Genomic DNA, 130,013 nt, shown 5'->3' with positions numbered 1-130,013 from the left:
CCAGAAAGTGTAAAAGTTAGTTTACATTAAATACAAATATGTCTGACCTATACATTTCCGATGAAAACGTACATGACCAAGGCAGAATGATAATGCTGCGCACGTGGCGCCCGATATAGGGCTTCATCTTTGAGTGAAGAATAATCTCGGGGATAGACATTATCATTCGCATCGTGACACTTTCTCTCGCGATCTGTTACTTACAATTTACATGTATTTGCCATAAAGACGGACAAACGCATGTTACAAAAAACACAAAATTTCGGGAAAAAATGATATCCAATCCAACATCTTCACACTGGTCACTGCACTGCAACTCCCGATTACAAGTGGTGCAACTTTCCAACCAATCGACTTGCGCGCCCTGGAATTCCGGAATTTACATATTGCAATACAGTATGACAGAGGTGCATTCGTGCGAACACAAAGGCCATGAGCGTAAGTTAAAATATAGTTTTGACTAGATCTAGCCCTTGAAATTGACTACATTGTACCAATCCAGTAAATATAACCATAAAAAAAAAAAAAAAATCCGGCGAAAATAGGGGGGGCGCGCGCCCGGGGCGCCCCCCTCTGGATCCGCCACTGATTTGGAAAAATTTACAAGCGAAGTTTCATCAATTTTTAGTACAATATGTTAGGAAATATTATAAAGAACAAAATAGAAAATGATTACAAGTAATGAATTCATATTTTTAGTGTAATCCACAGACAAAAAAAGAAGGCTTCAAAAAGATAAGTGTCCGGACATCCGACCCCCCATCCTACCCGGCGACCCATGTATAGATAGATCCCGAGATAGATAGCCAGATAGATCGATCTATCTTAAGATAGACAGATAGAAATATGACAGATATATAGATAGATAGACATGATAGATATTGATTGATAGATATAGAGAGAAGGATACATAGATAGACAGACATGTGGTAGATAGATAATTTGATTAATAGATACTGGATAACTATAGATAGATATATAGATAGGTAGAGGGGTAGATAGATAGATGGATGAATAGATACTGGATAACTATAGATAGATAGATATATAGATAGGTAGATAGATGGATCCTACCCGGCGACCCATGTATAGATAGATCCCGAGATAGATAGCCAGATAGATCGATCTATCTTAAGATAGACAGATAGAAATATGACAGATATATAGATAGACATGATAGATATTGATTGATAGATATAGAGAGGATACATAGATAGACAGACATGTGGTAGATAGATAATTTGATTAATAGATACTGGATAACTATAGATAGATAGATATATAGATAGGTAGATAGATGGATGGATGGATCCAGGGGTGGATAGATAGATCCTGAGATAGATCGATAGATAGATCTTAGATAGACAGATAGAAATATGACAGAGATATGGATAGATAGAAAGACATGATAGATATTGATTGATAGATATAAAGGATGCATATATAGAAAGACATGTGGTAGATAAATTGATTGATAGATACTGGATAACTATAGATAGATAGGTAGAGGGGTAGATAGATAAATGGATGGATCCAGGGGTGGATAGATAGATCCTGAGATAGATCGATAGATAGATCTTAGACAGATAGTCTATCTGTCTAATTTATCTAAGATCTATCTAAGATAGATCTTAGATAAATAGACAGATAGAAATATGACAGAGATATGGATAGATAGAAAGACATGATAGATATTGATTGATAGATATAAAGAGAAGGATGCATAGATAGAAAGACATGTGGTAGATAGATAAATTGATTGATACTGGATAACTATAGATAGATATATCCAAGTTCTGCAAGATTTTTCCTGGATTCGTCTTACCAAAATAGAATAAAATTATAAAATTAAGAAAAATACACATGCTCTCACTTTCACATGCTCCTTTTCTTCTTTCCTTCCATCTTTCTTTTTAATGTTTGGCATGTATTACAGAAATAATGCTTTTTTCCTTTTATACATGTCTCTTTTCATTACCATCCTTCCTCTGTATCTCGCCCCCTCTCTCCCTTTCACTTGGTGCTTTTCTCATGCTTTCTTTGTACTTATTCTTTGATTTTTCTGTTTCAACACAAAGCCTACTGCATGGTTAATTTCATCAAATTCGGATGCAAGACAAAAGAGTTGGGACCAATTTAAAGTTTCAACGTAAAGGGGAATGAAACGTTTGGAACAAGTATGCTTGTGTCAAAACAGAAATCGGACAAATAATGACAAAGTTATGAGCATTTGAATAATGCGATCACTAATGCCATGGAGATCCTCCCATTGGAATGTGACAAGGATGTGTGATGTCACATGTGAACAACTTTCCCTTTGATGGACTAATAATACCCCCAAAATGTCTCTTTTTGCTTTTCCTTATTGTGATACAAACTCTTTGTCCATGACATATTCTTTGAAAATGTACTAGTACTCATGCCCTCCTATAGAAAGAACACATGATCTACAGATAGATATGATAAAAGAGGCAGTTTACGTGAAATATATACTAAAGTAATGGGGAGAGTTGTTCACAATTGACATCACACATCTTTGTCGCATTGCCAATGTGAGGTAGGGTGACCAGACGTCCCGTATTTCCCGGGATTGTCCCGTATTTTGCTCTTTTGTCCCGGCGTCCCGACAAACCCTTCCCGGGACGCCTATTTGTCCCGTATTTCAGAATATTAAACAAAACGTAGTTAATACATTTTAAAGTGACGAATTTTCATCAAATAACCAACAGATTACGAAGCAGAGACAGCAATAAAATCGATAACTAAACCATTGTAAATCTTTGCAAGTTCTGCGGTGATTTTCTTGCTAACCCGATACATTGCAAACGAATTAACTGGCCTGAGGCTCCTGCCTGTGTGTGACAGGTACTAGCTACATGTAGGCAATAAGGATCGGAGCAGATTCTCAATGGTGCAAATGACATGATAAACAATTTTTCCACCAAAATAATCACGAAATCGGCGTAAAAATTGTACAATAATATTACTGATTCTTAGATTAGTGATTTTGAGATGAAATTGGAGGATTAACTAGATCTAGTTGTTTCAGCATTTGTTTTGAGTCTTGTTGTGTATGATGCCGCGATGTTTCATTTAAGTTTTAAGTTGACAACGTCTAACTTTGAAATTATATTCATATCTAAAACATTCTATTATTTTTTTAATTTATTTAAAAAACACAGAATATCATGATTTTTTTTAATTATTGGATTGTTTTTGTTTGCTTAAAGTTTGAAATTTTTCCTCTTTCTTTTCTATCCTTCCTGCTTGCTCTGTTTTGTTCCATTTACTTTCTTGGTTTCCTTCATTCTTTTTTTCCTTAAACTTTTCTTTGATTCCTTCTCCCTTCCTCTTCTTTTCTTTCTTTATCTCCTCCCATTATTTTCTTTTCATTTTCGCTTATTCTTTGTTTCTTTTTCCCCCTCCCTTCTTTGCTTCCTCCCTTCCTGTTTGTCTTCTTTCTTTATTTCTTTCAAAGAATGAAGGAAGCATTACTTTTTTTTCTTTCCTCCTCCTTTTTTTATACTGTTTTTCTCCTTCACTTGTCTTTCACACATTTATTCATATTCCTTTCCTTTCTTTTTTCTTTCTATATTCAATTTAAAGAATGACGGAAACCCTTTTTTCTCTCTTTTATTCTTTCTTTCATCCTTCTATTATTCTAAGTTTCTTTTATTCTATTTTATTTTTTCCCCTTCAGTTTTTCTTTCTTTCTTCTCAATTCATCTCTTTTCTTTAGTCTTTTCTTTCTCTCATTCATTCTTTCGTTCCCCCTCCCTTCCAATTCTTTATATTTTTTCACAAGTCTAACACTGTGTATAGCCTTTTTTTTTTATTTTGTTGTCGATTGTCCCGTATTTCATTTTATGAAATCTGGTCACCCTGATGTGAGGATCTCCATAGCATTAGTGATTACAACATTCAAATGCTCATAACTTTCTCATTATCTGTTTGATTTCCTCAAACTTTCATTGATCTGTTTCTTTGATTTTTCTGTTTTCACACAAGCTATTTAGTTTCAAAGGTTTCATTTTCCTTTGATATCACAAAACAGATATATGCATATCTTGGTCTGTATGCGGTATGCTCGTTTAATTTTTCTCTTTTGATTCATATCAACAATTTCTCTGGGGTGGACTTGACCTCTAATGCCAATGAACACCTTACTATCACTCAAATTCTGTCCAATAAAAAAAAAACATTTGGCATAGTTTATCAAAATATAAACAGAATTGTAAGAATTCAGGTTCAAATTACTTTGAGAATACTAACATCAATTGTAATACATTCCATTTCATTTTCAACAAAATAAAAATCAAATAAATACAATAACAAGTCAACATCATTAAAAAATCCAAGCCTTTGGTTTTGAATAGTAGCCAGTCATTCAATTATTTTGACATCATTACAATTAGAAATTGCTTTGTTATATAGAGGATAACAATTATAGTCATAAACTTATATTTTATGATGTAGATTTTTGCATGGAAAGATGTGCCATGTCTCAATCTTAAATCATAGATGATTTATTTCCAAATCAGGTTACAGAACTGCATCCCACACAAACAATTATGACATACTCTTACATCCCGGGGGGGGGGGGGCACTTCCATTGAAGAGTGGATACCATGTGCAACCATGGGGTCTCAAAAAGCACCCTAAACACATATTTTCCATGTTCTGAAAATGCACCCCTCAACAAGTATTAGTGTGTGAAACCCTACCCTTAACAAGTATTGGCAACAAAACGATACTCTTGCCAAGAATTCCTTGAATTGACCCCCTAAACAAATACAGCGATATTTTTATTGTTATGTCACAGACGTCTGTCGTTGGTTTTACCTTTACCTATATATTTATATTTATTTATATAACTTTTATTCTTAAAATTTTACACCCTCGCAAATTTGACCCTAAACACATAGCTTTCCTAGCGAAACTAGATACCCTTTTTTCATTATTTTTGTGTTTTTGACACCCTTTTCACGTTACGTACGTAACGTGCCCTATCGTGAAAAGGACATCCTTTTTACGTGTTTTTTTGGTCGCGCATGGTATCCACTCGTCAATGTAAGTGGCCCCCCCCGATCTGTCCAGGGCATTGTATCTCAGATTGGAGAGGTGATAAGTGTTGGGAGTGGCAAGAGGATAAGGACAGTAAAACTACAAGGAGATGATAAGGTTGATCTAACCCTGAGTCGACAAGATGGCGAGCGGCAAGATGAACGTGAATCAATTCACAGTGTTAAAGGATGAAGCTGATCTTGGAGACAACATCTCTTTCAAGATCAGTGAGGCAGTCAAGATAGCATTGAACCAACTTGGTTCTAATGCTGCATCTGAACAAGAAAAGAAGGATTCTGGGCAAGTTATGAACATGGACATGATTGGAAGCATAGTAACAGCCATCATTCTTGACAAACAGCCACTCATACAGGCGTCTATTGAGAAGGCGACTGAGCGTGCCTTCAGAGAGCACATGGGTACAAGTGAGTTGTCGTTAGTTAAATCAGCTGTGCAAAACCAGAAGTGGGAGTTAGATGCCCTGGAACAGTACAGTAGGAGAGATAACATTAAAGTTTTTGGGGTGCCAGAATCACAAGGCGAGGATAGCAACCAAATTATCATCGACTTGGGGAAAGAGATTGATGTAGAGTTATCCCCAAGGGATATCAGTATTAGTCACCGGGTGAGAGGGGGGGGTGATGGTCCACGCCCCATAGTGGCCAAGTTCATGAGACGGGATGTGATATACTTCTAGATGTTACCTTTATGCATAATCGGGTATATAATAAGATATTTTGTAAACTTTGATATCAAGTGTGCGCTTGTAAAGACTATTTGATTTATAATTCAGTTTAATATTAAACAATGTTTGTAAATAATAATAATATGTATGTTTGCCTGTCAGTATAATGTTTTCTTAGTTTTTAGACTTGTATTATGCATGACAAGTATTTGAGCTTTTTATATGGAAAATTGTGCATTTGTTGTCTTTTGTTTTGTGGTGTAATGACTGCATGTATTTGTTAAAGTAAAAATTTTTTTAGAAAAAGTTGTGTTCTTATTTTGATGTATAATCAGGTGTAGAATTAGGTATAAATAAAACATATATATTAGTAGTATTATTTGTTTGACATAATGATGATATAAATAACATATTAGAGTAATAGGATAAAGAGAATCACATTAATGGTGGGAAAGAAAAAAAAATAAGTCTAATTGTTTTAAAATGACTTGATTTACAAATACTTCAGATTAATATGTTAAGATATTTGTAAATATACATGTTTGTTCGTCAATAGAATGTTTTTTCTACGATTTACATTAAGTATGAGAAATATTTGAGTTTCTTTTATTGATGTAATAAAGTATTTGCCATAAGTTTAAAATAACAGTTTATTTTGTTACATATGTAGTTGTTAAATAAATCTGGGAACATTGTGCATGTTTTGTCTTTAAGTTTTGCAGCATAATGACCGAGTATAAACACAAGACATTTTTAATAAACTTTCTATGAATAAAATTGTTTTTAAGTTTTTGTCATTGTAAAAAAAAATTAATTCTTCCTTTAACATGTGGAATTAGTATTGTTTAATACGATATGGTTCAGTCAAGTTGGTGTTTATTGTAAAATCTGAAAAAAAAAGAACTATTGTATAATTCAAACAATGATAAAAACAAAAAAGTATAGTGAGTGAGGGACATCATCGTCTGTCTCATTAGCATGTCACTGAGTTGGGTATATCACAGTTTTGTGAAAAATAAGCGAAACTTCAAATGTCATGAATTTCTTATTTTACATCTGATTTTGATGAAATTTCAGTGTTATGCTCTTTTGATTTTTTTCTATTTTTTCTGGGGTGGACTTGATCTTTAAGTTAAACACTGGCATAGAGATGCCCCCCCCCAAAAAAAAAATCATAACCAAGAAAAAAAAAGGAATACAATAAAATGAAAGAAAAAGGTGTGAAGTGTAATTTCATTTTTTAAATATTGCAACATAATCTTTCACAAAATTTGATTTTTTTATTTAAAAGGTCAATAATTTGTGATAATCAGCGACAACTTACTGCGTCATGATACACTTCTTGGGTCAGTTATATGATAATCAATAATATTGTAGTAACATTCATTGGTTCTGAATGCAAGGTAGTAGGTATTCACATGATTACTGTACATTCATATCTAATATTATTCATCCTGTGTGATAGGTCAAGCCAGGCAAACACGGGTCAATATATTTGTTCAATTAGATCAATTAAACATCACAAAAATATGGAAAATTTCATCAATATTGTTCAATATTCCAGGTACTGTAACTTTGCCATTAGTTTTAAAATCAGCAGCAAATAAATCAAGAATTGAGTAGAAGAGATAACCAGTTGTCTCACGATTTATCAAACGTAGTTGGAGAGCGATGTTTGATACATCCTGAGACAACTGGTCATTTTTTCCAATCAATCCTTCACCACGATGAACCTCTTCCTCATAAAATCAAGAATCGCATGATATTTAGCACAATGGTAGTCACAAGAATTGGAAGTCTTTATAAAACAGACCCCAGGGAAGCATTCCATCAACATTTTTCATCCAACAAGTTGTCAGATCTCTCATCTTTTCTCGATTCTGATTGGCTTAGAAGCTGTTACTATTGTAACTGCTGGAATTCAACAAATACCCCAAACATGGCCAAAGTTCATTGACCTTACACGACCTTGATCATGTGACCTGAAACTTGCACTGGATGTTCATTGATACCCGATTACTCTATGTCCAAGTTTCATGAGTCAGATCCATAAACTTTCAAAGTTATGATGGTAATTCAACAGATACCCCATTATGGCCAAAGTTCATTGACCTTTGACCTTGGTCATGTGACCTGAAATGTGCACAGGATGTTCAGTGATACTTGATTGCTCTTATGTCCAAGTTTTTTTTAACTAGACCAATATACTTTCAAAGTTATGATGGTAATTCAACAAATACCCCCAATATGGCCAAAATTCATTGACCCTAAATGACCTTTGACCTTGGTCATGTGATGTGAAACTCATGCAGGATGTTCAGTCCAAGTTTTATGAACTAGGTCCATAGTTCGGGACTTTTCTTCCTCACTCTCTTTCATTCTTCCTCCTTCATACTTCCTCTTCGTTGAGAACATAGTAGAAATGAAGGAATTCTTGGATGTTTTCATCAATAATTTATAGCTGCAACCTCTTCTAAGGATGGTTGCCCCCTCTATAGGGTAGTTTAATCTAAAATCAAAATAATTAAGAAAGAATAAAGGTTCAATAAGATCACTCAATTTCTTTCATTTCAATGTTGCTCATAATCATTTTCTATAAACCTCTACAATCCTCATAATCATTATCTATAAACATTATCTATATCATTATCATAATCATTATCTATATCTATATGTTGCTCATAATCATTATCTATAAACCTCTACAATCCTAAATTGTGTTCATCTAATTACAAAATAAGCAGAATCATAGATTACTGCATTGTTTAAATTTAAAACTTGATAACTTTGAAATGCCAGTTTATATATTACCAAAAATGAACCGAGTGCTACTTGAAACCGAGATTTAGCGATGATTTATCATAACTTAATCATGAATACAATAGACATATGACCTACCATTGTAAAACTTAGAATCTCCTCTTTCATCTGATATTACTTAGATTATTCATTCACGCATGAATGAGCCAAAACAATTCGAAGAAAGGATGCCAAAAACTGATTTGGCGGGGGGTATCTGAATTTCAAAAAGAAAATCACATGACTAAAAAGTTCAATATCCGCTCTTTTATTTGATACCTTAATGGCTTAATCACAGAAAATGGTCAAGAAGTAAAAAAGTTATGATTCCTCGAAACAATGCTTGTATTTCCATAATTTCATCAAATAAACGTGTTTTCACCGGTTTTCCACAGAAGCTATCACACGGTAACAAAAGACTTAATGAATGGCTGATCGTCAACCAAAAGGGAGTGTCGAGTGAGTTTGAACGCTAGCCTGTAAAACCTCTTCATTTTATGAAATTATTGAAATTCAAGCTTTATTTCAAATAACTAGAACTTTGTTATTGCTTGACCATTTTCTGTTCTTGAGGTATCAAATTAAAGAGCAGATATTTAACTTTTTTAAAATGTGGTTTTCTTTTTGAAACCCAGATACAGCCCGCTAAGTGACTTTTTGGTATCCCCTTTTCAAATTGTTTTTGCTCACTCATGCATGAATGAGAATTGAGAAATAATCTAAGTAATTTCAGATGAAAGAGGAGATTCTAAGCATTACAATGGTAGGTCATTTGTCTATTGTATTTGTGATTAAGTTATGTTAAATCATCGATAAATCTCGGTTTCGTTTTTTTGTGGGACGCACTGTATAACACATACTGTACTTCCCCTCTCTTATTACTATGCTGGGGGAGGGGGGGGGACCTGAAGTTAACATAATTTTCTTTTCTTCACTGAATTTCAGGGAATTCCTTGACTTCTGTTACACATACTTTCATTCTTTCACTAAAAAAAATTGAAACTAATTGAAAAATTCATAGGGAGTGGTCACCCCCTGCAAGAGTACCCTTTTTGAGAATAAAAAATAGACTTCTTATGTAGAGGTGGGGTAGACTTACATGTATATATATACTCTTTCTTCAACCAGTAGCCAATAGTCATCCAATCTTCCATGCTGACTTCTTCTATATTCAATGATACAAAAAATAAGATAAGGGGATGAACCAAACCAAAATATTTTATTGTTATGAAAGTTAGATAAATTTGAAGGAGATATAATGGATAATGCAAATAAATACTTACACTGGAGAAATCAAGAATCAAGATAAGAGTAATTTACATTTAAACTCAATGTAAAAACATATGAACCGAGGGGAAAAAATGATTTCAACAGTATCCTATCATACTTATTAATGTTTTACAAAGCTATTGATAATTTTCATGAAATTTTACCTTTGAACATTTCATTTTTTTCTTCACCAGAAAGAATAATATTGGAATAGATGGTGCCTCCAAATATGGCTTTATAAAAAGCATGTAAAAATTCTAGTCTTGTAAAGCTAATATCTACTTAAAAATATGACTTTATCATCATAGACACCTTTTTTTTCTGGCAACTTGAGACATACTGGCCCAAATTCACAAAGAAGTTAAACAAGGAGGTATTAGTGCAATTATAAAAGCACATATTGTTCATGTATCACCTTCAGCAGTTACATAATTGGATCAGATACCTGGGTACAAACACCTTTTGTAAATTCAGGCAAGTCTAGGGTTAAATACCTTTTTCGTCTTGCTTCCAAGTCTTCCTGCAAAAGATGATCTCTAGACATCAGGAGGTGTAAGTCTCTCTGACACAACATCATATTGGTATATCAAACTTATCATCTTCATTCCCAGTTCCTCTCAAGTTCCCCTGCACTGGAATTATGGTATCCATGTTGAGAAGTTCAATGACAGTCTCAATGACATTGATCCACAGCAAAAATTTCCCCCTAAGTACCTCAACAACACCTCTATTGAATGTGCAACTTGGCTCTCCAGTTTGCCCATCGATGCCCCATGCTTCACAGCGTTGGTCCCTGCACATACTCTGCATGTTGTTGATAATCTTGATAAATGAGCGACTGTCTTTGGATTGTGCAGCAAATGAGTTCCGATGGATTCTTTCAGGTATACATAGCAGGGCATTCGATATAATTCTGATGGCAGTGTACAGGTGGTAGTTATCTTTGTGCATAGGAAGATTCTGAGTGAGTATGTCTCTTGCAATGATCTCTGCAGCGCCACCTCCAGATATTAGATATCCTGTTTGCATCTCATCGTTGGTTTCACATTCCCTAATGCTTCCATTACACACTGATTGAGATGCTTTACTCTGCTTGGGCTTCATACAGATCTCAGAAGATTCAACTTTGGAAGCTGCACTGTAAGATTGGTCTTTGGACCTTAAGTATTCAGTCCCAACTGACCTTGCAATTATATCATCATCTCCATCAAGCCACATCTTGACACATGTTATTGCACCCATGGAAGCATTAGACAACACCCTACACATACCTTCACTTGGGGCACATAGAACAAGTTGACCTCCTCCTGGACCATCTCTCATCACAATTTGGCTGTAACGATGATTGCCAATTGTGACTTCCTGAACTTCTTCAGCAATCCCAACGCAGGAATCATCAAACTCCCTGGGCATTTCGTACAGGATGTTGATCCCAGTAACATGGCTTAGTCTCTGCAGCTCCTCCACAGGTACTGCTTGGATGACTGTTATAGATGCATGGTGAAGAAGAGATAAGAGGGTAGCAGGAAGACATTCTGAACATAAGACAACATCAATGTTATTATCTTGTAGTAGATTGACAATTCTCATCATCTGAAGTCTTGTGTGTTGCATGTTGTGAACAAGAGCTTGAACTGTCCTTGCTGATATCGTAGCATCTGCTTCTACAGCAGTCTTAGAAAGATCAGATCCAAATATTATGATGCTCTTCTTTTCAACTCCACATTTTCTTTCCTTCAAATCTTTGTTGACAAAACATCTGCTAAGGATTATTCCCTTTCTTATGCTTGAAGACTCCAATGGTAAACCCACAACTTTGACAGAAGCTACATGAAAGTTATCCTGTAAGGCAAGCACAGCCTCCTTTAAAGACAATATAGGTGCTTCAGTACTCCCTGCATATCCATTAATAAATTTCCAAAGTAATTTTGACATGAAATTTGACTGTCTCAAGCTTACTCTGCCTTGTAGATATGTGTGTATCAAATTTTCCCCATATGTATTTATTGCCTTGAAGTCAAAAGCTGAAAAACACTGAGATTTTGCCACTAGAGCAGGAAGGACCTTCTCTTGGAAAATTTCCTGCTTTACAACACTGAGTGCTCTGACAAGTTGTATGACTTGTTCTCTTATAATGGTTTTGCATCTCAGATCCGGACCATGCAAAGAGGCGGTTATCTCATGGGAAATATCCTCCACCATTTTATTCATAATAAAAAGAAATGACTTTGTGTAGTTCCCTGTTTGGTGAGCAAAAGTTACGACTCTATCAATCAGCCAACGTCCAATGGGATGAGACACATGCAGGGCTCCAAGAATTGATCTCCCATCACTTGTCAGCAAAACCTTTCCTGTGGAGGTGGTGTACATCACTAGCTGAGCATTTGGCCCAAAAGACTTCCCAATGAGACTTGTCAATGATGTACATATAGCCAGAGAAGACTGGATGTTAACAGGAATCTGATTTGCCATGATGTTCAATATTCTGTGGAAGTAAACAAAATTATGATCATAAGATACATATAAGAAAAAAATCCTTTGGTAAATCAATACAAGAAAATTGCTAGGGTGGCTTGTGGGCAAATGCTTTAACTTTTTATTGTACATGTACAGGATTTTTATTGCCTAATGTACCTTTCCTCAATTGATGGAGCGACTGCTTACAACGGTTGTGATTCTGTGCAACATATATTGTGACCAAATGATCGCAAACGATCGCACAAGTAATTGCGAAAGTCCCTTCGGATGGGTATCACTGGAAAATCTATGGATATTCTGTAAAGTAGAATGATGTTCCACTCTTCGAATAATGAAAATCTTATTTAAATGAAATCTGTAAGATCCCAGTCCATTCATTTACACAGTATTTCAGGCAGCACAACTTGGATTTCATAGTACCAGGAACACAAACAACCCAACCAAAATGGGAAACTCCTTTTCCCATAAGGCTTCTGTTCCTTGAAATCAGCTACCACTTGAAGCAAGGATTTCAAATTCTATTTTCAAAGCAACACTGGAGACTTTCTTACTATTTTGTTTATCTTTTATCAATTGTTATTTGTTTATTAACGGAATAATTTTTTATTGCATTACGGTCATCCATTAAAAAATACATATTTGTTTACCAGATCTATTATAGAGCTGAGTTATTTGGACCAATCCCACACAGCCTGCGAGAAAGGGATGGATTCTCCCCCCCCCCCCCCCCCGAGCCAATATCTTGGCCATAGATCATACGACTGCTACAAAAAATTAAAATTTGCACAATAGTGTGCGATGAAATCTACAAGACTGTATGTTTAATATTTCTGAAACATTAGGATTTTTCACATGAATTATGCTATTCATGTGTATTAATAAATTTGCTCTAATTACCTAAATACAGCCTCAAACTGGGAGAAAAATGGGAGAAAGAAACCTAGTGGTGAAAGAATTTTTTTTGTATATTATATTGTTATAGTATACAAATTATATATTTCTAGTAACTTTATGAAACGTAATTTGCTCAGGGCCTATATAGGGCCTATCGTATGTGTTCATCATTCCTGGTGCTCGCATAGTCTGAAAAATGAGATATCCTGCTGTACTAAGACAACCCGTTTTCAAGTCAATATATACCAAATACATTTCCTTGCTCTTCAGTTATTGTTTTATGTAGTGACATACCGGTATGCTTTTTTTTTCTAGTATTAGGAAGATACGCAACAAACACAAATTTACAAATGCAATACATCTTATTCATTAAAACATCCAATTCAAAATGGTGGAAAAATAATTAATTTTGGGCATTCCATGTGACGGCCTCAAAATGCAGCCTTTCTCATCAATATCCCTGAATTGTGTGCAAAGTGAATGGGTGCGCAGACATAGGGTACCATTTTTTTCAATCTAAAAATAGGTAATTTCAAGTAATGTGTTTGGTGTTGGTGTTTAGAGCGTGAAAAGGCTGCTGAACCGAGCTCCAACACTGAGCTGGGTTCAGAGGAGCAATATGGATCTCGTTGTTGAGATGAAGTCAAGCCTCTGCGCTGCTGATCATCTCAACTTTATGCGAGAAATTCTCCATGACAAAAGTGAAATCAGGGAGAAATTGCAATAAAATTTTATTGTACAGAATGCAAAAGTTAAAATCAGTGCAAAAACCAGAAAGCATAAATATTGTTTTTCTTAAAAATGTACATAACACTAATGATCTGCGCTCATCTTAACTGAAAAGATAACTTTAAAGGGATGTTTCATCGATGCCGCCTGTTCGTGAGCTACAGTTCATCAACACCAACACCGAACTTGAAATCATGATTTTCCCAATCCCTAAGGGTTGGTGAAATTACACGTAAATCGCGATCGTCAACACCAGCTGTAATGCTCGGTTCTGCTGACATCCAACACCAGAGCTCAACACGAACTGCAAGAAATACGTCATATTTTCTGAGGTAAATCCCAACACCAGCATGATTTCAAGTATGGTGTTATGGCTGGTGTTGTCACAAAACCAACACCAAATTTCATCACCGTACTTGAATTGAAATCACCCGAGTGCCGTGCCATAGATTTTTTCCAAGAAAATCCTAGATCTATATTTCAAATTTTTATGAGATATTTTTATTATTATTTGGTACACTTGCTCATAATAATATAAGGAACATTATTATCTGAAAGATTTTATTAAATAAAAAGAAATTCATGTTAAATCTTACCTCGAGCGAAGTTCGTGCAGGCTCCACTAGCCCCTCCACTTCACTACCGCTACACTACGCTCCACCTACCAAACTTTGAGACAGTAAACTCGATCTGCGTATTCCGAGTGATTTTATGGGGCGAAAATATGAAATTCATGCTCATGCAACATCACGATCTTTAAAAACAATTAGAACTAATATTCTTACTTTACACAAAGTTTCACTCCTTTTCTATGCTTCTATCAGTTTAAAATTGGTGATTTAAAGCCAACCTGAAGTTCCTCACACATATAAATTCGCTGTCGATTTCTAAACATCGCATGTGCGAGAATCCGCGCTCGGACCGTACCCGGTAATCCGCGCTTTATCGCTTCCACCTGTGATGTTTTGAAATCAGCAGCGAATTATTTATACGTGTGAGGAACTTCAGGTTGGCTCTAAATCTTTTGAGACTGATGATAGAAGCATAGATTGATAGAAAAGAAGTGAAACTTTGTGTAATTAAAGTAAGAACTAAGATTAGTTCTAATTGTTATTAAAGTCATGACATAAAGATCGTGATGTTATTTTATATTTTCGCCCCGTAAATTATAAAATCCCACCTTTGTCACTCGGAATATGCAGATCGAGTTCACTGTCTCAAACTTTGTCAAACTCAAAGTTCGGGTAGATGATCTAGATCTATAGGTGGAGCGTAGTGTAGCGATAGTGAAGTGGAGCCTGCATGAACATGATGAACTTCGCTCGAGGTAGTCAAATCTTATTCTTAGCTCAAATTGTTAGGTGCGAATACTTGGGCACCACTAACCCTGGCCTGGGTTACGTTAGGGCACCACCACTCGCACTCGGCACCAGCATCATTTCCTCGCTCTAGTGTGAGTGACCATTACGGTACCCGCTCATGCAATCTCTCCGCACACATATCCAGTGGGATTATCACAAATCTGTGGTGCAATCATTCGTTTTGGACATGAGCTAAATCCCCGGGTAAATCACTAAATGGCCGCAGTTTTTTAGCACTGACCTCACAAACTAGTTAAGAAAGTTGCATTGTCAAACTATTCTGGCCCAATTCAGGTATGAAGAAGCAGCAGCATCACCATCATGACGTTGATCCCATATCAGTCGGCTAATTTTAATAATTTCACAAACGTGTATTGACAGATTTTTTGAAGGAGGTCTGTCATGTTTGGATGACGTCATTTAACTCGAGGCCAAGCTGGTTTGTGAATGGTCAAATGTGCGCGCTAGAGATCGAGAGCACCTCAATAGCGAGCTAGCTAGCTCCATCCATTCGATCCGAGCTACGAATTCGGCGGCTGAAAAAAATAAGTCATAATACAAGGATTAATATTGCAGGATGGCAAAAAGTACGAAGAAGTCGACCAAACGTGAGAAAAATGCAGGTAATTATAATTAACCAGAGTAATTTAGACACCTAAATCTTGTAGATAATTAAGCCTTGGTATGTAACAGGCTCTACTAACTTATTCTTGCTGTAATGTTAGACTACTGTATAATCCGAATTATTGTGTCACAGAATTTTGATAAATCCTATAAGATATGTGTGAACAAGAGTTGCATGCGTTCTTTGTGGTAATGTTCTCGTACATGTAAGTGATGGGGGTTTGTTTAGTGATCAGCAGGGTGACAAGATTTCACAAAATGAAATATGGGACAATTGGCTAACACTAAGTAACAGATCAACAAAGAAGCCCACACACAGTGTTAGACTTGTGAAAAAATATAAACAATTGGGAGTATGAATGAAAGAATGGAGGAGAGAAAGAAAAGAGATGAATTGAGAAGGAAAGAAAATGAATTATGATTTTATGAAGGAATAAACTAGGCCTAGGCCTAAACTCTAGAGAAAAAACAAAGTTAGAATAAAAGAAGGATGAAACTTTGAAAGAAAATAAAAGAGGTTAAAAAAAGGTTTCTGTCATTATTTGAAATGAATATAGAAAGAATTAAAGGAAGGGAAGATGAATAAATGTTTGAAAGGCAAAATAAATTAGAGAATTAAAGGAAAAAAGTAAGAAAAAGGAGGAGGAAAGAAATATTTTTCCTTCATTCTTATCTTAAAAAGAAAGAAGAAAACAGGTAGGGAGGGAAAGAAAGAATGAGGGAAAAGAATTAATAGAAGGAAAACATAAAATAAAGAAAGGAAGAAAGAGAGGGAAGGAGGGAAGGAAGAATGAAGGTAGGAGATAATGAAAAAAAAAGAAAATGGAAGGAGAGAAAGAATGAAAAGAAACAGGAGAGGAAGAGAGAAGGAAGCCAAGGTAATTTCAAGGAAAGAAAGAATGAAAGAAATAAAAAAGGAAATTTGATAAAGAAGGAAAGTAAGAGAAAAAAGGAAAGAAAGGAAAATGAAGAGAAAGATAGAAATATAAAGGCAAGCAGGAAGATAGGGTAGAAAAGAAAGAAAAAGGAAAAAAGCTCAAACTTCAAGCAAAAAAAAATCCAACCCCCATAAAAATCATGTTATTTGGTGTTTTTTTTAAATGTATTTTAAAAAATTCAAAAAGTGAAATGTTTTAGAAATGAATAAAATTTCAAAGTTAAACATATTGTCAAACTTAGAAATTACCGGTAGATGAAACATCGCGGCATCGTACACACAAAGACTCAAAACGAAAACTGAAACAACTAGATCTATGAAAAGTCAATAACTCGTTCCTCCGTTTACATTTCCAAATCATTAATCTGAGAATCCATAATAGTATTATAAGAATTTCCCACCGATTTTGTGATTAATTTGGTGGAAAAACTGTTTATCATGTGAGATTGTTAGCACTATTGAGAATTTGCTCTGATCGTACATGCCTAGCTAGTAGCCTGCCACACACAGGCAGGAGGCCAGTTTGTTTGCAATGTATTGGGTTAGCAAGAAAATCACCGCAGAACTTGCAAAAGTTTACAGTTATCCATTTAATTGTTGTCTCTGCTTCGTCATCTGTTGGTTATTTAATGAAAATTTGTCACTTTTAAATGTATGAACTACATTTTGTTCAATATTTTGAAATACGGGACAAAAAGGCGTCCTGGGAAGGGTATGTCGGGATGCTGGGACAAAGGAGCAAAATACGGGACGCTTGGTCACCCTGGTGATCAGCATCATCAATCGTTTTTATTTGTTCCTTTCTATTAGGCCTATAGTCAGGCAGCATATGTCATGATTTACCGACTATTAAATTCAACAAATTGGCTTAGTCTGATTTTTCACTTTTATGACTAGATCTAGTCTACTAGTATGTGATTGATGACAAGTCAAGGAACAAGTACTAAAAAGGTTAGAGTAGGGAGGGAGTTCGGTGAAATGCCACTTTCTTTCTAGGTCATCATAAAGACTTAAAATGTCTATTTTTAGCCACAAGCCCACACAGTATAGCCTATAGGGATGGACCAATATGCTACATGCATTTCCAGGCACATTTCATGGAGTATTTAAAGGACAAGTCCACCCCAACAAAAACTTGATTTGAATAAAAAGAGAAAAATTCAACAAGCACAACACTGAAAATTTCATCAAATTCGGATGTAAAGTAAGAAAGTTATGGCATTTTAAAGTTTCGCTTATTTTCAACAAAATAGTTATATGAACGAGCCAGTTACATCCAAATGAGAGAGTTGATGACATCACTCACTCACTATTTCTTTTGTATTTTATTATATGAAATATGAAATATTTTGATTTTCTCGTCATTGTCTTGTAAAATGAAGTTTCATTCCTCCCTAAACATGTGGAATTTCATTATTTTAACATTTTGTGCTTCAGGCAAGGAGGTCCTAATTGTCAAATTCGTAAAAATTGAAATATTGTATAATTCAAACAATAAAAAACAAAAGAAATAGTGAGTGAGTGACATCATCTACTCTCTCATTTGGATGTAACTGGCTCGTTTATATAACTATTTTGTTGAAAATAAGTGAAACTTTGAAATGTCATAACTTTCTTATTTTACATCCGATTTTGATGAAATTTTCAGCATTGTGCATGTCTGATTTTTCTCTATTGATATAAATCAACATTTTTCTGAGGTGGACTTGACCTTTAAAGGACAAGTCCACCCCAACAAAAAGTTGATATGAAAAAGGAGAAAAATCCAACAAGCAAAACAACGAAAATTTCATCAAATTCTTATGTAAAATAAGAAAGTTAGGACATTTTAAAGTTTCGCTTAATTTCACAAAACAAAATTATATGCACACGCCATACAGCACATCCTTAGGGACAGTGATTTTCCGCGATCGCGGAAAACAGATGGAATTCACGGAAAGGGCCTTTTGAAACGGAAAGTGGCATTTCAAATGGAAAATCACGGAAAACGTATTTTCCCTCAAAATACACAGAATAGCAACAGAAATTACTCCAAAATCACAACAAAATGAGAATATTAAATGGCCACAAAACCCCAGAAAACACGATCTCACTTCGCTAATATCATGACAATTCACACATCGTGACTGCATTCGACATCAGCACACTCGATAGTTCCCGGCCGGCCGGGTTGGGCTTCACATGCAGTTGCACACATATCGTTCAACTACACGGTCGTGTGTTGCTGCCCTCTACGTTTGAAGATGTAGCAGCACGATATCGTGGTCTTAAAATCCAAGATGGCGGATTGGCAAAAGCCGTTGACTGATGATAACGATGTCCAAAAAACCCCAAAATTATCGATGAAATATTTCACCGTGAAATAATGCTAATAATGTGAAAGGTGAGGATGTATGCATGCTAAATGTGTTTGTAAAAATATTTTATGCACCCGCATAGATCCGATTAGAACGGATTCTTTTGTGTTGTTGGTACAGTAGCAAATACAAATTTTGACCAGTGCGAGTGTACGTGTTGTATGTGTAAACGGAATTGTCATATTTCTGTGTGTACAAAGTCTATGGGGAAACGAAATTTCCGTTTTCTGACATGCTAAAACGGAATTTGAGATTTTCTGAAACGGAAAAGGCAATTTTTTGAAATTGAAAATCACTGTCACTACATCCTGGTTGGTAGGCCTGGGAGTAAACATCGATTGATCGAGTGGTTCGAATGGCTTGCCGGCGATCGTCAATCGATAAGCAAAATTTACACAAATCGAATGTTCGGCAGATCCCGATTATGACGTTGGGATAACTCAAATACCCAAGTAATAATAACAAAATGGCAAGATAACAATGATGGCAATGGTTTTTGAATACTTGATACAGTTTTGATGTTACTGAGTTAATTTGTTAAAAATGATCAATGATTGTTTGTATTACATTCACAGTTAAACACCGACCTCAAAGAGCTCCGAAAATGTTAATCCTAGTAGGTAGTAGTACTTTGTTGGGTTATGTCTGTTGCTGTTCTTTGCAGTTTGAGGAAAAATATGTTTTCTGTGATTTTCCATTTGAAAAGCCTCTTTTAAAAGGCCATTTCCGTGAAATCGCGGAAAATCAGTGTACCTACATAATAGCGGGTATTGTCAACAACGAGCGCTAAGTGGCAAAAAAACAAGCAATTATCGACAAGACTAGCGATAAAGACGTTATCGATAACAGCCCTAGTCCCTTGAAAGTAGTGATGCAAAACGATTGACTGTCTGGTGTATTCGTATGCTCAAAAAGCTGGTCAGCTGAAATATATTAATGAGTAGCTTATTTACATTCATGCTCTATACAGTGCATATCAAAAAAAGTTTACACTTTGAAAAAGCCCTGGGAATTCAAAAATATACATGTGGGTAATTTTTTCACATATATTCTGGGGTTTGGGTCTCATCTATCCAATGAAAGTATAAGCTTTGACAGATTATCACACTTGAGCGAGCACTGTCCATTTTTGTAAAGCTCGCAGAAATCTGCGCAGAAATGCTTGTTTTCACGCTGTGACAAGGGGAAAGGGCGAAAATCAGCTTACCCTGCGAAACATATCTCATACATTTCCCTTGCACTTTTAAACAATTGTAACTAAATGGATACATTCAAGCATTTCGCAACAATTTTGCCACCCAAATTGAAATTTCAACATTTAGTAAGCACAACTGTTACCCTCTTTGTGCAAGTTGGATCTGAGGACATAACTAAATCTGAACAAAAGTTTATATCAGACATCTCCAGCATTTTTCACTAGGTTTTTATCATTTAAAGTGGGTTTACATTTCATTTTTAATTTAATACTTGTTTCTCCAAACTTTTCCCAAGCTTGACAATGATTAACAAAATGAAAATCAAGCCTAAGCCATGTTATGTAAATCACAGCTCAGTGTAGAGCAAAAATTGTCATGATTTTCTCGGTGTGTGAGGGAGTTGGGTGGGGTCCAATACAATCTACGAAGGTCATTTTCAAACGTGAGTGACACGACAATCGGAGAGGTTTAAGGGCTCATATCTTCAAACTTAAAGGTTATGAATCAATCATGACTACTATATTATATACAATGTAGGACTGGCATGGGCCACTACAAGTTTGATTTGAATTCAACAATTCGTTTAGTAGATATGATTAAAAAACGGTGCGTGAGTGACACGACAAATTTCGGACATGGGTTTCTGACCATTAACACACATGGTTGGATTCGTGCCCAAGTAGTTGTCATGGAGTATTGTGAGTACCAGTAAATGGACATAAATAGTGTACCTATCCAACACATATAGTCAAAATCAATCAAACCTTCTCTATGGAAAATGGTACCCTCCTATATACCGTGAGTGACACGACATCCAAAACGTGAGTGACACGACAAGTGCAAAAATACAACATTTATCTCAACATTGAAAGTATTTTTTGCATGATGTAGAAGAGTAAAATACCATTAACCAAAAAACAAGCTTAATTACATAATAACTGCTTTCTTTGAAGTTCATAACATGTCATCCTGATGTTTTATTCTTGGTTTATGGTCATGTTTGCCCATCAACTCACATTCCCTCTACCATACCACATTGTCACACTAGGGCTTCTACCACTCTCCTCTTTAGAGGAGGAGGGGGCACTTGAAGGAGGTGTTATGAGGTCTTGGCATTGACATCAACTCAAACATTCTTTTTGTGGCCAGATATCATTCAAAACTTTAACTCTTTCTCCCTATCTGTATATGAAAGTTCAGCATCCACAACGGATGGAATAATTTTTCCTTGTAAGAAAGGTATTCTCAATAGTCACTCACATCATCTGGCATGGTCTGGTAGCCAATGATGTCATGTATGACTCCTTTTTCTTGAAATATTGGATTAGAATATTATCCTCCTTTAATATTTTAGGCATTGTCCAAATAGGACATGGCAGTTTCAATGTCTTTTTTGGTACCAAACCACAATCACGTTGCTGCACACTTCAGATGGACTATCAGCAAATCCTTGAGAAACTTGGGAATTCAACTCAACAAGCATAGGTTTTCTCCTGAACACTGTTGTATGTAGACCCTCCCAAGGCAGTATATGTAGGCACTGTACCAAAATTCAGAGCTATGCTTTTAGCTGGAATCTTGTAAGCGCCTTTTCATTGCTAACTATTTGATCATATACCATACCACGGGAATCCAGGGAAAGCAACAAGGTGAAAGGCGCAGTCAGTACCTGATTCTTGCAGTCTGCTACTATTACATAACAACAAGACAGTTACAAGTCATTAGCCTTTCCTTTTCTAAGCCCTTGGATGTCACACTAAAATCCAATTCAGCATCCCAATCAGGCTCCCTTTATACCTCAGTAGCTTTTTCCCCTCGAGGTCCAGCTCTGTTCTTATCAGGGTACCCCCCCAAAAAAAAAAAAAATTGATCTACTGGTACATGGCAACCCATCCAAAGTTGCTCAAATCAAAATGTGGTCTCGGTTGAGACTTGTTGGGACCTACATGAACATGCATTATTTTGTTGTAATGAATATGTGTAAATGCAAATCTGCTCTGAACACACATCGGCCCGCTTACGGTAGTTAGCTGTTCAGACCCTACATGTAGTGAATCACTAGCTGTATGAATGGTGGCCGAACAAATAGTGATTTTGAACTTGGCATGTAGCTGCTTCAAGCAATATCCAAAATGTTCTGTCAAATCTCAGTACATTCTCACCTGAAATGTTTATGTTTTCTTGCAAATTTGTTTATGTCATGTCCTGGAATACAAGCTTTATGGCAAATGAAAAGGTTGATTTAATCAATCAGAAGGAAAAGAAAAACATTTTCTTTTCCGAATTTGAAAAAATGTTTGGTGTTCATGGTGATCTCTTATACACACTACTTTACTACTAAAATTTCTGCAAATTTCAAAAAAGGATCCCTGACTTTTCTCGCTATGAGTATAACAAAGAAATAACATTGCTCAAAAGAAAAGTGAACTTTCTGCTCATTTCTGTAAATGCAGACACAGAATGTTCGAGTAATACCTAGACCTATGACTTGACCCATCACCAACACCAACCATTTATGCATTGTAAATATGTCCATTGCTAAAGTATAGTGGTTTTTGTCTCACCTGCGAAGCAAAGTGAGACTATAGGCGCCGCTTTTCCGACGGCGGCGGCGACGGCGGCGGCGGCGGTGGCGGCGGCGGCGGCGGCGGCGGCGGCGTCAACATCAAATCTTAACCTGAGGTTAAGTTTTTGAAATGACATCATAACTTAGAAAGTATATGGACCTAGTTCATGAAACTTGGCCATAAGGTTAATCAAGTATTACTGAACATCCTATTAGAGTTTCATGTCACATGACCAAGGTCAAAGGTCATTTAGGGTCAATGAACTTAGACCATGTTGGAGGAATCAACATCGAAATCTTAACCTGTGGTTAAGTTTTTGAAATGTCATCATAACTTAGAAAATATATGGACCTAGTTCATGAAACTTGGACGTAAGGTTAATCAAGTATCACTGAACATCCTGCATGAGTTTCACGTCACATGACCAAGGTCAAAGGTCATTTAGGGTCAATGAACTTTGGCCGAATTGGAGATATCTGTTGAATTCCCATCATAACTTTGAAAATTTATGGATCTGATTCATGAAACTTGGACATAATAGTAATCAAGCATCACTGAAAATTTTGTGCAAGTTTCAGGTCTCATGATTAAGGTCAAAGGTCATTAGGGTCAATGAACTTTGGCCGAATCGGGGGTATCTGTTGAATTACCATCATAACTTTGGAAGTTTATTGGGCTAGTTCATTAAACTTGGACATTAGAGTAATCAAGTATCACTGAACATCCTGTGCACATTTCAGGTCACATGACCAAGGTCAAAGGTCAATGAACTTTGGCCGAATTGGGTGTATCTGTTGATTTACCATCATAACTTTGAAAGTTTATGGATCTGATTCATGAAACTTGTACATAAGAGTAATCAAGTATCACTGAATATCCTGTTTGAGTTTCACGTCACATGATCATGGTCAAAGGTCATGTAAGGTCAATGAACTTTGGCCATGTTGGGGTTTTTTGGTGAATAACCATCATATCTCTGTAAGTTTATTGGTCTAGTTCATAAAAAGTGGACATAAGAGTAACCATGTATCACTGAACATCTTGTGCGAGTTAGAGTAGTATTCAAAGTCAGCACTGCTGCTATATTGAACTGCGTGATGCAGGTGAGACGGCCAGAGGCATTCCACTTGTTCTCTTGATACATTCATAATTTTGTGTTGATTGACTATGTTGTTATATTCTTAATCACAGTACATTCACCAAAATATGAATTAGGATCCGAGTCTTCACACCAATGGAAAATTGTCAGGATTTTTTAAACCAAGGCAACCATGGAGAGGAGAGAAAATAGATGAACTTAATGTCAAATTCAATATTTCCATAAAAAGGAGTAAAATTAGGAAGATGGAGGAAATTATTAGCCTAAAATAGGCCTAAATGATGTCAGGAACAACATTTTGACTGTATCCCTGGTAAAACGCTTCAAAAATTACTGGATGTCCTTTTTTATACACAATATAATACCGTGAGTGACACGACATTTCGTGAGTGACACGACATTGTGAGTGACACGACACAACTTTAACAGTTAATTTTAGCTTCACCTTAACACATTGGACCAAGTAACTTTATATACAATAAGGTACAAATAAACTGTATTTGCTCCAGTACTGGGATAAATTAATTTTCAGAATATACAGCTCTAGAAAACTTTTTGCATTTAAAACGTGAGTGACACGACAACCAGTTTTGAAAACTTTGAAACCCAATTTTTTTCAGAAAAACACTTCACAGAATTTTTTTTTTGCTATTTAGTAGTTAGATACAATACACAGCTTGTATCTTGCCAACAAATGTGCTTCTAATACAAATTTTATATTGTGATAGGCAATATGTGAATTTTAATGCAAAAATCAACATTTTGTAACATTTAATTTCCCTTGCATAAAATTCACTGTATCTCAAGACATAATTAATAATTTTATGTAAATGAAATGGAAAAATATACTTCAAGATGTCTAGTTTAAAAAAAATTGAAGCCTAATGATTTCTAGCAAGTTTTAATTTTCACCCCCATGTCCACTTTTGTTTGAAAATGACCCGAAGTGTTTTGGTTAAGGAAACAAGTTTTTAAAAAGTAAAGGATATCTTCAAATCAATTTTACTAGGTGAATTTTCCATGTGTTCTTCATGATGAAGGTCTACTTTTTGTTCGCATTTAACTATTTCAAAGTTCTGCACAAATCATTTTTCACTCACTTTTCGAAAGTATGTGGTGCTCACTCAAGTGGAAATATTTTTTTGACAGTTATATCGTCATTTGCTTAAATGTACCTGTTCCAATGTTAAAATGTGGAAAAATCTTCAGGATATTACAAATGTATAATTGTACAGTATTTTTTCTAAGCGTAAGCATTTTTTTGATACACACTGTATTTTGCCCACTAGAAGAGGGTGAGGGAGCTCACCCTTTTTCCCATAGATGCTGTAATTAATCATTGGTGAACCTCCACCACTACAAGTCCTGTGGGAGTCTCCTCTCTGTGTAGGAGGACTGAAAAATATTAGAAAGTGTTGAAAACTATTCTGAAACAGCAGAGTTTTCACTCTAGGCCATGGCTAGACAGCAAAAAATTAAAAAATAGAAAAAATAGATAGAAGATAGACTGTCTCTACTATAATTTTCTAGATGTTTTGTCCACAAAGTCACTTAATTCTTATGACTTTCAATGATTTATAGGAGGAGATGATGGTGAGTCTTCTCCATCTAAGAAGTTCAAGCCATCAAGACGAGTTCCTCTCTGCTGGCAGTGGGAAGGAGACAAGGGCATATGGACAGCCTGTGCTGCAGAACTCACTAAAGCTATCAACGACAGTCTTGATGGAGATGGTCAGAATGTAAAGTTTGAAGCAGCTGGAAAGACACTAGAAGTTAAACTGGATAGAATGGTTCAAAGGAACTGTACCACTGGATGGGAAAGGAGAATAAGATGCTGTATTCAAGATGGAAATCAATGTAAGTTTATCTTCAAATTTCTCATCACTATCATAAGAGTCCTAGATTGATCACATGCTAAAATCACTTAACTGATGGGGGGGGGGTGTTTCTCTATAATGCACTTTAATATCTTTTATAGGAATTCATCGCACTGTTTACTTTCTCAGCTTCATTTCAAAAATTCAAAATCACCTTGGAAGTGCTAGCTACTTGGTTTGTACTATTAATTCACTCTAATTTTTATTATATAAATAATATTACCTATACCATACTTTTTTTAATATTCATCAGGCTCAAAAGGCAGATAAAAGTCTCTTCACATATTTTTATTTTCACCAATTGGCATTAAGTCGATTAAAAACTCTTTAGACTCGGAAATGAACGTTTGATGTTTTTATCTTGAAGGAAAATCACTAGTACTAAAAATCACAAAATATATGACTATTGACATTTTCTCATTTTGGGTATTTCTATACTCCTTGCCTTTTTTAGATTTTGTGTGGCAATGGAAAGATGAAAAGAGGCGTTGGAATGCCTACAGTCCATCAGAATCCATCGCACTAGAAAATGGACGTCAAAACAGTGATGACACAGTCTCCTTGATAATTGCTGGAAGGAGTTATACAATCAATCTGAATGACATGGAACAATGTAATGATGATACAGATGTGGTTAGGGAGATCCAAAGACTAAAAACAGGTAATTACAATATGCAGGAGTGCAGATAATTAGATCCAAAATATTGATTGGGGACCCTTTATTGTATAATTTAAAAAGAAATCATTGTAATTCATTTCCAGAATGAACAGTTAGTGTAATTATCTCAATAAGTTAGTTGATAGGTTGCCCATAAAACTTTTCCCAAAAATGTACAGAATTTAATCTCAGTTGAATAAAAATTGTGCACAGTTTTACTGACTAGAATGGCCAATCAATGAATACTTTTTAAAGTCTGAAAACTTTTGTTTGTATATCATGCTGTGATCAGAAATATTTTGATATCCTTTGTTGGGCTCCATTCATTTATTGTCTTTTTTTTTGTGGGTTTGATAAACGAACAGAAAAAAATACATACCAAGATCATTTGCAGAAACTTGTGCTTTTTAATCAAACCCATTGGGAAATTCATCTTTTATTGCGCCTCTTTAAATTATTTGTCAAGCCTCAATTTCTTTTATGGATATCACTTTTTTATTTTCTTTATGTTATGTCTCATATTTTCTCATAATATAGTATTATGTGACATTATATTGATTTTCTTCACAATTTCTTTCCTTCATCTGAATTGCTTATGAGAATCTGAGCCTTGTAGAAAAGTTAGGAATTTATAAATTCCTATTTCATAACGCCCTTTAATCGATGGTATTGTTGAACTCTTCTGAAATCATACATTTGGTAGAAGTCATTTGTTATTGATTTGGGGCATCTTTTACCAACAAAATAAAGGAATTATATCATGAATAAGTAAACGTTAAGATTGGTTAAACCAGGGTTATTTGATATCTTGTGAATCGAGCACTTGAAAAGTTTGAGCTATTTATGGTTTGATATAGAACACAATCCACCAAGTTCATCCATCAAACTTGTAAAAGAATCAACAAATGGTGTAGAGAAGAAGACAAAGAGTGGTAGAAAGGTCAAGAATGAACCAAAGGTGGAAGAGGAAGAGGAACAGATGGAGGAGGAGCAAGAAGAACAACCAAGTACATCAAAAGCCAAACCAAAGACAAAGTCAGGAAGATGGAATGAAGGTTTGTGCCCATGTCCATCCTTGTCATTGCACTTTGAAAAAAAAGATATCAAAAGACTAATATAAGTATGACCCAGCTTGATTGATTGAAATAGTCAGGGGCCTTAGCAAAATTTTGGGGACAGGATTTACAAAAGCGCCATTTTTTGCATGTGGGTCCCTGGTATCAAAAGCATTAATTCTAGATAGGGTGCCCTGAAATCGGTGAAGGGCACCCTATTTTAAAATGCTAATTTATGCAAATTTTATGCAAAAAACTCATAATTCACCATATCTCACTAAAAATAATTTTTAAATGCCCAATTTGTGTGTATTTGGGTTTTCTTTTGCTAAGCATTTAACTGCAGGTCGATTTTTATAAAATTGGTGAGTATGAATCAATTTTTAAGGTTAATTTATGCAAATTATATGCAAATCACATGTAAAAACACATGTATTACCATATATCGACATATAGAATTGTCAAAATCACAATTTTTTCCACATGTGTCACTGGTACCAAAAGCATTAATTCTTGATAGGATGCCTCGATATCAATGACTGGAATCCTTTTTCATAGGGCTAATTTATGCAAAATTATGCAACATCACACTATTCACCGTGAATTGATGTATATGTATAGTACAGACCTAAACTTTTCTATAGAAGCCTATTTCTTTTCTTTTTTTCGGGGGGATGGGGGTATTTGGGATTTATTTTGACGGGGCATCAAATCTAGATTGCTTTCTGTACAGCTCCTGAATAAGAATCAATTTTCAATGTTAATGCAAATTTATGCAAAATTTATGCAAATATGTGTAAAACTCATCAACTATCCTATTTTGAGGTTTTAAACCGAGGGACAAGCACAACACTATGCATATGAGACACTGTTACACAATTCATTCATTATGGTGACTTTCCATGCGACCAGAGGAGAGCATCATGTTTAAAATGCAAATTTATGCAAATTATAAATCCTGTGCATACCTCTTTCACAATTAAAAAAAAACCGAAATCATATGGAAAAGATAAACAGTATTTCATCTTTCTTTTCAAAGCAATTCAAGAGGTCAGATTTCTTTCCCAAGTAGAGTTTTCCCCTGTCAGAAAAAGGAGGGTATATGGATGGTTCTCATGGCAGAAAAAGCTGTCCATGTCTGCCCCTCTGACAACTATGTACATTTTTTTTAGAACAGGGACACAAGTTTTGAGCAAAGAGACCTGATCCTCCTTTTTCTGTCGTCCCTTGATTGAAGGTGACTTGAATAATTTCAGTGATTTTTCTTTATTGGCTTATGAATTGATCTCTATCTCTAAAACTAAGGTAACACCAAGACCAAATTCTCCCAACAATTTAGGCCGAATCAGAGTCGAATCTGTCTGGAATAGGTCCCGAATCAGAGCTATCGACTTCCCAAAATAATTTTCCAAATGCCTCCCCAAAATTAATTCAACCGAATTCCATCCAAATACATCCCAAATGTGGCTCGAAAAAATGTGTCTTGGCCACATTCTGGAGTATTTTGGAGGATATTCGGCTGGTTTTAAAATTTTCAAGACAAGCAGAATCTCTCCACGAATGTTTCCGTTGGGGAGGGAGAACAGAATAGTCCCGGATCCTTCCAAAGCGATTCCGGGTGCTCCTCGAATCCGAGATGAATAAGTACCGAATCCAGGCCATTTTGGGCAGAATTGATCCGACTTTGTTCGGGAGAATTTTGGTTTCGGTGTAACCCTTTGTTTAAAGCTAGGGTTGGAACGGAACCGAATCAGCTGCGAATCCATCCATATACACGTATTCTGGTGGTTTCAGGAATATTCTGTTTTGCCTTCGTAAATGCAAGAAAATCCGGGAGCATTCGCTGAAAAATTCAACTCATTTTGAAATGTTCAAAACCAGCCGAATACCCTCCAGACTATTCCCGAATGTGTCCACAACAAATTCCATTCGGGCCACATTTGGGATGTATTCCGATGGAATTCGGTTGGATTTTTGGAGGCATTTTGGGGTATTTTGGGAAGACTCGATTCGTATCAGTCGTAGAGTAATTAAAGGTCCGACTCTTGCCCCCCCCCATATCTTACGAATTGGCCAGAAATTAGAAAAATGGCATCCAAAAAGCTGCCGAATCGGTAAATTATAGCCCATTTCGAAAGAATCTGGCACATTTTCGGAAAATTCTGTGGCGTACTTTGCAAATTCGGGCATAATCGTTCGATTCGGGTCGTTATTCAGGTCGTCATTTGGCGAAAATCGGAGGATTCGGGCTAAATTCGGCTCGATTCTGGCCGCTCTGGCTCGATTTTTGCCATTGTTCCGGTTGGCATACGGCTTTATGCTTTAATAATATATATTAGTCAATGGAATACAGCTTCATACATAAATTATTGTTAATTTACATAATATAACACACTTTTGCATGGAAACGGGATTTTCAATAGCATACAATTGAAGATTTGAACTGAGTGATAGAGGTACTTCAACAGTTTGGCCCCCTTTCCACTGTTAAACCCACTGGAATGGGACTAATTTACACATATGAAATAATTGCTAATTTACATAAATTAGCATATTTTGCATGAAGACGGGATTTTCAATAGCACGTTTGATAGGGAAATTAAATCTATGGATCTGATAGAGATTTTCTTTAAGTTTTGTTTCTTTTTATTCCTTTTTACTAATTTTTACTATTCATGCATAAATCAACTGCTAATTTACATAAATTAACATATTTTTGCATAAAAACATGATTTCAATATCATGTTTGATAAGGAAATTTAAAGCTTTTGACCTAAGAGAGACTTTCTTTGGTTTGGTATCTCTTTATTTACTTTAATTAATCAATTCCTATTGGCATATGGCTTCATGCATAAATTACTGCTAATTTACATAAATTAGCATATTTTTGCATAAAGTTGCAATTTTCAGCACCAGGTTTTGTGGGAAAAATTAAAATTATTGACCTGATAGAGACTTTCCTAAAGTTTGGTATCTTTTTATTAACTTTTATTAATTCCCATTGGCATATGGCTTCATGCATAAATTACTGCTAATTTACATAAATTAGCATATTTTTGCATGAAGATGCAATTTTCAACACCATGTCCTGTGGGAAAAATTAAAGCTATTGACCTGATATAGACTTTCCTAAAGTTTGGTACCTTTTGAAAAAAAAAATATTAATTGATTCCTGATGGCATATGGCTTCATGCATAAAATACTGCTAATTTGCATAAATTAGCATATTTTTGCATGAAGATGCAATTTTCAACACCATGTTCTGTGGGAAAAAATGAAGCTATTGACCTAATAGTGACATAGGGAAAGTTTGGTGCTTTTGTAAACTCTGTCCCCAAAACTTCAAATTTAAGGCCTAAGGCCCCTGACTAAAAGGTTTATTGAGGAATATGAAAAATAGCAGCCAAAGACTGAATTGCATGCTCATTTAAATGTTTATATAGACTGCTCGAGAAACTGAATGAAAATGACTGTTACAGTGAGATATTTTATGTTGGTTTAAAATTTGTTCAAACAGAATTTATCCCAATGGAAATGTGTTATTGAAAAGGGTACATTTATAGAAAATTGATTTATGTTTGAATGGAGGGGGTTCATATGCCTATTCTTTGCTGAACTTTCTTGTGAATTTTCTTTAATTGGAATCAATTTGTATGTCATTTCACATTTTTAAACATTAAAAAAAATGCACCACTATGTGATCAACCATCTTCTTTATATTATTTTGATTATGTCTTGCACATTACACTTTACATGAAAAGTATCCAAAATATTCTTTTTTTTTCCATTTGAGAACACTTCTAATTTGATATTTGTTCCTAGGATATGAAAGTGTTCTTGTATTTTTGTTTTTAGGTGTGAAGACAGTGAGGATCACTGGTAATAGACCTCCTGTAGATAGTGAATGTGTTCAGATGTCTGGTAAAGCACAGGTTTATATGGATGCTACCTCAGCAATGTATGATGCCATGCTTAATCAGGTAATTACTCAACTTGTTTTAGAGTGTAAGATTTTATAAATAATCTGTAGAAAGTGAAATAGAATGTCATACCTTAATTTTTGCACAATCAACAACAAAAATCACACACTTTTAAACAGTAAAATGCATTTGAATAATAAAATAGTGGCAATGGTGGTAATTACTCAATACATTGATCTTAGAGCATGAACATTTGAAGAAAATAGGTAAGGTATACTTTGACTTGTGAACAAAAAATGGTAGTGTAAAATCTGTGGGAAGACATTACTTATGTCCCTAGTAACTTAAACTAGAAATGTGTGCCAAATTAATATCCAGATTGGAAAAAATGGAATAGCACTTACTGCATACTGCTGTGTGAAATATATAGATTAACCTGTAGTTATAATGAGACCTTCAAGATTTTTTTATTTTCTTTACATTAACAGACTAATTTGAAGAACAACAACAACAAATATTATGTGATACAGCTTCTGGAGGAGACGAGTAGGAAATGGTACCATGTTTGGTTCCGATGGGGTAGAGGTAAGAATATTCATTATCTGAGTATAAGCAAGTATTTTGGATACCAATTTTCAAGTGCAAAGATTTCTGGGATTGCACTAATTTGCTTGTGTTTTAAATTTTATATCAGTTTTACATAATGTAGTTAATCAATTAAATCTTCACTCTTTACACCATTTATGTGCATTTCATGAAGGCTTTTACACTGTTTAGAAATGCACCAAACTTTCAAGGCATTGCTTTAAACATACATGTAAGTGGCTGATCTGATTCTGGTCTTGATGTTTGTCCTGATAATGGAGCAGGAAAAAACCTCATGCTGCAGAGAACCACATTGTCCAAATTTTTGTAGCCTTGTCTGCCTGGATGATGTTGGTGGTGGGTGACCTGTAGCCTCTTGACTTTTTTTTTATTCTGTTTTCTGTTGCTGTACACTTCAATGAAACCATGATCTGTCTCACCATTGCACAATTAAGAATATTTGCATTTGTGTTGTACAACACATCAAAAGTTAGCAAAATATAAACAGTAATAAATTTTTCCTATGTTTATAAGAATGAGAAAGAATTATTGAAAGCAAAAAGCAAAATCCCTCAAACTTGCATCTTATCTGCAGCAGCAGTGCGCTGAATAGGCATTGTACAATACCTATAATGTACTTTGAAGTTTTATTGCAGTGGTCAATGGTAAATTTACACAACAATTATATTAATACTGGATTTTATGGGGAAAATGATTCTACAAGAAGTATCATATGGGCTGCTGCAATAGTCTACTTACTCTAACTATCTCTTAAGGAATTACAAGGAAAGAAATGTTCTGTGTCATTCTGGTAATGCAACTATGAATTCCTTTCTTATCCAACTACAGTTGGACACAAAGGTCAGAACAACCTTGTCAACTGTGGAACTGATCTTGAAAAAGCAAAGTCTACATTTGAGCAGAAGTTTTGGGACAAGACTAAAAATGAATGGATGAATAAAGATAGCTTTGTGAAGGTAGCAGGGAAATATGATCTACTCAAGATGGATTATGATATCAAGGTAAGTATATTACAATCATGATGTGAGATGAATGATCATTTATTTTGTATTGCTTACATCTTTCTATGCATCAACTTCCCAATGCATTATGACATAGCACTTGGATGATGGGTATAAGGTATAAAATATACAGATAATAAATGTTTATTGAGGCGTAGCTGAGATGAATGGATCATTCATTTCATCTTTCACCGAATGAAGTATTCTGTCCATTGCAGGGATGAAAAAAAAACATTCATTATTTGGTTTATATGACACCTAAAAGTTGATTTTTTTTAATATAAAATTTATGAATTTCATTGCAAAACATGCTCATGCAATGCGAGTTCGGTCTGTTGATTGTTTCGTCATTGCAACATGCGTGCCGCTGGTGCCTGCATGCAGCTGCAGTCTCGGTGCGTGCGTGCAATGGACAAAATCGTATGGGTCCAAAATTGCACGATGAATGGATCCAAAATTGCACGGTTGATGATTTCATTGCAAAATGGGCTGAATGAACGACATCAAACAACAAATCAAATCACAAGGATCTATCTAGGTGTCATCTAAACATGTATATCACCAAAATTAGTGGATCTAGTAGTGCAAACAATTCAAAGTATTGTATTTATTACTAAGCAACATAGACCTGGGTTCCATTTCCTTATAATTTTTCATCTTTCATATAATTGAATACAAAAGAAATAGTGAGTGGCTGACATCATGAGTCTGCCCATTTGCATACCGACCAGAATGTGCATATAACTTTTGTGAACTTAAGCAAAACTTTAAAATGTCATAACTTTCTTATTTTACATCTGATTTTGATGAAATTTTCAGTGTTACGATTGTTGGATAAGTTTTATTCAAATAAACTTTTTATTGGGGTGGACTTGTCCTTTAAGAAGTAATATAATATGGGACCCAGACTCCATGACCACCCCTTCCTATGATCAAATATAGTTCAGATGATAAAGTTTATTCTTCCATAAGTCAAATGGTCAAAGTAAACTTACAGAACACAATAAGCATTGCATGTGTTACATGCCTCTTCTAACTTAGATTTAGCCCAATTTGAACAAATGACCTGTTCCAAGGAATTTGCCTCCACCTGCATGACAGTGTAAGCCATTTTGTAATTACAGTTTGCATGTGAGCAAAAATGCTTTTTATCCCATTTAAAAAATATAAACAAAATTTTCAGTCATGTTAGGTATTTGGTAATGTGTCACATCATAGTTAATTAGTTTAAAAGCACACAATGGAATAGGAGTTCTCCCAATTATAAATTAATATAACATACTACAAGTCTTGTCATGTGGTATATGAAGTGGTTCCTTAAGGATAGTTTAATTTAGCAGATGGGTATACTAGGCAAAATTAAAATCATAATGTGTTGTCTGTAATAAATATTGTATTTGTCTATAGTTCATAATTCTTTCAGTGATTTTAATACAGATATATTTACATTATGATGACAATAACCTCCAATTGAAACTAACAATTATGTTATAATCATAAAAATACTCCTCTGTGCTTTATACAATCTATCATATTTTTACCCCATCATGTTTATATGGGAGGGTATTTTTAAAGGAAATATTAATGAAATGTTTTTTCCCCCATTAGGACAATGAGACAGAATCATCAGGTGATGCAAAGAAAGCCAAGCCAACAGTTCCTTCAAAGCTTGACATCCGAGTACAGGTATGTAAGAATTATGAGGCTGAATTTATCGCTATAGAAACCAGGTATTTTCGAACGAATGGGGCAAGGGAATGTGAGCTGCAGGGAGAGATTCACAAGACTGAAGTGGTGATGGATTGGAATGAATGTAGGTTTTGTAATAGATTGCCTTGGTATAGGAAAAGATAATAATAATAACATTTGTAGGGCGCTTTATACTGGTGTTTCAAAGCGCACAGGTTGGCAGATTATAATAATATATAGTCAATCAGTCAAAAAAGAAAAAAAAAAGTTATGAGAAAAGGTGAGCTTTAAGTGACGATTTGAAAATTTCTACGGAGGGAGCATTTTGGATATGAATTGGGAGTTTATTTCAGAGGGTGGGAGCAACTACAGAAAATGCACGATCACCATATTGGGTCGAGGGCCATGAATTATATTATTGGAATATGATGAACGTAAGGATCTGACAGAAGAGGAAGAACGAAGGGAAATAAGGTCTTGGAGATATTTGGGTGACATATTATGGGTAATTTTGTATACAATGAGTAGAATTTTGAAGGTTATGCGAGAGTGAACCGGAAGCCAATGAAGTGATCGGAGAATAGGGGTGATGTGTTCATGTTTCTTGCTCAAGGTTACCATTCTCGCAGCGTTGAGGATTCGCTGGAGGTGAGAGACGGAAGAAATTGGGAGGCCGGCAAAGAAGGGGTAGCAGTAGTCTAGATGGGATGAGACGAAGGCATGAATGAGTTTTTCAGTAGAGGCTTGGTCGAGTATTCGCTTGACCTTACCAATCCTAAATAAACCCCATGATGCTGATTTGCAGATGTTCCTGATATGTGGCTGGAGGGTAAGGTGCTTGTCTAAAGTGACACCAAGGTCTTTGACAGAGTCAGACATCTTAAGTATGCCCTCTGCCATATTGAAGTCTGGCAGAGGCTCCGTAGCTCTAAATTGCGAAGAAAGATGTAGCAGTTGTGATTCGGCTTCATTGAGACGGAGTCTGTTCTTCGCTGACCAGACCTTGATGTCCTTGAGGCAATCACTCAGTAGATTAACAGCATATGTCTTCTGGTCGGATGCCATGGATACGTAGATTTGCGTGTCATCTGCATACATGGCATAACTCACACCCCGATGGCTAGTGATAATTTTTGCGAGAGGACCAGTGTACAGAAGAAATAGGAGAGGGCCCACAACAGAAACCTTGGGGGACTCCGAAGCTCAAAGCGAAAGGTGCAGAGAAATTTCCTTTCTGTGAGCTTTTCAATAATAAGTGAGCTTTTCACTAATAAAAACATAAATTTACACTCATTATCATTAACAAACAGATCATAAAGATACAAAAATCAAAACTTACAAAATTGTACAAAAATCAGCTCATACACATCAAAAGTACACATCAAAATGAAATACTAGTCTTAGGAAGTGAGAGTGAGGGGATGAGCTGTAGAGGAAGTGATCTCTCATACAAATAGTTCAAAGATAAAAAAATCATACTAAATTTAAAGATAATGATATGGCCCATATTCTGAACTTGGGTTTAAATTAAATTTGAATAAAACCCTGTAGTTTAGTTAGGATAGCCAATTGGGGCACAAATCCCTAACAGTACAAATCCACTTTATTAACTCATTTGACGCTGGAATTGTTCATGATTGCCTGGGAATGATAACTGAAGTATTTGTCCTCATAAGGAATTGAAATAATAAACATCAGAAATATGCAATATAAACAGAATTTTAGAAAATTTTGGCTTCCTATCATTTTAGTTAGACCATGGTCTAAGTTAAACCTGACTTCAGAATACGGGCCATTATCAACAATATTGGAAGGTGTTTTTAAGATGGCAAGTTATGCAAAGAAATAAAAAATTTATTGAAGCTTTGTTTATGTTTCATTTATGAATTCATTCCTTTTTTGCAGAACCTTGTAAGTTTGATCTGCAATGTTAAGGCAATGGAGGATATGGTTATTGAGATGAAATATGATACTCAGAAAGCTCCACTGGGTAAACTGACTGTTGACCAGATAAAGGCTGGTTACCTGGCTCTTAAACAGATTGAGAAATGTATAGAAGGTGGTATCATCGGTGATAAACTAATCCAGGCTTGTGATGCATTCTACACCAGAATTCCACATAATTTTGGGTGAGTTCATTCATTCTTGATAAGTATGGGTATACGATTGAAGTAAAAAAAAAAAACTTGCATATTCTTGGTCAGGTGCATTCCACGCAAAATATTCAATTGCAAAAGTTGTGGAAACCTTCAGAAATATGATTATAAGAGTTCATCGTGCATTTTTTTCTGATTTCTATCGCATTTAGGTTAAACTATATCTTGGCATGAGCTTTTTTCAAACTCCAAATATTTGGGAAATTGATCTTAATATTTATATTTACTTAACTCTCCTAGTACTTTCCTCACTTAAAATGTTGTGATTTGCCTTTTTTGCTGTATATTAATGGAATAAGGTTGTTGTGTTTTATTGGGGGGATGTATGTTATTTGGAAAAAAATACTTCGAACAGTTTAAATGATGGTTCCCTGTATTGCTCCAATAGTTTGCATGTACCTGAAAAAATTTCACAAAAATATTTTTTTTACACAATAAGTCATAAAACTTAGTCTACATCCAATAATTATGACAAATTCACAGGAGAATTCACCCTGCTCTCTTACTATTGACTGGCATGACATGATTACTAAATCCATTCATTTGTATTAAAGTGTCTGTGAAAAATAATGGGCAAAAATTTGAGGTTAATCTTCAGTAATGTACTTTCATATTTTACTAATTTTTTATCATCATTCCTTTAACAGAAATAACATACCATTATCATCGCTACCACTGATTCAGGAAGTAAAATATAAAAACAAAACTGATAGCTGTTATTCAGTTTTTTTTTATTATTTTCTAGCATGCAGCGGCCTCCAGTGATCCGAACAAAGAATGAGTTGAAAGCCAAGCTTGCCTTGATTGAAGCATTGAGTGATATTCAGGTTGCTCTAACGGTTCTTAAATCAGAGAAGAATGAAGATGAACATCCTATCGACCAACAATATCATTCACTCAAATGTCAAATGAAACCAATTGATAAGAAGTCAGAAATATTCAAGGTTTGTGCTTCTTTGTTCCTCCATTTAAATGGGAAGGAGGGGGGGGGTGTGGAACTGAATCTATTATTGATGATAAATATAAGATGTTTGAAAAATGATTTGTTGAAATCATTTTCATTGCACATTTGAATCTGCATAATTTGCATGTTTCTATCTGAGCATGTTGGGAATACCGGAAATGAACAGGTGGCAGGGTTCCCACCCCATCAGAGAAAATTATTTTACTTTTTTCCAGTCAGAGAAAAATCAGGGAATTTGACCAAAAAAATACCTCAAATCTGGGAAAAATGCCTCAAATGAGGGAAAAAATCAGGGAATTATGATCAGCCCAAAAGTCAAAACAATGGTAGTCGGTCAGATTCTGTTACATTTTGTTGCTTATCAAAACAACATCCATTGAATGACTGGTTATGGTAGTACTAATAAGTTTTACATTATTGTTTATGTAATGAAAATACATGTAATTCACTGAAACAACTTAGATAACATGCGAAAAACCGGAAATGGGTTTAAATAATTATCAGGGAATCTTTAAACTTTACTATATTTAACTCTTAATATTTACTGTCTCAAATATCTCTAAGTGCTCTTATTGGAAGACAAGAGTGATAACCACTAGACCAAGATGCCCCCACATACCAAAAGACTTTCATTCAAGGCTTTCATACCATAGGAAGGTCTGCTACATCAGTTGATCATTGATGATCAGTCATGTTTTATACACTGAAGTCAAAACCACATGGGCCCCATCTTACAAAGGAGTTTGATTGATCTTAAGTATGAAAAGCCAGCAACGCCATCATCTAACGTAGAAATAATTCTTATTCTCTTGTACATTGTCATTGTTTTTGTCCATCAGCATGATCCTACTTGTTTATAAAAGGATCATTTCACACCTTCATAGATTAAGAATTATGGTGCTGCTGGCTTTCCATGGTTAAGATTTATTGAAATTGTCACAGTCCTTTGTAAAAAAAAAAAACAGGGCCTACATAATCATGCAATGACTTATCCATCATAGAAAAAAGAATTGTGGTGCTGGTGGCTTTCTATAGTTTTGGTTGATTGGACCAATCACACTTGGTAAGATGGGGCTCTGAATAACCATACAGGAATCAATCAATCAACCGATTATGTCTTCTTATGCAGTTAATCCAAAGCTATGTGTTGAACACCCATGCCAAGACCCACAATCAGTACACAATGACTGTAGACGAGGTCTTTGATCTGGAGAAAGAAGGCGAGAAATCTCGCTTCAAGGATGTTGGAAACAGGTAGGATTATTTTCTGTTGTAAACAGCATGTAGGACTGGCATTAGCTTTGTCTAAGATAATCAGTAACAATGGTCAATAGCTGACCAAAGGACACATGTTATATTGAACAGTGGTCTGTTTCAGCAAGCCATTTGTAATATGTATGACTGTATATATAGCTAGTATATTATATGCTAGATGAAGTTTTCTTTGCTGTTTTGCTTGAACTTGTCTTTCCAGGAGGTTGGAGCCAGAGATTAGCTCTGTTATCAATGTTGCCAAGTAACAGACACTCTGGCCCCTTATTCTCAAGATGTTTCAATTCTACCATGGTGCAAAACCATGGACTATGCAAATTCTGTGTAAAAAATCATGCTTATCTCTTTGTATAGACTATAAAGAGAAGTCTAATTATAAATGTACGCTTTTGGCAATGAGCTCTGACTTCATGTTTGAATAAAGCACAATAATAAAAGAAATCTGCATAATCCATCGTTGTGTGCCATGGTACAATTGAAACCTCTTTTTTACAAGACTATACCAACTAACCCCTTCAGGACATACGGTAGAGTGGTTCCATGACATTTGCTCTGGCAACAATGGCTTTGTTGTGAATTCCACACACTGATGGAATCACCAACTTCAACCTTGGATTTAGACTGACCTTTCATTGACAAATCATGGGGAAATCAAGGCCAATCTCAGAACAGAGAAGGGATTAAAGTCTTTCACTCAGGTGTATGCCTGGGGGTGTTATGTAATAGATGCCGGTATGTCTGGGAGGTCTAATACAGGAGAGCAATAGTTAATAGACTAACCAACCTGAAGTAAACTGTGTGTTTTCACTTTGAAACATGTAACTTCAAAAAGGATATTTATTTTGGTTTAGCAATCAAGAGACCTGCTGAGAGTCTAGGAATTGGGATTGTTGGAAACTAGAACTGCAAAAACCTGAAGTAAATAACAATCACGAGTTCAGTCAAATTCTTGCTGTCTGAACGTTTATTATATCACATTAGTCCGACAGGCTCTCCTGACGGATGGATTATATTATGCAAGTCAATTGGCCTTTTTGCAAATTTCAGATTGATTCAATTTCCCCATGATTTGGCGATGTATGGTCGCTTTAACACGACCGGATCCTAAACCTAACCTTAAACCTAAAAGCCTATTGCAACCCAAACCCAATATCATAGATGAAATGTTGTGTCACCAGTAGAACACCCATGATTCCTGTGGATTCATACTCTTGGCCTGTTACAACTTTTACGCTAACAAATATGTGTGATATTGGTTGTTTCAAATGGTTTCATTGTTATATCAAAACTCAACTTTACTAAAAGACATCAGTTTAGTTTTCTTTAAGACAAGGATGATATTTGGAAAGACCTGTTGTTTTTCTTTACAAGGATGCTGTTGTGGCATGGCTCTCGTATAACAAACTGGGCCGGTATATTGGGTCAAGGACTACGTATTGCTCCTCCTGAAGCGCCAGTAACAGGATACATGGTAGGTCTTGTCTTATTCAACCATCATACTATTTGAAAACTGCAACTTTTACATGTAGTAAATGAAAATATTGTAAAATACATTTAGTAATAAAAATATTGCATGTTTACCCTAAAAAGACTGGAGGAGTGATATATCTGTTATGTATAAAGCTCTCTCCATGACCTTTTTGTGCTTGTGTCTCGCTAAACTTTTTAGTGCACATTTGTATTATCGGAGTTGTGGTTCCAAAATGTATAACATTTTGTAAGTGCATGTTGGACCTAAAGTTGCTCAAAAGCGTGATTTTAGATTGAAATCCTATGCTTACAGACAGTGTTTTCCACCAGAATTCATTAATGCATCATTTATTGTTACTTTGATTAAAATCAATTGATTAACTTTTATTAGAACTGTATGACTGAAGATTCCCATCAATTGACAAAATGAAAAATGAAATGTAAAAAAAATGAAGTAAAGAAAATTAAATGATGAAATATAAAAGAAAATCATTTGTTGCCGCGTTTTTTAGAATGTACATTAAAAAACAGAATGTTTTGCCATCTCATCAGCAGTGAAGGAGCTTTATTAAAAGATTTAAAATAGTATTCTAATTTCATGCATAAGTTAATTTAGCATAATTAATGAGTTAAAATTATATTCAAATTATTTTGGATCAATAAAATATACAATATTATAGATTATGTCATGGATGATGCATATGGTTTAACACTCCATAATGTTATTTTGTTTTTCAGTTTGGTAAAGGAGTTTACTTTGCTGATATGTCATCCAAGTCTGCTAATTATTGTTTTGCTACAAGGACGAATCCTAATGGATTGTTAACACTCTGTGAGGTAAGAGATATTAGTAGTTTAATCGTGAAATAGGGAATTTACAGTTTAATGGCACTTAATAAGTCATGAAGTGTAATTAGATAAAAAGTTTTTTTATGTTTATTTTACCAGTATGGCAAATGTGATCTGAATTAATTGTTGAAAATTTGAAACGACATTTGTCAGCTATATTTGCCAGCTGGTACTAGTTTGTGATTTTGATAATTTCATTTAGGTACAGCATTATACGTATTGTTGGGAGACCTTTAATTTAACAACCTACTGTAACATACTTTAATCATTAATAAATCATCTGTAATACTTGACCCATGATTAAATTGATTTTGACCTGCTGAAAAGGATTTTCCTTTCTCTTGTCAGCTGAATTCACCAAATGATTTTTCTTTTCTATTTTTGCATTATTTGATTTATTGTGATTTATAATTAATGTACACTCAAAGCTCTTTGATTTAATTTGATCTGTTATAATATTGAAAAAAAAATTATCTTTTTTTGTAATTTAAGTATTGCCTTCGTATATTTTGTATTTATTTTTCTTCTTATATTGTCTTTGAATGTTCATAATCTCCGATCTACTGTATGTAAATATATATACTTCAGCCACAGGCTGCCAATATCATAATAAATATCAGTAAACTATACTATTGAATATTCAATGTTATATTATATATTATGCATTTCCCCTCCTTTGTACATAAACTTTCCCCTCTTAATGATTATTTGTTTAATGTTAATTCAATAATTAAAATTGAGTAATGATGTCGGTATATAATATGATTATGTTATACTTGATGGAATTAAGATACAAGAAGGTATTTTGTCTCTTTTTCTATTATGCGAACAGCAAAATAGGTTAACTTTGTGAAATTTGTCTATTATGTTTGTTCTGTTCCCATAAACCAGGTTGCCCTTGGCTCTGAGAATGAGCTTTTAGCAGCGGACTACAATGCAGATGCTTTACCACCTAATAAACAGAGTGTAAAGGGATTAGGACGTATAGCACCAGACCCAAAGAAAAGCTTCACAATGTAAGTTTGTTAAATATTTAAAAACCTATTTGTAATCTGAGGTTACTTTGAAAGACAACTCTATATTTCCAGCTTCAACCATTATAAGGGAGATCCTTGAATAGTGAGTGAGCTTGTCTACCCAAGAAGTGTTGCATATTCATAATGTGTGGTATTGATGGCCAAAACATAGTAAAGATCATTAGAAGAGTAAGTATGAAAATATAAAGATCTATGCATGAGCCACCCTGTACACCCACACTTACCTCTATAAGATCATAGTGCAGAGTTTGCCTGCTAGACCAGGGTCCCGTTTCATAAAGACTTGTTATAATAACAAATGCAAGACTTCTATAAGAAAGTTACTATCAGCCAATCAGATTGAAGATTTTCAGTGGCTTATAACTGTTATTGAAAATTTTTTATTTTAACAAGTTTTTGAAACGGACCCCAGGTTTCCATGCCTGTATTCCTATCCCTAAATTGAATTGTAATTACATCTCTAGCTAGCCAGGTTTTACAACTAGGTAGAGTACATGGGTTTAATGCTGAAAGAGAAGGTTAAAATGAAGTGTTTATAGTGATCAGAGTTGATTTATGTATTTACATCTCTCTCATTCTCTTTTTATCCCCACTCCCCCCCCCCCCTTTCCTCTGTCTCTGATATTTGCAGGGAGGATGGTACAGTAATACCTCTTGGAAAAGGTATCGACACCAAGGTAGTCAACCCCAACGGCTATACTCTTAACTACAATGAATACGTTGTCTACAACACCAATCAGATCCGTATGCGCTACCTTGTCAAACTCAAATTTAACTTCAAGTGAAACCTAAGAATAAGATAGACTGTGATTGTACCACCATAGCTCTTTGTGAATTTGATCCAGTTGGATATTGCTTATAGTGAGATGCAGTGTCCTGAGCCTAGCTCTTAGACTTTGGAACTGGACAACATCTATCTAAGAAATGACTGCCTTGTAGAAAGAGACCCTTTGCAGAGGTGCCATCTAGTACTGATTTTCAGTATTTAGTACTGAAAAATGAGAAGAATACTGATGGTTTCATGCAAAATACTGATTTCTAAGTTTCAGTTTTATGTGTTGCCCTATGGTATTTCTTCGGAAATACTTATTTCCTCACCAAAATACTGATTTTCTACTTTTAAAATACTGAAATGCTCTTGTTCAAGTTGGCAGCTCTGCTGTTGTATCTACATGCTTACTGGGACCTCATTGCCATGGTGATGAGATGCCTGCAGGGCTTAAAGTAATCCAAGACCATAGAAGACCATGGCCATTGATACTATATCCATTGGCCCCAATGCCCATTTCTCTGGCCTTGCAAATTTTAAGCCTTTTTTTTCTTTGTCTTTTTTCTGTTTGTGTTAATAGAAATAAGCCAGATGTACAAATTCGGTTTTCCCTAAAAATTTAAAGAATATAAAGCCTGTGCCTGGCATGGAGGGGTTTATTATTGTCTAATAACATGCCCAATATTAAATATGTTTGAATGGCATTTTAAATGAAATCCATGACTGATAACCATCATACACAGTTCAAGTCAATATGCGTTTGTGTTAACAACAAAGAGTTTAAATGTATTATTACATTCAAATTTGTTCAAAGCCATAGTGGTAGACATCATGTTCATGATTGTACTTTTACCCAGGTCTTTAGTATTGGTATTTCATCGAGAGAAAAATACATCTGTATGTTTCATATACACTACAGCATTTGTGAAAGTTGATATGATTTATTCCACGAAAAGTGAATGTACTTAATCAAGTATTTTCATCAATGAGATAAAATCTATGACTGTATGACAGTTGATTTCATAGCCCACTCTAGCTTTCATTAAGCTTTTAGGTCACAAAAAATGGTATGTCATCGAATTATCCTGGTATATATCCTTAAAGAGCTTATGTGTGAAAGTAACTACATACGCAAATCTGAGATAAACTTAAGACCAATCTCTTTCTTCAACATTGTTAAACCTTAATCACTTTTATTCATCTACAGCTAATTACAGTCTAAATAGATATGAAATTTCAAGGTGAATGGCACATGTGTGGATTTAGTCTATTTGATAAGGAGTAATAAAATCAGAGAGCTTTGTTACAATTATAGAAAAGGTTCCAAGGGAAGAGTTTTATAGTTTGTTAGCAAACTTTAGGATGATTATATTATGTGAGATCATCATACACGTTGGCAATCCTTGTTTTAATTCAAGGTATTGAGAATTAATGATATTATGAAAATATGGTATTATCAGGCCCAAACAACTTATTTTTCAGCCATTAATTTTGTACACATTTAAATGTGAATAAAATGTCTCATTCTAGATGATTTTCTGGCTTTCATAGCAATTGCAAGTGACATCTTTGATAAATCGTAAACTAATTCAAAGTTAATAATGTACTGCATCAAGCAAAGCCTAAAAACATACAATTACAAAGAAAAATATTAAGCCTAAAATTATTTGTTGGAAGTTATTTTGGTATGTCTATAAATGTTTTACCAAACTGAATCTCATGTAATGATATTCTTATTGTCAAATATAATGTAACTTATGCACAGAATACATGCAATTTTCTAAAGATATATTCTATTTCTTTGTCGCTGAAGTTGATAAACAATTGAAAAATGTTGTTTGTGACCAAATATGAATGTGTTCTTTACAGATATAATCGTTGTTTTGTAGCAACTGGAGTATAAATCCACTTGTTAGTCTGACATGCAGCTGAAATAAAAAAAAATTAAAGATGAAGAGAAGAATGAAATTTTCAATCCTTATTTGAAATAACTTCTAATGTTAATTGGTAAGTTCTGTTCCCTTTAAATATTTTATGCTTCAAATATTTTACAATTAAACAACATTCCAGTACTCTTGTGACTGCAAAATTTCAAGATAATAATTTACTGCACTTGCATAATAGTTAGGACTGATGAGTCAATTGAAGTGAACTGTGCCATACTACATGGTTGACAATATTGCTTTTTATTGCCAAAATATTTTTTCTGAGAGTCACACATATCTATATGATGGATATAAAATGTACCTTATGTACACAGTTATAACTGGTACAGTCTTAAAAAGAGTTGATTGAAAAATCAAGCAATATGTTTTTGATATGTGTGAAGTATGATGGGTAGTCATGCAGGCTTAGAAATAGTTGTGCAGTCTTTCATATTTTACCATACAGTGTTACTAGTAAGTGTTAAGTTTTGACATGTTACATTCTCTTTCAATCCTGTTATCAAGAAATTTGGTGAAATGTTTCATCAGTAAAAGTGAACATTTTGGATGATCAGGCTGATCTGCTAACAGCTAAAATGGAATTTAATGGAAATCATTTTTTATGATATCTATTCTGTTTGTTCCATTGCTTCGAAAATTGAGTCTAGAACTTTTGTTGTTTTCAAGTTAATGGGTTTTTTTACATTTATGTACTGTGAAAATCACTCTACTTTTGTATCTGCCTTTTCCTCTTTACTTTAAAATCCTATGCACTAAAAGTGCATATCCTTAACAATTTTTATCTTCAAATTAATTTCTCTGTCCTAGTTATGGACAAATGGGTGTGTCCTGAAAGTTCCATGACATTTGTTTCTCTGACAATTGCTCCATTGTAAATTCCACACATTTAAAAAAGTATATATATTTCGAAGTTTTTATTCAATTTCATAATTTTATTACATAACCAAAACAATAAAAGTAAATCACTACAGTCAAAAGTCAATTCCACACATTAATGGAATGACCAACTTCACCCCTAGATTTAACACATGCGCTATCCTAAAATTAAGTCTAACATAAAACCCTATTGCAAGCCCGGAGCAATTGTCGCCGGAGCACTGGCCTGAAAACTGAAAGTTTGCATACACCTGTGAAATTCCACAATGTTTTCTTGACAAACATCAAAGATCTAGTAGAAGTAGATCAACTCTGGTCTAACCATGGCCATTTATTTTGCTACATTTTTTTTACCTTTGCATGGTGTATGCAGTGCAGTGATGCAGGTGGGTATGCGCATGCAGCTAGTGTGTAGGCAATTGCAATGACACACACATTCATTTAGTTTGGGATCTATTGCACTGCTGGCTCTCTGGAGTGTGCAATAGAGATTGCACAACTGTCATGTGTTGGCATGCTACAGTTCATTCCTCTGAATGTTGTGTGACATGCATTTATCCAATTAGCTGTCAAGGATCTATGTATGTTATGTATAAATTCTGATGATAGTGTTTTACAGTTCTCAGATATGTTACTTCTACTTTTCCAGATGATTTTTATATTTCTCACATTCATGAATCTTTTGTTTTCTATCAGTACAAACCTATTTGCAAAAAAAGTTGAACACTCTTCATTGCATTATGTGATTTGAAAGATGAATGTCTTTCCACATACATGTATTAATAAAAATCAAAATGAAGAAGACAAATGAGTACAGCAGTTCTGGATTTTCATCTCTCAGTGTTAATATGTTTGCCTGAAAAGAAGCGGATGGAGCATAATGACATCCAATGATTTTTTTTTTAAGTAAACTTAGTCAAAGCAAGAACAACACTACATGTATAGATAAATAGGAAAAAATGAATAACTATGGAAGTTAAAATGGGGATAATGATATACATCTTTGATGTCCTTCCTTCATATAAATTGATAAGCTTGGAATTTCACACAACAGATTTAAAGTTGAAAGTATTGAATGAGTCAAAATATCTTCAAAGAAAAAATTATGTTTATAAATTCTCCATTAAACATATAAATCTATGTTTTTCCCGATATGTCTTCCTTGGGGTATGGTGATATTAATAGAGTATATGACAGTCAAACAACCATTATTACAACTTGTGTAGAAAGGGAAGCACTAAAGATAAAGAATTAGAAGAGGGAGTGGAAGAGAGGGAAAGGAATGAAATAGAATGGAGACCAAGAAAAGAAAAAGAGCATCTAAGCAAAGAAAAAAAAAGGAAAAATATAGAGACTAAGGAGAAAAAAAAGATAAAAAAGTAGACCCTAATGAGGGAAATAAAGGGACAAGAGGGAAGAGAGAATTTAAGAATGAAAACAGGAAGGAAGAGTACTATACAAATCAAAGATCAAAATTTCATAAGTTTGTCGTAATGTAGCAGATGAGCTTCAGTGATTGGTTGCAAAAAGAATACATTGCAAAAAGGTGCATTGCAAAAAGATGCACTAAAAAGAAAAAAATTCCTCCCGATTTCCCAATGTAGCCTGAATATTTGCTTTGAATTTACTTCCACAAATATGCATCTACGATACAAATATCAATGTCGGGTAAGGGAGGGTAATAACAGGAGTATTTTTAAATTTAGACTCTATCTCAAGATAGAATATCCAAAGGGTTAGGAAAATAAACCAATCAAATTTTGCATACTAACAGACACCATACCTGTGATAGAAAAATATAAGTGCAATCTTCAAAAGAATCAAGTGTATCTACTCAATGTACTTTCGTTGAAGCTTAGACGATCAAATTTAGTGCAAAAAAATGTTACGTATTCTCTTCTCAAATACTAAGTGTACTGTAATCGATTTTTAACATTTTGAATATTGGGTTTTGGTGAATTTTCGCCTCATTGTTGGAATCATTAGAGACTTTAATTTATAATTTACTTAATTCTAATAAGTTTTATTTCACCTTGTTTCGAAATTGTGGAACCGCTCATACTTGAATCTTGTTTTCCATCGTAATCTTGTCTGATTCTTTAGAATAGATGTTCTGACGTTGTTGGTGAATTTACGTGAATCCCATATGATATAGCACTAGCAGGCATATTGGCAATATATACCTACGGTACCGTACTACTACTGGTGAGACGTATCGAAAATGTTTGTTGTTGTTGCATTATTAACGTTGACATCGACATTGACTTAACAAAGATGCATGAAAAGATGGAAGACGGCAATGAAGGTGAGTATAAGCAATTTTCTACAGTTTTTTTTATAATTTAATTGGGCATGTTCATGTTGGGACTGACGCGACGGGTGCGGGGTTTTTTATTTTTCTTATCGAAAACCGAGTCTGCATTCGACCCGTTCTTGGCCGGGTGGGGCCTGTTCCATGACGAGATGAGCGATAGCCAGGGTGACCAGATTTCACAAAATGAAATACGGGACAATCGAAAAAGCACGCTAGCTACATGTGCGGATCTACCGAGCCAACAAAGAAGGCTTATAAATGTCATGAATATTAGACTTGTAAAAAATATATATAAAGAAAAGGAAGGGAAGGTGAATGAAAGAGAGAAAGAAAAGATGAGAGAAAAGAGATGACTTAAGAGGAAAGAAAGAAAAAAGTTAGAATAAAAGAAAGATAAAAGAAGGGAAGATGAAGAAATGTGTGAAAGAAAAAATAAGAGAGAAAGAAAACAAAAGGAGGAAGAAAGAAAGAATGAAGGACTGAAAAATGTTTCCTTCATTCTTTCAAAGAAAGAAAGAAGAAAACGGGAAGGGAGATAGAAAGGGAAAGAATATAAGGGAAAAATCAGAAGGAAAAAAAAGAAAAGATGAGAGGGAAGAAGGAATGAAGGGGGAAGAGAATTTTTTTAAAAAAGAACGAAAATAATGGAAAGAGAGAAAGAACGAAAAGAAAAAGGAGAGGAAGGGAGAAGGAAGGAAAGAAAGAATGAAAGAAATTTTAAAAAGAAGGAAAGTAAGAGACAGAAGGAAAAAAAGAAAAATGAACTGAGAGAGTGAAAGGAAAGGAAGCTAGGAAAGATTGGAAATGATGATAGATGGAACAAAAAAAGATGCAAGCAGGAAGGATAGAAGGATGAAAGAGAAAAAATTTAAAGAAAAGAGGAAAAGAGTTCAAACCTCAAGCAAACCCCCAAATCCAATCATCTGAAAGTATTAAAAATATATTTTGAAATGTATTTAAACATATATTTTAAAGATTAAAAATAAATTCAACATCTTGGCATCACACACATTGGACATTAAGATAAATTGAACAAAAAAAGGCAAGCAGGCAGGATAGAAGGATGAAGAAAGAAGGATAGAAAAAAGGGAAAGAAAGAGGAAAACAATTCAGACTTCAAGCAAACCAAAAAAAATCCATTTATAAATATTTGAAAGATTTAAAAAAAATTATGTAGATATGAATAAAACTTAAAAGTGAAACATTGCCATTAACATCGGGGCATCACACACAAGCATCTCTCATCCCATTACAAGTACCTTTGAACCGATCACAACAAGACTCAAAACGAAAGCTGAAACAACTACGGTAGCATAATTGAGAATCTAATCCGATCCTATACAGGTTAGCATGCCTAGCTAACCTGCCACACACGCACACAGCACAAGTTTATTTTATTGTTCTCTCAGCTTCGTCATCTGTTGGTTATTTGATGAAAATTCTTCACTTTTCTATGTATCAATTATATTTTGTTCAATATTCTGAAATACTCGACAAATGGGCGTCCCGTGAAGGATTTGTCGGGACGCCGGGACACAGGAGCAAAATACAGGACGATCCCGGGAAATATGGGATGTCTGGTCACCTTGGCGTTAGCCGATACGTCCAACTTCCAAGTCCAAGGGGCCATTAATTTTGTTTCTTCTGAGATAGAAAGATTGACGACAAATCAGCGCTCTTCGTTTCATGAAGGAAATTTTTTCTCTCGGACTCAAGTCAGCATGGTTTTGAGAAAAATATTTAGTCTTCAGCGTCAGACATCACCTGAACTTCTGAAGAACCTTTTACGAAATGACGACTTTTCCTAAAATATTTCAATAAATGGCGATCAAAATGAAATAATTTTCATTTAATTTAGAGTTCTACTACAGTTTGAAGAATTGATGTATGGAGCTTACTTTACATGCTATGAGGTAAAAGGAGAAACAGCTTTAAAGATTCACAAACGTAAGGCAATGAAGGCCATGAGAAGTAAGGTATTAGATTTGCGTTTGAAAATTTTTCAAATGACATGAGGATTTTTTTTTTATTATTCATTGTTCATTATGTACTTCTAGTACCTACTTTTAATGATAATTTTGCTATCTGCTTGTATATAGTGTATTAGATGATGTACATTAATATTGTGAAGGAACAAAACACAGTATCAAAGGAAAAACAATACGATAACATTAGTTTTCAAAGACAAGTGAATTTATTCAGTATAAATGTGATGGACAGGGCCCCTCTTTGCCTTTACAACTATCAAATTTGTTTTCAGCTCCAATTCACTGCGTGGGGTACTTGATGCCTTCTTTGTCCCCGCTCTCTGATTTAAAGGCGAAGGCAGTATGCTTCTATGACTTCAAGGAGGCTCAGAATCATTGTTTTCACCTCTGCCCAAGGCATTTCATCTAGGCATCTTTGCCCCTGCATTGCTTCATGCACCTGGATTGTATATCTCTCCAACCTTTGTTCCAAAAGATTGTCAAGGGATCTTTTTCTATGTTTAGTTTTCTGAGGCATGTTGAAACCTGAAAACTTCTTTTTGAAGATTGGAGGCACGTATATTGATGAAAATTGAAAAGATCTTAGTCTCTATCTTACTGTACTGGCCATCAACATAGTACAACAAATCAGTCAATGCTGAAACAAAAGAGGTGGCTCTTTTCCCATTATTTTGGGAAACTTGCATTCCTTCCCTTCAAAGAATCTCAGCAATTCATTTGTCAGTCTTTCTTTACTGTTTTTTTGATCACTGCAAATAGCTGGCATGTCTTTGTCTGCACTCTCTCTAGCTGATGTCATTAACACATCAAAAGCATGAACTGGCTTTGGCTGTGATGATTCTTGATTGGGAAAACATGTAAGGCATGATGTAGAGTGCTTCATATGTATTGTGAAAAAACGCATCCCAAATCCTTCAACCACTTGTACAATATCAGTGTCCAAATGTACGTGCACTGTGTTAGCATCTGATAAATTTGCACTTGCTCTTACTGCTTCTAGTTGGTACAGAGACCTCTCACACGGAAGATCAAACACCTTTGTATGTGGACCACCCAAAATATCACCCCATAGTTTTCTGTATGTGTAACGGCACCACATGCCGTCCAAAGTGATAAATGTCCATGATGCAAGAACCTTTCCACTAGTGCTACTTTCCACCATGCTCTAGTAAGCGAACAGCTATTTGCGTAGGTGGTTGTGCCATTTCCTTCAACCTCTTGCCTAAAATATTTGAAATGAAAAGAAATACAAATTTAAAAAAATCTCATACCAAGAGAGGGAGAACTACTGTTTTTTTTTGTTTTTTGTTTGCTTTAATATAAGATCCAACAATATGCTGTATCAAAATGGTTGGTAGAAATCAATTTGTTTGTTTGGGTTTTTTTTTTATTTGAAAGCAATCGAACAACAGTTTGGGCATTTATACCTTTTTTAATACAACTAAATAATCAGCAAATAAACAAAATAAATAACTAAATGAACAAATAAAATACATTTAGCAGTCCTTCACGTTTATAATTTCGTGGAGCTCAATAAATCGCTCTCCTTATTTTTATGAGGAGCTCAATTGAGCTCCTCAGAATCGCTCTCCTTGAGGAGCTCAAATCAATTCAATACAATGCATGTATGATAAATTGTAGATTTTATTGTAACATCGTATGCAATAGCTGTGTAGCTATTAATTAATCTGTGTTGAAACTAGGCCTGGGTCAATGCGTTTACAAAATATCACGCTCCTGCAAAAAAAAAATTGCTAAAATCCATGAAATGGCCATCTATTTTCCATAATTCCTTGAAATTGTTTTGATTTAGTTGAAAACTATCAGAAAAATGAAGAATATTCACCTCTTTCCCGACTCTGATTTGAACTTACTCTCGGTAAATATTGTAGTCCCACATGTAGATTTCAATGGTGTTGCCATGAAAATCTACATATGGGCTATTCCACGGTTACTCACGTTACATTTGGAGACACCTTGACTCATACTTGGAGCTGTAACTCCATTATTATTGATAGGAACTAAACATCTCCGTATCACATTAAAGTACACAGTCTGACTATCCTTTGTATAAAAACAAAACTTGGGAAATTTTATTATGCTCCTGGCAAATCTTTGGAATGTGTCGGTTACTCACGTTACATGATTTTGACATGCATAAAATGAAAAGTCGACATAAGTGAAAAGTCTCCTCATACAAGGCTTTTATGAAAGTTGATTATATCCATTTCTAAGAAGTATATTAGGGAGACAAACTTTGTACATAATTAAAAGAATAAAGAACACATGGTTTTTACTTGGGGTGCAGATAATATGGTTACTCACATTACGGTTACTCACGTTACATTTTGTTCATGTATGGTTAACAACACAAATGTCATTAAGAATTCAAACAATTCAGACACAACTTTTGACCATTTTTTTCAAAAGTATACATATGAAAATAAACTTTTTATTTCTTGTTCCTGAAACTATCATGCATGAAGGACTTAAAGTATTAAAAATTCAAGAAAATATTGAATTTGAATTTTTAAGCTCATGTCCACCAACCTGTGGAATTGCCCATATGGGAATACAATAATTACCGAGTTCAAATCAGAGTCGGGGAAAGAGGTGAATATTCATTTTTCTGATAGTTTTCAACTAAATCAAAATAATTTCAAGGAATTATGGAAAATAGATGGCCATTTCATGGATTCAAAGATGTAAAATGTGAAATTTTAGCAATTTTTTTTTTTTTTTAGGAGCGTGATTTTTTGCTCTCCTTATTTTTTTTAGGAGCGCCAGCGCGATCGCGCTCCTCAAAAATGAAGGTCTGATTTAGGAATATAGAAATAGAAAAAATAATTAAACTAAAAACAATAACAAAAAAGAAAGGAAAAATAAATTAAAAAAACTGGGACTTGCGACACACTTTAACCACTGTCCCTATGGGAAATCGGGTGAGGTGGGGTGAGGTACCTCATCAGACACATACATTCAAAATTGAACGGCGGAAAATGTAAAATCAGAGCTGACATGTTTAAAATTAAAAATAAAAGTGCACACTCATTCATGCAAAGGCCCTACCAGCACGAAAGACGTAATTAAATTCCCCTCAACTACCTCATCCAAAATAACACGAGCCCATCTCAAACCCATGCACTAGAAAGGGTGCACCACACAGTCGGGACGGGAGAAACTCTTAGCAGCAGCACTCCAATTTATGTGGATTAGGTACGACACTATCGGAATCAATCGTTGAAAAATAGTGCCCATATCTCAGTGCATGTGAATAGGCGCTATACTTGGAAACTATTCGGGTTCAATTCGGTTCGGCATGGTTCGGCAATTTTGTCCAAACTTTGGTTAGGTTCAGGGCAATTCCATAAAATAATCAACCTTTTTGTACATTTTTCTCAAGTTTTACTTCACTTCATAAACTGACCAAGTCATGGTCATTTGAGAGCATTTGAGACTGTCAAAAGAACAAGAAATTAGAAAAAGAGAATTTCATGAAAGTCCCACATATAGGGGGTCGGACATACATATTTATGGAATTGCCCTTCAGAAATGTATGACTAAATAAATTATAAAAATATTTTTAAAATGATCGCCAATCCTGAGCCAATAGGACATTTTTCTTAACGAAGGTCTGGCATAAAATGGTTATTAAAATTGTTGTTTGAATTTCTTTCTTTTCTTTTTTAAAGAAAACTAGAAGTCCTTTTTTTATTTCATTTTCAAATTAAATAGAATTGCCAAAGGAAAACAATATTGAAAATGGGATAATGAGGATTGAACTAAAATTTCTAAGAACGGAATATTTTTATAGTATTATTTCACATATAGATTATGATTCATCACAATGTCATAGCAAATGCAGCTACCCCGATCGGGAAGAGTGTTGATTGGGAATGTTGAAACAAGTGGAACGACCTTCAGCCAACTGCTTTTATACCAGTTTATTTCAATGTTTTGCGAAATGTTTTACGAAGTCCATATTTTCTTTAAAGTGGTTTAATCTGGTCAATTCATTATGAATTATCAGTCCATTGTAAGTCCTGAAAGATTGACGCTAAGTGATTTCAAGCACATTTCCAATAGGAAAATAAGACTGTGTATTCTAGTGTTGTGAAATCACAGGCTCATTAGTGTGAACCACAGCCATGCCTATAAATCATGCCATAAGGTACATTAACATACAAGACCAATGCTGACAAATACTTCCATATTGATGAAATTCTTTCGCAGGAATCTTGATTGTTCGAACTATTCAATTGTTTTTACCCTGGTGAACAATCAAATGGCAAAAAGCAATATGTGAATGTTGATTATTGATGCTTTCACACGATTGGTGAATGAACAATTTAATAGCACAATTCCAACCTGTTTTATCGCACAGCAAATACACTGATCATGATTGATTTCTCTTAAGTTGCAAAGTTACATTTTGGTACTAAAAGTCGACCGTTGAATTTCATAATCCCTTTTATATTTTTACCATGAGAATTTTCTACACAATCAAGAAAATTATTTTGTGCCTTAAAGGGCTTTATGCTTCCAACTGGTTGCTTCTTCAGACTGCATCGTGAGATAATTTTCTTAATTGTGAAGAGATTTGAAAGCCAAAATCAGATGAATCTTATTCAGATCTCAAGACCATATATTATGAAAATATGAATTTATTTTCTTTTCAGATGTATGTAGAGTATGCAGGTCAGAAGGTGGCCATGAGCGACCTCTATTTCATCCATGTATTTGCACTGGTAGTATTCGCTACATACATCAAGATTGGTAGGTATTACATCAATATAGGCATGAGTTTTGATGAGGATCATGACCGTCCCCTTTTGAATAATGGTATATGTTATAAAATTCTTGTATATATTACATGTAGATATGTTTTATTAAGATGAGTTTGTGTTAGAAAAAATAGAAAAACAATCAGATAGGGAATGCAAAGATATAATTTTTAAATCCAATATCTATGCATAGATATACATGATATATATCTGTGCATTGATGTACTACATTGATTCCAGAGCCCTGGGCTCCCGCGGATCCAAGCTAATTTATTGCTGTATTGTATTATTTTTGGATTTTTTTTCAAGCTCGGGTTAGTTAACGTACTAAACTACATGTATGTGAAATCTTTGCAATTTCTTAATGTTTTGCTTTGATATTTAATGAATTAACCATTATTTGATTGAAGATGAAATAGAATACCAATGCCAGATGGAAGTATTCTGAGAATAATAAAAGCTAATAGTAGAAATAATTAATAAATAAAGCAAAGCTATCAGAATGAGAATGTTTGATAGATCAATTACCTACTCCTTTGGTTCAGAAGTTTAATTTTTTTGACTCCCTCCCTCTCCTTCCCCTCTCTCTCCTCTCTTTGATTCCTTTTCTCTTTTTTCTGTTTCTTTTAACCTCCCCTTTTCAAATATTCTTGTTTTCCCCCCATTTAGTCTGGTGCAATGGCTAAAACACAGCAAGAAGGAATATTGTGAGCTATGTATGCACAAGTTCACTTTTGCCCCAAGTAAGTCCGTGTACAGTGTTATTGTTTTATCACACTCTGTTTTAGTTTAAACTTTATTGATTGTTTATTTAATGAGTGATAAGAGATAATTTCAATTATCAAAGTATGTAAATGTTAAGGTACACTCGTATATTAAAGTGTGATACAGAACCAGAATATTAACTCTGGTCTTAAATTTTGGGGTATTTCAGGCTGAAAATTAGAGTTTCAGTTTATTGATTTAACTTAAAATTTAAAGAGCAAGGACTGAAATTTTCATCAAGATGTAAAATTGATAAATTCTTGAACTTTAACAAAGTTAAATATTTTTATGTTTTGGTGAAACCATTCTCTGCATGTCATTATGAAAATGTGCAATTAGCAAGCTAATGATATATTACATCCCCACAATTTATTATTATGTTATATGAAAATCTGTTGAAATATTTTTTTCAAATTTCGTATCGGCCTTCTGGATTTGGTGCATTATAATTTGTGTGACTTGATTAAAATTCATATATATGTCTTGGTTTCTTTGAAGTATACTCTCCCGACATGCCCCCTCGCTTGCCCCTCCGTGACATTGTATGGGGTCTTGTAAGGAACTTTGGTACAGCTGTACTCTGTTGGATCCACTATACCATGGTCATCTTTGCTTGGCTTGGCATTGTTCCTGTTACAGCAAGTATGTCAAGTTATCTTCCTTGATATTAAGCAAAATTTTCAATAAAATCTTTTAAATCTTTTTATGTAATTTGATGTTTTTTAATTACCTGAATATTTAATTATGCAGACAAGATTTTTTTTTGTAATATGCAATAATGATTATTTATTTTTCATTCATCTGTTTATTGATTATTCAGTTATTTCTCAATAGTCATGTGAGTATCCCATTATTCAGCGATGATCTATATTTCTAGCTTCAGATTACGTCTTAGCATACCATTTCGTATACAAGTCTCATCTACATTATTGGCCTTTTTTTCATTTGCCTTTAGGTCGTATATATGGCTGCCTCTTCAATACATCCCTTGCTCCTGTCTTGTCCTTGCCATTTGATATCTTCTCTTTGTAAGTATTCAATCCAGTGCATCAATAAGTACCTCTTACTGCTAACATTATGTGTTATCAAGTTACACATCAAAGTCATTCCAAGAAAATTTTTATTCAAATCAGTTCAATTCAATTTATTTTTCTCAGCATAAAAACAGCAGTATGAATAGTACAAACATGAAATATATCTTATCTACGGCTGACCAATAGTTCCCTCTGATAGAAATGAATTACATTCAGATTTTTTGTGTAAGAATGTAAAGGCCTGTTGCATTTGGCCAGGAAGATTCCATAGAAGCTTCATGTTTGTATTGCATGTAACATGATCCATGTGTGAATAGTGCACCTAAGGTTATTTATAGTGATGCAAGAAATATTAGGAGACTCTCTCAATACTTATGTACCACATTGCAGATATGCCTGGATTGCCACTATCATCACAAACTTAAAACTGTGCATTATTTTATTTGATGTTATATAGCTGATTGTCAGTGTAAATAAACATGGCCCCAAAAATTGGTTACCAATGTGAATTTTCAAGAATTCCACAGTTGTTACTTAAACAAAAAGTCCACCCTAAAAATTTTATTTGAATAAATAACGGAACTGAAAATTTCATCTAGCTTTGATATGAATGATATTTTAAAACTTTGCTGAATTTCATAAATCATGTGTACATCCTGGTCAGTATGCAAAGGGGGAACTGATGTCACTCACTCACTTACTTTTTCCTATATTGCAGGACATATTTAAATAACTATTTTTTTAAATTATATTTTAAAACCAGGTTTTTCTCTTTGATCATGTGTAATTGTTATTTTGATATGTATTATGATTCAATAAATACCTTCCTTATTGTCCAGACTTCAAATTGAAATATTCTATTTATCACATTTATTAATGAAAACATTGAGGGGGCTATATAGACCCCCTCCTGCCCCTTTTATAGAATCATAATATCAATTCTGATTGAAATCATCAAATAATCAAAGTAGTTTTCATTTACTGGTCATTTTTCTTCTTGTTTTCTTTAAAAAATTATCTCCATACGATTTCCAGGACTTCTACATATCTGTACTCCCAAATGAATATTCATGTGGTTTGTTGTGCATATTCATTAGATATGTACAGAGATGCTTGCCAAATTTCTGCCATGCCGAAGCCCTTTTTTTGAGAAATCATTAGTATGAGTGGGGCTGTAACACAAAAGCACAAGGAGTTTTGGATACCAGCGAACCCAATTACGTAATTCCCTGCACACTCTCAAATACGCCCTGAGGTTTGCCCCCATAACACAGGGTGTGAAGATTGATTATATTGCTGATTATACACACACCTGAGGGGCCGTTTCATAAAGCTGTTTGTAAGTTAAGAGTTACTTGAAAAACGACTGGTGATCCTTTGGTGGAAAATAATATTCACTATCAATTGTTCATTAGTGATTATTAAACTTGTAAGAAAGGATCACCAGTCGTTCTTAAAGTCGCTCTTAACTTATGAACAGCTTTATGAAACATTCACCTGGGGGGTGTTTCACAAAGATTTAAGTATGACTTAGAGTCGCACTTACATACTGAGTTGCGTACGATATGAAAGGATTGACTACATTGGTCAGATCGTGTCGTGGGGATGTGCACTACTGCATATCTATCAATAAGATCGCGCGTTGCATATTAAGTACGCGTCGGAATTTAAGTGCGACTTAAGCCATACTTAAATCTTTGTGAAACTCCCCCCTGATTGGGTAAGCAGTGAATGGGGATTTTCTTGGTCTTTTTTTTTTATGTTCCTGGGGCCCGTTTTATAAAGAGTTACAACTGTTGTAACTTTGCCATTATGGCAATTACCATGGAAACCTCGATTCTGATTGGCTGCTGAACACTGTTACCATGGTAGTTGCCGTTAAGGCAAAATTACAACAGTTGTAAGTCCTTTATTAAAATGGGCCCCAGGGCTATTTGAGCATTTCTGGGGCAAAATCGCCCCTAAGCCCCCATTAAATTTTGATTGGGATAATGAAATCCATGCTGTGTATGATTCATGTTAGTAATAACGTGATTTTGTGAACAAATAAGGCATCTTTAGAAAGTCACATCGTATTTTAGAATTGACCTATTCTTATATTGTTTGTGCAGGGAGAAGATGGCTACAGACATCCTACAAGGTTGCTTTGTGGTTGGTTGTACACTATGTGCCCTGATCAGTTTGGTTCTCCTAAGAGAGCAGGTGGCCCATGGAGGTGGGCCAGAATGGCTGGAGGATCCTGGAGGAGAACATGCAGCAGGAGGAGGAGGGGTTGGAGCTGGACAAGGAGGAGCTGTGGCTGAAGGAGTGCTAGAGAGGGCACTGAGAGGGTTTGCTAATAACCCTGGTCAAGCTGCACAGAATCAACAGGTGAGCGATCCTTCTTTTGATCCATCGATTTTAGCATCCTATATTTCTGATGAGAATGCAGTGAGATGAAAGGAAGGGAAAGGTTAGACTGTAATTTCATATTAGAATTGAGGAGGTAACTGTTGATAAAGCCTTTCACAAATGGTGGTACGACTGCTTACAACCGTTGTGATTTTGTGCAACATACATGTATTTTGTGACCAAATGATCACAAACGACCGCACAAGTAATTGTGAAAGCCCCTTAAGGGGAGTTTCTTCCTGAAACATAACAGCTTCTCTATTTCATAATGATATCTCAAAGGTTTTTACACCTCCAATTATATATTTTGTCACTCTTAGAATAATGGTGGTGTGAGGCAGAGACAAGAAGGAGCAGCAAACCACCAAGCAAGACAGAATGTACGAATAGCAGAAGCTGGACAAAGACCGAATGAAGGAGAACAAGATGGAGTGATGGATGGAGGAGCAGGAGGAGGGGGGCAGGAAGCACCAGATCAACCTGAGCAACCTGCTAATAATCAAGCAGAAGATAATGCAGGTCATGGTAAGATGTATTTCATATTGGATGGCTCAGAATGGGATACCAGAAATATTCCAAGAACTAGGGACAATATTGCACAATCGAAGATGAGTGCAATATTTGCACAATCGCAGATAGAATGCAATATTGGTTCTAATGAGTTGAATTTTTCGGGTATTTCCTGAAATTAAGCCATCCAATATAATTATTATTATCTATCCCCCCTCCCCCCCCCAAAAAAAAAAAACTTATTGAGTAAAACATGTCACTTAACACATTACTAGTAATTTAATATGACCTCAGGTTTTGTACAGTAGCCTATGGGATATTTGTCAGATATTTGTGAGAATAGATACAGTATTACCCCTGGCATTGTTCCATACCATACCCATCGGGTTGCCAAAAGAGATATATTGATCAGATATTTTTGTATTTAGTTTGTCAATGGATTTTTGTCTTGATATCCTTTATAGAAAGTTATACCGCATATAGGTATAATCTAAGATGTATATATAAAAATGAAAACCCATGATTATGTGATTCTTATCTTTAAGATGATATTAACTGGAATGCTCTTGAATGGGATCGAGCAGCTGAAGCATTGACTTGGGAGGAGCTCCTTGGATTGGATGGCTCATTAGTATTCTTAGAGCATGTATACTGGGTCACAGTGCTCAATGCACTTTTCATCTTTCTATTTGGTAAGTTACAAGCATCCATACCCCTTTCCTATTTCTCTCTTTGATTTTTAGTTCACATTTTAAAGTAGGATAAATTGTTTTTCTTTTGTTTATTTTTGAAGAGTATAAATTGTCTTTACTTGATACCTCTTACCTTCATTATTAATCACTTGTAACTTTCTGTATTATAGATTAATCCATAATTTTATCAGATTAATGTAATATTTTGACTTGATTTTGATTTTTTTTAATTATTTTAAGCGTCATGGTTTCTTAAAATCTATTGCCACATTGTGATATTGGTAGTGGTAAAGTTTGTTTAAATAAACATCTCCTGACTTGTTTGTTCTTTATTTACCTTATGACACATTCCTTATAACTCATCTGGGCCCTGTTGCATAAAAGCTACTACCCTAGTGACTTTGCCTTCTATTGGTATTTTTATGAAATCTTTGATATTTGATTGGCTGTTAAGCATTGTTGCCATGGTAGTTACCATTGAACGGCATAGTTACCATAATAGTTACTTTTATGCAAAAAGGCCCCAGGGAGTTTCTAATGTGATATTGACATGGCATTGATTTCATGTTGTAGCATTCTGCCCATATCACATTGGAGGATTAAGCACTCTTGTATTAGGCTGGCAGGATATCATTAAGAAGACTCACTTTGAAGGCCTCATCACAACCATGCTGGGATACATCTGTCTTGCTGCTCTACTTGTTCTCTTTCATGTATCCTTTAGCTACGTATGAAGTTTCCTCAAACAGACATGAATAGAATGCAATGCTGTCAGTTGCTATGACTTTTGCCTGATACATTTCAGAAAGGAGGAGAAATTGATAAATTTGTTGTTCATAGAGCCCTGCCTAATTTTGTGGATGCGAATACATATGCATAATTTTTTTAAAGGACATTCATATTCATGTCAAGCAGATGTTAGAAATGGTTCCATGACATGACATTTCCTCCTGTGGCAATTGCTATGCTCTGAATTCCGTACACTAATTGAGTTATTAACTTCAACCCTGGCTTTAACACTACACTCTACCCTAAATCTACCTAACATGAAACCCTAGTGCAGCCCTAACCCAAACCCTACATCTGAGATGAAATTAAGCCCGGAGCATATGTTGTGTCACCATTAGAAATAATTTCTGTGATGTTCGAAGAGATTGATATGAAATAGTTCTACCATCTATTATGATAGTAATTTCAATTATTGCTTTATACAATCTTATTTTACTTTATAGTTTGTTTTACATTTTCATAAAGTACATGTATAAATAATCTTTAGGATGGCTATTTGCACAATTGTACTATCAGGAATAAGAAATAAGAAATATCTGATGCCATAGTAACTGGTAACTCTCACATTCCTTTTTCATTTGTTTGTATTTTGTAAGTATTGATGTTTGTTTTAATAATTGTTTGAATAATAAGGAATCTTGAATCTTCAGAGGAACTGAATTACTTCAGAGTTTTTTTCAAAGGTGTAGAATTACACTTAGAATTCCAATTATATTGTCTTTGATATACTTTTTTATCAGTGGTCAGAAAGAATAAAAAAGGAGTATACCTTGCATTGATACAGTTGAATGATGTATATGATGATCCTTGACTTGAATATAACACAGAGTTGCAGCAGATTGTTGAAATTTTTCCAAGCAGGTCGTCTCTTTGGTCTGTGCTATGTTGTATTGAAGGTCTTTCTACTGGTAGTCCTAGAAATAGGGGTTTTCCCTCTTATCTGTGGCTGGTGGTTAGATATCTGTTCACTGGTAAGACATGTCAAATTTTTATCATCAGAATCAAATTGAAAAAAAAGTTTTGAGAATTTTACATTCCAACCAAAAAGTCAAGTTCTATAGATTTCTAATATGTAAATCCTCACATATCATCACCATTTTCATGAACCATTCCTAAAGGATTTTAGCGAACAATAATAAATTTTGAAGTAAACAAGTTTCTAGACTATTTGGAAGGTAAATAAAAGTGATTGAATTTTGTTTTTGATACCACCATGGCTATAAAATATGGAGATATTAAGTGTGATTGCACAATGCCTACTTAGCTTGTTGTACACGAGCAAATGGGAGGCTGAATTTCAAACATTCGTACCGTTGCACGCAAGACGTACCATCCAAAATGTACCGTTGCACGACTTTGGGAGGTGACGTCACAATACGATTCAATCATTGCGCTCGGTAAATGAAGGTTAAATACGCACATAGCTTGCTGGCTACATGTGCAATGCTGCCCGAGGTCATGTGCGCTTGTGGGATTTGCTTTTAATTTTTTTGCTCCCTTTTCATAGATACTGCAAGAAAAAACTCTGTTTTCCCCAATATTTTCACTTAAGTCCAAGGCGTTGTACAACACAAATAGCGAATATTCTTATTCGTGCAATGGTGCGAGATTTCGCATTCGGTGAAAGAAAGAAACGCTCTATTCAACGAGGCGTCAGCCGAGTTGAATAGAGCATCTTTCTTTCACCTCATGGAAATCTCGCACCATCGCACTCATGCCTATTCGCTATTTGTATACTGTAATTGTAAGAAATTTGTTATTTTCAACAGTTACATGCAAATAGTGAAATACAATTGTATTTTAATAATTTTTACAAAACAATTTCGGCTTCTTTGGGCACTACATGAAAATAGTGACAATATATATTAAGAATTAAGATCATTGAAAGGCTACTTTTACGATAAAAGCTGCACAAACGTAAAAAGGGATGTGTGATAAAATATTATACACTTATCACTTTTCTTTGTTTTACATGTTTCAGATGTCTGCATTAATTTTTTTTTATTAATTCTCCACAATATCTTTTTCTCATGGTTATGACTTCATGATCAGAGAACTTGAAAAGGCAGCTATTAAGTCATTAATTTTTTACTTGAAAAAACTCTCGGCTAAATGCTGTCATTACCAGCTTGATCTTTTCATGTGATTTACATGATATCCTTATCTCCCTTTTCCTAGTCCTTATTTGATGTTACCATTCAAGAAAGACTCCAAGGTTTCAACTCCGCCCCTGGTACAGCGACCTTCTTGCACTGGCTTGTAGGCATGGCATATGTCTTTTACTTTGCATCCTTCATTCTGCTACTCAGGGAGGTATGTTGTGTAGCACAGTACCTTGTGGGTGTTTAATAAAGCTGTTTATGAAGTTAATGCATTTAATTACACATTCAGGGACATGGTCTTGGCTGCTAATTCAGGTACATAGCTATATATCATTGCGAACAAAAATGATCACCAGTCATTCGTAATGTCATTCCTCACGTAGGAACAGCGTATGAAATTTCCACCTTGTCAGTTTCAGTAGATCCCCTTTAGAATACTGTTGAAGTCCATTCATATTACACATAGAGCACTACCTCATCTGTTGATTTTTCACTAAAACTTTGAGTTTTTTTTGTATCATCATACATTTGTCTTCTAGACGCTAGACAGAATACAAATCTCTTACCGATGAAGCAAATAACCTATTTGTACTTTCATATAGATGCAAGGGAACTCTGGGGATGAAATGAAATTCTAGTTTTTTCCATTTTTATTTCATTAAACTTTTTTATTTCATTTATATCATTTTTAAGCTTTAATAGATGTAAATCATAAACTTCTAAAAAGTTCATTTTTGCCAACACAAGATGTATAAATACAGACCATAGACCTTGGTTGTAGTTTACTTTTGTGTTAAAGTAGATTTGCTACTGGATTAATGATAAAGCTTACTTCCTCTCATAACTGAACCTCTATGTTGATCTTTTTAGGTTCTCAGACCTGGAGTTCTTTGGTTTCTAAGGAACCTCAATGATCCTGACTTCAACCCAATCCAAGAGATGATCCATCTACCTATCTACCGCCATGCCCGACGTTTCATCCTCTCCATTATCGTCTTTGGATCGGTGGTTCTCCTTATGGTGTGGTTACCAATCACTATCATCAAACACCTAGTCCCATCGTTCCTCCCGTATCATATGCATTTGTCTGGGTAAGAGAGTGCTTCATCTTACTTGTCACATGGTCCTGAGATACCATGGGCTTTAAATTCTGAACATGTCTTAACCCTAAATAGACTGGGCTATTTCGACGCCTAAAAAGACTGGGGGGGGGCTGATTCAGCCCCCCCTTATGATCTCGGCCGTCAATCGCGCGATCGCGACGAAAATTGGCATTATCTACAAAACTGTAACATCAAATTCTGCAAAAAATCTCATGTCTCATTAATTATGCTAATTTATGCGTAAAATCATATGTTTGCTCTAATTAATAAAATAATGCCCCTGAATTGCTAATTTTTGTTTAACATACTCTAGATAGGCATCTGATCAAGTTGATTTTTTTAAAAATTCAAAATCACATTTATTTTCGTATGTATTCTATTGTTTTCTGAATTTCTTATGTATTTCTTTGTTTTTAGACTTTTTGTTTTTTATTGTTTTTTCAATGGAAATTGTCGGGGACTTTATTTTGACCATAAAAAAGATAAAATTAATTGATTTAAAGCAGCAAAAGGAAAAATAATGATACATTTATGAATTTTGGCTATGAACACTATTTGCATTGGATTTGTACACAAATTCACATTTTTGAGTAATTTTGGGTCTGCATGCGCTTACAAAATATTGCGTAATTTTGGAACCACGTACCTGGGGGTCACAATTTTGGTCTCAAAAGTTGCGCGAGACTTGAACGAAAAAGTCTGCGAGTGACGCGGTCTAAAAATTTCGTGCGGCGAATTTAGCGCGAAAAATGTCGAGGGGGGGCTGAATCAGCCCCCCCCCCCAGTCTTTAGGGTTAATGATTTCTCACTCTTCAAGCCATTAGATTTTGACTTGGTCAAAGAATCTTTTTCCAGTGGCAAAGTTTTTTAAACAATAATTGTTAAATTGGGAAAAAAAAATCATTTATTTGTTGAGGTTGATATTTTCCTTTCTCTTTTATACCCTTCATGTTTTGACATTATCTTCATCTGTCTTGGATTTTCACTAGGTGTAATTTCAACTGTTTCAGTCAACTTTATTTCTGTTTGTTCCTTATTTAGTAATGCTTTCATGAGAGATATTCATCGAGCTATGGAGCTAACAATTGTGAGATTTACCACCAGCCTCGGTGAACTATGCCTAGAACACATATAATTCATATTCTAATCCTGACTTCAGGTTTGACATGATGTGACTGAATGATCACTGGAATTCTTGATTCAGGTTTTATTAACTGGTTTATGCAGACTCTTCATAATATATTCTGCATTCTGATGTTTACAGGGAATGTCATGTGATTGGTGTAGTCATGTGACTAAATTTTTCTGCTTCAGATTGTTCTACATGCCTAACATTGTTAAGAACACATACTTTATATCCTCTTTGTACTAATTGTCTTTGGATTACTCTTAATAATAATACTGGTTCTCTTGATTTGCAGAGACACGGCTGTGACAGAATTATCCCTGGAACTCCTCCTGCTTCAGGTTGTATTACCAGCATTATTAGAACAAGGACACACTAGGATGTGGCTGAAGAACCTGATCAGATACTGGACAATCATGGCAGCTTATCTTCTGTAAGTCAATCATAGTACTTTGATGTCCATACAATCATGCAGTACTTAATGCAGGGGCCGTATTCTGAAAATTGTCTTAAGAGAAATATTCTTGTATCTTTACAGTTACAATAAAATCCGTATTCCGAAAATTGTCTTAAGTTTTCTTGTAACTTTCACTGAGCGCGTATGATGTCAGAGATATAATGATGCGTAAATATATAATCGGCGCATATTGTGTCTGTGCACAAGATAAAATATAGAGTTACAAGGTATTCTGAAAATTTTATTATCTTTGCGTTCTCTTAACTTCCTTGGAAAATACAATAAAATTTACAAGAGGTGGGGGGCTATTGTAACTTATTGTTGCATGCAATATTTGTCCATCTGCAATTATCATTTCTTGCTGCATCCCACAAGAACATCATGTTTTACAAAAGGAGACATTCCAAAGACTTTACAACGACGGATTGGTAGACCTTTCAGCAATTAAAAATTGGTGTTGGAGACGATAAATATTTTTAGAGAAAATATATCTTTGAGAAGAGCCACGTGTATTTTTAGCACAGAAGCGCACAAGCATAAGCGTCGGGGGCACAAGGAAATTACGCCTCAAATCAACAATGCGCTTCATTATTTTTCAGAAGAGACGCTTCTATTGGTTGATCTAAGCATATAACAAGCTTAATGATTGGTTGATGACAGAATATTGGGCAGGTCAGAGATAAAATAGGGGATGTCCATATAGAGATAAGACAATTTTCAGAATACCAATTTAAGAAAATTTTAGCGTGCTGTTATCTTGCTGACTTACAAGAAAAGTTAAGACAATTTTCAGAATACCACCCCAGGATAGCAATGATCCTCTAGATATGGATTTTACTTCCTTTTCATAGTTGTATAAAATAAAACAATAATGTGACAAAGGCACTATGTATTACAAACAAAGTTGTTCACACATCTCAGATATAATACTCATTTTTATTGGAGGAAAAGTTGAAAGAATTTACAACAGCATGATAGATAACCATTTGACTAATGTCACTATTGGATTCATACCATCATAAAATGTAACCTTGACAAGTCTGACCTTGTATTTTTGATTTTCATTATATCCACAAATATATGTAAACTACATTTTTTGAGGAAATAGGCTTTGTATGAAATTTTGAGTATATAATCAGATCAGCAATCCTGTAGTCTAACTATTCCATGTTTTTCAATAGTGTATACAGTGCATCCACATGTACATTATATGAATAATACATTTGTAACAGATACAAGAATCTTTACATTTTCTCTGTATTGAATGTATTTAATAGAATACTGATAAACTTGAATATTTTTTAAATTATTGTATGCATACTTATACCTTTTCTGTTATAACACTCTTTCTTTTAAAGGGACTTACGGTCATACTTATTAGGAGATGTACCTGTCGCTGGAGAGGCCGGTGAAGATGGAGAGAGAGCAGATGGAGAAGAAGTAGATAATAACACTGAACAGGAACATGTGCAAGCTCAAGATATAGAGGATGTTGATAATGGTGATGAAGACACAGAAAATGATACAGATCATCAAAGGAGGACTACTCAAGAAATAGATGCAAATAGTGAATTTTTAGATGGTGAGAGGAATGACTCTTTGCAACCTGTTGAACAACTTGCCACATTGATGGAAAACTTAAACCGTGGAAAGAGGGTTTTAACGCCTGACAATAGCGGAGCCGAGGCCAGCGTGAACGAATCTTTTGAGGCGTTGGAAGGTCCGTCGGGAAGCGATTTTGAGGCAAGAAACAGTCTCCCATATCTTCAGCTGAGACGTGAGCATCAAGACAGTGACGTGGAGATGAGGGAAGAGGAGAGGGATGCAGAAACCATGGCAACAGATCAAGAGAATGAGGATGATGCAGTGGAAGCGGGAGATGCCGAAGAAGAGGAGGAGGAAGAAGTTGAAGAAGAAGGTGTTGATGAAGTAGTTCATGTGATGGATCAGGAGGAAGTGGTAGACTTTGGAGCAGGACTGCATGCAGCGCATCATGCTATGCTTAATAACAGACAACCAACTCACTTTGAGCCCTATAATAGACCAAACATCTTCCATTTTAGGGTGAGTAGTCAGCACAGATGCCAGTCTTCTTGACTTTGCCAAATTTCAGACTCGAATAACGTCCTGTGTCAGGCTTTGTATCATATAGCAAATATTGTGGCTTTAATGTGTTCTGGCTCCTTTTGAAGCCCAGTGAGTAAAACTGACTGGAATCCCCGGTTCATTCATCACTTCATCTTATCTGGTGTCCTCCATGTCATAGGGGATATCTGCCAAAATGTACCAGTTGACCATTGATTGAGTTGGTCATTTCACCAGTGCCTTTGTTTCTATGTATGTACATGTGTTTTATATTAACTGTTGATTATCAGAATCAGTGTGTATCATATGGAACTACATGTACATTGTATTTTTCAAACATCATGATAAACTATGGTAGATCTGTAGCAGGTAAATAGCATAATATAGTAGTTAGAAGTAGAACGCAAGTCCCAGATATGCATTAACCTTAATTGAATGAGCTTATGCCTGTAATTACACAGGCAAGGGTCTTTGGAAAATGTCTATTACACTATAAACTTTTTGTTTGTTTCCAATGGGTTAGTAGTGTTTGATTGAATACCCCTCCTATTATCTACAGGTCATTCTATTAGTAGTCCTTCTGTGCCTGACGCTTCTGCTTTCTAGCCTTGTATGCATGACCGTACCAGTATTTATTGGTCGTCATGTGATGGGTCTATGGATGGGTCAGGGTGCTGTGGTACATGAGCTCTATACTGGTGCTTGTGGGCTTTATATCTGTTGGCTGGTACTAAGACTAGGATCTGTCATGATGACGTGGGTACCGCAGGGAGTGGAGCTGTTTCTGGTGAAAGTCCAAGAATATGCAATACTGGTAAGTAAAAAGACACTTTACTTTATAGCTGAGAGAAAAAAAATGGCGAGGGTAAGGGCAATTAGCTCATGAACATCTTGAAATAACCACTGTAAATGATCAAAGTCAAATAATATTTCTGCCCATGGGTCATGAAGCATTGAAATCTTTGAACAAATTAGCCTTTATGCTGAACTCTACCTTAGCTTAAACTCTGGTATCAAGTTGTGGTTTAACTATGGATAGCCAATTGTAGCACAATCCTTAACTGTACTGGTTCAATTTATCAGTTCATTTGACACTCTATTCTTTCAAAATTGTCTGGAAATTAATACTGAAATAATTTTATTCCCCTTTGAAGCATGAGGAAAGAGCAAGGAAAACATGAGGAACATACATTGTAAACAAATTCTTTAAATATTTTTGGCTTCCTGTAATTTTAGCACAAAGTTAGACCACGGTCAAAGTTAAATTGGACTTTCAGAATAAAAGAGCCCCTAGATGGACTTCTAAGCAGCTGGACTGATGCATGCTGTACAATGTGTTGCAATCCAAATTAAAAAGAAATTGTGATAACATTTGATATGAACATTCCAACCAATAAAATCTTGCCGATCAGAGTTCAGAATAGGGTAGGACTACTGAAATCAAAATCCAGTCTAGCTTGAGCCTCCCAGTAAGAATAAAATAAACTTCAATTCCAAATTGTAATGACGGTATCATCGGCTGCGACTTGAAGCTGATTTGGAATTTTACTCCGACCACAGAGCTTGCCACAAAGCAAAGTTATTATTCCTAACATCATGCCAAACCTCAAATAGCACAATTTGACGTCTTGGAACTTTCATATTTCATGCAAAATGCTCTTTATAAAAAAAAATGCTAAGTTTGTGCTGGTCTTGACACTGCCTGAGATTGATTTCCACTGATAACTTCGCATGTAACCATTTAAATTTCATTGGATTATCAGTGAATATCTCCGATGAATCACTTCTTGAAGCATTCTTATATCCTCATTTCCATTTGCAACTTTCTATGAACAATGTTCTTAGGTAACTCTTGAGGTATAGATAGATAACTGTGAAATCTATTCTTTTAAAAAGTATTTTATAATCACTATTCTTGTTAACTTTTCACTTAAAGAACTTTTCTAATTCTCATAGTATTATATTTTGTTTGCTTTGTTATCCCCTTTCTCGTTCGACATAATTTTTTTTTGTTTTTTTTTGCATTTTCAGTCCCCCCTGAAAAAAAATGAAATTGAAAGAAACAAATAATATGTGTATCCTCCAAATAAATCAGATTGTCTGTTCCTTTGATTTAATTTCTGTAGGGTTGGAAGTCTGTTGTGGTTGCTAGTATGTTGCTTGGTGTGGTTCCACTGCTCTTGGGTGTATTGTTTGAGTTAGTGGTTGTCATCCCTCAGAGAGTTCAGATGGATCAAACACCGGTATTCTTCTTGAGACAGGTAGGAAATTAAGCATGCAATTGGTTCAAATATTAAGATCAGTAATTGCTAGTTTCTTAGTCTGTGAAGTATTATTACATTTTGTCAGATCAAGTTTTGTATTGTATTGATTTCAATTTGTCGAATGAATGTAGTACTAAAAGCTCTATAATGAAACTTGTGATAAGTACTGAACATGGCATTTTTTCTTTTACTCCTTCCTTAAAAATATGCAACAAATGTTGATGGTACACGTAACACCTGTTATTAATTTTTAATTTTGTACAATTACCTGTTAACCAGCATGCAAACCAGAATTGTGGCATGATACAAGTACAGTTTTCATTTATGATTTCTGTAACAATTGATATGAAGTGAAAGAAATGAAATACCAGCACACCAGCCTTGGGCACTGTTATCGTGGGAAAGAGTTTGAGGACAAGTTCATCGCCACATTAAAATTTAGGTATAATGTATGATATTCGTGGGTAAATCTTTAAAGTTAACAATATGAAATCCTAATGATGGATGTTTTGGTTCTGTGAATAATATTATTGTTACCATTGTAATCATCAACATCATTATCATCAGCATCACCACCATCATCAACATTATTATCTCACTCACCATCTTTACACCAGCATTGTCATCATCATCATCACCTCCATCATCACAACTATAGATATTAGGATCATTAGCATTATCACTTTAAACGTGCTTGATTATTTTGTGATGTAGGATTGGGCATTGGGTGTCCTTCAAGCCAAGATCTTATGTGCCCTGACCATGATGGGTCCGAGCTGGTGGCTTAAAGATGTCTTAGAACAGGTCTATCAGGATGGTCTAAGGCAACTCAATCTGACCTTCATCACACGTCGTCTAGCTCTGCCAGTCACAATCTGCCTTCTAGTGGCCCTCACTGCTCCTTACTCTTTTGCTGTTGGCATTTTTCCTTTCTTCGGTGAGTAGGCCTATAAACCAGTTACAGATAACTCTGCATTATGTTGCCCTTCCATAACTAGAATAAAAGCCTATTTCAAGGCATTTTCTCAAACCTTAATATGCTGATGTGTTGTTTACTTCTTCTAAGTCAAAAAGATTTCTGTGTTCCCAAGATATTCAACTTTTTTGTGCAAGATCGATCTTTGCGACCCATGTAATACATTGTTAAAGAAAATGTGTTTTCTGATTAATTTGATACAAAGCCCAGGTTGTGTCATGATATAATATATCATATCTGTATATTCATATTTTTTTTCTTTCCTGTCGTTTTTATGATCATTCTTCCAGGTTTTAGTGAAGAGATCAATCATCAGATGGCTAGGCGTATCTATCCCCTCATCGTCTCTGTAGTTGTTGGAGTTTCTCTGGTTGTATTCCAGGCTAAGCAATTCAAGAAACTCTATGAACACATAAAGAATGATAAGTAAGTCATACTCATCCCTACTAGATTTAAATATTCAAAGTCAGTAGCATATCTTTTAAAACAGCTTTCTCATTTTGTGCTTAAATTGCAACAACAAAGTCATATGAATAAGTAGAGAATATTTGTGTGCCAAGTGCTTTTGCATAGTATTGTGAATAACCAAAATGACTGCATCACAAATGTAAGAATGTGCATTATTTGTTTTATAAAAACGGTCAGCAGAATAGATTTGTAGTGGAAAGTTTGTTCAAACCCCTCCAAATTTTCTAGGATCGCACATACCTGTGGGCATTTTTACTTCCTATTTTGACATATGTGTATCTAGTATCTATAGCTTATTGTTTTAAAAGAACACATATTTCAGATGATGCCTCAGTTTTTACACACTATGGGAAAGTGATACTCCAAAAATGCGAGCAAGGATGCGTAAGAACAAGCAACAGCCAGTGGCTTATGCAGGCATTAATGCAGCATTTTTTATGGCAATGTGCAACTGTAAAAATGTACATTCAGCTGCCCATTTGTTAGCAAGCTAAAAAAATGAAATGAAAATCCATATTTATTGTTCAAAATAAAAATCATTCCAAATTGCTCATGGGCCCAGCAGGCACTGTGTAGTGCCAGGTTGATGTTGCTCTATCCCTTAAATCATTGAACGCAAAGCAGGGTAGCAGCAACTTGCACCTTTTTGGTCTGACTCGGCCAGGGCTTGAACTCCCGACCTCCCAGTTGCGAGGCATACACTCTACCTACTGAGCCAACACACTGGTTAGAAGGCATTGTGCAAAACATGCTCAGTGCTTTCATGCTAAAAAAAACTTGCAGATATAACTTTTTGAGGAGCGATGTGGCCCAGTAGATATTTCTCTTAACTTTGAAACTGTGTGTCGTGTTTTCAAATACCAGCTACAAGATAATTTCCTTCAGCAAGAAATTGATCCACATTGTGCTGCACTCAACTCAAGTGATGTAAATGTGTACCAGGCAGGAATTTATTCCTTGAATTCCTTGTACTGTAAAAGGATTGCAGGGCTAAAGCCAGGGTTATAATATCTAAGTTCCTTCATCTGACACCTAGATAGATCCCTGTCATTTGATTGGTTGGTCGATATTGTTCATTCAGCCCATTTTCGATGATGTCATCAACCGTGCAATTTTAGATCCATTTATCGTGCACTTTTGGATCCATATAATTTTTGTCCATTGCACACGCGCACGGAGACAGCTGGCCACAGAAGGCACCACAAAATATCGCACATGTTCTATGTACACGATAATCAACAGATCGAGCTTGTATTGTATGTGAGCATATTTTGCATCAAAATTCACAAATTTCATATGAAAAAGAGTCTATTTTTAGGTGTCATATATAGGGCTGGGACTAAACCCGGGTACCCGGGTCCCCCCCGGAAGCCTCGGGTACCCGGGTAGAAAAATCAATACCCGATACCCGAAAATTGCTCACCAGTATAATGTACATTTGATTTGTATTGCGTAGTGTAAGACATGATTGTAAACTCATCACAAAAGTACACAAGTCTCATTTTGAATCTCACCAATTACCCTCGAAATATCCATAAATATACTAGTTTTTCAAGTGATGATGATGTGACTGAGATCGTTCAATCGTCGCCATGTTTCTTTTGCAGCGGGTTTCGGAGCGTACGAGGCGCCAGCCAATCACGTTCTTGATACCATTTTCAGTTTATCATAAACCGAAAATGGTAACATGATCGTGATTGGCTGGCGCATTTGACGCTCCGAAACCCGGAAATCAATTGACTTTGTTCACATAGCGATAGATTCTACAAACTCACGAACACGATGTAATATCGACGCTACTTGGTAAGATTTTGACGGAAAAGCAAGAAGTAATAAAAATTTGCTTACCTGTGCGGTATCGGTGAGAAAACAGATCCTCTGAGAATACCTTTTATAATTCATATGAAATGTAGAAAAGTGGAATTTTAGTTCGATTTTGGTACGAGGTGACAGAGTATTGCAGACTTGTTTTGATGGAATACTGCGTGGGGCACGGGAGGCTTGCAATGCCGCATGCTTACTATATTTTCATTCATAAATTGGCTTGCATCACAGTGGCTCGATGACGTCACCTATGGGGTTTTTCCACCAGTCATATTTCGAGCGACTTGATTTTCGGGTACCCGCCCGAAAATTACCACGGGTACCCGTACAGAAAAAACCCCGAAAGTCCCAGGCCTAGTCATATAAACCAAATAATGAATGTTCTTTTCATTTGTGCAATGGACAGAATACTTTCTTCTGTGAAAGATGAAATGAATGGATCATGTAATCTTTCACATCATGAAGTATTCTGTCCATTGCACTCACAAACATTCATTATTTGTATATTGGTGCATGGTATGTGCTATACAAGAACTGAACACTATTATTATCATTATCATTTCTTTATCTTGATAGATACCTTGTTGGACAACAGTTGGTGAATTACGAACCCAAGTCTGTCCGGGACAATGCTACTCAGACAGCAGAAAGCTGAACATGTATGGGAGATTCCTTGATACCACTGCAGATACATTGGATCTCTGAGTCATGTAGTAAATGGCTATGAAATGTATTGTACATGGTCATTCATTCAATTAATACATGAACATTGTGTGTTATGAGACTGTCCTATTTCTACAGGGACAGTTGTAATCTCATGGATTTCTTGATCTTTAATGAACTTTGACATTCTACCATACAGCTTATTAGAATAATACAATTTGCATTTTATATCATTAATTGAATTGGATTTTGTGCTATCTCATGCAAAAGCTTACCAACAATGAAATCAGTATTGAATTTGATTAGAACTGAATGAAAATTATGAGGATGGTAGTTTTGCTTGACTTTACATTTGCTATTTTTGCATGATGCCTTGTACCATCTATGTATTATTTCATTTATTTCTTCAATCTAATATGGTTGTTTTATCTACATTTTATTTTGGATTTGCAATTGCACATGGTGTATTAAGAGCATGTTAAGTTTCACTGTGCAGTCTGTCTATTTCTAATGAGATCCTAGGAGCTCCATCAACCTGTTGACAGATCCACTGAAGAACTATTGAGAGAATATTCTAGATATTATTTGAGTGTGGAAAAGACCCACAATGAACAACAACATCATTTTTATTGTTAGCACACATTCTTGTCATTCATAAGTAGTCGTTGACTTTAATACTTGTATGAAGTAAAATCATAAAAGCAAGTATTAAAAGTAGTATTACTAATTTAAGTTTTCTTGCACTTGTGGGTTAGCATTTTATCATATTGTACTTTCTCAATATATAAAATCCAGTACAATATTTCTAAAAGCATAAGACTAAATTTACCAAAGAAAGTTATAAATTGTTTGAAATTATTTGGAATTTTAAAGACACCATTTGAAAATATCAACAATTTCTTTGATTTTGATAGTGCATATTATGTACTTTTTAGCCTTTTTGTCTATATTCCAAGTAGTTATAACTTGAATATTGTGAATGTTTCATAGTAAAAGTCAAGTATTCTTCATTGATGTGTCAGCACATACACAAAATAGCATTGACTAAGTACGTGTTTATGTAGACCATGGTTTAAATTTGGCTAATATATAAATGGCAGTTTGAATTTATTTTGGAATAAAGAGGAATTCTTGTTATATTTTTATTGTATATGTTGTAATAGTTTACAGCTACTCAAGTGTGTCAAATAAAATATGAAGATGTTAACATGTACAGTATTTCATTAATAGGGTTACTGACTATTTATAATTCATATTAAAAAAAATGATGCAGAAAGCCTGTAAAACAGTATTGTTATTTTCTTAGAACATGAAGGAAAATATAGTTTGATGATATATGTGCTGGTACTCTTAATTAAGATTTTTGTTGAATGTACAGGATTAAATACTTATATGCTTTGTTAGTGACAATACTCAAAACCATATTTATTAGAAATACTGGTTGTTGAGCATGTATATAGGTATTGGGGATATAACTTTAATATATATATATATATGCAGAGCTGTCAATTGGTTGGATTTCATTATATTTAGTAGGATTTTCAAGGGGAAAGTGACACTAAATAGGATTTCCCCTATATATGTAGGATTTATTAAACTTGTAAGAATTATATTTTTTGGAATGTTTTTAATTATTTTAAAGAAAAATATGATTTTAGGCCTGAAAGTTGGATTTTTTCACAATTAAGGTTGGCAGCTCTGAATAAGTTAATCTTCCAAGATGTTATATTGTTAACATGTTAGGAAAGAATCCACTAGATCATACGTTGTTTGTTCACACGTATAGAAAGAATACCCAAAGTAATTTGTATGATTTAATTCTGAACGATTATTGCTCCAGATCTTGGCTGCTAAATTCATTGATCACTGTTCATCGTAACAGCGAATCCTTAGAAATCAGTAAAATCTTTTTTATATGAATATAATAGATAATGCCCAAAAAAGCTTGCATGATTTATATTATCTTATATTTTCTTATGCATGAGTGTAGATAAATCTCCTCTTTTCTTCTGTATGACCTGGTTTAAGTTTGTGTAATGAAATAAGCTGCTTACACACAGCTTAGTGTTTAATCCTTTGTTGTGCACATACTGTTCATTTGCAAGAAAAAATAATGCAAAAAAATAGTTGCTGTATTTGCAAGTTGAGACTAATACAGTAAAATGGGTTCTTCTCACATAATGGCCATCATTTAAATGTATTATTGATTTGTTGAACCTCCTACATGGGCCTTTTAAAATCTTTTGGATAAAATATCATTTAGATAATAAATGGCAGTTTGAATTTGTTTCATCATGCTTCAAGCTCAATCTGTTGTATACATCACATAAGTGCTTGAATCATTTTTTACAGAGAATATTGCATCATTGATGACAATACAAGTTATTGATATAAAAAAACATGTTATATTGAATTATATTTCACGTACCTGGTACTGAGGTTTGCTGTCCAGTTGGTAAAGAGAAATTATGTGATTGAATTAGAATTATACCTGATTATTTTTATTGGAGTGATGAGCTCATGATTTGGCAGATGCTGGTACTGTAGTAGACTTGATATTATTATTATTGTACTTTGGTTCATCACTCACTGGGTGGTATTTTCTTATATATGTAGCTATTGTCAATATTTGGAATATATGATAGGTTTTTCCACTATGAACTTTCTTCAGGTAAATTAGTGTACATTAGCAAGAAAGAAAGATAGAAATGCATACATGTGCACTTACATTGATAGAAAACCCACATGGACACACCAAGAAGGGGCCTCTAGAGATGTCTTTGTGTTGTTTTTAATTCATCTTCTGTATGAGAATGTTTTTTTATGAAGTCATTTAATTTCGCATAGCTATATTGTATCATCACATATGATTGAGCTCAACTTGCATTTAATACTGCCATAAATTTGTATTTAAAACTCATTTATACAATGTATTTTTGTTCTATATTCGACAAACTTTCAAATAAGAGTACCTACACATATGATTTTTTTTTAATAATGCAACACGCAAATGATATATGAATTACATGTGTTTATAAAGATTGACTTGTAATTCCCTTGTCTTAATCAAGTGATGTGCTTCAATCAACAGTTGAAAACCAGTATTTCAAATTTGCCATGGTAAATGTTGATCAGAAGTGCTACTACTGGCAATATTCAAATGTGAAAAAAAAATGTATTTTTAAGGCGACCGCCCACCTTACGACTGGTCTGCAACCCGATTTCAGAATAAAATGTTGTAGAATTTGATGCTAATAGGGTTAGACTTGGAATATCTTACTGTGTAATGTTCGAAATCATTGTACCAATACCTATGTTAAAATCTGTGACTATGCTATCATCCTTAGAATAAAAGTGAATTTAATATCTAGTCGTAATGAGTCATAGCAGTCGTACGATTGGCTACGATTTAAAACTAATTTGGCTTTTACTCCAAAATAAAGGCTTGCAATCTTTCAAAATTGTTATATAAGTATACTTTCAATTAATTTTAACCACGATATGTTCCATTCACATTTTAAGAAAATGAGCTAAATGCGATTTGTTCCAAAATCGGATCGCGAATAGTCGTAAGGTCTGCGGTGGCCTTAAGGCACTTTATGAAGAGTCAGAGCCAAGTCTTTAATGCAGGAATCCAGCAAGCATCTTTTTATCACTGATCCTCACATTCATCATTCACAAAACAATGGAGCAATGCTACAAACTGTTCTGAGGATCATCAAGTTAAAGATGATTGTAGTATTTCTGTGTGAAGGACACACTGACCTTTGGTAAGATACCTTATTTGATAAAACTAAACCAGTTTAAGAATAAGGTAATACAAAGTTCTTTTGAGTTAAACCTGCTTCAAATGTGGTACATCTGATATATTGATTGTCATAAGGTCCATTTTAGCTCATTTTTATGTCAACTGCCATCATATGTTGTTGCCAGGGGGATTTTTTTTTTTTTTGGGGGGGAGGGGGTGATGTGTTGTCTGTCCATTTTCTATATTCATACATCCATCATATACATTGAAATCAGGATCAACTTCAAACTTAGGTCATGTTTTCATATAGGAGTGTTGATAGTCTTTTGGGATAACCAAGGTCAAAGGTCATACATTTTTGTCTCACCTGCGAAGCAAAGTGAGACTATAGGCGCCGGCGGCGTCAACATCAAATCTTAACCTGAGGTTAAGTTTTTGAAATGACATCATAACTTAGAAAGTATATGGACCTAGTTCATAAAACTTGGCCATAAGATTAATCAAGTATTACTGAACATCCTATTAGAGTTTCATGTCACATGACCAAGGTCAAAGGTCATTTAGGGTCAATGAACTTAGACCATGTTGGAGGAATCAACATCAAAATCTTAACCTGAGGTTAAGTTTTTGAAATGTCATCATAACTTAGAAAATATATGGACCTAGTTCATGAAACTTGGACATAAGGTTAATCAAGTATCACTGAACATCCTGCATGAGTTTCACGTTACATGACCAAGGTCAAAGGTCATTTAGGGTCAATGAACTTTGGCCGAATTGGGGATATCTGTTGAATTCCCATCATAACTTTGAAAGTTTATGGATCTGATTCATGAAACTTGTACATAAGAGTAATCAAGTATCACTGAACATCCTGTTCGAGTTTCAGGTCACATGATCAAGGTCAAAGGTCATGTAAGGTCAATGAACTTTGGCCATGTTGGGTTTTTTTGTTGAATAACCATCATATCTCTGTAAGTTTATTGGTCTAGTTCATAAAAAGTGGACATAAGAGTAACCATGTATCACTGAACATCTTGTGCGAGTTAGAGTAGTATTCAAAGTCAGCACTGCTGCTATATTGAACCGCGTGATGCAGGTGAGACGGTCAGAGGCATTCCACTTGTTACAGGAAATGTCTTGCTATAAGCAAAGAACTATGACAGATCATCTGCAAACTTGTCAGTGTGGAAGTGATCTGAGTAGAGTTAGGAGCAAAGTTTAAAAGCGGGAGCTGTCATTGTATACATGAAAATTGCTTTTTCTTGTGATAAAGAAAAAATTGCTTGACGATCAACTTCAAATTTGCCTATTGTAATGCATGTGTATGGGAAAGGAAAAGATCTGATCTGATTTATTGTTCATTTGTCAAAATGATTTATAGATCCAATAGATGAATAAGACTAAGAATTGGTTTATGAATTCCTATAATCTGATGATTTTTTTTTGTTAAGAAGCTTAGTGTGCAATACAATTCTGATCTGGCAGTGATAGAGTAAAAAAAATTCTACCATCTAATTCTTTTCTTAGACTTGCCATGTTGAACAAAAATCTTTGGTTTGAAATCAACCCTTTATATTTGTTACTTAGACATAGTATGTAAAATAAGGGGAATATCGTGTATGATATGTGTTCAATGATTGATATTGGTTGAAAATTTGGAAGGTCTGAAAACAAATTGTATATGAGAAGAATAAAAATTTACTGAATGTTAACTACACTATCTCCCTGTCTGTGTGTTTGATATGTAATCATGCAATTGTATGCCTACTTGGATTGTTCATTAAAAAGTAGGGATGAGTTTGCAACATTTGTATCAACATTGCCAATAGCCATGCACAATGTATTGTTGCATGTCTGAATAGGTGACATCACAATACAGTTCAATGCAAGTAAGGTGCAGTACCCATAGGTTCAACAAGCTGAATACTCACTGCTGCAGATATGATTTGTGCTTGAATCATCACTAGCTAGCAACACTTGCTTGCTGCTCAGAAATTTTATTTTAACAATTCTTTCGTCATGCCAATATATCAACCTTGGAAAAAGTTTTTGTCAGTTTCATAGGCGTCCAAACAACACAAAAAGCGGATATTCTTATTTGCAATATTTACATAATATTGACTGGCCTTGAGGGGAACATCAAATATGTACCATGCACGACCAAAAAAATCATGTAAAAAGGATGTCTTTTTCAAGATAGGGCACGTTACGTACATAACGTGATGAGGGTGTCAAAAACACTAAAATAATTGAAAAAAGAGTGTCTATATTCAATAGAAAGCTACGTGTTTAGGGTCAAAATTGTGAGGGTATAAACAAGACTAAAATGTTTTATAAAGGATGTACTTTTGGCCCAAGAGTCAACATTACGTGTTTAGAGTACGATTTCCGTGAGAGGTGGGGCTGTACTAAACCCAATGATGTAGGTGAAGGTAAAAACGATGTCTGTGACATAACAATAAAAATATCGCTGTACTTGTTTAGGGGGTCAATTCAGGGAACTTGCCAAGAGTATTTTTTTTGTTTCCAATACTTCTTACGGGTAGGGTTTCACACCAATACTTGTTACGGGGTGCATTATCAGAAAATTGAAAATATGTGTTAGGGGTGCTTTTTGAGACCCCATGGTCGCGCATGGTATCCACTCGTCAATGGAAGTGCCCCCCCCCCTCCCCGAGATATTTTTCTAAGCTTTGCTTTAACTACCAGTACTTTCATTTTACTTGAATGTGACCTACATTCAAACCATTTTATTTCTTAAAGCTTTTTTACATTGTGGACTAGCTATGCAGATAATTTTACAATATTTCATTTGGTGTTTTTTTTTTGGATAAGGATTTTTTTTTGTATTCTAGAAAAATATAGAGAAGATAACAAGATGAATTTATGATTAAGATTTTCCTATTTTCTGGGAGTGGGTTAGGCCTATTCAGATAATGAAAGATTATGTTTCAAAAAATTGTTTTGTTTTATAAAATTGATATCACATCACATAGGCAGTCACTAAATCAAAATCTAGAAAAAAAATCTTCAGCTTCTTGCTATTCTACAATGGATTTTCACCAAACTTTCATTGAAATGTTTTTCACATTTTTGTCTTTCATTGAATCCTTGATATCCTGATGGGGTTCTTCTATTGCAGGTATACAGAAGCTCATCTCAAATTCGCAAAACATTAAACTGGCTATCACAACTGGGCCTCATCTTACAAAGAGATGCGATTGATGATTGATCCGATCGATCGCAACTATGGACGGCCAGCAACGTCAACAAGTATCATGCATGTTTGTTCAAAATATTTTCTAGCTATGATGTATATTCATGCATTCAATGTTTTCTGCTTCTCTTTGTTTACAAAGGACATTGTGCAAATTTCCTGTAGAAAAGATTATGAGTCTGGTGGATTTCCAGAGTAACGATTGATTGTAACTCTTTGTAAGATGGGGCCATGGATTATTTTATAACAACATAATACAAACATGAAGACAAACACAAAGCAAGATGTTGATAGATTCTTTATATAATATTTATTTCAAACGTTATATTTACAATCACCACTACGTGAGTACAGATTCATTGGATCAAGAATACAAGGATGTATACCAAGAGTTCATTATAGAAATGCATTAAATACCATAGAAAAATTAGCAAAAATCAATTTTATTCACCTTTTTTTACTGGAGAGAAAATAAGAGCACATGAATGTCATCAAACAAGAGTCATCTGCACAAACAAAGTAAAATACCTGTTTATCAAACTGGTATTTTGATGTGAAGTTTGTCAAACACAAACAAACCAATATTTTTAAAAATCAACAAGATGAAAAATGGCGGCACTAACACAGCTACCATTAATTTACCATTTCAATGGGAAATCAATATATAGTTTAAAATGACTTCAAATCTTGTGTGTGCACTTATGTATATTTATATAGGGTTATACGGTGGTTGTATTAGTGTTGGGGTGAATTTCCTTCATCAGTTCCATTATGTTTGTAAGAAAGTCATGTCTCAATTATATCAATGTATTCTGCAATCAATATTTTTTTATGATGAATGCATTTGAAATTTATAATACATACAGTTCCATTCAACATCTGTTATGTATAATAGCATTTTCTTTAAACCTCTCTAGCCTTGCACAACTTTTAAGACCATATCGCGACTTGGGGGTATGCGGTTCTGGAGTCATGCAACATTTTGTCAGTGCATGTCAGACCAACTGCTCAAAAATATGATTTCATGAACAAATCCAATGCAACTTTAGCCTGCATGACCAAAATAAATAAAAAATAAGCTGCGCTATATAGGGTTGAACACTTATATCATCAGCTATTGCATTTGTTTTCAACTGGCATAATTCGGGAAACAAATGAAAATTGCAACCAAAAAGTGAATTTAGAAAAAAAAATGCTACACTTGACGGAGATTCATTTCCTTCAATCTGTATCTCTCGGTATATTTTCACACATCTTCAAATTCACTCTCCAATAGTAACTTTCCCATAACACAAAGTTATGTCATTATACAATCATTTAAATATAAATATATTTTCACACATCTTCGGAATCACTCTTCAATAGTAACTTTCCCATAACATAAAGTTATGTCGATGTACAATTTTTTCAGAGCTACTTCAGCTCAACCATGTCTTGGTTTTCTATTTTCCTTATAAATCTTTTAACTTTAAATAAAAGTACAGAAAATAAGAAGAGTTGTTCTAATAAAATCATTGCAATAGCATTGTAACAGACTATGTATCCTACCTCCACCAAGTAAATGCACTCTCTTATATTATCATAGGGTAGAGCAAACAAAGTAAAAAAATATTACACAGTGCAGTTCAAGAATAATTATTTTGATGAAATTAGCCAATACAAAGTACATGGACAAAAGAATAGTTGAATACATAAATATAAAGGAAGTTCCACTTATAACCACTGTACATATACATACTAACACTAAAGAATAGATTTTATTTCAACAAGGGTGTCTAATTACTTGAAATTTCAAAACAATTTTAATTTTCTCCTTATCTTTCTCTTAGATTGTACATATGGACATAGAAAATAGCATTAGTGATTAGTAGCATAATATGCAAAATACTGTTATTTTAAGACATTACAATCTGATTTTATCACTTCTACAATAGAAAAAAAGGAAGAAATTGTACGTTCAAACGATACGACTTGCTTTTAGCATCAATATCAGTACTTCATATTCCCATTAATCTTAATCTTTTTTTTTATGAAGCAGTGCAATATCTAAAGTACTAGTAAGTAATACACAGAGAAAGTGGTGAAAAATAAAATCAAGAAGGAAAATATGCCTCGATGCCATGCCAAAACTTCACATAACACATGAGCAATAAAGGTAAATTCATGTTGATTTTAAGTAACAACAAAATGCTTCTTTTTTTTTAACTCATCAGATTATTTGTATACCAGAATATTGTTTTCTTATCTTTATGATAAAAAATTCCCATAATTTTGAGATATAAAATGGCAAAAAGGGAAAACACAACAAAGTCATGGTACACAAACCCTTCTTTCATATGAACAAAAGTACATGCTTAAGCATCATGAACACTATACAATGTTGTATGCTTGAAATTTAGAGCTAAAGGAAGAAAAATATTTCTCTTATTTCTATATTGTCTGAACATAAGCAAACAGACTAACTGAAATCATCTAGGAAATAAAAGAGGAATAACCAGTTCTCTACATTTAGATTTACAGGTAAGTCAAGCTGATAAACTGACAAGGTCAGAGACAGTGACTGGAAAGGTAAACTTTAAATAAGGGGTATACTCTTAATTCTTATTCAAACACATTAATATGGAATGTCTTTCACCTACAAACCATTTACAATTCCAGAATAAAAGGAAAGTGAGTACTTCTACATGTGAATAAATGAAATCATTCTTTTGTAAAATAAAACTCTGCATGGTATTGGCAAAATTAACAATCAAACCACTAAGCAGACAGACCACTGCAGAGTAACTGTAGAAACTAGAATTTTTAACCATTCTATAAATAGAAATCTTCTTTCAAAAAAAAATCAAAACACCAAGAAGAATTGATCATTCCAATCTGGTTTATAGTAAATATTCTGTGCAATAATAGCTGCCTAAAGGTGAAAAGAGAAAGGCCTTGAAATAAATTTTTTAACATGATTTATAGAACGCCAACTTCACTTGGCGAATTTCAAATCCAATTCAATCTTCGACATGGTTACTGTAACTTCAGATTAGAAAAATACAAAATCCACAGGGTGTTCTCTTCAAGTTGTAATAGGTAAACCTCCACCTAGAATATTCCATCTTGTCATCTTGTTCTAACGCAAGGACTGCTGTCACAGAGAACAAAGATGGTTACTTGTTTCCCGCTGGTAACTCGTTTAAAGAGTTCATCAGAAGAAAATATGAGTGGATCCCTGCGATCCAGCCTTGATTTGACATGATATGGTGAGATGGTCTAAATGATGCAGTATACACAGGCAATGCCCTGAATGTCCACAATATAAGGAATTGTTCAGGAGGTCCCTGCAAGTTTATTAGTTTGCAGGAAACTGTTGAGGAGGACCCTGAGGAAGTATTGATGTAAAGAATGTAGAGACAAAGATCCAGACTGTAACTAGCATACCAGGCCGGGGAGGTTCTACTGGTTCATCTTCTGTATTACCATCAACGTCATCACTGCCACTAGTACTGCTCTCCGATTCCTCAGGCTGATTTAGATAAAATGGAGGAAATGAAGAAAGATATATGAATAGAAGTATACAATTCAAAATACTTGCAATTGCAATAATACCAATTATACAGTAAGATGACAAAGTAGATTCTTATCAAATGATAATCATTTGAATAATGATTAATGATCATTTTAATAATGATCATTTTAATGTTTCATGGCGCAAGAGACCAGGTATTTATTTTGCATAGCACATAAATTTACCTATGAGATTTGATGAGCAGTTATATGAGGGAAGTATTATGATTGGTCATGGTTTTGATATTTACAAACCAAGCATCCATATGTTATACACATCTATTTGCTTTGATGTGAGTACAACTCTGCTCACTCTGTGCCTTTGAAACAGTCCTACTTCCTCAGCTAAGCCTTGTGCAAGTTAGAAATGTTCCAAAGATACCTTGTTCCCTCACTGATGCATATTTTTTGAATAATGCTAAAATACAATTACGAGTGCTCAAGGCTATTCTACGTTTTTTATTCATAAAAATTCATGTTCATTTACACCTTCTTCTAAAAATTCTTACATCTTCCAAACCTAACCATGTGAGATTGGAGCAATGTGGCCAAGTCGATAAGTCTCCGAACTTTGAAACAGAGGGTCATGGGTTCGAATCACAGCCATGGTGTAATTTCCTTCGGCAAGAAATTTATCCACATTGTGATTCACTCGACCCAGGAGAGGTGAATGGGTACCCGGTAGGACTGATTCCATCAATGCTTTAGCGCCTATTAATATGGCGGCTTAGCCACAGCCGGGATAATAATATGATACCAAGTATCAAAGCACAGTTGAGTATATGCACATAGTAACTGCCCTATATAAATGGACATATTATTATTATTATTACAATAAACTTACAATTTGATACTTAAAAAAAAAAGTCATGTTCAGGTTTTTTTATTATTCTTCTGGTGTACTTAAATAGCAAATTTAATGGTAAAATATATGCAAACTGACCTGATCATCTTGTTGTCCATCATTGGGTGGGGTTTCCTCCCTTGGGGGTTGTTCTTGGGGTGGGGTTACAGGTGGTCTTGCTCTTTGTCTCCGTCTCAACTGAAAGTATCCTGCTTGATATCTGTCAAATATTTTGTTACAAGTACAAATATTAATTCCATGTTACCTAAGTATATTTTCATATAGATTCTCATTCACATGAACAGAGCTATTCTTTTGATATTCATGGCATATACTACATGTATTTTAACCATTAACAAACACATGCTGGAGGATATTTCATAACATTACATGGGGGACAAACTATGTTATTCATGGCATTGATATGATGCAATTTATTTTTCAATACATTTGTAAAAGAAAGACTTTTTATATAATTAAATCAATGAAAAAAGTATACTGTGAAATTTATTGCAGACTAATGAAAACTTTGATTATTTGATAAATGATATTTAGTCTATTCAATTCCTAAATTCTACTTCAAACCTGGAATAAAGTACCGATCCTTAAAGTCAAACACAAATATAATATCATCATTTTACTTATGCCAACATAAGAAAGCTTAAACCTGAAAAAAGATTGATCTATTAAGCCAAAATCTACTGAATTCAAACATGAAGAGAGGCAGACTTACAAGTACATAACAAACACAGCTCCAGCAACCATCAAGAATCTATGAATAGATGAATAAAAATAGACAATGCTCAGCAGGATTCCAAACCGACATAGAGTGAACGTCCAATCCAACCAATCCCGTCTCACTCCCTCCTCATCCATATCACCAGCCTGACCACCACCTACATTCATCCTCTGTGGGGGTGGGCCAGCAGCAGCAGGGGCGGGAGCAGCAGCAGCGGGAGCAGGTGCCGGGGCAGCTTCAGCTTGTTGACCAGGGGCTGGGTTGGGTTGTGGTTGGTTAATTGATGTAGTAGGGTGAGGTACTGAAGGTGGTAACCATGGTGATGATGTCATTGGATAAGCTTGGTTCCAACCGGCCTGCATCCCACCACTACTTGCTGCCATCATACTCGCACTATCAAATATAAGATATAGGATTTAATAGAAATATTTCAAATGACAAAATAATACAGATCAATAACTAACATCTTTGTGGTCTCCCTCTTTAAAATATTTTGGTCAATTTTCAGTTTTATGTTGGTTTGTTTTTACAATACTTTCACTTACAATCAATAATATTTCATCAATGAGGGTACAAGTATACATGAATCAAAATATTATGATCAAAATGGTATAATATGCAATTAATATGCACTTAATAGTAATACAAATATTTGAGAAATCTCATATTCATAGTGTTGCATTTCAAAATTGGATATATCTTGTTCCACAATTATGTTGATTAACTACATGTATAGTGATGCAATACTTGTACAATGTACTCACTATTGCATGTAGGCAGCCATCTGCTGGGCATACACATGTTGCATCCATTGCATTTGTGCAGTAGACATGGAAGAGTTTGGCATGACGCCAGGTTGAGGCACTGGGACCGAGCCAGATGTTGAAGGCAAAGACCTAAACAAATGAAACCAAAATAACATGTCATAATCTTATGAAAATCAACAAAAACTGCACTGACGCAAGTAAATTCTCATTTTAGAAAAACTATAGGGGTGTTATTTTAGGAAACTAAACTCTCCAGGATATGACACCACTATGATTGTCACACATTACATGTACTTGAAGAGTGAAAAATAAGTTCTGAAAACATCAGGATCTAGGACTATTTAGACTGATCATAATTGGATTTCTAAGAAATTATGAATTGTAATATATATATTCTGGATAATATTTGAAGGAATAAAGACCCCAACTCTGTATAAAGCAAGTACATAGAGCAATAAGTTTTCTTTACATGCATCTCTCCAAATTTCTCTTTAAAATCAATTGATATCAAACAAGCTACTTCATGTGAAGAAGGCCTATCCTTAACTTTTTTTTCATGATACAAGGATGTGATTATATGATAATTTAGTTCTTCAAGTGGGTCAATATAAATGTCATATACTTGAATCTATGAATTCTACTTTATAAGCATAGGAAAAGATTTTAAAACCCAGTATTACCACATACATGTATACATGTACATGCCAATGTAGTTATGATTTCCAAATGTTATTCAATTTATTCCATTGTCAATTTACTATTCATAAAAAATCAACTTTTTCATTCATCTTACATAATACATGTATGTCACCTTTCCAATTTATCATTTGCATTTATCATGTACCTTTAACTTTTATCAATATTCCCCCTATAACTCACTGTTCTTGATGCATTATTAACAGCTGAATAATTCCATTCAACTGGTAGTCTTCCATTACATATATCTTATCAAATTTATTTTCACGATGACTTCATTTATTAAACAAAGGGTGGGGAAATAAAAATCCTCTACAACTTTGCATATATTCCTCTTCTAGTGAGCTAAGCAGCAATTTATTATGATTTTGGTTTCTTCATCAGGGGAAAAGTACAGATATTGGTACAAGTACATTACACATAACATGTAGCACATTACAGAAAACAAAATTTCCACAATTTAATGGTCAATGTTGATGGTACACAGTGCACTTACGTGGCATTGGGAAAAGCATTTTGATACGGCTGTTCAGGTTGAGGGACGCGCTGTGTTGATGTCCGTTGTCTAAGACCATCATTATTTGATAGTACTGTTTCTTGACTCTGTTTGTTTGTTTCTCTCTTGGCTAGTTCCTCTGGGGGTGGTGTACAGACCAAGTGAACTGTACATCTATTCTCCTTAGGATTGTTCTACAGAAACAAATTCACAGTTTGAAGAATAATTCAATAATTTTAAGAATAATTCAAATACTAGTATAACTACAAAATGTAAGAATCGCTTGAAGGATATCTCAAAGGATATTTTAAAAGGAAATCCCACCCGAATGAATGGCTTTTAAGAAAGAAAATGGAAAGTTTGAACGGAATCAAACAAACTTAAGAGAGTTAAGAATTTTCAACACATGAAATTGTCATGATCACGTACACTGTAAAGCAGGGACAATGTAAATGAACTGTCACATTTATTTAAGTTGCAAAGTGATATTATGAGAACATACTAACACTAACAGTATACATGTAGATATTTTGATTACAGCCAAAGGGAAACTAACTTCAGAGAAAATCACAAATTTCAGATAATCAAAAACATAACACATAATTGGAAGATTAGTGGATGACCCTACATGTACATGTATTAGTCACAAACAAAGGACAGATTTGAATTTACAGTCTCTATCTCCTCATTTTACAAACAGCTGCTTCTTGTTTTCCACCTCCAATTTCTTTCAAACTCTCAGCCTTACTATTTCTTGTCCGTATTTTTCCTCTTTTCCTTTTTTTTGCTTCATGTAGTCTGTCGGGAGGCTTTTCAAATTAAACACTATCTGTTTAGCTCTTCAGTTAAGATGTACATGTATCTTTTTTTTTCTTTTTACTTGCACTACAGTTTGGTTTGTTCTACAGTATCACACTCAATGTCATTTGCTCTTATGATCTCAACAATCTTGTGCGTGACTTTACATGTACTTTACAAAGAGGACTGTAGTCAAGAAGATGGACAATAAATTCTTGTTACAGGCACTAAGGGTTACTTTTATTTGCTATTGTATGTCTGTGTAGCGGATATTGACTCCTCTTCTGCTGTGACAGCGCTTTCACAATTCATCATATGACTATTCATTTCGTATACATGTGATCCTTAGCAAAATTGCAAGAGAATGAATGCAAACAGTAGCAACTGAAGCATGGAAAATTTACAAGTAGATATAATAGGCCTAAGACTTAAACATGCAATAGGACTTTCTTTTTTAAGAATCTATCAATTTCATCTATTTTTGTTTTTTTAACAGAACAGTACTTACAGACCACTCGGACACAAAAAGGACATAACTTACCGATGGTACATGTAAGACATCCTTTAGCAGCAAGTTGTCTTGGAGAAGCTTTCCAGAGTATATAATTCTTTGACTTCTTTCATTCTGTTGGGTGGGGGAGAAATAAGTTTGTTACATAATAGTGTCTGTATCTGGTAATAAAGGAGAAGATGTTTAAGATATTCATATCTCCCATTCATCTACACATGTACATGTACATGTAACCTTGTCCTGGCAAACCATCATGCATACTTAATAGGAATAATCATCAATTCTAAAGGCTTTGTTAGAATCCCCGAACATGTATGTATCTGTAGAATCTGAAGCTTTTGGTCTACATGCATGCATAGATGTTCAAAGAAGTTTGACAACTTTGTGGTTGTTTTCTCTTGATCTATTGGATCCTAGATTTTCCACATAATGAAAAAATATATAGGTAGTTATCATATGTACAGTACATGTATTTCCATGGTAAAAGACTGATTTGAGTAAGTTTACTTTCCTTTAAAAAAAAATGGACATGTACAAGTTCTCCATTTACTCCATGTAATTATGTGTTTTACCACCAAAACATGTGCTCCAATATTAAAATTTTGTGCTCTCAATCTTGTTGGGTAATATTTTTGTAAATGAATGTTTTAAAGTTACCTTTATAAATTCAGTATGATCAGTTCCCTAATACTTAGGACATTACTGTACATGTGTTGTGTGCTACAATGATCATCATCTTATTCTTATAACCTCTTTTCAATTTTTGACACATGATCAAATTTCACATACATGTATATACAGCAGATTTGACAAAGACCCTCTTGAAGAGTCTTGATTAAATAAGTAAAGTTAATGGAATAATGGCAATTACACATGTCCAGGGTCCCATAGGGAGGAATCAAACTTTCTAATCTGAAAATTTATAATATTCCATATTTAATTACAATTTCAAATAGAAAAAAAAAGGTGACCGTGATATCATCTGCTCTTTCATTTGCATGGGTAACACTAACCCAGGGTTGTACGTGCAATTTGGCATACTCACCTGACAAGCGTGAAGTGTGGTCAAAATAATTCTCCGAATAAATAGTTAAAACAGAAATCAAGCACTTACCACGATTATATGGATGATGGTCTAACGAGTGGCAGTTTTTCTGACTGTATCTGGGCACAGACTGGAACCTCAAAAAACAAAAAGTTCTCTCCTTCTACCCCGTCTCGATCGGCCATTTTGTTACAATTCATAACAAAAATGGCCGATCGAGACGGGGGTAGGAGAGAACTTGTCAGAAAAACTGCCACTCGTTAGACCATCATCCACATAATCGTGGTAAGTGCTTGATTTCTGTTTTAAGTTATTCGGAGAATTATTTTGACCATACTTCACGCTTGTCAGGTGAGTATGCCAAATGGCACGTACGATCCTGGGCTCCCGACCGCTACGCGGCCGAGAGCCCCCTGGGTTAGGGTAACTGTAACACATGATTGCCTGAAGTTTTTAATAAGATTTATAAAACTGCAAATATGTCATATTATTCATTCAAATTGAGGTAATTATCAGAACCAACATGGCAGCCCAAAGCTGAATGGGTGGAGTTTACACCACATAATAAAATACAATAATCAATAGGCCTATATTAAAAAACATCTCTAAATAATGAATAGTAAATAATAAAAATAAAAAGGAAAAGTAGGAGAAATCAAGACAAAGGTTACATGTAACTTATTCCTCTTTACATTTGTAATTCAGTAGGCCTATAAAATTAATACTAGAAACACTTCCAGACCATACTTACAGGATTGGTTGGATAAACAGCAGATAAATGTTTTTTCAGCTTCCTTACTGTCCAGTCAAGAAAACATTCAACAGTTTGATCACCTATCTCCTGGTTTGGAGCTTTTACAACAAGAGTCAAAGGAGAGCCTACAAGAGTTTCCATGTTTATTTAGGGAAATTTTGCCTTTCGCTTGGTCAAGAACCAAATAATCAGTTAGACGACTTAGACCTCTTTTAACGAAGTTAGCTATTTTTATTCAAAATAGAAAACAGACTTGGGGGGTGGGCAGACATTTACATGAAAATTAATTGTTAGAAGTTTCCTCTTTTCTTGTCACTTCTTCATTCGCTCATATTTTCATTACATGTCTTCACAAATTTAATGTCTGGAGTCTGTTGTTTGGTGTTAAATTACTTTGTGAACTACTGGTATAATAAAAATCCAATCGTGGAGGTCTGGCATAAATATAGATTTCGTTGGCTCAATGGACAATGCTCACTGATGTTCCAATCCCCAACTGAATCTGAGCCTCGATGCACTGCCAAAAATAATTATTAGATCCTCGAATGAACGAGCTCTGAGCTCTGCAGCCGACAGGGCCAGGGTACCCGGTACGCTGACGTGACCTACCGCTGACGACGTGCGATGAATCCCTTTTGTTTCACAGTTTCGCCACCGCCACCGCGCACCGGCAGAAACACACCAAGAAAGAAAACTAGTTTTTTGAAGGAAAATACCTTTTCTGAAACACATGAAATCATGAAAATATACTGCCAAGATTCACTCAGTCTAGTACTAGTAATATTCCAACGTCAGACAAATCCGCAAGAATCCCAAGATCACTTATCAATTCCTTATATCCTTGTTTCCTTCTGAAATAAAAATAAACACGTATCGTAACTGAAGTTGGCGTCTAGTTCTTCCTTTTTTACGGAGAAGTACACCTAGTACGTACCTGCGGTGCATGCGCTTTCTGCATGGACCATAATGGTAGTAAGCCGATGGCGTGGACAAATCTACGGTACGGAGTTAAAATTATTTCCGGAAACAAACCACAAAATTATCAAATATGAGAACTTATTTCAATAATTAAAATAAAAATTATTTTCAAAATATTTTTATATTCTTTTAATATTTTTTTATCAATTATTTTACTTTAATAAAACTCATTTTTTCAATGAAAATCACAATTTGGTTGATGCTTAATTTTATATTGAAAATAGTCCATAGTTTCAGTTCATGGATACCACCCTAAAGTTACGTCAGCGCAGCGAGCCGCCGCTCCTGACAGAATTATAAGGTCGCATGTGGGGTCGCGTGATATCGATAACAAAAAGCAGAATTAGAACGAATTATGATCTTACCCTGCAATAAGGAAATAGAAAGTATATTTTTAAGACTAAGATATTGCACATTGAATAGTCGATTAAGGGAGTTCCAGTATAAACTCTTGCATAATATTTTATACACTAACCACCACCTTTTCCGTTTTGGTCTTTTTTCGACCAATTTATGCTCATTTTGTGAAAAGGAAGAAGAAATGTATGAACATCTATTTTATACTTGTGAATTTTCAAAATCACTTTGGGATCTATGTGCAAGAAGTTTAAATTTTGAAATAAATAAATTTAGTTGGCAGGAAATTCTTTTCGGAATGCAGGAGAAAAGTAAAGGCAAATATCAATTAATTAATCATGTCTTGATTTTAGTTAAATATCTTATTTACAAAAACCGAGAATTAAAAAAAACCTCCTTCATTGATTGAAATAAAAAATAGTATTAGGGGGGATCAAAGAGAAGAAAAGAAATTAGCAACAAAGAGGGGGACTCTTACAATCCATTTCTCTAAATGGGAAAACTTGAATATTAGACCATGTATTGGAGCCCAGAGCCAGTTCTCCATGCACCGGATAGGGGATGGGGGTGTTCAAGGGAGGGTGGGGGGGGGGTAATGACAAGGGCTGAGTTTGTGTTTGAATTTATTTGGGTGAAGAGGCCGAGGTAATGGGTCAAAAATGTATATGCTGATGGCTTCAGTTCGTTTAGGTTTTATTAATGATTTATTTATTTTTGTATTTGGAAAATTTCTCTTGTTTTTTATTTGACACTGGAAAAAAATCAATATGTTGGAATTTTCTGTAGAAGTTTCTTCTTGATGCATATAATTATCATCAAAGTTATTTATAATTATGTATTGGAAGATGTCTGACATTGTGTTTTATTGTAACATTCATGAAAATATTATGTTTCAAAGTTCTATTTGTTATATAAATTTTATTTTGTATATGAATTGAAGTTGTCAATAAAAACTACTCAATACAAAAAAAGTCAGTGTTTTGTTTACATAAAATGATGGTGAGGCATTTAAAGATTGTAGGGTCTATCTTAAAAGGTACATTTTTGAAGGTTCACTCTCAAATTGTCATGTTTAAAAAGTTGATTAGGTTTACTAAATACATCACAAGAATAAAAGGTAAAATAAGCAGAACAATCGACTAGGATTATTATCCTTTTTTTTGGGGGGGGGGTATTAAATCGGAATCCCCCTAGTGAAATAGTGAAAGTTTAAAAAGAAATCGGAAAAGCAATAAGAAAGTTAAAATTGCGGACATCCTTAAATATGTGGATATCTAATTGGCAACTGGGTAATAAATTGAATTAGGGGCAAGGACAACTTTCCCATATCAATATGTACTTTATTATCTGTGATTTGTGGTTTATGCTCTATATTATACTGTTTTTTTTGTTTTTTTTGTCTGTTTTACGAAGTAAGAATGCCCTTCTGTAAAATTGTACTGGATTTATATTGTTTTATAATACTTTGTATTATGTTTTGAATGGAAATGAAATAAAAGAAATGAAGGTATACCAACTCCCCTAGCTCGGGCAGTTAACTTCATGAAAGAAAAAAACTGCAATTTTAGCCACTTTATGTATCGGAGTAGGCCTGGCATGGAGAGAAGACCTGAATGCCTCACATCACTATAACATCACATATGCGGCCATTTTGAATTCCCCATGGGTTTAGTGATGACCAATTTTACAAGGTTTAGAAATTCATGTCTTTCTTATCATTAGTCCGATAATGTCAAAACTTTCACATATCAACTTGTCTCATCCCCCCCCCCCCCTCTATACAAACAAGTTTTATTTGGGTTGGATTCCCCTTTAATAGCTCGGGCAAAAAGTCACACGAGAGTGAAAATAAACAAGTACGTAATTCAATATATATAGGCCTATTATTATTTTTTAAAAAATGTATATCACAAGTTTCTTTTTGGACGTTCTAGACGGAAATTCAAGATTTCCCAAACGTTCCAAAATGTTCGTTAAACGCTTTCGATCAAGTTTTCTAAATGTTCTATAAAAGGACCAGTTTTAGCCCGTGATTTTTAAAGTTTTCTGGACGTCTGTGGAGCTTCCACCGGAACGTTTTGAATATTTTTAAAAGCTAGCCTACGTCAGTCGATATGTAAGCAGTGGCGTACCGTGGGTCACGGCATTGGGGGGCACCAGCAAAAATTTTGAGTCACTTAGTGAGCGCGCGAAGCGCGTCCAATTGCCAGGTATACTGACCTAATAGAGACATTTTTAAGGACAGTGCCATTAAACCGATATGTATCTCACTTGTGAAATAATGCGAGCGCGAAGCGCGAGCTTAAAATTTTTGATATTCATATCTAAAAAGGGACATTATAATCAATCTTTTGTAATCATGATACGTACCTGTCTCGCTAAATAATGCGAGCGCGAAGTGCAAGCTGAAATTTTTGTAAATATTGACCCCTATATAAACAGGAAGATTTTAAGGACTATATTTTAGGAATCCAATAAGAGTATACACATCTCACCATCCAATGCGGTTGCCAATAAGCGCTTGTTGATTTTGTTAGAATTATATCTAAACATGCACGTAAAGCACTATCATGATTAACATACCATATCTCACTAATCAAATCTTGCGAGCGCGAAGCGCGAGCTGAAAATTTAGGTAATTCAGACCTGAAGATGGGCATTTTAAGTCTTGTTTTTAGGAATTCACGAAGACCATACGTAGATCACTAACCAAATGATGCGAGCGCGAAGCGCGAGCTGAAAATTTTTGATATTCAGATCAGAAAATTGAAATTTTAAGGACTGATTCTAGGAATTCTTGGAGAGCAGACATAATTATTTCACCAATCCACTACTGCGAACGTAATCATGGACAGGAAATGTTTTATATTAAGACGTTAAAATGGGGCAATCAATTTAAGTAGTCATGAAAAATAAGCATACTATTGTACATAAAACAATAATAACTCGAAGCGCAAGGAAATATATTTGGCAGTTTGGTGTATATTGACTTGAAAACGGGAGGTTTTACTATAACAGGATTATATATATCTCGATAAACAGACAATGCAAGCACCAAGAACAATGGAGACATAGGCCCTGAGCAAATTATGTTTCATTAAGTTCATCAAAAAAAATGTTTCTTATGTAATATAACATAACATAATTATGATATAATATAACATTAAAATGAACAATAATGTCTTCTTTCCCACTACGTTTCTCTTCCTTTCTCCCTCTTTTTTTCCTTTTCCCCGTTTTTTTTTTTTTTTTGGTCAGCCGATGGGGGGGGGCACGTGCCCCCATGCCCCCCGTAGTTACGCCACTGTATATGTAAGTGTAACATTCAAAAGGTTTTAGCAGGTCCTTATTTTTTATTGTTTTCTTTTACATCAAATCGTTTTCTAGACTTTATTTTAAACGTTTTAAAAGAACGAAATCCTTCCACAAATGGACGTTCTAAAAACATATTGATTAACGCCCATAAGTATACGAACTAAGTCCAGTTGTCCAATGTTAGCTGAGTTGTTTGACACTCCACAAATTATATCAGCAAAACTGTGCACAAAACCCCTTAAAATATCATCTGAATCTGATTTTTTTTTCATCACACCCTACCCCCCCCCCCCTTACCACACACTGTAAAAAATATTGGTTAAAACTTTAACCACCACGAGGGTAATTATATGTGTCTAACCAATTGTGGTCAGTATTTTTTTTTACCCAATGTGGGAAGCAAAAATAACTTTAGAATGGGCATAATTACCCCTACAGTACTTTTACCCAATATCTTTTAGAGTGCATACAGGGGCTAGCTGTGTAACCGAAGGATATTCTTTTACCCTTTTTACACAGGCGAAAATAAGAAAGTGGGCTAAGCTTAACCCCGTACTATAGGTGGGGCTAAATGGCAATTTAGCCCCACCTATAGTACGGGGTTAAGGGAATTTTAGCATGTGTAAAAAGTGTACGAGTGAAGTTCTTGTACTACGAATGATCGACAAAAACCACTAGTCCGGGGTTAGCGAGTTTCGTGTGTGAAAAGCAAGCATTCCTTATCCGGGGTTAGCAATAACAATTTGGCATGTGTGAAACTGGGAAAAAAAATAGTGCGGGGTTAAGGATAGTACGGGGTTAGCATAGTCCGGGGCTAAGAAAATCCTGTGTAAAAAGGGTATATGAGCGGGATCCGAATGAGCGAAGCTTTCTAGTTTATTATCCGTTAATTAATCCCTGGTGTGGATGGATCCATCCATTCACTAATTGATAGGAGGCAGAAAAAAAATCCACATTCTAATTCCCCATCAGCCGCTCGAATAAGAAATTTGTTGGACATTTTATGCATTTAGACCCGAAGATCAGAGCAACCTTTTTAATGGCAATTAATAATTAAGAAGCGTATCTTTAGGCCCAAAGTAAAAAAAATCAATGAGATCCGCGAAACACGAGCTGAAAACAAGACCTGGATCCGCCTCATGCTCATGAGAAATTAATGCGAGCGCGAGCTGAATTATTTTTTTAGTATACCGACCTGAGAACAGGAAAAAGGTAGGCCTATCTATACAGGACTGTTTGTATGAGGACCGTCCTCATACAAACAGTCCTAAACAGGTACCTTTTATAGGAGGATGCATATATCTCTCTACACAGATAATATGAGTGCCGAGAGCAAGCTGAAATGTCTTATACTAGTCTGACCCGAAAGCTTGATATTCTAAGCATTTTTGGTACCAATGATTAAGATGGGTATCTAAAGGAACAATAGATGCGAGCGCGAAGTGTGTGAGCTGAAAATTTTGATATTTTGATCTGAAAGAAATTGACGTTTTTAATAAAGAACAAGATATATATCCAATAAACGATTATTGCGAATCGAAGCGGGAATTCTTTTTAGGTGTAGAACTGAAGACGGGACATTCTCATGTCCATTTAATCAAGAAAAGTATGAGTTTTTATGATGGGAAAGCGGACACTTATATGAGCACGATTAGAACGAGTTGTGTATTTCAATCTCGTTTGCCGATTTCTGATTACAATCTTATTTTTTTGCACATCCGGAATTGTGGGGGGAGGGCAAAACGATATGTTTGCCCCAAATATTTTCATTGGTGGGCGACCCCCCCCTGCCCCACCCCCAGGATCGACGCCTCTGATATGAACAATATAACAAATAAAAGAATTTCAGAAACGAAAAAGCGCAGATTATTTCACAAAGAGCACACTTCATTGAAAAAAGGGGAAAAAAATCCCTATAGATCCTATGTTTTTTTTTTTTTTTTTTTTTTTTTGGGGGGGGGTTCCAGCTCCCCTGCTGTCCTTATAGCAGCGCCGCAGAATGCCCTGAGTTTAGGTTGTCTACATTAAGAAACTATTAACTGAACGGCCCGAAGGTTAAATGACTTGATGTACACCTTGTCCGCATCGAGGCAGCGCCATCTGGATTGTTTCTGCATCATTATGCATCATTCATAGATGCATCGCTCTTAAACCCCTTCCGGCGCTAAAGTAGCGCCGCGCTAGCTAGCGCTCCGCACCATACCACCAAGTATGCAACACCATCTCCTAAATTTGTAATGCTGTCTAGTCTCCAATACAAGCCAAGAGCTGAACCGGCTGTGCGTGTTGTAAGTATGATCTCTTTCTCAGCTTTCATATTTCAAATTTCTGATTCATGCAGTGGCGTTAGGTAGAGTTCTTATTCAAACTATATTGCTGTATCAAGAAGATGATGACAGCGTATGCTTTCTTGCCGTTGATATGGTATAAAACAATTTTTCATCATCTTCGTGTAAATGCTTTGCATGCAAATCCATAGCGAGGAACAAGCTGTTTGGTAGCGGTACCGTTCTTGGCGCACAAAAACCATTCCCTAGTATCACGACTGGGTAATGTATGGCGGGGTAGTTACGATGCATTGCTAGCATTGCATGCATGCCTCTTGATATGGTCTTTGGTCGGCGGGCGAGAGTTTCATGAAGTCAGTCATAAACATGTATGGATGAATTGCTCCATAATGTCAGATCATTGATGTGCAGAACTGTGTAGCCTGATTGAAGCATTTTTTTATACTGGTGCTGAGCTGAATATGTAATGATTATAGTGAATTGTTTATTCTTGTTTACCTCTGCAATTGGCTTTGCATTTCCTGGGAGAGGAACAAATATTAAAGGAACATTTTTCGTACCGCAAGATTTATATAAATTTGTTCCATAGCCTTCATGTGGATAAGAAAAAGAACACTTTTATATGGGGGGGGGGGGGTTAAATGTTTTCAATTGGTTGAAGTGATCAGCTTAAAGTTTTGTTGTTCATATTAAATTGAAAATTGAAATTTCATTTGAAAAAATAGTATGCTGACTGTGGGTTTGTTCATTTGACTTTTTGATTCTTGAGTAACAACATTATGATTGCAATAATACCTCAAGACAGCATCAGGTATTTGTGAAAGGGAAGTTAATGACATTTTCATATATTCGGTACACCGGTAAAGTCATTTTTAACAAGACTGACTGAATGTCTTGATTTAAAGTTAAAATCTGTGATCTACCTAAGGTGCACCATTGCAAACACTGATATAATTAATACGCTGTAGGTTATACATATAGATTAGTGCATTCTTTGAGTCAATATGTAGGTAATCTGTCTTACACGGCATCTAGATCCTCATTAAGTAAGGACCGCATTCTTTCCAGCTCGCCGCAACCTTTCATCTTGGACACAGTGAGAGGGAGAAAGAAGATTAAGTAGAATAAAGTGTTCAGCGCCTAGGGTGATATTTGGCTGTGGTGTTGCATACTGTGGATGTAGTTGGATTAGAATGATAATTTGTGTTTTATAAGACAGTGTTTGTATGCTGCTTGGTGTATTAAGGACCCTTCACAGTTGGGATAGTAACCGTCTGTTGTAAGGTATAATTGTCTTATGGTAGCAAGAATTCTGATGATGATGATGATGATGATAGTATGTTGAATGGGTTGAACCTCTTTTTGATGATCCAGTATGCGATGGTAATGAGTAAATTTCCTAGTGTTGTGTATAATAGTTCTCCAATGGTAATGGTGATGGTAGTGTAGGGTTTGTAACTAAACACCTACTTGATGATAATAAAATAATCAGTTTAAAACAACAGCATAGCTCAGAAACTCAACAGCAAGCATGAAATATCAGGAACAGAAGACAAAATAAACTAAACAAAGAGACTGGATCTATCTGTAGTGTCATGTCTGTGCATGTGCATGTCTTTATTAAAATACTCTCTCTTTATACCTTTGGCGTTCCCTGGCCCATCAAAATTGTTGCTACAGGAACATAACATTCTTTAAATTAACTTAAAGCTAACCAATGAAATTAACGAAAAATAGAAAAACCCAACTGAAATGTAGTAATCCAATTCATGATATAAACCAATAAGGAATAATGAGATGAAGAAGATAAAGATGTCTGGGTGATTATGTAATAATTGAAATAGAAACTAAGGAGTCCCATGAGGGGTGGAATGAGTGGAACACCTGAACACCTGAAGAGAGAAGGAATAAAGATGACAAAAGAGAATGAGAGGAAAGGCATTCAGAGTAGAATGAATGAATGACAACTGAATATCATTAAACTCATATAACCTAAGTTCAGACTTCAAGGGTAGTGCTGAAAAGAAATGCAAATGAACTGAAGTCTAGACAGAACAGAAATGTAAAACAGCTTAAGAAAACACAAGTTAAAGGAAATAAACAAAATAGGAAAATTACAAAAATATCCTACAATAGTTGTAAGAATAATATTAGTTTTTATGACAATAATACTACTGCAACTAAAAATAATTGACCAAAACTCCTCAGTACTGACTATCCATGAGTCAAATAATAGATGATTTCTGTCATTTACAATTTAGTATAAAAATTTTTCATCTTAATAGCTGAGATAAGACATTATTATTTCAAAACTTAAAAAACATGGCATTGCTCATTGCTGTAACTAAACTGATGTAACAAATAGCTGCAGATGTAGATGCATTTATAATTTTAAAGATACTGGCAGTTATATTTTCGAAAAAATGATCTATTTAGGTAACAGTTGATTTTTGAAAAAAATTGTATAAAGATTATTATAATTATAAAGGATTGAAATTAGTAGCCAACAGAGTTCCTCCAAAGTTATACAAATGTTTTTTTTATTTACTGCTTATGCTGAACTTCTTTTAACTCTATAAAGATTTTAATTCCTTTTTACAGACATGTTGAGTGTACGTCCTATCTCATCATGACTGGACCTCAAGTACATCATTGAAACCTGGATCCTGCTACTATCTTCCGCCCCCGCCCCAAGGCCCCCCAGCCCCGCCACCTGGCCTTGAATGGTGGGCGCTTTGACTTCGATGATGGGGGCTCTTACTATGGTGGCTGGGAAGAGGGCAAGGCCCACGGTCATGGGGTCTGCACCGGACCCAAAGGACAGGGAGAGTACAGCGGCTCGTGGCACTTTGGCTTCGAGGTGTCGGGTGTCTACACCTGGCCGAGTGGAAACACCTATGAGGGGCACTGGGAACATGGACGGAGGCACGGACTGGGGGTAGAGACTAAGGGACGATGGTTATACAAGGGGGAATGGACTCAAGGATACAAGGGGAAATATGGTGTAATACAAAGCTTAGCTAGTGGTGCAAGGTATGAAGGAACATGGAGTAGTGGTCTTCAAGATGGGTATGGACAGGAAACTTATGCAGATGGAGGTAAGGACTATTTTTTTATTAAATTAAACCCCATTTAACATAAACTCACTCATAAAGCTCACACTCTTGGTCATTTATTGTGGTCTGCAGTTATAGAGTTTGCTGTATTCAAATAACTGGTGTCAAGCCACAGAATTTGATGTATTTAAGGGTGAGGATATTTTTATATAGCATATGGATAAGTGGTGTCTTTTGCCTAGTCTTGCCACTCAAATGGGACAAATGACTGGAAACGTGTCCATATGGGTGTTTATTACAAATTGAATAGGATAAAATTCAAAAGATCACAAAATGTTCTAGGCCAATTAAAAGGGGAATAGAGACCAACCATAAGGGTATAAAGGCCTTGATAGTCTTTGAGGGCCTTGGATTAAATTGCACCTTGTGGCGTTCAGTAGATGTTAAAGTTTGAGCAATTTTTGTTTCATTAATATACCCTGTATGCATCGTAATTCGGCCTAATTGCAATGATATTGATTTTAATTAATAAACCATTTAATCAATTTAATAAACAATTAATTTTTACATTCTGTAGGCTTAATATGATTAAAAATATCTATCAGCATACTATATTCTTTTTTTTTTATTATAGCTCATAGTTTTGAAAACTGTGCAAGCAGGTCCTATAAATGGAGGTTACCTTTTATTTATGTCAGACTAAAATAAAGCATCAAAAGTGCAATCAGATTAGACCTAACTGTATAAAGCCCATTTGTAGTTGTGGTAAATCTCCCCTCAAGCTGCTGATACTGATCAAGTTTATTACATTATACGAATGTGTATGTTCTAAAACTGTCATGTCTGGTTGATGTGAAATAAAAAGCTGTTTCAGTGGATTTGTTCTGCAAATTTACATGAAAGTTTAAATTTGTTTAGATCCTGACAAAAACCAAAGTATCTGGGTATAACTTGGTATAACACCATTTCTCACAAATGGGTTGGACTTAAAATTTCAGGTTGTGATGTTTGTATCTACTAGTACCTTTCTTTTAAATGCAAGGTGCAAATTGTAGGGTAATTAGTGAAGGGTTTTCAAAATGAAAATTAAAACATTCTCCAGAAGAGGGAGATAAATATCTTCAAAGGTTAAATTGAACTTTACACCTGGAATCACCAGACGACAAATAAATATATATACGGCCCGTACACTTCATGTAAGATATGAATGTAAGATGGTGATTTAGTGTAATTCACACTGAACATTTTCTGCTTTAGACAGGCATCAAGAGAATGAGCAGTTCGGGTATTATTATGGTATCCTGAGATCATGATTTAAGAATAGGAAACCTTTATGAAGGGAGAGTCAAAACCATTTTCATTTGTCCCCCCCCCCCATTCTCATATTCTACCCTTTCCTCCATATTAGCTATTATTGGCACATTTTTAGTTTAATGGGCTCTGCATTCAGTTAAATATATGATATTTTCTTTTTATTCACATACTTTTACATAACATACAGAACAAGTGGAATTATTTTAAACAAATCCCTTACACAAAATTGAATAAGGGCTTTCATTGCTCCCATTAAATAGCCTCATAAGTATTGATTATAACTCCTTCACTTCAGAAGTTAACCAAACAAATCCACCTCTTGAATAAAATGGAGAAAACTGTAAGTTAGTTTGAAAACCTCATCCACAATACTACACACAGTCAAACTGTGAGTCAAGTCCTGATGGTAAACAACCAGATAGAATTTCACATTATTCAGCACCAGTTGAATCTGTTTAACTCGATCCCTATTCAGGATAAAACGTAAATAGAGATCTCTGTGAGAGAAAAGATGAAGAATAGGCAATTTTTGCTAAGTTTTCACTTTTTATGCAACACTTGTCTCTTTTTGCATTGTTTCATGATTTGTCTTTTGTTCGATGCTTATAAAGTCATTTGTTTCTGATGAAATAGAGGGTTGTGTTCCCCAAAATAAAGAAAATACACATTTTAATCTGAAAAGAGTGAAAAAAGTAAAAAAAAATTAGTCATATTATAAATTATAACAATGCTATAAAAACTGTTTACATGAATTTAATAGATTTAGCCTACATCAAATACTGTATATAACCTTGCAGGGCATAATATTGATAATAATCATAAAAACATTTAAAGTGCTTTATACTGATATTTCAAAGTGTACAATTTTATGACTGAATTGATAAATGTAATGAATAAAAATATCAGTAATTCTCAGAATAAAAAATGAATAAAACAGGTTTGCTTGTATAAAGAGACCAACAAATCTAAAAAGGGTGGGCTTTTAGCAAGGTCTTAAATTGATAAGTGAATTGGCATTATGATTGTATGGTATAAAAAGAACTTTCAAGTTTAATAGATAAAAATGGAATGCAAAAAAAATATTTCTGAAACATCTATCTTACTAGAAAAGCTCGATTGGTAAGAAAATTTGAAGAATGTATATGTTATTTGAAATCTATAATGATTATTAAAGCAAATGAGAGCTATTTTCAAAAATCATATTGCTTGTTTTCATTAATGATAACTCCCTTTAATCATTCCGCTTAAGGGAAATGCACTTCCCATTGTATCCTTTAACAAATTTCTATGATTACTTGGTTCATGCATGTATTTGATTGTAAATTGAGATATCAAGGTCTTTCTAGCTATTGACTGGATAGTACTATTGTAGGTGGAATGAAATTCAGGGCTCATTAAAATTCAATTTATGAAATTTGTATCCAGGTTCCGGGAGTCTTGTATGCCATGGTTACAAGCTTTTGTTTTCTCTCTGCAATCATGTACAGATATCAAATTATTATTCTGCAAACTGGAAATAGGATCCCTCTTGATATTTAATTACTTATATCAATGCTATAGTCATAAGTTGTAGCATGCAATCCAAATAATTTTATAATGTATGTTATTACATCAAACTTCTTTTGTTCAGATTTGAGAGCGATTTTTACACACAAAGTTATTTAATAGCGTAGGCCTAATTTATAATGTTTTTTCAAAGAAAGAGAGAATGATTGTCTAAGAGTATGCTTATTTCTGTGTTTATTGCTTCTAAGATACATTCAGATTGACAATTTCTTTAAAAAGAATGGTAGATCGAATGCTAAACAGCTTATTCCATGTGATCTTGCAAGTTTGACCATAAAACTTGTATTATAAGAATGTGCCTTGCAACATTCAATTGATATTGAATTCTGCTGGCATGACATTCTTCCTCAATTGATCCTTTTTCTCATCTCAAATGGATAGATGTCTGACCAGGTATAGTCCTTGTGCACTTTCAAATATTAGTATTTAATATTGAGGACATTTTTTTCACATGGATTTCATCAGGTAGCAATATACTTCAAAAAAATTATAGTGTATCATTAGAATATGAATGATTTGAGATGTGGGAATAAGAATGATTTCAGTCATAACATCTAGTCATTCAAAGAGTCAGAAAACAAATTACATGTATGTTCATTACCATTCATGCCTTAATGTAACTTGCAATGTACTGTATGTCTAATAATAGTAAATGATACACTAAATGCAATGTAATTTTTGACTAAAATGTTTTACAAATGATTTATATATGTGAGCATTGCCACGCAATTTCATGAATGGATTTGAATTCATTTTGAAATGCTTGCATTACATGTAATAGATCTCATTTACACAATTTTAGCTACTCTGATACAAAATTCCCCTAACTAGAACTCAGTAAACTATCCATGAAGGCATTTTCTTCAGATGAGTCATAATTCCTAATTATTAAGTATCAAAATCAATCAACTGTTTTCCAGCTATTAGTATCCATCTGATAAGAATCACATTCAACAAGGGTAAATGCATTACTGGTACCAGACCAGAAGTCTATTTGAAACACATAAATATATGATTGAATGTCAACTTTTGAAATCACATTCTTAACATAAGACTCAGATGTAAAATACACTTATGTTTTCATTTCAAATTTTAGTAATTCTCATTGGATCATGCATGTTCAATTATATCCATACTGGATAAATGTAGTAGAGGAAGAGCTCGGGCTGATTGAATACATTATGCAGTAAGGAATACAATGTGGATATTAGCTCGTCCACAAAGGATTTGAACATTGGTTGAATAATGTCTAGGTCACAGAATTCAGTGCCTTCATACATATTGCATATCACAATCGCTAGATTTTGAAATCAGCTCTGTACTGGAGAATAACTTAAATTCACTGGTCTTGCTTTGAGCATGGAATTCTTAGCTATAACACATTCTTGCTTTGGCTTTAAGCTATGCACACTTTTGTGTTTTGAGTATAACGGGTCACACTTATAATTGCATTTATATACATGTACATGTATATATTGTTTTTCATGATAATTGAATTCAATCTCAAATCAAACTACAATCAAGATTGCATTTATTTTGCAGTAAGTAAGATTTTTTCTGCTTACTTTCTACTATCTTTTAATAATTGCCCATTAGACATAACATATTAAAGCAGGCCTGAATATAGCCAAATCTAAGAAAATTGTTATTTGCACTCCCTTTATTGTCAAATTTGCTATTGGTGCCTCCTGTATTTCAATATCCTGGATGCAGCACCACTGTTAGTTTTATAACACCACTTTCACTTACCCACCCCACACATATTATAAACACTTTCCTAGAAAGATATTTCAAAATAATTGCATATTGCAATAATATATTCTATATTCCAAGTACGGACATCAGGATTGTAAATATGAAACATTGATCAAAGATTTTATCCTGGAAACACTTATTTCTTGATGACTCCTTTATATTACGTAGTATTTGTGCCATGTCTGCATTTAGCAGGGAGGAGAGACAGCATGATACCAGCTCACAGTTAAGAACATTAAGGAGAGACTTGACTACACTATATACCCTGGCCATACCTGACATTCTTTTAGTCTAAGTTTGAGGTCATTTCAAATGTCATTAAAGCAACGGTCTTATAAGTGCACATCTCATAGAGTACATGCAGTAAACTTGGACAAGATGGCTAACAGGAGTCCTGAGACATAATGTATTCAGGGTTTTTTGTCCAATTTGATTGTCTGGTCCCCTTCCCCTCTCCCTGAAAATATAGCGTGCAGTGCCATTCACATGATTTTGTTTTAGAAAAGTCAGTGATGAATTGATTATAGATTGCTTTTCATTTTTATGTTAATCTTGATGTAGCCCATGGAAGTCATGATAGCACTGTCAGTCAACATTTTCATTTTAGAAGTAAAAACGCATTTATTCGATTGAATGGGCTCTTAAGAATTTTATCATTTATTTTTAATCAAACATACATAACAATGGCATTGGCATCAACACTCTGTACATTTGGTAATCATTAGTCCTTATTTGAAATACCCCGGCCTTCATGTCTAATGTTTAACAATGACTCATATTGCAAATGCAGCTGAGGACATCCCTTAAGTTTACGGTTGAATTCAATTCAAGGTAGAAATGCATTCCATTATTCATTTAAATGCAATATTTACAACAGATACTAATTGTGGTAAATAATCATCTTTTATATCTTATCATGCATGATAGTAAATTTTAAGGATTTAATTTCAGCGAGGGTTAGGTTCACGCAAAACTAGTTCATTCCAAACGCCAACCAGGTTTTAAATTAATATTTGCTCTTTAATACACACCTGATTGCCAATTATAAAAGCAAACTGCACAATCACATTTATTGACTGGCCATCTATTGTGTGATTATTGATAGCATGGCGTCGTGGACTCGTGTGAACTGTGATTCAGTATACAGACCAGAAGAAGAAAAGGACCAATTACCTGCAGGTTGCTTAGTGTGTACCAATCAATGGTTGTCATAGCAATATAATTTAGTGGAATCCAACCCCAATGATCGGTGTTTACTGTAGATGTAAATATTATGGCATTTTTAAATAGTTCACTATTAGATCGCTTTCATTGGCATTCTGGGTTTTTTTCTTAAAAGGAATCTTTTTGATATTTTTAATTTTTTTTTATCTTCCATTCAATATAACCCAAGTTCATCTACTAATAGTTGACCTTTTTTAAACCAATGTTAGCAAAAGGAGAGATATTACGGTTGATATTGATTTTTCAGTCAATGTTTCTAAAGTTTTGTCTATTGGTTAAATTTTAGTGCATTTATTGCTTTGTTATGACACTCAATGGATGAACAGCCTGTTTCATTATTTGACTATATCCCCAAATTCCTTTTAAAGACAAACTCCTTTATTCACACTCTGTCTTTTTACAACATAGAAATTATACTGTTTTACACAAATGCTCATTCTGACCAATTTTAGAGCATTGGACATATTTCAGGTAGCATCAATAGTTCCTAGTTATATTCAAATAACCCATTGATACTATGACTAGTAACAAGATGTAATATTTGCAGTAACAAATCCATAATTCAAAGAAAATAACCAACAAAATGACATTGCTCAAACCCTGTTATACATTTTAATGGTTAATATGTCTACCAATTGTAAGATAGTGTTTTCATATCTACTACTGATGAGCCTTGAATATTTGTAATATTTAAAAAAGGTGATATATGATGCATTCTTTCTTAGAATTGATAGTATTGATCAGGAATTATAGCCTTTATTTAAACCTACTAGGCTTGTTTATTTGCTGCTAATTACTTTTTAAAAGCAGCTGCTGACAAGAATAGCATGCTGTGCGGCCCATGGTGATAGCCCTAGTCTTATTGTTTCGATGAATAAGGAGCAATGTCTGAATTAGAGGCTTATAAATATGTTGCATTGGAGTCTTACTATTTGAAATAGGAGAAATTCTGCATATGAGAAAGTAAGATTATCATGGAAATCCTCCATCCTTGACTTTAAAGTGATTTATGTACATGTAAATATCTAGTGGAGCTTATAAATGTGAAAAAGTTTGCCTTAGGTCATAAGTCCTACCACTTAAATTGTTCTACCAGTATTCTTTTTTTATTGCTATAAAAATGGAGGGGTAATTAGTTATGGAAATGGCAAAAATGTGCAATTTTCTTGTTACCACATTTGACTTTTGTTTCCATACTAATCAACCATGTAATTAGCCATGCCAGTTGAAAAGCTTGACCAAGCAGATCAAAAAGAGAAGACCAACATGTGTATGCATGTCATTTATACAAGCCATGACAGTCTTTTGTAGCATGAAGATAGTAGAGGTCAATGGTTTCTATGGGCGGGGTCACCTTTTGAATGACAGGTAGAACAGCTGGTCAAACAAGAAACGCTTAAGAAAGCTTTGCCGTGTCTGTCTCATTCAATATCCTACAGTCAGGTACAAGATGGCTGACCTGTTCATATCACTAGTACAATTATTACAGGCTCAGTAGAAATAGACTGGACGAAATGCATTTAATTGAGCATTCAGACATTGGAAAACAGCTGCCAGTCATTCATAATTGATTTTGATTACTCAAATAACTATACTAATTGATCCTGTGTTTGATTCTCATTCTGTAAGCTTTAAGAGTAGGAGTGTACAAATATTTTTCTTTTTATTGATTTCATAAACATATATCAGTCGCCTGTTGCAAAAAGACCTGCAATAAGACACAATTATCAAAATTAGATTTTAATACCATTTCAATTATTCTGTTCGATGTTCAAGTATTAGTGCTATCCCTATCAAAAAGGGAATGAACTAACTGTACGTATGATAGCCGAGTTTTGATGATTTATGAGTTTTGTAATGGGTAAGGAATCAATAACAGTGTAAATATTAAAACCAGTAAGTGCATTATCACCAGCCCAATATGTGTTTACCCCCATTAAAAGATGGTACTTGTATTTCGAGTGGCATTCCTGCTCCGGTCAGCAAAATGGACATGTCATAGATATCCACTGTCCAGGAAGGAGAAGAGAGAGAACAAGATAAGATATTTGAACTAATATATTTTTGTCATCATGATAGATGTCTTTGCCTCTTGCAGTCTTTGATTATTGAATACGTATTCATGGAATATGATCACTGGACATTAACTAAAATTGTTAACTACATTTTAATTTAATCAAATAAATCTTTTGCCTGCTATTACACAAGCAGTCAAAGCTTTGGAGCAGGATGATAATAAAAGAATTAAAAACAACCACATGACAATGTTCATGGTGGGTGTAATGATACTATGTTTTATGAGAGGCTCAAGCGAGACTATACAGTTCGTTCCACAAAAAACAAAACTGAGATTTATTGATGATTTATTATAAATTAATCACAAATACAAAAGGCAAATGACCTACCATTGTAAAGCTTAGAATCTCTTCTTTCATCTGAATTGGTTATTTCTCATTCATGTGTGAGTGAGCAAAAACAATTTAAAGAGGGGAAACCAAAAAGTCATTTGGCGGGTTGTATCTGGGTTTCAAAAAGAAAATCACATTAAAAAAATAAGTTCAATATCTGCTCTTAAATTTGATACCACAATTACAGAAAATGGTCAAGAAATAACAAAGTTCTGGTTATTTGAAATAAGGCGTGAATTTCAAAAATTTCCTGAAATTAAGAGGTTCTACAGGCTATCGTTCAAACTCACTTTACACTCTGTTTTGTTGACGATCAGCCATGCATTAAGTCTTTTGTTAACCATGCGATAGCTTCTGTTGGAAACCAATGAAAACACGTTTATTTAGTGAAATTATGGAGAATCAAGCATTTTTACGAGGGAACATAACTTTTTTACTTCTTGACCATTTTTTGTGGTTAAGGTATCAAATAAAAGAGCAGATATTTAAATTTTTAAGCATGTGATTTTCTTTTTGAAATTCAAATACCCCCTCCAAATGAGTTTTTGGTATCCTTTCCTCAAATTGTTTTCGCTCACTCATGTGTGAATGGGGAATAATCTAAGTAATATTAGATGAAAAAGGAGATTCTACGCTTTACATTGGTAGGTCATTCGTTTATTGTATTTGTGATTAAGTTATGATAAATTATCGCTTAATCTCGATTTTGTTTTTTTGGGACGCACTGTAGAGGCAGCCATTTCATCAACGGTCTCATCATTTCCTAGTATCCAAAGTGAGTTTGTGTGTATGTGATTATTGAATCCTGTCTGTTAGTCTTTCACTGGGTGTTGACCTGATTCTCCTATTGTCAAAGTAAATATTTAATCAACAGTGCAACTTGACACACGTCTGTGCAATGAAATTAGATGCAAAATGTAATTTCCCAGTGGCACTGTCAAGCAGGCATACTTTACCTACACAATTGACTTATCACTGAAACTGTTACGTTATTGCTCAACAATTTCAGAATAAGAAGCAATAAACATTAAGGGAAGATTTCTATCTGAATATTACTTTGATAAGTGTTGCATTTGGATTTTTATATTGTACATTAAGTAGGTACATTTTTTTGTGATGGAATATAGATATTTCAGTCTTTTAATCTCATGTTTTGCTTCTTTCAATTTTCCTCCCATCTCATTGTTTATTTTTCTTGTGTTACTCTTATCAAATTTTCCATCTCTTTATCCTATTCATTGTTACAAATGTTTGGTAAAGGAAATACCATAATCTAACCTACATGTGTTTCTTTTGCAGACTGTATTAAGTTAAAATCAAATACAAATATTGGAGGTTAATAAAAGTTGATGTCTGAATATTTTCTGATTAATAATGACTCCTCACCCTTCAAACACATCTACTTTGTGTGTTTTTTTTTTGTTCTGAATTGTATTGTTAAATCCCTGGTACTTTCAAATTTTGAAGGAAGTATCAATGCTTTATAAACAAATAAGTCATTTTCTTGATAGCAAATTGAAGTTTTATCAATAAATGTTACTTATTCTTCTGTTTAACTTCATATTTTCTCATTTAAAAAATCCACAATGCGATCTCAATAATGGTTTAAAATGCAATGCAAGCATCCCCTTTCCTGACATTTTCACGCCCTTTTCACTCTTTACTGAAAACCCTGTGTGTATTTGCATCTAGCTATTATGAATAGTGTGGTATCATGTTACTTACCAAGCCTAATGTACCTATATGCCTTCCATTGAAATGCTACAATTCATATCCCAGTGCCCATTCAACGGTCACACTTTCTTGCTTACACTACGCTAGGTATACCCCTCCCCATTTCCCGGTAATTCTCTGTATAATGGAGGTGTATGAGGTTTAATGATTAAAGGATTTCTCATTTTTGTCAGTCTGATTTAGTCACAGGTATAGCATGATGAAGCAAAAATATAAAAGTGTTCTTATTTTTTATAAATCATAATGCTCTATTGTCTCACTAACTGTTGATCTTAGCTGGGAACTTATTAGAAAACGGTAAAGAATTGAAATTTTAGAAGAGAATATGATGTCATTTCAGAGAATTAGGAATATATTTGTCAGTAGCCATTCTACATCACCGGAAAACTTTAAGCACACGTCACTGCCCAGGGGCGCATGCACAAGCGCGGCCTCAGTCAGCTCAGCTTATGCATTGGTTTGTGGTCTGAAATATGTTTATTTAAATCTAAAACACAAACACAAATTTTGACCAATAAACATCATTCTTACATCATTTTAAAGCTTTGAAAAAATAACTAGAAAAATGACTCATGGGAACTATAAGCTGTAGGATATCATAAAGCAAAATTGGATTGAGTTCAAATCATTTCTGGTGATTTCAAGCAGCATTTTACTAGTTTTATCCTTTTTTGATATGAAACTTTGAGTTTTTGACCCGAAAACCTGAATGCAATTTCCATATTTATCATATGATTACTGGAAATAACTTGATATTGTCTGGATTTGAACTAAGAATAAAGCGAGAAATTTATTGAGGAATGACAAAATTGTAAACAATTAAACATGAAATTTCTAGTGGTATTTCCATTGAGCGGTACACCTGTGCGGAAAGCATGCATAGTTGATATCCCGTAGGATTAAAAATGATTTACTTAACTAATCACAATCACACATCATTTTTGTAAAAACACCACAATCTTAAATATTCTAAGAGTTGTTTCAAAAGGGGGAAGAGATCATTGATTTTTGTGGTCCCAATTTAAAATGTACTGTATATCAATGGCATATAAGAGAAATCTATAGACATATGCATTTTTGTTACAATTTAGTGTTGCAGTGCATCTTTTAAATTGATTATGCACTATAAACAGTAAGTATCAATTTATTTCATTTATTAGTCTGATACACAAATTTTCAAGTTACATTACCTCTTATGTCTCAGAAAATATGTTTTTATATATATATATATATATGTTATATTTATATGTGTATTCATTTGTGTCGTATTTTTATTGTTCCACTTTGACGTGTACATAATCAACACTTCATTCGTCACTCTGAATATATACACCATGTAACAACAGATTTTCCTGTGTGAATATCATTAATACTGGATATTTAGGAAAACATTGTGTTCAAAATAAGCGCTCTGATATGGGACATTGCCCTTTGTTACCATGGAGATGTGTATTTACGTCAAGCTAAAAATCTTCCCAGGACCCTTCCTTGATACCTAAAAAAAGAAGTATTAGTATAAAAAGATTCAAATAGGAGAAAGGAAAACATTATTTAAAATCAGTTGCCTTATAGAGTATATTGATAGGTGAAAATTGACCAGTGGAAAGTTCTTAAACAGGAAGTTCACTAACCTTAACTGGTCTCATGAATAATTTCCATCTAAACTACTTCTTGAAATATAATGGACATTTTGCATTAATTTTTTTTCTCATAATGGAATTGGGCCTTTCTCTTTTTTAACATGTATTACAATTATTTTTATGCAGTCCTGAAAATTTCTTTCTAAATATAAAACAAATTTAACAAAGCTCTGATTGAATTGTTGATTCAACTCCATGTAGGAAGGTGATATTCTTAAATTCTTAACTGAAGCTATTTTACAAATATTGACTATTTTTACATGCACATCCAGGCTCTTAATTATTCTTAAAGTGAAAATATGATTTTTTGATAGATTTTGACATGATATTCAGAAGAATAACATTACATCTTACCCTTTTTTCTCCTTTTCCTTTTTTTTATTGGTCGTTGAGCTTGGGAGACATGCCCCCTACCCCCATCTATCTGCATGCCAGTGCACACAAGTAAAAACAAACATGCTACAATACAGAAGTAATTTAATATGTTTGAAAAGATCACTAGTTCACTCTCAATCTATTTAACTAGATCTGGGCGAGCATGATTTACATAAAAATGGTAACATCTTTAGCTTATCTAAATATCCACTAGCAATAAAATGGAAAGGTTTCTCTTAATGAGGAATTCACTGGAAATCCTAGATTGATGTCGATCATTATGATACTCAGTGATGACCATTAACTACTGTAATTCATTATCATTATTCCTTTTTTTAGGGCGGGTTTCACTAGAAATTTTTTGCAGGCCACAATTTCAGAACCTGCGATGTGTACCAATTTTTTATTGTGAGCAATTAATTGTGAATTCTTCATTCAATATAGATTAATATTCATAGCAAAGTGTGTTTTATTGTAGTCAGCCAGCTGTGTGTTGATTGAGAGTGATGTTGCTTGGTATATTTTTCTTATAGCCTCAAGCAAATGTCAAATCTTATTACTATGTAAAAAAAATGATGAATAACGGGAGGGTTCATAGGTAATAATACAATTCCATTATGTCATTGGATGGCAATATAAGAATGATGTTCTAAAGTATGCTCGGCTCTCACTCCTTTGCCTTTTCTCTTTTGGCTTCTCTCTCCCTTCCTTTCTCTCAATCACCATCTCTTATTTCTCTTATTCTCTTATCCACTAATCCAGGAGACTAGATATCTGAAGTATTGTCTCACTATCACTCAGTCCCTTTGTCTTGCTTTACATAATGTGTTCCTTTCTTGTACTTATTGTTTATAAAGATTAATTTACTCTACAAAATAGAATATATGTTTTCTTCAATCAAATATGAAGCAACAATTAGAAAAATGGCGCATTTTAGAAAAAGGGAAACAGTAATATATACAGGTCATTTGGGGGCTAAATATGAAGAAGGAAAAAAAAAGGGAGACCTGCAGAAATGAAATGCATATTATCATTAAAGCACTCTTCACATATGTTAATTTAAATATCTGCATAATGTATGGGTATGCTCTATGCCTGTTGCGTGCTTCAATGCAATTAGATAACAAGTATCGGTAAGCAATTGCAATTTCAGAAACCTTCCTTGATAATGAAGACCATATCAAGTATTGGACAGGCAAGTAATTAGAATCTCTCATTGCCATTATAATGGCCCTTTTCCATTCATTTTTGTTATTTTTGTTAAGTATTGACAATATCTATCCTCAATGTTTAGTCCCAGAAGGGTGTAAAATTAGATTCTATTCAGACATTAAGGTCGCTCCTCGTCCTAGCAGACACTCTTTCATGATTGGTGAAGTTGCTGTATATAATATTATTTGACTGATATCTTGTTCTATTGCTCTGCTATAACATTTTGTTAGAAAGCATACACACTCGATCCCACCTCATGATCAATGATTATGCCTTCGCAAAGTACATAGCCAGTGCATACCATGCTCTACACATTGAAGTTCTTACCTACCACAACCAGCTCTTCATTTTGCTAAGATATATGTTTTTGAGATTTAGATTCTCAATCTTGAAGGTGCAGTTTGCTGGATGGCTATCAGGGGCATTAGGATTCACTTATTCCCATTCCTGTTGGTCTGGCAGAATTATGTAGCATGCACACTGTATAATTTTCTTATTGCTAGCATATTTGATCATGCTCTTGCTAAACTTACCCCTTTATGACAACCAAGCAAGGAATTTCACTCTTTAAAAAAAACGGAGCAAAAGAGATTTTTAAAGATGACCTATAAATATGTCCATTTTGTCATATCCCCTTTCTTACATTCTTTTATTTGTACCCATGTACATATATTGGCAATTTCAGGAATTCATTTTACTTTGGGACGATTTCAAACTTGATGATTCTTTCAGTCAGTCTTTTTTTTCTGTTTGATTTGACATTTTTTCACTCCATTTTGTCTTCATGAGCCTTCAGATTGATACATTTACCCCTATCTATCCTAATTTACAATCATCCATAGTGTGAGTAATATTAAGATCATAAGCTTGAATAATGCAAGTATCATTTACTCCCCATTAGTTTTATGAAGTCAATCCCACAGTAACTGCATGACAAGGAGGAGGCCCCTCGCAAATCCCTTGACATTTTTTGCTCTGATTGAAAATTAAATTAGGTCAACCATTCCCCCAACCCCAAAAAATGAAATAAGCAAAGATATGATATTGCCTGAGAAACGTTATTCAGTGATTTATATTCCCTGCCAAGCAAAGTTTGAAGGGTATATAGAAATCAGCGTACAGTCGGGCAGTTGGTCGGTCAGTCCGTTGCAAATTTTACTTGTTGAACTATTTACTCATTTTTTAACTAATTCAGATGAAATTCGGAACACACTTTGGTCTTGGGGTGAAGATGTGCGAGACAGATTTTTTGCTTGTGTCAGAAATTGTGTTGCCATGGTAATGATATGTAATATAAACAATTACTTCCTCAGTTCTAAACCAATTTTCATGAAATTTGGCGCTTACATTGGTCTTGAGGTAAAGATTTGCAAGACATTTTTGTGTCTGTTGGAAGTCCTATTGCCATGGTAACAACAAGTATGGCAAGAATTAGGTAAAAATCTTCCGGATCAAACTTGATCCTTAGGTTTTAACTAATTTGGCTCATACATTGGTCATGAGGTAAAGATGTGCACGCAATATTTTTTGCATGTGCTGGAAATCATGTTGTCATGGTAACGTACCATATGGCACAAATTCTCATGAAATTTGGCTCATACATTTGTCTTGAGGGAAAGGTGGGCAAGACATTCTTTCTGTATGTTGAAAATCATGTTGTCATTGTAACAACATATTATATTGAAAATTATGTCAAAATCCTGCTGGTTGAACTGCTTTATCAGTTTTCAACCAATTCTCATGAAATGTGGCTTACACAGGTACAGATGTGTAAAAAACATTTGTCATGTTTTTCAGAAATTGTGTTGTAATGGTAACCACATGATATGGCAAAAATCCAGAAATACTCCTTGTGGATTAAACTGTTTCCCCATTTTTTAGCAAGTGCTCATAAAAGTTGGTACAAATATTAATCTTGGGGTAAAGACATGCACGATTTATTTCTAAATGTCTTGAGACTGCATTACCATGGTAATGACGTAAGGCAGGGTATTAATCACCTTCAGTGATATTTCTAGTTATTTTGATTCCTTGAAATATGAATTCATTTTTATTGTACATTTGATTGATCTGTTGTTGTCCAATCATATGCCCCTTTGTCTTTATTACTGAGGATAGATCCATATATTATGTTAATTTGGTGACCCATATTGAGATAAGCATGTTATTTCATGTTGGCTGTAGTAAAAAATGAAATCACTACTATTTACCAGAGAATGTTACTGTACAAAATTGTATATTCTGTAATTCAGCGATTGCTCCCATACCCTACATAATGCTTAAAATTACACCATCCATTAGCCAAATACAGGCCTATAGGAATAATATTAATAGATGAAATTGTAAGTCTGATATATCGACTGATATAAATTTGTTTTAAGTGATTATATGGCTTTATATTTCTTGGTTTGGTTTGTTGATGGGGTCACGTTATCTCATGCATGAAATTGATTGAATAGTTGACTTCCTGCTTAGTTGCTTGTAATCATTGACTGCATAACCACACTCATCTATCAGTGAGTTGTTCTAGTGTAGGCCGTTTGCTTGACTGTGTAAATGACTGGAATCAAACTCTCCATCATTTTAATTCCCATCAGCTACAATGCAGGAGCGAATTCCAAGGGGAGGGGCGAGCTGGCCCCCTATTTCTGCAACCTGCAGAAAAAGGGTCCTTTTTAACTGAGAGAAATGATTAAAAACAAAAAGAAGAGTAAGAAGGAGGTATTATACCCATATTTAATTTATGGCCTTGTGACAGCTGGCCTGCCTCCAGTGGCAGATCGGGGGGGGGGGGGGGTATACCCGGCCCATGCCACCCCTTTTGAGAGCCATATTCAATACTTTTTTAGGTAACTATGCTGTTCTTAAACAAGTGTGCCCCCCTTCCCTTTTGAAAGTTACAGCATATATTTTTAATTGGAATAAGTCATTCACACACAAGTGAGGCCTTTTTTTTGGGGGGGGGGGCATTTGTTGATTTTTCCTCAGGAAAATGTGCCCCCCTTTGGATTAACAAGCATGTAAATGAAAAGTTTCTTATTCTTTATACTTGTTTTGGATAATCAAAACTCAGTCTGATATTAATTTCAACACCATAAAGAGATAATTATGGGCATTTTAATTGGCATATAATAACATGTACATACCACTTATTCATAACCCACATTTTCCTTTACAAACATCTTAAGCATCACCCCTTGGATGATTTCTTGATATTTTTTTTTAAATTCTAGTAGCCTTCATAATTTCCTTTATACTTGCCCACTAGGCAATTCAAACCTAAGATCGGTGAGCACTAAAGTGACAATTACTCAGCATTAGAGCATGGTACAGTATGCGGCTCCTGATGCCTGGTTGATAATTACTTCCATGTTGGCAAATTTAGATAAATGGAGGGGTGAAAATAAGCATTCATTTTCTTTACCTACATTTCAGTAAAGTTTTAAAAAGGATTGGTCAATATAAGCAACTTGTTGATGAGTCTGTGTCCAACCCCCTAAATGGTCAAAATTGATAAAATCATTAGTTAGAATGTACCCATTTTTGTGCTGTTGTTGGTATTGACCTTTATGTTAGGCCAGATACTTATTCACCAATAAATTAAAGTAATGAAAAAAAATGTTCTCACTCTTTCTTTTCAAAGAATATAGTAGAAAAATTATAAAAAGATTCTTCCTGATTGCATATCTGTGATATTGCTTCTTGGATTATCAAACCGGAATCAAACATTCCTATACCCTCCTGCTTCATATTTATAGTTGTTGGTCAAAACACTTGCAATATCAGAAATGGAGCTAATCCACTTTCAACTGATCAGATGTCATGTGATTGCTAGGTCAGAGGGAGAGTAATACCAATATCAGATAAGATTAAGGGTCAAAACACAACTCCCGTAGGCATATTAGTTGTTGTGATATGATGGTAGATGGCTTGACTTTGGTTTCTTAATCAAAACCAGAATTTTGTCTTGATACTAATCTGATCTGCCACTAGCTGACAACCAAAGGTATTTGTTCAAGGTTAAAGAATATGAGTCGTCATTTTTGCTTGAAAATATCTGAATTCTTTTACAGGTACACCTGTATTTACATAGGTTAGACATTAATCCAGATGAGCTGTGGATAATGATAAGTTAAAATCTAAATTGGATTTAAATCCTGAATCTTTAAGCTTTAAATATAAATTTTTGTAGATTGATTCTCAATCTCTTCTTGGCTGGTCACTAATTCACAGCCGTTTTAGATTTAGTTTAAATCCTGTGAGAAATAGTGGCCCGTATTCAGAAGTAGGGTTTAATTATAGGTACACAAAATTATGTTTATATTGTATATTTCTTATGTTTACTATTTTGTTTCCTTTTGCTTTCATAATGAAGAAAGATTCTTCAGTTATCATTCCCAGATAATTATGAACAATTGGGATGTCAAATGAGTAGGGCCTATATAAATTGAATGTGTACTGTAAGGGATATGTGCTTCAATTGGCTCTCCATATATTAAAACACAAAGTTATAAACCAGGGTTTAATTCAAACCCGAGTTTAGAAGATGGGCCAGTGAGTTTATATTTTTTTCCTTTGAATGGGAAAGCCTTCTTATAACTCTTTAATCTTAAAGAGCAAAAGTACAAAACAAATTTGATGAATTGCATTTTTAAACAGTTTGATGATACCTCTACTGGTATTTGTATATGCATATTCTTTTTTCCTCCTTTCTGTTGCATTCTTGTATGACTTCATGCTGCATAAAAAATGGTATAAGTCATTTTTTAAAAGGCAAATTAGTTAATGTCAGACTGTATAGAACCTTCTTGATATATTTTCTTCAAAATGAAATTTTAGAATAATTTAAAATTATTCCCTGTAATAATAGGGTTTCAGTAGGCCTAATATGTATACCTGATTTGTACAGATGACCTTTAATGGTTCATACAGACAACATGTGAGATAGAAAAGGGTTTGATGTAGGTAAGTTCTGTATGATGACATCAGCCATGTCAAAAGTACATCACGTCAGCGGCTATCGTATGTCTCACTGGCTTGACAATGACCTTAGCAGGAGGGGGCACACCTTAAGGCATTCCTATATAGAATCTATAGACCAATACCACCATGGATGTGTGTGCTCCATATAGGAGTTCCCACTCTCAACAGAGTTCACAACCCTTGACCTTCTAAAATCTGTCTTTTGACATTGAATTTCACAGTTTGAGAAGGGGTGGCATGAATGTATCTTAAAATATGTCAAATGAATATGAATGCTCTATATTGTGTATTCTTAGATTCAAAGGACATTATTTAAACACAAATATATTATCAGAACATTAGGTCTACAATCTGCTATCATCGCACTTTGTAGTCATTTGCACAGTAATTAGTAACACAATAAACAGCTATTGAATAACACCATACCCCTTTTAATACAAAGACATTTTAACATATCCTTGAATGAAGAAGACAGGAGTACCCTTATTTATAAGTTAATGCAGGTATTTTAAAGAAAAACTCAAAGAAATCACAGAAAAAAAAACTAAAGCAAGATATTGTTTTAACTGCAACTTATATTGAAGTAGAGAAAAATTTATTACACATCATACATGTTAACTGACATTTGATTTGTTTTTCATCTTACTTTCTTCAATAACTGTATTGTTATTGACATGAATAGATTTATCATCTCCCAATGTCTCTGATATCATTCAGTATTTAATAAAGTATTTTTAGAATGATGTTATCTCTCTTTATACTTTAAAAAGTGGACCTATGTATCTTATTCAGTTAGTGTTGTGTACTTTGAAGTAGCATTTTTAGGGGTTGTTTATCTCTTTGCACCTTAGTTGATTAAATTTTAATGTTTAAGGGTAGTGCTTGGTTGTTGTTGATAATAAATCGTTAATGCCAGTGAAGACGAGTTTTGATCCACTCTAAATAACAGACCATGATGGAAGATGGTATCAATATATGCGTAGGATTACTCCCTGGTGTAATTAGTGAATCAACTTTTAAATATCCTAAGATCACCAATGTCACAAACATCACAGACATGGCGACTAAAACTCAATTCACTCTGGTTGTTGAACCAAAGAGGCGTGGGCAGGGGATAGGCTCCACTTCATATCCCATAGAATATTGATGCAGAATATTTAAGCCTTATTTTTTTCTTTTGAGCCATTTTCTTTCAAGAAATCTTTAGGACATTGGAAGATTAAAAGCAGCACTATGAGGCATCAAGAGATTAAATGAGTGGAGCTAAGGCTTTGTCTCTCCATATCTCATCAAATTTCTCATTACACTAGATTTTCTTGAGTCACAAATAACCGGTAGCTTTTTAAGGACCTGATGCATTTTGAATTTTAAAAAAATGATGACAAATCGCAGACAGTAGAACTAACCAAACTTGTTTATTCTTGTCTTCCTTACATAATATTGTTCCTATATGTCTGCAAATCTACATAGAGATACACATAGCTTATGTAAACGCTCTGAGGTGAGTTTGAAGCTAAAATCAAGTAATCATAGCAAGAAATTCTTTATAATCAAGGTATACTGTAACCATATCATCATAGATTTAGAATATTTCTTTTGGCTGAAACCTAGCTTTGTAAAATCTTGAAATCTAAGCTGAAACATTAGTAAACTGAAGATTATACCAATGCCACATGTATAGCTATTATTGCCTAGAAAAGAAGCCATCACATGGTATTTACATTTAATGAATATTCCTTGCAGAGTGCCCTTATTCAAAGGTGCTATTGGACAATAGAATTGGTTTGTGAAGTGGAATGGATTAGAGAGTGGAAATCATGAAGGCATCGTGCTGGCAACGAGAATAATATATAACCACAATTGGTTTCCAAGCTTTCTGTAAAGACTTGTGCAACACTTCAGAATTTTGCTATTTTACAAACCTCAAATTCAAGTACATTTAAATCTAAGACATTTTGGTAATAGCAAATAATGTTTTGATAGAGTTTGAATTAGGGAAGAGTGCTAAAGTTTATATTGCTGATGTTCACCCGAATCATCGTATCAGTCAATGTGCATGGTTACAAAATTAATTTTGAGATTTTTACAGAAAATGAAAGTACAAGGCCTGTTCTATACATAATTGAACTTCTAGGCAGCGATTTATTCAAATTTTTGAGATATGTGCAGATTTTCACTGCGATGCTATACAAATTGTTGATAAAATGTGCGATCCCATTGGAAATGTGTATTGTAGCAAAGCGAACGTCAGCTGCATGCATTTGATATGTAAATGCGCATTGCGCGGTCAGCCAAATCGTTGTTTTGCTTGATCACGCGCATTGAAATGGCTGTCAGGGTTGTTGTATTACCTATGGCAGTTTTGTACAGGGAAAATCTAAATCGCTCAAACCAAAATTACAAACATGTAGCTCTTTTGTGATATCTTCTCTGATTCTTGTTTTTGTGTAAAAATAAAGATACCAATGTCAAGCAATTGTCTTGGTCTTTGCAACCATGTATTTTTCTAGCAATTAAATTTTATAAAGGTAGGGAACAAAGTGTGGAAATTACAGTAAGCTTTGATGTCAATTTTCTCTGAAATGGGTTTTGTACTGTTTGTACTATGTGTGATACAACTGTTTAGATGAACACCAACGATATTTGTTTTGTGCAGCAATCAGTTGAAGATGTAGATACATTGACACCATTTGATTTGGATATCATAGTATACAAGCTGTATCTTATGAAAATGAATAAATTTGAACATGATTATTGCTAGCAACTCTTTGTTATAATTCATGGATGTTTTAATCAAGATAAAATAGATCTTTGTTAGATGTGAACTTATTTTGTTCGCTATTTTTAGTTTTTTATGGATTTATATACCTACTTTGGAGCATTGTTTTATTGGTTGCCTTGTCAGTGAGTGTTATTCTCAATGGTCCTATATTTTATTTCCATGGCATACGTAAACAACATTCATATACCATGATTTAATGTAGATTCAGAAGTTTGAATGAGTTTAAGAATTCAAGAGGATTTTTTTTCGCTGTCCCCAAAACACCATCAAAAGTCTAGTGCCCCTGTTCCACGCTGGCGATTTGGCTACAATTTGACAAACCTTCAGATCAGGCAGGATTTGGGGAAAATGAAGACTTTTACAGCAAAAATAATTTGCAGTACTAAAAATTGTCTGAAGGAACGGGGTATTAATTACATCCGGGTGCCGCTGTTAGTATGTAGAAAAAACTGGATTACGCTCATCCAATGACTGTCTGCCATGTTGCTTTTGCTTTACCCGCTTTCCCCACGATTCAAAATGGGTGTTTCTCGATCGGGAAGATCGGCATGAAATTTCGAACATGTTCAAAATTTTTAGCCAATCAAGACGATCTGAATAAAATGCCCGCTGTTACTGCTTCCCCATCTTCACAATGTTGTTATTGCGCTGCTCCCAATTTTAACCAATTTCTATCCCGCTCTCTCTGATCAAATGATCGGGATGGATCACACTTTCAGATCGTAATTATGGAATGGCCCCTTGAAATGAAACAAGATTTGGCCTCTTGTTACATCCTGAAAATAATTCAAAATTAGTATCTTTTGGAACATCTTTATGTTATTCGTTAACATTTGATATTGAAAATTCTCTTGTAATGAACTTTTGCCTCTAATGCTTCAGGAAATTACTACGTGAAAAGAGAAGAATAGAGCTTGTTCAAATTTTCCAATATAGCTGAAACATTTCTTTCTTTCTTACATATTTTCATCACAGATTTTAAAGTTTATTCAACTTTGATTGTCTCCTTTAAACATGATTGTCTATAATGATGTCATTGAGTGATAGTTAATACCTAGGTAAACCTTACATGATTTGATGTTAGACCTATCCTTGCCGGTCCCTCCATTGAGAGAAGGAGCCATGTGGGCAATCGTTTAATCACCACCCTGTCAATACAAATCAAGCTCATATCAACAATGTATTGAACAGATGTTCAGACATTCTTGGGCTCACTTCAAGTCATTAGCTTGCAGTCCTTTGGTTATTAATCAGAGATTAAATCTCTTCACTGAATAATTAAAGCAACCAAGGGAAGAAACATTTGGATGATAAGACATGTTTAGTGATCTGTGAGGATGGCTTAATGTTTAATATTTCAATGTGACAATTATGTATGCTCTAGTGATGATTTTGAAAGAGGTAGACAAACTACAAATTTTTAGTAATAATAATAATACATGAGATTTGTATAGCACACTTTCCATCTTGGTTAGATGCTCAAGGCGTTTCAGAGCAGAACAACAAAAACTACATATAATACATGTCTGAACAATAATTCAATGTCTTATTGTCTTACAGTAGCACATGTCATGTCTTTACATTGATTATGCCATATAAGATGATCTTCAGATTATCCAGTATTAAAAATATTTCCAAACACTGATATTACAGATTTTTTCTTTTTCAAATCAAGTGACTGGTACTTTTTTAAAAACAGTTTTATTCAAGAAAGTTCCTGATTCCTAAAAAGACTCACTCATTTTGACTTTGATTTCAAATTTAGATCCTGTGCATTTGAAAGTAGAATATGTCTAAAACAACAGGCAGCCACTCAAGTACTTTTAGAACAGAGAATGTTTGATTGTAAGACTGAATCACACATTTAAGAAGCTTTTACATTATGTTCTTCTTAGTTCTCCTTATGTTTATAAAAGCTTTTATTTTTCTAATTACCATACAACAGTGGGTACACCCGAGCAGCTAACATGTGTTTGACTTAATTTTGGGTTTGTCTCGCTGCAATTATTCCTCATTTTTGCAGTATTATCTGAGGGCAGCTAGACACAGTGCTTTCAATGGAAATATATGAATTTTGAGAATGCAGGGGAACTGATTTTGGTCTTTGTATTGTTGAGAGCATTAGGGTGGGAGAATAGAATGGATGTTAGAGAATTGAGAATGTATAGTGTATATAGTTTTCATAAGATGCCTCTTTTACGGAATTATATCAAAGAGATTATTATGAACATTGCTGAATATTTACACTATTTATTTTCAGGTTTTCTCATTCATATAGCTTTTCCTGTACTGGCAATTTAAAGGACAAGTCCACCCCAACAAAAAGTTGATTTGAAAAAAAAGAGAAAAAATCCAACAAGCATTGATTTTATTATTTGCTGCATGTGAATGTGTGTTCAACACCTCTTTATATGACACCTAATCCATTGTATTCCAATAGGGTATTGATAAAATACATATATTCTTTAAATGTGGGGAACCTTGTGCGGAGAATTATTATATCATGAAAGGTGTTTTGGCTGTGTGTAGAGTATTTATTAACAGGACGAAATTGACACTTTTTTAGAGGAATTCACCTGTTCAGGTGACCATTATCAAGTCAGTGGTCAATTCTAATCAAAGCAAGCACTATTATTAAAAAGATAGGGAGACTGGATTCCTCCGCCATTGCTCATGGTCATTCCTTATCATCTGCTAAGTCATTTTTTTCTGTTATACCATACAAAATATCCTGCAGAACCAATACAATGATATATTTCTATATTATTTTCCATATTTTACAGTAAAGGCCTACTATAGATCATTTTAGTTATAGAATTTAATAGCAAATGAATATGTTCCAGGAAAGACATAAATAAACTATGGCCATCTGAAACTGCCCTGGTTGTAAAGGTAAACTTTTCACATTCAATTGCAAGCATAATTTGATGTAAAATATTATTGTTTAAAGTATATCTAACCTTTTTAGGAGCTTGCACAGCAATATGACTTATGGAGAATCTTATTTTGTTATTCAAAATTATATTGTTGTTGTACATTTAGTCCCAACTCCTTTGTTCTATGACACTAAACACTCCAGCTTTTGAGCATAATTGAATTTTTCTGCCAACTACATTGAAATTTAACACTTGATTTTTAAGGGCCATTGAGCTTTAGTTTATAATCTTCTATTCCAATCTCTCTCACTCTTGTCCCCCTCCTGTATATAACCAACGTAAAAATTAAATCTCTTTTACACATACCTCATTGTACCCATGTGCTTGAATTCCTTTCACACATGGTATTATTGAGTGTGTGATATATTGCACTCTGCTGTTCAATATTCAGACTGCCCATTCACCCTAAACCTTTTTAAGCAGCAAATGAGGTCAGTCTCTAAAAGCATTTCAGCATTTTCATAGAAGAGGGGTTTCTCCCACATTTGTTGCTTGATTTAAAAAAAAATAAATATAGCCGTGTGGTAAGGTGGTTTCCAGGATGGTGGGGTAAATTTTCTTAAATGCAGGTGGGTTCACTCCTTAAAATAAGGCAACACATTTTGATTGATTTTTTCCTAAGATTACATTCCTGAGAAATAGTAGCAGCTTGTGTTGTACATTTCAGCATTTCCAGAGTTGTGTGGGTTTCTCTCATCTTTTCTGGAATTTGAAAGAGGAACAAAATCTGTATCTTTAGGTAATGGTTGACATTGATTTGACTTTCAAAAATGTACAAAAACTCACAGCACTGACCCTGATTTCAATGCATGTGATCAAACAAAACATCCTTCATGTGCAAAGTCAATACATTGCAGAAACAAATGCTTGGCTGACTGCGCAATTGCATATTAAGTGCGCGCAGCTGTTGTTTGCTCTGCTACAGTATACGTTTCCAATGAAAATTTTGCATTTTATCAAAAATTTGATCCCCACATATCTCAGAAACTGAAAATAAATTGCTGCCTAAAAATCTAATAATGTATAGAATAGGACTTGTACTTTCATTTTCTGCAAAAATCTCAAAATCGTTTTTGGGGCCAGGATTGACTGATACAACGGTTCAGATAAACACTGACGATATGTATCATTGTCATGTATAGTATTCCCTGTTTATGAGAAGTAAACTACTTTGTATGCAATGTAGCTGTGATGTGATCAACATGATGTATATATCATTCTCTAGGGGCCTATGACATTTTATCCATGCTTGTTACCCCTATCATGACCAGAGGTGATGTAGGTATAAATATCCACTTAGTTTGATTTTCCTTAGGCAAATATACAAAACATTTGGTACTTCTTCCGACTTATCTTTGTTTCAATAAAAGGTATGTTAAAAAAGACTTCTTAGAAGAGTTGGTACATTAATCTCCTCAGGAGAATAATAAATGATGATTTTTCAGTCATAGATAATGGAAAATTTTTGCATGAATTAGATTCCTCTTGGAGATTTTTGAAAACCCAGACCTTTATTTTTAATCCCTTTTCCAAGAGTTATCATGTTTCCCTCTGTCTTATCTGTTTCTTTTCCCATTGCTCTCCTTTTTGTCCCTTTTAGTACATCTCCCTCCCTTTCTCAGTCTCTCTAAGTCCTGATAAACAACTGATATGCATGTGTGTGGGGGTAGGGTGTAAACATGTTTACAATAAATCAAACAATTAGATGTGACACTTTAAAAAAATCATTCAAGATGAAATCAAGAGTAAATGAGGAATAGAATAATTATGCATTCAGTAAATCAAGCTCTCTTGACAAAGTATTATCACTTTACTCTTCATTTAGTTGTTTATATATTGTTTTATACTCTATGCTCAACCAAATAAAGAAACTGCAAACTGTAAAAATGTAGTTGCCTTTAGAGTATAATAGCATGAAATGAAAGGCATTAGAATAATTAGCCCAAAGAGGCCTAGAGCATGTCATCTCTTAGATCTATCTGATTTCCCTATAGATAGCGGGTATGTGGATTGATCAGCTTTACCGCCTCGGCAAGACAGGACTTTTACATCACCGCCTCATCATTTAATGGTAGCTGTGAATACCAAACAGGGCATAGTTCTTCTATTTTTGTCTACTTGAATACACAAAAAAGCATGCAAGCTTCCTGGAAATATCTTGTATTAGATATTTGCTGTACCATGAATAGCAAGTAAATAATTCAACATTATGGCTCTGTAAAGTAATTTGCAGAAAATGCCCCCAAATTGTTGGTTTAATTTTCTCTGTGCGTACTCTTGCACTGTTGACTCTAGACCTCTTTCTGGCCAACCCATTATGGCCTGTTCTCTCGGCCAAAAACTATCCTCAACTTTCTTTGCTGATGCACGATCATACTGCATTAGCACAATACTGCTTCAGTCTATCCGTGCTTGTCATGAGTGCCTAGCAGAGACGGATACTGGCGCTATACAAGAACCCATCGTTACTCATCGTTATGATTATCACTTGTTATGGCTGCAGATATATCGTGCACTTTAGGTTTTTGGCTGTATTGAATTTTAATTTTTAATTTACAAATGATTGGATGAGATTAATTCGGTTAGTCAGTTATAAGGTAAAACACGTACCAAGTACCATTTTTTTCTCATTTATGTTACCACCACCACATACCATTCTACCGAGCTAATGATAATACATGTACATCAAAAACTGTTTCATATTCAACAATTTTATAGGAAACAGTAAACAGTAAAATTGGTTGAAAGCCAAATGATTTACAGATGTTAGCTGAAAATACTTAAACTGATTAATAATAAATATAGTGAAATGTTTCTATTCCCCCATTAAGTATTGTGGATATTGCTGTAGAAACAAATTATTTTCCATGTAGCAGTGTGTACATTCCTCTTCCGTGAAAGTCAAATTGATTTAGCATAGCACACACCTGCATAGCATTACTGTCTAAATACATTCTATAGATTAGTGAACTTTCATGTTATTGCACTTTCTTTATAATTCATATCCTGACAAGTGTGATAGCGTGAAATGAATTTTGTTCACCAGATGAGCATATAGGAAGTGTGCATTTAATGGAGGAGGCCAGTATGATGCCATTCTGCTAAGTTAAATAAAAAAAGTCTTCTGATAATTAATTTCTCCAGTTCTTAATAATGTGATTTAAATAATTTTCCACGTCTACACTTTGGCAAAGAAACATTGGCATTTGGGTAGGTGAAGCCCTCACTAAACTGAAGATATTTGTAAAAAACAAAACAAAGAATGCATGTTCATTTCAACAGTTTTTTCTCTTCTTTAAATTGCTATTCAAGAGATATTTCTATCAACTGATATAACTAGGCCTATTATTATACATTGGACGGCTCATTTCTGTATAATCATGCATTCATGTGCAGGCTTTTTTTCTGATAAGTTTTTACATAATAATACAAGATATAGGCCCAGTCATTTTAATTAAGTTTGAAGAATATTAAAAATCTGCTGATTAACCTCCAGAAATTTACTATCTAGAATATCATTATCTTAATATTACTATCATTAATGAAGCAAGTATATGTGTAGTAATAGATGTAGAGAATGATGATAAATATTATGGCAGTACTGTAATAGCACCTACATTAAGAACATGTCCCTCTGTAGGTGTATTATGTCTGATGTGAGTGATGCGTCCAAATGAGGCGCAGACAGAGTAATTTGTTGTCATGCTTGCCTCCCAATGATCATAGTCGACTGGGAAACCAAACTAATTTGAATCCATGCTTGGCCTGGGTCACTAGAGACATTGTGACTAGAAAGCTTGATAATGGGTTTTGTTTGAAGAAACATCCATCAAGGATATTTACTTTTCATTTATCCAAAGTCGTTGATAAATCTTACTGAATAAGATACTCCTGACTCAAATGTTAATAAGGAGTGATACTTTCAATTATAGGCCTTCTTTTACATACTGTTTGAATACTATAAATGCATCAGTATTTCTTACTGAAATGTGAATCTGGTAAAATCTGGTAACTTGTGTACTATCGAAGAGCCGTGGTGTAGTGGTTCTGACTCTCGCCTTGTAAACAGAGGGTCGTGTGTTCGAATCCCACTGCGGTCTAGCGTCCTTTGGCAAGGCGTTAATCCACAATTTGCCACTCTCGACCCAGGTGCTAAATGGGTACCCGGTAGGATGCGAAAGATATTGTATGTTTGATTTTGCCAGCGCCATAATGAGGCTGCGATGAATGCAAGGAATGCTCCCTAGGGAGTGGAAATTGTGCACTTTTCGTGCGGGATTGAAATGAATCCAATGACCGGGGTAATAATATGCTGTAACGCGCTTTGGGCCATTCTGGGAAAAGCGCTTTATAAAAATTGGGTATTATTATTATTATTATT

General features: G+C 34.5%; 4 protein-coding genes across 6 annotated transcripts; 2 read left to right on the top strand and 2 right to left on the bottom strand.

The window, feature by feature from the left end:
- Positions 1–9,667: 9,667 nt before the first annotated feature.
- On the bottom strand, positions 9,668–15,700 carry LOC121408065 (Bardet-Biedl syndrome 10 protein homolog). 3 transcript variants are annotated; one of them, XM_041599389.1, is made up of 3 exons: positions 15,305–15,700; positions 10,312–12,302; positions 9,668–9,713 (listed from the first exon to the last, which is right to left on the bottom strand). In XM_041599389.1, the coding sequence occupies exon 2, from the start codon at positions 12,287–12,289 to the stop codon at positions 10,391–10,393; it is 1,899 nt and encodes a 632-aa protein (XP_041455323.1). In that variant the 5' UTR covers positions 12,290–12,302; positions 15,305–15,700; the 3' UTR covers positions 9,668–9,713; positions 10,312–10,390. The 3 variants fall into 3 exon arrangements, with proteins under 3 accessions (XP_041455323.1, XP_041455322.1, XP_041455324.1); XM_041599388.1 differs by having other exon boundaries at positions 15,521–15,699; XM_041599390.1 differs by having other exon boundaries at positions 9,668–9,710; positions 15,521–15,699.
- Positions 15,701–15,762: 62 nt separating this feature from the next.
- On the top strand, positions 15,763–46,994 carry LOC121408064 (poly [ADP-ribose] polymerase 2-like). Its single transcript, XM_041599387.1, has 15 exons — positions 15,763–15,902; positions 25,641–25,916; positions 26,391–26,597; positions 27,452–27,649; positions 31,505–31,629; positions 32,058–32,154; positions 33,004–33,176; positions 34,785–34,862; positions 36,771–36,994; positions 37,767–37,965; positions 39,115–39,239; positions 40,629–40,728; positions 41,466–41,564; positions 42,468–42,592; positions 43,245–46,994. Exons 1-15 carry the CDS (start codon positions 15,857–15,859, stop codon positions 43,396–43,398), a joined length of 2,226 nt encoding a protein of 741 aa, XP_041455321.1. The 5' UTR covers positions 15,763–15,856; the 3' UTR covers positions 43,399–46,994.
- A 1,079-nt stretch (positions 46,995–48,073) lies between these two features.
- LOC121408063 (E3 ubiquitin-protein ligase MARCHF6-like) lies at positions 48,074–77,225 on the top strand. Its single transcript, XM_041599386.1, has 19 exons — positions 48,074–48,509; positions 55,186–55,282; positions 55,960–56,033; positions 56,554–56,697; positions 57,011–57,083; positions 59,201–59,459; positions 59,801–60,005; positions 60,536–60,682; positions 61,256–61,395; positions 62,299–62,442; positions 63,650–63,784; positions 64,444–64,664; positions 66,098–66,235; positions 67,618–68,323; positions 68,904–69,158; positions 70,471–70,605; positions 71,323–71,545; positions 71,875–72,010; positions 74,453–77,225. Exons 1-19 carry the CDS (start codon positions 48,479–48,481, stop codon positions 74,529–74,531), a joined length of 3,342 nt encoding a protein of 1,113 aa, XP_041455320.1. The 5' UTR covers positions 48,074–48,478; the 3' UTR covers positions 74,532–77,225.
- A 4,580-nt stretch (positions 77,226–81,805) lies between these two features.
- LOC121408062 (homocysteine-responsive endoplasmic reticulum-resident ubiquitin-like domain member 2 protein) lies at positions 81,806–92,594 on the bottom strand. Its single transcript, XM_041599385.1, has 7 exons — positions 91,707–92,594; positions 89,941–90,024; positions 88,602–88,795; positions 87,407–87,538; positions 86,637–87,035; positions 86,003–86,123; positions 81,806–85,018 (listed from the first exon to the last, which is right to left on the bottom strand). The coding sequence occupies exons 1-7, from the start codon at positions 91,848–91,850 to the stop codon at positions 84,845–84,847; spliced, it is 1,248 nt and encodes a 415-aa protein (XP_041455319.1). The 5' UTR covers positions 91,851–92,594; the 3' UTR covers positions 81,806–84,844.
- Positions 92,595–130,013: the final 37,419 nt, after the last annotated feature.

This window comes from Lytechinus variegatus, chromosome 2 (assembly GCF_018143015.1).
Source record: "Lytechinus variegatus isolate NC3 chromosome 2, Lvar_3.0, whole genome shotgun sequence".
In the NCBI taxonomy this organism is placed as follows: domain Eukaryota; kingdom Metazoa; phylum Echinodermata; class Echinoidea; order Temnopleuroida; family Toxopneustidae; genus Lytechinus; species Lytechinus variegatus.
Note: the sequence above shows the minus strand (reverse complement) of the source record. Positions and strands in the feature narration are given on the sequence as shown.

Bases quoted from the DNA above. Each gene is read 5' to 3' on its own strand.
- LOC121408062 (XM_041599385.1), bottom strand. From the start codon at position 91,850: ATGGAAACTCTTGTAGGCTCTCCTTTGACTCTTGTTGTAAAAGCTCCA. The intron at 90,025-91,706 runs GTAAGTATGGTC...CCCACCCAACAG, and splicing joins CTGTTTATCCAACCAATCCT to AATGAAAGAAGTCAAAGAAT. The intron at 85,019-86,002 runs GTCAGTTTGCAT...TATCTAAATCAG, and splicing joins ATGGACAACAAGATGATCAG to CCTGAGGAATCGGAGAGCAG.
- LOC121408065 (XM_041599389.1), bottom strand. From the start codon at position 12,289: ATGGCAAATCAGATTCCTGTTAACATCCAGTCTTCTCTGGCTATATGT.
- LOC121408064 (XM_041599387.1), top strand. From the start codon at position 15,857: ATGGCAAAAAGTACGAAGAAGTCGACCAAACGTGAGAAAAATGCAG. The intron at 33,177-34,784 runs GTAAGTATATTA...TTCCCCCATTAG, and splicing joins AGATGGATTATGATATCAAG to GACAATGAGACAGAATCATC. The intron at 34,863-36,770 runs GTATGTAAGAAT...CCTTTTTTGCAG, and splicing joins AGCTTGACATCCGAGTACAG to AACCTTGTAAGTTTGATCTG.
- LOC121408063 (XM_041599386.1), top strand. From the start codon at position 48,479: ATGCATGAAAAGATGGAAGACGGCAATGAAG. The intron at 61,396-62,298 runs GTATCCTTTAGC...AATATAACACAG, and splicing joins CTCTACTTGTTCTCTTTCAT to AGTTGCAGCAGATTGTTGAA. The intron at 66,236-67,617 runs GTAAGTCAATCA...TTTCTTTTAAAG, and splicing joins ATCATGGCAGCTTATCTTCT to GGACTTACGGTCATACTTAT.